Source organism: Lygodium microphyllum, chromosome 14, assembly GCF_053477565.2.
Source record: "Lygodium microphyllum isolate KBCC chromosome 14, Lygodium_microphyllum_v1.1.10, whole genome shotgun sequence".
NCBI classification, from domain to species: Eukaryota; Viridiplantae; Streptophyta; class Polypodiopsida; order Schizaeales; family Lygodiaceae; genus Lygodium; species Lygodium microphyllum.
Genome location: NC_141148.1, coordinates 123959700 through 124103878, shown reverse-complemented (window position 1 = coordinate 124103878; position 144179 = coordinate 123959700). Strand labels below are relative to the sequence as shown.

Below are 144179 nucleotides of genomic sequence, written 5' to 3'. Positions count from 1 at the left end.
GCGGCGAGCCGGGGTTCTCGATGGCATTAAGCGCCTTCTCTACAGCACCTTCGCTCAAACGCGCTCCCCGGTGTCCCCCTGGTTCCACGTCGTGTTCTTCACGAGCATTTTTATGTGCAAACTGGTCATGAGATCATCCATTCGAATCCAATATTATTTGACTTGGCGTTGTCAATAGCGCGCCGGCCGCGAAATATTCCAAAACCAGGAAAGCCCTCCACATGTCGCTTTTTCGGGGTTTGTCTGACCTTTACGTTGGCCTCCACGGAACATTCACCATAACGACAAGAATTAGCACTTATCAGTCTGGCGGCTTCCATGATTCCATCCGTTCGTCCCATGTAGGGTTCACTTCTATGCAATGAATGTATTCTAGAGGAGTTGTTGAATAGTTTATTCATGTTGCCCACATAATATACACATACGAGAGATTCTGCTACTCTTTAGCTAGCCTCTCTCTAGTAGAGAACTACTTTCCATATCACCATATCGATTCTTTTAGAGGGTGTGCTAGACCAAATGCCTCTCGCCCTTCTTTTCCAAGTTCTTAATAGTATTCTAGGGTATATATTTATAAATACCCCTTCCATTGGTTACCCCACTATGATCAAGATCCTTAATTATCTCCTTTTACGGGTATCTATAGATAATCCTTGAATTACGTGATATAGAGGGTATATAGTTAATGAACCCCTTGAGGATTGATTGAAGTAGGTTGGGGTCACCTTCCATCAGTTACCCACTACAATCAAGGTCTCTAATTATCTTCTTTCCATCATGTCACCAATTTTTGGATGACCTCAGAGTCTCCCACTCTCATTTTGAGACCCTTAGCAAAAAGCATGTCATCCTAGGTAATATGCATCCAACTCGCTCTAGACAACTTACTATCTTCAATTAAGTGTCTTGTTAAGCACCCATGGCTATTTATTTTCTAGCCTTTTGGGCATCTACAACACCCTTTGGGAAGCCTTGTCCTTCAAAGAGTCCATCCCAAGTACTTCCTTCTATCCCGTAGTAACTATCTCCCAATAGACTCATGAATGCCATTGTTGGCTACCTCCCATAGACCATAAAAAGGATTTAAATTTTCTTTCAATAACATTTCAATAGGCACTAAAAGAGGCTAAAATTACTGTCACAAACACAGTACTCATTAGCAAAATAGAAGTTAGAATCATGAACCTCCCTCCAAATGAGTAAATGTCCTACAACCACTTTAGAACTTTAGCTTTGATTTTGAGAGAAAAACCAGTGAAACCTTTGTGGTTGATTCAATCCCAAGTCTAATGGTCATTTGAGGTATCTAAAAACCTTCCCTTTTATAATATTGTGAAGCCATAATTTGCAATCTAGTTAGAGGAATCATTGAGGTCTATACACATCTATGTTTTGCTATTATTGATTAGAGAACTAGAAATAGCAAAAAGATCTTGAAATACTCCCATTACAATATAAAATTGGGTTTATTATGCTAGGATGATATTTGAAATATTGTTTGCAAAAAGTTGAGCCTCAAGGGTTTACGAAAGCTCTTTTACACTAGTCAATCTAGCTTGCATATGAGTGGTTAATCCACTATTGTAAACAATAATGATACTAGTGGGAAGACTTGCCATATTGATCTTAGAACATGAAATGGCTTGGAAAACACACCGTTGTTAGTAACTTGAGTTGTAGCATTAGAGGAGAAATAACATATCATATTGATGAAATCATGCCAAAGACCGTCACCTCTAAAGTGCATTAAATGATAAAATCCCTATAGACAAGGTAATAAGCCTAATCAAAATCCATAATGATAAGGATTGCTTGTTGACCGCTAGCAATATCCCAAATCATAGTAGTGATCAAATGTACAATTGCATCATGAATAGGCCTTTGAAATATAAGCCCATACTAGCTTGGATCAATAACTTTTGTAAGCATGCATTGATTCTCACATCTAATGCTTTGGTTGCAATCTTCTAAGTCGAATTAATTGTCATGATAGGTCTTTATTGTCTCATGATCTTCAACCTTTCAAACCCTTCATGGATTAAGTTGATCATCTCAAGACTCACTTTAGGATGAAGTGACCCTGATTTATACCATTCATTCACTACATCCATGTATTCTTTTCCACATTGATCCCACATGCATTTGTAGATTTTAGTTGGCATATCATCTATCCTAGGAGACTTTCCATTTTTCATGTTCTTGAAAGAAAATTTTAATTTGTCCTCTCGAAAGGATGCATGAGACCAATCTTCTTGAAACTTAGAAAGCCTACATTCACAAGCACAAAAGAGGCTTCATTATTCCACAGTTTAGTGTAGTGTTAGACAACAATGTTTGCTAGATGGCCTCTAAAGGCCCCTAAATTATCATCTTTATCCAAGAGTTTATAGCCATTCTAGTCTTCAATGTGTAGATGATCCATTCTAGTTTACCCTTGTTCTTTAAGGCTTCAAAATAAAAGGTTAATATATCATTACCTTAAACCTCATTTAGCCCTCAATTGTACTTTTGCAATGTGAATTTTTGGAAGGATTCTTGAGCTTTAATGAATATCTCAACCTCCTATAGCAAATTGCTCAACAAGAGGTCATTAGAAGAAACATAAATAGTAGATAAAAGAGCATGCTTAACTAAGGAAGTGCAATCTAGAGAAGCTCTTCTATGTGCGCACGCGCACACACACACACACACACACACACACACACACACACACACACACACACACACACACACACACACACACACACACACACACACACACACACACACACACACACACACACACACACACACACACACACACACACACACACACACACACACACACACACACACACACACACACACACACACACACACACACACACACACACACACACACACACACACACACACACACACACACACACACACACACACACACATGTTGTTTCAATAACTACTTTCTTACTCCCAAAAAGATGTTAAGTTGGAATATTAATGGTCCTCTACTCATGACACTCGCGACCATTAGTGGTCAAAATGTCATTTGGATTGGATAATGATTTGATGTAGTGATGTCACAGAGGGAGGATAATAAATTTGCAATCTAGGGTGATCCATTAAGCACCATCATTAGTGTAGGCATGGTCTAAGAATGTAGCCCTCTAATTCTCACCCTATTGATGCTTATGCTAGCACATCATCCCCTTATATAATGTGGATGTGATGTCAACTAAGCTATGAATGGCTCATAGCCTTTCTTAGCTATGCCATTCTTCCCTTAGGGTCATGCCTTGATCATAAGAGTGATCACAAACACTTATTTTCATGTTCTAGTCACCTATCAATAAGGTTGGTGTACTTTGTAACATTCCAACAAGTTTAGACCATTGACCATTGCGTGCTTCTCCTCATAGAGTATTTTCAACATAAACAAAAACCAGAAGGAGTTTTTCAAAACCAACAATGATTTGAATTATCAATAGAGACATTTCGCCTTCATCCCATATTAGCCTAGAAGTATGCAGTCTTTGACCATCACCACCAAGCCTCCTCTACCTCTAGCACAACCTTTAGCTAATTGAGAGGTAACATGAGGTGCTTAAATTTAGCGCTTCCTCTTCACCAACTTTGATCTCATTCAGCATAAGAACATCTAGTTTGCATTTGCATAGGATACCAAATAACATGATTTCCCTTTTATTTGAGTATATGGCTCTCACATTCCAAGCCACTACATAAAGTTTCCTTCACCACCACTTCCTCACCCAACACATCAACATAGTTGAGATTGTCAATCAATAATGGATGAGTGGGCTTTTTGATTGACACATCAGTCTTTTCTGGATTCTTAGTATTATTAATATGTTATTTAGGATCAATATTCTCATTTTTGACCTTTAGCCTACTTCAATGTTGCGTTAACTTGTTTGTTTGTCTTGGACATAGTTTTAGGCTAAGGCTCCACATCCTTTCTCTTTGACTTCTCCTTTTCCCCTCTAGCTTTTTCCTTATCCTTCAAGTGGCTCTAATTAGACTATTGTTGTCATCAGCTCCCAGGGGGACCTAGGTCACCTCCTTATTTTGCATTCTACTATCAATATCTTTTTTGGGGATAATCCCTAGTGAAATGATCACATTTCTTATTATAGATGTCACAAAAATCAAGGAAATTGTGGAACTATACATGCATAATAACATCAAATCCCTGCCAGTCAAAAAACCTCAAGATACTCAAAAGGATTTCACCTTCAATTCCAAAAAATGCAAACCTTTATCTTAGGTTTAATTGTTTCAAAGGAGAAGGCATTACAAGGAACATAAAGAAATCTACCAAGGGTGCCTATGATAGAGGAAATTTCATCATCAAGCCATATTGGGGGAATTAGTAAGTGTGATCCAAACTAGATATCCATACCACAAAACTATGTCCTCTCGAGAAGGATGGTGACTAAGGCATTATAAGCACCTGAAAGGTGAGAAGGATCGAAGCTTGGTTGGAAGAGCTATGGCGGGAGAGCAAGAGCAAGAAAGAGAGAGAGACCAAATGGGAACTCCAACAGTCACATTAATGTGTGACCAAGCCTTCCTTTATTCAAACTTTCACTAAAAGAATAAAGAATAAAGTGATGGTGACGGGTGCCCGTCACCTGCAGTGTGCAGTGGCGGATACTGTCAGTGTCGTAATGCACGAGAAGCTAGATGGAGGCACCTTTACCCCCAGCAACCTCCCACTTAAAGGAGAATCTACCCTAGTGAGGAGTGAAAAGAAAAAGAAAAGATAGTACAATGTACACATATACAATAAGATGAGGAAAGGTGTCATCTCATCCAACGCCCATCAGTAGTGAGGCTTTTCTGAGCAGATCTGCAAGATTTTTGTTAGTGGAGATCTTGACAAGATCAACAGACTTATCCTCCATGACCCCATGTATGAAGTGATATCTCACCTCAATGTGTTTTGTCTTCGCATGAAGGAAGACCGGATTCTTAGCTATCTGAATAGCACTCATAGAATCTGAATGCAATGTAGGTAGAGTATCAATCCCAAGGTCATGAACCAAACAGCCCAACCATATGGCCTCCTTGCAAGCCTCAATGGTTGCAACATACTCACCCTTAGTGGTAGAGAGAGCCGTACACTTTTGAACCTAGACATCCAAGAGACAGCACCTCTAACATAGGTGAATATATCGCCAGAAGTGGACTTCCTACTATCTGCATGTCCTATATAATTGGAGTCTGTGTATCCCAGAACTCTTGTATCCTGACTACCATAGCAAATACAAATATCTATTGTGCTTTTTAGGTATCTCATGATACCCTTCATGACATCCCAATGTTTCTTGCCAAGTGTAGCCATATAGCGTGCCACAACACCAACTGCAAGGGCAATATCTAGACGAGTGGCTATCATGGCATACATCAAACTGCCCACGACTGATGCATAAGGGATCTTAGCCATCTTGGCCTTCTGCTCATTTGTCTGCGGACAATGGGCTTGTGAAACCTTCACATAAACAGGTAATGGACAGCCACTAGGCTTCACATCCTGCATGCAGAAATGCTCAAGGACTTTATGAATGTACTCCCTTTGTGAGAGATAGAGAGTCCCTGATGCCTATCACGCTTAATGCGCATAGCAAGAATGTTAGAGGCTTGTCCCAAATCCTTCATCTCAAAGCTCTTCTTCAGCTGAGATTTAAGTGCATTCAACTCATCATGAGCTTTCCCTTCTATCAGCATATCATCCACATAAAGTACCAAAATAAGCAATGAGCCATCAGAGGTTGTCTTCATGTAAAGACACGGATCCATAGCACTCTTGTTTTAGCCCTGTGATTGCATAAAGGTATCAAACTTATGATACCACTCCCTAGGTGTCTGCTTCATGCCATAAAGACTTTTCTTCAACTTGCACACTAGGTGCTCCCTGTCAGGTTATACAAAGCCCTTGGGCTACTCCATGTAAATCTCATCATGCGAATCCCCATGCAAGAATGCAGTCTTGATATCCATATGATACATGTCTAAGTCAAGCTGTGCGATGACTAAGGCCAAAACCAAGCGTAGGGTGGTCATCTTGACCATAGGGAAAAAGACTTCCTCAAAGTCAACTCCATGCTCTTGTTTAAAACCCTTAGCAACAAGTCTTGCCTTATAAGCTGGCTTGGGGTGCCCATGGGTACTTTTCAGCTTCTACACCCATTTGCATAACAAAGCAACCGAATCCCAAGTCATATTCTTATGTAGGAAGTCCATCTCAGACTGCATAGTCCTCTCTCAGTAGTGACTGTCACCCCTACGCATAGCCTCATCATAGGTGAGAGACTCTCTTGCATCTATAACCAAGACATAATGCATCGAGGGCTCAAATCAATTAGGTGGACGTCTAGCTCTAGTAGACCATCTCACTACAGGCTCTGTTGTGCACGTCTAGCATATTGTCCAACACCCTAGCCATGTGTACCAACTACTACTGCATGTTGTCCAACTGGCTGTGCAGGAGCACGTGGCTCCTCTTGGAATATAACCATGTGTATCTCTACCACCTTCTTAGGATGTCTATGCATCTTGTCTTCATGGAAGACTACATCATGGCTACGGATGACTTTTTGCGCTTGGGGATCCTAGAGGCGATAACCCATCTCACTTGCATCTCCATAGCCAAGGAAAATGCATTTGATACTCTTAGGATCTAGCTTACTGCGCTTGTCCTTGGGCACATGGCAGTATGCCTCACATCCAAAGATACGTAAATGCGCATAAGATGGAGGTTTCCCAGTCCATAACTCCTCTGCAACCTAGAAATTCAAACCACTAGAAGGTGATCTATTTATGATATGCACAACTCTAATGAGTGCCTTAGCCCAAAAGCTTTGTGAGTTCTATTCATCCGCTCAGCCAAACCATTCTGGGGTGGGGTATAGGGGGTGGTCAACTGACACTTAATACCCCTTTCATCACATACTTGCTCAAAGGAACATGACACATTTTCTCCCCCATTGTTAGTCCTAAAGGCATTTTAGCCTATGCTTAGTTTGGTTTTCAACCAATGCAAGCCATCTCTAAAACATAACCAAGACATCCGAATTAAGCTTAATGGGGTAAGCCCAGACTTTACACAAAAAATCATCAATGAATGCCACAAAATACTTTGCACCACCCATAGACTGATAGGGCATGGGCCCACAAACATCCAAATGTACCAATGCTAGGGACTCACTCATGCGTGTCCTCCCAAACTTCTTATGCGTATTCCTAGTTTGTCTACCATAAAGACAATACTCACATGAATCAAAACATGCATAGTCAAGGGCAGTAAGTACTGCAAATCAGAAAGCATTTTCATTTCCTTCAAAGACATATGGCCCAAATGGGCATGCCAAAGAGATACATGTGGGATGGAACCCACTGACAAAACGTCAACAAAGGACCCATCAACTACAAGAGGATAGAGGCTACCAACCTTGGCACCTCTAGCAAGCACAAGTCTGCCACATGTGATCTTCCAAGCAGAATCCCCAAAAGAGACATGAAACCCAACATCATCAAGCTACCCTACAGACATAAGACTGCATGTAAGTGCAGGTACATGGCGTACATCCTATAACAAAAAAGTATTGCCAGTAGAGAAATATAGCCGTACATCCCCAATGCCAATAATAGCAAGTGACCTGTCATCACCCAAGCAAACTGTGAACTAGAGATAGTGCGGTAAGAGTGGAACCACTCACGGCATGGTGTAATATGAAATGAAGCACCAGAATCCAAAAGCCAGCACTGCGCATACATAGAGTGAACCTGGGTTAATGGCCTAACATCACAAGAACTAGCTACAAGTATATACTTCCCATCGGAGTCCTCAACCTACATGCCATTTATTCCCTCGATTTTCACACTAGATTTTGTAGGTACTATGCTGAGATCAGAGGACTTTTCCTGTAATTTGTCTTTCCCATTCTCTTTGCATTTCTCTTTGCACAACTCATGATATTGTGGGCATATATGACCTTCTTGCCGTAATGATGACATGTCACATTAGCATTTCTCCCACAAGACTTGCTATGCAACTAACCACATGACTTAGACCTAGACTTCTACGAGTCTCTGCCACGGCCATTTCCATAGTCATTCTTTCCATTACCATCTCTGCCTCTAACAATCAAATCATGAGACACACAAGAGACATCCAAGTTCCTATGGTTGATCTCTTCCTATCGAAGATCACTCTCTATATCAGGCAAGTTCAAAATAGTAGTAGGAGAACATAAGGCAGTGCAGAATACATCCCATGACTCACTTATAGTCCCAAGCAAAAATAATGGAGTAACCTCATCATTGAAAGTAATGTCCTGCAAAGTCAAGTTCTTGAGAATAGCATGGAACTAGGTTAAATGAGCAGATATCGTCATATTCTCCTTTATGCATAGGTCCATAAGTTGTTTCAGTCAATACATCTAACTTGCTGGACTTTTCTTATCATAGAGGTTCTTAATTTTATCCCAAATCTTCCAAGCACTTTGTGCTTTCTCAACCACATTATAATGAACCTTTTTAGTGAGAGACAAGATGATGATGGACTTGCATAACTCATCAAGCTCATCCTATTCGTCATCAGTCATAGTTTTAGGCTGCTCGCCATGCATCCTTAGTGGCTTGATCTGAGATTTTTGCACCAATACCTGCCAAACTTGGCTCTTCGAATAGGCATAATTTGTACCATCAAACTTATGTTAGAGTATCAAGCTTTGTTACTCTTCAGTTAGTCTATCTTTATGTATGTAACCGACATTAGCTGGATATAGTTGTACACATGTGTGACATTCAATAAGTCGGTTTAGTTAGTGACTTAACCACAATTAGTCTTGGTCAGTCATAAATATGTGTGTAAGTGTCTTTTAGTTAGTATGATGGAAGAATAATGAAAGAAGAACAACAATGAGCTGAGGATCATCTTTCGCTCTACTTTGTCTCTCCCCCTCTCTTCCAACAGCTTAGTTATGTTGAAGATAGCACTATCAGTGGAAGAAGATGCCATATGGCAGTCCAAAATGGTGCAGACAGTTCAAAACTGCTTGTTGTTTTCTACTGTAAATAGCCAAAATACCACCAAAACCAAGGCAAAATGATCACGAATTGATAGCTAATGATGCCGCCCACTAAGTACCATCAAAAGTACATAAAATTAGAATGATTTAGCATGAAAATTTCACATCAATCCATGCATAATTGCTTACTCTAATAAATTACAATCAGGTACAATGAGAGCAAATTGTAGGCAAAATGAATGCACCAAGTCAACCACTGACTATCAAAGCATAACCGGCATCAAGCAGGCATAATTCAGGAAGTGACGGTCATATGGACATCAAGTAAATACCCAAGCATGTCAAATGAATTCGTCAGTAAGCTGGTGTACCCCCTGTGTGTAATAGGGCAAAGTGTTCACAACACTAGCAAGACCTGACACAAATAGGTGTATGCTTAGGAAGTGCAAAGCCCAAATCATCCCAAATACATCTGTGAGAACCATGGTATATCAACTATGCAACATCCAGGTGAAGATACCGGTCGTAAGTATCCGAATGCTCAAGTAGCACAAACTACCTGATCAATGTTTGTCAAGCGTATCAAGATGCTCCCACTAGCACAAAGATCGTAAATATCAAGCAAAGAATCTCAACAAGGGCATATGAAAGCACCAGTGCCAGAAGGTCCAAGATCAAGCATCAATAAGACCTCATGAGCATATAGGCCGTGAAGCATTCGTAAATAGCATCCATAGACATCAAGTACAACCAAAATATAACTCTGGAAAGTTGATAAATATCCAAAGTAAGCTTTGGGCAATCAAATGTCAAGCCAAAGCAAGGCTCAATAGCATCCAACTCCAAACAATGTAACAAGCATACAGTAGTGGCATATGCCAAGTATGTCAAGACTGGTCAGACATAAGCAAAGTATATGCCATAATTACAGCAAAGATGAAGATCCAAATGATATGTGAAGTGAGCTCAAGCTCAGCCAATGATTTGAGAACAAATTCAAGCTCTATGTCAATCCCTGAGAGTCACTACATCAATGTATATATCCAAGACATAGCCTGAATGCAATAGGCATATCCAAACATAAGAAAAAGAGATTTAGCCCTTAATATTCCAATAGAAAATAAATGTCCAAAACTAAGAAAATAGTGGCTCAATCCAAGCTCAAAACCACAGTCAAATCATAGGCATACTTTCCCATATGTATAGGCACCAACCGAGCATAATTGGGCATCAAATGACCATCACATGTACTTGTAAAGATCAATGACAAGGCAAATGAGCTTTAGCCCTGAATATTCTGGTAGCAAATAACCTCTGTAAATTGTGAACATCAGTGCTCAAACAAAGCTCAAATTGATAGGCAAACCATAGGCATACATTCCTTGACATATAGGCATCATCCAGGGATAATCGAGCATCAAATGGCCATCACATGTACTTGTAAATATCAATGACAAGGTGCTACCCGATTTATGATAGTCCTAGGACTACTCAAATAGTCCATGGTTGAGCTATATCAGCTCCATGATCAATGCCAACCATAAATATCAGTGCCCAAACCCAAAGCCAAGTGTCGAGAGGCTTCAACAACCCATAACCAAGTGCCAGATAAAGTAAATGAGCTAGGAGTTGCTGTAAATGTCTGGGATTGGTTGAAATCATGCTTGATGCTATTTAAATAGCCAAGAGGAGCTCAAGATCAAAGCCCCAAGTCATGTGGAAGTGCCCAAGCTCAATACCAATTGTGGGGGGATCTCAATAAACCATAAACAAGTGCCAAGTGAGTGAGGAGCTACTATAGATCTCTGTCATGCTGGAAAAAACGTTTGTCAACATGGCGTGATTGCGCCAGCTATAGATATGGGGGTGGGGGGCTGCTACAAAGGTTGCAAGTGGTGGGGGGTCCCCAAGGGGCCAAGGAAGGCCACAAATCAAGCTAAGTAAGCAACCAAGCTCTCCAATGGCTGCCACAAGCTCAAACCTTGATGTGAACCTGTGAGCTAAAAATTGAGTGAGAGAAGAACTCACATACCTCGTGTCGATGCCGAGAAGAACTTGCAAAGGACAAGCTCTCATACTAGTTGAAAGGTGAGAAGGATCAAAGCTTTCATGGAAGAGCTATGGCGGGAGAGCGAGAGCAAGAAAGAGAGAGAGACCAAATGGGAACTCCAACAATCACAATGTGTGACCAGGCATTCCTTTATTCAAAATTTCACTAAAAAAATAAAGAATAAAATGATGGTGTAACCGAGCACTCGCCACCTACAGTGTGCAGTGGCGGGCATTGTCAGTGTAGCAATACACGGGCGGCTAGACGGAGGCGCCTTTACCCCCCAACAAGCACCAAGTTGCCTTTGTAGCCCACAATGCAACCCAAAGCTAGCTCAAGTCCCACTCCTTCTTGATGAGTCAATTGAAAAACTAAGTAGAGCCATGAAGAACTTGTGACCCACAAACCTAGGCAACAACATGAAGGCCTTTTCTTAAACCGATTGTTGAGGTCCTCCTCAAAAGGGGCCAACCCATGAAATATAAAAGACATCAGGAGGATGCATAATTGGCATACCATTCTTTGATGCACTACAGTAAAAGCACCACATGATTTTTGAAGAAAACCTTGGCTATCATTATTGTTCCGTATCCAATCATTGATGATCACTTGCTCCTTCCTAATAACTACTCCATTTTCACCATATAGGGCCATTAGAGTGAGCAATAACATCATATTTCATCTCATCCTAGCTCCATTTAGATAAGTGAACTTCTTACTAGCTTGGCTCTCATCTCAATTAGCTTCACAAGGGAACTTGCCTACCCCTAGTGTTGAGAATCAAGCTCATGATCAGTATCACCGACATGATCAATCTTATCTAGACAATTGTAGACTTAGTTGTCACTCTCCATGTGTGTTGTAATTACTGAGCCAATCAGACTCAACCACCATTAGTGTATCATCTGTCAATTAGTGACCTAGTGTGTTTTCAATTATGTGTGACTAGACTTTAGTAAGCATCATGGAATAATGAGAAGTAGAGAGCATGAGAGTATACTCTCTCTGTTACAACTCCATCTGTGTGTGTGTGTGTGTGTGTGTGTGTGTGTGTGTGTGTGTGTGTGTGTGTGAGTGACATTTTGACATGGTATCATGGCCATGTAGCAAGAGTGTGAAACTTTGCAGGAAGACATTGGCAACCATAACAAATCCTTGAAGGGTGTGTATCAGTTTTTTGTAAATTCCATATTTCCTTGAGCCTATTGAGGCTTGATAGAAAGGACTAGTGACATATGCTGGAGCTTGGGACCATGCCTTAGTGGCCAGCATAATGAGAATGCATTTAGCATGACTAGTCTAGAGTTGCACAGGGTATTTTCCCCTTCTCCACCCTGTTCTTCACCCCTCATTAATGTACCCTCCACATTTCCTATTTATCAGTTAACACCTTTCCTTAGTGATTCCTTACAAATTTCTGCCACTCCTTCTTTAACCTTTTCTTCCTTTTATGATTTTTCCTATCCTTCCCTTCATCCACTTTCCCTTATTCCACTACCCTCTCCTAACACTTCCATATCTCGACCACCTCAGTTGGTTAGTGACTGTGACAGTTTTGATAATCAGATTTCCAGAAGAAGGGGATCGAGTTCGGATGATTGCCTTACAGGACCGCAGATTAATTGGCCAGTAATTCCAGGAGAATGGACCAGGAAATCAGTGCAAATAAAGGCATCATGGACAGTATAGGTGTTCATATTGATGAAGCTTAAAGTGTGGCTAGTGTACTTGGAATGATGCTTGGCATCATGGAGCATCATGTGAAGCCTATTTTCAGCATGTATGTCATTAACAAATGCTTAGTAATGAGCTCGTGAAGAGTAGCAGATTACTCTAGTCCAAATCACCATGACCTACCCACAAATTGCACATGTTTTTTTCAACTAAAAGATGAACATGTTTCAACTATAAAATGCTTGGATTTGGAATACTCAACCTCATGGGATGCTTGCCATTGAGCATGGCTTCAGTTATATTTTGGCCTGATTAGGAGGAGTTAAAACTTAGATCTAAAGATGAATTTTTAGGCAGGGTGTTGTTTTGAAATAAGGGCATCTCATACTTGACTTCTTGAAGCTCAGTGAAGCTTTAGTTGGTACCCATAAATGCTCCGTTATTGCTCCATGAATGTAAGATAGTTTGTGGAGTGCAATGAACCTTGGATGCTCAAATTTGGGCTAGTTTTGCTAGTTGTGACAAAGTGGTGGTTGTTTACAGCTCATGAGAAGTGTATCTACCACTATTACTAGAATTCGAGACAAGCTGATGGGACCTAAAATGGGTCGGCACTGACTATGGCACTAGTCGGACCTCATGCATACGACACACAACCCCACCACACGGCCTCGCAGACCAGGAGCATCTAAGACTCACTTTGTACTAAATGCTTATGACGATTTTGCATTTGTATCCAATATATAGTCCAACATTCATCTTCCCTTCTCCTCAGAGGGAGATCCCATAACATATAGGCATAATGCCTCGCAATACACACATAGGGAAGCACCTCTCGGCTGATTGCCACGGCTCCACTGCGACTCCCCTACACCTCGGGGATTAGCCCCAAGATGCGTCACTCCAACATATAAAATGTAACGCACAAACTCCACTCTTTCATAATTCAACATTCCAAGAGATATTGATTTTCCTCACAAAACTTTCCCCAATGGAAGGACCCGTCTAGACCTACAGCTTGGGTTTCTTGTCTTCTTTACCAATCAATTGCAATGCATTCCAGGAGATACCACGTGGCATGCTTGATGGAAGGTGTATGATGATTGTGCATAACCATTTCATGATTAAAAAACCAACCATGTGAGGTGCAGAAAATCGCCCTTTCATGAATTTTAACTAAGCGTTATGTGCTCTGCGTTGCTTTAGGGACTAGCACTGGAACTTCCGTGCTACTTGTCACCTATATTTAATTATGGAACGATCCCTAAATGCTATGCAGAAAGAGGAAAATTAGAATTTGTATCTTTCCAGCAATCAGATCGTCGCACAAACTTCATCCCTCCCTCACCGTTTAGGTGTTGCTGCGGTGCATAGGTATAAATGGTTGTTTTGTATCATTTTTGTATGTAAAAACCAATAAACGCGTACTATAACACAAAGAACAAGGCCAAACTGAGGCTTAACCTCATGTTTTAACCTCGCCAAACATTCACGCACATAAATCTTATTTTTCTATATTTTTAAGCGTGAAAACCCCAAATTTCTCTATTTTTCACTATTTTTTCCTATTTATTATTCATGAAAAATAGGTATTTTTTGATTTATTTGTGTTGGCTTATTATTTTGACTGAAACTTAACATTTTCTCTGAGTTTATCCCATTTCCACCCCTTTCTCCCAACTCAAAATCGAAAAAAACCACTCATTTCCATTAAAAATAACATTTTGCGGGTTTTAAAGAATTAGTAACAGCTCTAAATCATTACAATTTCTGCATTTTGTAGTTACAGCCCTCAAACATGATGCAAACAAGGTTCAAACAAAAATTTATCGCATATGAACAACATTTGGACCATGAAACAACAAAAACAATCAAATTTCTTTGTAAAATTGAAGCATACCGCGTGTCTTGCATGTTGCGGGTTTTTTAATAATTATTCTGGGCAGTCCACAAACCGACCAACAACCATTCTTCAGTGCTGAACCTCTTTCCTCAGCCTCCTCTTCATCTTGAAGCAATCAGATCACAGCCAGACAAGCATTCTTCAGCCCCTCTTCTTCTTGATTTCTTGCACATGAATTGCCTCTATGCAGGAGAAAGAGGGAGGAGAGAGAAAGACTGGTTTTTTATCTCTTTGCTCAGTGCATCATTCCTTGATCTATTTATGGCGATGGAGGGCAAAGGATGGAAGCATATCAGGGCCAAGAGGATTCCTCCTGCCTCTAGCAATCAGAAAATGATAAAAATTGGGGGAAAAAATGGGGTGCAAAAAACTGAAACCCCCCCCCCCCCCCCCCAAACATTTCAAATTGTGAGCTTTTAAGCTCTTAATTAGAGCTTTTAATCCCTTAATCAAATTATCTAGTTCACGCCCTTTGCTTTCACACTTCCGGCAAGTGGCTTTTTCACTTTTGGAGGGGCAAACGACATCGGATTCGAGATCCGTCCGGATGGGTGGTTCCGTGGCATCAAAATCTACAAAACTAGGCCCCGTCACACTCTTCTTGGCTTCCAGATCCGATAGCTACTTCGCAACCCCGAACCTTGCAGGGATTAAATGGGAAATCAAATGACCTTGGAATTGAGATCTGAGACTTGCGTTGGATTCCTGACGTCGTTTTACATCTAGGAAAACTCCAACTCGGCAATCCACCACCGTGTGATTTCCATGAAAATTAGCATTAGCGGCTTAGGGACTTGCCGCTTAAAATCGTACTGATTGCCACCGCCGCCTTCGATGAAGTCTATTTTTCCCCTGATGTTCATAATTCTTGGCTATTTTTAAGCACTTCTCGGCATCAAAAATCCTCTATCACAAGCATTGATGCTTCTATGACCATGTATTGACCCTTGGATGTTGAGGAATATGCATACTATGGTTGGAGACTATTTTTAGCTGAGAATACCTTTGTTTTAGAAGAAGAATTCATTGTTGGTTGTTCATACTATTATCTGTCACTGAAGGTTGAGACATAACTACATAAACTGTATGCAATCAATGAGATCTACATGCAAACCTACTCTCTTAAATGTTAGGACAAATGGCTAGAGATGTTTGACATGCTTCTACGCTGAGAAATCATCAGTTATTGCAGATTTTTTAATGTCATAAACTCTTGTACTGAAACTTTCCTGATTGAGCAGTGACCTATCTATGCAACTTGAATAAAGTTTTTGGGATTCTCATTTGAGAATTCATGTCTACTACATGTTAGTTGAGATAGACTAAACTAAATGCAGGGTACCTATATATGCACGTGAGTTGCTTGAATGTTATGAAAGCATTTTAAGCAGTGAAAAGACACACTAGACTACAAGGAGCCAGGCATTGACAGGTTGCATAAAGCATTGAATACTTTCAGCCACTACAAATATGGCAAATGCTATAGGTACCGATAATATCACTCCAATTGTGGGAGAAAAGATAGACAATAACAACTTTGCTTTGTGGAAGTTCAGGATGCAAAACTTCTTGATTGATAGAGGCTATTGAGATTTATGTATGAGAGTTGAAGCATAACCCAAACTACCTAAATGATATTCAACTCATGATCAGTGGAGAGCACACTGAGAGTGATTGGAAAGAGCAAGCAAAGTTCTACATTGGTTCTCCTTATGCATTTCTGATGCAAAATTACAAGCTGTCAGTCCCCAAAGGATATTTGGAATATTCTCATGAAGAATTATGGTAATGTTACTTATGCTAGAAAGATACAGCTGAAGCAGTAGTTTAATAACATGTCTAGAAATGGCAAGAGCATTCAAGTTTATACAATAGAGATAAAGACCATAGCAGATTAGCTTGCTACTATTGGTTCTAAAGTCTCAGAGGGATGATATGATTGTAGTTACATTGAATGGACTAGGCAAGAAGTATAAATATTTTGATACTTCGATTTTTGTGAGAGCAGATCCCCATGACTAGGATTAATTACTTGAATTATTGTTGCTACATGAGGAAGTCAAACTTGGTCTCAATATAGGTTCAAGTACCTCTCAAAGTAGAGATACTATTTTTTGCTCTAATTAGTAAGCTAGAGGTGGTAGAGCTCATGGAGCTTTCCAAGGTCGTGGAGACACTTGAAATAGATATGGATAGTAAGCAACAGAATGCATGGCAAAGCTTGAATGCGCAAGGACAACGAGGATCTTGGAGCCTTTAGAGGCAGGGGGAGATTACTCTAGAGGCAGAGGTGGCTCTTGGCAATCGCATGAGCACTCTAAGGATAAAGTCTATCATTATTGTAGAAGATATGGACACATAGCAAAGGACTATCATAAAGAGCAAGATAATATAAAGGCAAAAGGTAGAAAACATGGAAATTATGCATCTTCCTGTGGTACACAAGATGATCAAGGAGATAGGTTACTTGCTATGCAACATGTTTCTAAGAATGCATCTAAGCAAGACAAGGATGAAAAATTCTATATAGACTCAAGAGCATCCAATCATATGACTTTGCATGGTGAGTGGTTTGATGAGATGATAGTAGGTTCCCATGGACATGTATGCACTAGTGATGACACAAAACATTATATTAAACATTTAGGTGTGGTTCTATTAATCATGCCTAATGGCAGGAAGAAGAGTATATGATGTACTACATGTGCCTTCTATTACTAAGAATTTATTGTCGGTTGACAAATGGCATAATAGAATCTGCAAGTTACATTCAACAGAGATGGTTGCTTTATTGAGGAGTATGGAAATGGCTACAAGTTGATTGCTAAAGGCAAGAGAGATGGCAGAATATTCACTTTGGATGCATCTATCCCTGAATTGAAAGCAGTCATGTTTGCCCATGATAATGGAGTAGTTAGAGATGTAGAAATCTAGCACAAAGGCAATGATCATGTAAACATTCATAGACTAAAAAATATGCAGCAAAAGAGGTTATAATTGGCTTGTCAAAGTTCAAGTATACAAATCTTGGACATGCTTGATTGCTTGTCAGTTTGGGAAACAAGCAAGGTTTCCATTCATGAGACATGTTAGAAAACTATTTGAGACATTTGCAATTCATACATTAAGATGTATGGCATTAGGAAAAAAATGAACTCACAAATGGGCCCTTAAAAATAATATAGTTTAAGATGTGAGCCTTTTGGATTGTCTAATAAGAAGGCTAGATGTTTGACATCCATGGAGGCTTTTCTCTCCAAATCTTGGGGGTTTTTTAATTTAAAAAAGGAGTACTGGGGATTTAAAAAAAGAAAGAATGAGTAGTACACAAAATTTGAGTTTCTCTCACCTCATATTTTCTCACTTTTTTTGGAGAATTTTCAATTTCAGTTCTTTTTCCTCTTACGAAATCAGTTTGACCCAAAAGTTGAGCAACAGACTACTTTCCCTCTCTTCTCTATACTCGTGAATTTTCGTCTCCATTGAAGCTCCCTGCTGAGAGTAATTAGGGTTTTGAACATTCTACTTACCTCTGCACTTTCTTCTCCATGCAGCTCCATATTTTGGGTAAAACACAGGTGCCCATCTCTCTTTGCATTTTCTCTTGTTTGCTATTTTTTCAATAATCTTTAATGTCGTTTCTTACAGTTGTTGTTTTATCACAGAGGTTGTTTTGGGCAGCAGGCAGAGGTGCTCATCTATCTTTCTCTCTCTCTCTCTCTCTCTCTCTCTCTCCCCTTTCTTTCCCCCCTCTCTCTATGTGTTGTTTCTCTCTTATGTTGTGTTCCCAATAGAATTTGATGTTGGTTCTAATTGTTGTTTTCTTGCAGATTTTATTTGAAGCAAGAGACAAACGTGTTAATCTCTCTCTGTTTGGTTTTTGTTTTTTGTTGATATCTTTTCAATACAACATGATGTTAGTTCTAACCCTTATTGTTGTTTTATTGTAGAGATCATTTTGGGTGACATTGCATAAGTTCTCGTCTCTCTCTCCCTCTCTCTTTGTTTCCTCTTTTCTTTTATTTTTTTAGTATATCTTCATGTAAATACTAACTCTTGATAATGTCTTTTGCAGAGATCAATTTGGGAAAGATTGGATAGGTGCTCATTTCTTTCTCTCTCCCGTGTACTCACATACACTCTCTTTCTTTCTCTATGCATTATCCATTTTCTACTATCTTTACAATAGGGTTTGATGCTAGTTCTAACTTAAGGATCAATTGTTGTTGTAGCACTTAACACAAGGTAGAGCAGAGATTCTTTAGCTAAATTTACAGGTAAATCTACCACATTTTGTGATGCCAAAATTTATTCATTTAATTAGTGACTTTTATGTTTGATGGGATTGATGCTTTCTTATGTCCATAATTTGCAATGGGTTTTGATCAGCAAGGATTCAATCTTATCTTCAACAGATCAGCTTATAGGTAAATTGGCCCTATTTTGTATTGCTTCTATTCATGCAGTTATCTACATATTTTTTGTTAAAAGGGATTCAAGTAAGTATTTTTTTAAAAAGGGATTCATGTAGGTATTTTTTTGTACATGCAAGTATTGTACAAGATTTAGGTGAAGCACATATTTCTCAATCAACTATTTTGATGTGGTGAGTGATTCCTTTATGTTGGATGATATGGATCTACTAGAAGTCAATGGTTCAAAAATCCTCTACTTTATTGGTCCTATGTGTCCATTCAGATCTCCATGTCACTTGGAAATGATCCATGAAACTCTTGTATCATATCATCCATATAACACACAATGTGTTGAGTCTTAGAATATCTCAGGTATCAATCCAGTGTGCCTATTAATATTTGCATGCCATGTGGATGCTATCCTTGTAACAACTACTCTATAATTCCCACGTTTCATATGATGTATTGAGTCAAATCAGACTCCTATTCATTATAATAAAATGTATTTTGTCAAAATTCTTTGAATATTCTTATGCTATTCTTTTCATTATATTTCATGTAAATGTATGATTAATGTGATGCCTTGAAATTAAATCTATACTTTGTGTCGATGAACATATCCATGTGCGTTTTGATATCGATGTTTATGTCTGTTTACAAAAGTGTAAACATCTCTTAATGCCATGTTGATTTGTATGGCATATTGGTGATTACTAGACAGACTTAAAATGCTTATTATTTAGGGATTAATACATACTTCTTTACATCTAATGCATAGGTTATAATGCCCGAGAGAAGAACAAGCATTCTTTCGATAGAAGTACGTAACAAAAAAGATGAAGAAGGGAAGTGGATCACTAATACGTATCATTGCTCATCTTGGGTACATATGCATCCAAGTATGAAGGGAGATTTCAGGGTGAAAGCATCTATAATTGCAGATGTATCAAAGCACTGGAAGGGTAAAATTTTAGCTCTCAGACAAAGGAATGTTGATTCTCACCTTGTAATAGAGGCATTTGTACAACATGTATTCATGCAAAAACAAATACATATTGCGCCCACTGTGCCCTTTCAATGAAACATTGAAAACAGTAAGTATTTGCAACTCATTGAGAATGAGAAATCTCATGATATCTATGTAATTACTTGTCTCGTATTAATAGAAGTATACCCTTTAGATTGCTGTGAGTGAAAAAATGTTGAGAGTTTCATAGGTTATTTTAAGTGTTACCACCTCAAAATTGGTAGATTGCTCTTGGAGGGGCGTACAGCTAAGAAGCTCGCAGAGGACCTTGAAATTACAATGCTAATGTAGAATCCACCTATTAGTTTCTATTTTAAACTAGATGGTAGGAAAGTTCGAAGCCGAGCTAAGGATACTGTTACTAGTGGAAAGTGTGTGGCTTCACATATTTTAGAAATTGTAGAGTCTACCTAAAAATCCTAACACCATAAGTTGTAATATCCAACACCTATAAATTTTCAGATTTTTTTGGCCAATAGAATATTGTCACTTACAAACTTGGAATATTTAAAAATGATGGTATTTATACAAAATCATACACTTATTATACACTTTTCACATCAACACATTTACATATGCATGTAAAATTTATAACGATGTAAGTAAAGCCATAACTAAATATCACATGTGAACATCCCTTGATGGTTTAAAACTTAAGGTTCTTAAGGTAGAACTAGTTTAGTTCTTGTTTCATTCTTTCATTTCACACTTTCATTTCACATACACTTTGATGAATGGATCTACGAGACTATCTTTGCCAGCCAAGGTGATGAGATATTTCACATTTTCTCTAAGAACTTCAACCTTGAAAGCATGCTCTCATTGGTGGATCCCCCCCTTCAGGTTTTGGAAGACTTTGTGAGCACCATTGCTACCTGCACATACTCTATTGAGGGATCCGACACGACTTGGATGCCTTTGGAATAGCTCATGGTATTTCAGGCAGGGAAGAATCACCAAAAAGTGGTAAATAGGTGTCTAGCCCATGTGGATCCTTCGCACAGAGCATGCATTGTTCCCATGGGACATTGCACCAAGTACAGCACCTTTGGATCGCGTGGAGTGTGATTGCACATTGGCAATTTACCTCCTTGCATTGGATACACCCCTAAAGGAGAAGAGCAATGAAGATACAACTCCACAAGTTGTTGCTATCACATACACACCTATTGAAGAGCTCATAAATGTTGAAGAGGAACATTGGGTGGTGGCAGAGCAAGGGTTGGCTCTCATGGTGCCATCTTCTTCAGAACAACCACAAGTCGACAAACCCAACCTTACCTTCTTGATGCCCATTGAAGTAGATGGTGTACAATACTTGCTTCTATCAGATGTGCTGCAATACTTGAAAATCAAGGAAGAAGAGTTGTTTTCCATCCTAGTCAGGGATTTGATGGAAGAATTGATTGATTATGATTACATGGATATGCATCCAACGATGGCAAAGATTGGAAGATATGATGGCACAAGATTAGATACAGTGAGTGCCATCATAACAACACATAAGCATTTTACCTCAGTTGAAAAATATTACCTTGTGCCGAATGCTAAATTTGAAGCAGTATAGCCTGATCTGTTCAGACTAAGGCCCCAGCTTCCTACCAAGGAGTTTATAGATTCCTTTGCCCAAAGAGGTGCCTCGCTAACACACGAGGAAATAAAGATACAAGATGATCTAGAGAATGTGAGATTTCTAACTACCATACATTTTTATGTTACGAAACTTGATGGTAGGATGCGTTGGGTCCCGCAAAGTCCACCGATGAAATCTTGGCAAAAAATGATGCCTACAGCTGTCCTGCGTTTGGGGCTGCCTGTAGCTGCCCTGTCTGAAGTTTGGTGTCTAGGGCCAACCCCAAACACCAGACTTTGGATAGGGTAGTTGCATGCATCATTTTTTGCCAAGATTTCACCACTGGACTTTGAGGGACCCAACGCACCCTACCGTCAAGTTTCATCACTTTCCGATAACTCTAGGTTAGTCACTAAATATATTGTTTGATTTGAGTTTGTCATTCAAGACATATTGTATATAGATGAGTTTGCATCACAAGGAAGAGTTTGGCATGCAGATCAATGGAAGGATTTAGCTCTAAAGGAGTACATTGGCAACCTTGTTGCAGACTTGGTGGTCTTCCATAAGAAGTGCTCACCATGAGGGCAAGAAATAATCATGAAAATTTGAGCTTTGACCAAGTTTGGACCTTTTCGAGTGATACCTGTAACATCTAGCTTGGAGAAGGTGGTGCCAATCAAGCGGTTAAAGCTTCTTTACTTGTTTGACCAAACGTGTGATGGAGCAATTGTGTGCTTGCTACATTAGGTGACCTTGCTAAAGTATCAGATTCGCTTCTCTTAGAGAAACAGCTAAAGGGGGAGCGCATCCTTTTTTAAGCAAAGAAGAAACTTATATTTTCATCGCAAGCTGGCCCCTCCTCTCCACCAATGAAAAAGCCAAGGAACAATTGAGAGTTCTTGTTGGCTATCAGATTTTTGTATCTACCATCACTATCTGCCATCGTATGTATTTTTCTTGATGAATATAATATATTTTACTTTGTCCCTATAAATAAATATTTATTGAATAAATGTGTGGTTTGTGTAAGTGTGACGATAATGTGTGATACGCGAATGACGCATTTGCATACGTTAACATAATTCAACGTGTAGTACTGCACTTGCGATTGTGCATAAGCAATAACGTAACTCGTATTTGTACATAATACTACTTTCTATGCGTTCGTATGCTATAAAAAAATTAAGAGACGCGTGTTTCAAGAAACAAAACAAAACAACTTTACTCAATTATTTGAATTCAGTACACATCGCATGAGATATTATGTATATATAAATACATATTCCAATGTGACAGAGTATACAAAAATTTTTGGCCTTCCAAGATGCTATGGTGCTATAACACACATTACAAAACGTTGCATCATTAATCTCATAACCATGTCGAAATTGAATGATAAAGTTCATGTCTTTATCTGTGATTGTGGAATGCTTTGTATGGATGGCCGCAAGCTATGTATCATCAAACAAGCCGATGAGAAACCCCTCTAGAGCTTTGTAGGGCCTCCATGGCTACAACATGCCACCTTCCTATTCTGGTGGGCCATCCCACACTCATGTCCAAAATCTTACCATCCCTTTCAGCTCTAAGTCTTGCATGACTTCCCGAACAACCTTATGAAAAGAAATTTTTGGGATGAGAAGCTCGTATCCACGTTGGATTATTTTTATCTCCCAAAGGGCGACAGTGCCCGGTTTTCATCTTCTCTTCTTCTGTGGTGGTCCTTGTGCTCTATGGGGAGCACCTACTACTGCACTAGAGGAGGCTCTACCTTGTGCTCCAGGTGGTGGGCCTTAGTGTGAGATCTTCCTAGGGATGAAATTGCAACATGCTTGCTTGGTGCGTGCCATGCAAGCTCGAGGAGGGCAAGATGGAGAAGAGACAGAGGTTGGACGTGTGAGAAAGAAGGAAGCAAAGAAAGCAAGATGTGAAAATGAGAAGAAGAATGAACTCTTAACCCATTTAAATCCCAAAACCGGGTTAATGCATCTTCATATGCATTGTCCATCGTGTGATCGTAAATCCATAACCTTTTGTCAGAATGCGATTTTATAGGAAAGTGGCTCCAGATGCTAGACTTTGGACCAGGGGTTTGCATGCATTTTGTTTTTCAAAAAAAAAATATTTGGGCTCTTGGCCACCTAACGTGCGTGCATGTGAAGTTTCGTCGCATTCTGATATAGTTTAGTATTTTAAAAATTATCCCACACCAAAATTATGGATGGATTGATAATCGAGAAATCAAAATCGTGACTATTGGCCCTTAGAAACTTTGCACCACATAGATTATACAAAGGCATCAAGAGTAATGTATGCAACAAGAAATGGTAAAATTTTGCATGTTTTTCCTATTGAAATTGATAGTGCTAACAAAAACTGTAAGTAAGAATTGAAAATATAGTGAAGATGCACAATCAAAGTTGAGAGTGAAGGACAAGAGTAAAAATTGAATTCATATTTTAAGGGCACATACAATAGTTTTGCACCGGGACATAGTCATATGTCCAATGCATGAGGATAACACTATGCCGAAAAAGATAACATTACAAACTATGTTCATTCCATTGGAACGAATACATCCTTTATTGCTTGAAGAGTTCTTCCAAGTTGGAAGTCCTTGGGAGTTACAATGATGCACTTTGCATGTATTACACAATGTTGAGCATCAGTCCATCAAGTTAACTAAAAAGGCCTATGCAACATACTGTAGAGCATGAAGACATTCTTTTGTGAAGCTATTAGGTCTATCCTGACCTTGTGCCAAAAAACACCTCTTGCTTTCTATGTGGTAGAGGTCTTGCACAATCTTGTGAGCAAGTATCGAGAAGCTCGCCTTCGAAGGAATGATGAGATCAAAAGAGCATTGATACCTTCTAATTTCTTTCAAGGCCAGTGTAGCTGGCTTCCACTTGCATTTCTTGTGGGGATGCTGAGGAGGACCCTTGTGAGGGCAAGTTGAGGAAGCTGGGGGTGCATCTCAACTAGTAGATGCTCCAAGGGGCTGAACATGATATGGGGCTTTGAGCAGAAGTTTATTTGCAACTACCTTAGACCTAGCCATCTTTCCTACACAAGAGATGTGAGAACTCAATCAATAAGATAGAAAGTGAAACCCTTTTTTATATAATCCTAAACTGCAAGACCCATTCACATAGATGCACACTCTCTCTTTGATGCCAGGAGGCATATTCCATGGTGGATTCCATGAGGTTTTGCAGTGGATTCTGTAAAATTATATTTATTTTCCGGGGCTCGTACACAAGGTGGATTCCTTGTGCGAAAAGTTGATGCTAGGAGGCATATTACACGGTGGATTCTGTGCCACGGTGGATTCCGTGAGGTTTTACGGTGGATTTCGTAAGATTTTATTGCCGGGGTTCATATACAAAGTGGATTCTTTGTGCGAGAAGTTGATGGGGACGCCTATCCTTTTCGGGCGTTTTGTTAATTTAGTGTGTACATGGGTGATTCCATAGCGGGTGATTCCACAAAATACATATTTAAATTAATAAACGTTTATGAGTTTAGAGTGTGCACTCGTGATAAATTAAGGTTAGGATTGATTTCTAACCAATTAATTTATTTATGTAGCTAAAGACTGCTAGGTATCCACTTTTGTCGATTTAATTGTATTAGTTTACTAACGATTGTGAATGCTTCAGTTGATGTGTAGAGATAGCAGCGGTGGCAGTGGAAAGCATTGGAGGATAGCGTGTATTCAAATTATCCTCAATATTTTGATGGGCACATACCTTAAGCATGGCGCCTATATTTTGGCGTGCCTATTTATCAAGGCGTTTGATATTTATTTATTATTTCTGTATGCGCATGGACGCACAATTTAGATATTTGTATTTGGACATTATATTGGGTATGCCTGACTTCTTGGGTGTCCGCCCATTAGCTTTATTTCTATTTGCCACAAAAGCAAACTCAAAAGCCAAAAGCATGCTATTTTGTAATTTGGGCTATTATTTGAGCTTGAAGATGATTAATACATAAAATGCATGCTTTGTGGAGCGCTCACACAAGGCATGGGGGGAAGATTGCACCCAATTCGTCTCTTGTCCATGTCGTGCAAGCTTTCTACATTGATTTGTGTGCAAAAAGTAGAGTTCTTTTGTTCTTGGGGACCTTCTGATGCTCACTACGCATGCTTATAGCATCCGATCTGTGCACCAAAAGTCGATGGGAACGCATGTCCTTTTCGGGCATCACATTAATTTAATGTGCAAGTGGGTGATTCCATAGCGGGTGATTCCACAAAATATATATTTAAATTAATGGACATTTATGATTTTAGAGTGCGCACTCGTATTAAATTAAGGTTAGGACAGAGTTCCAACCTATTTATTTATTTTGTAGCTAAAGATTGCTAGGTATTCACTTTTGTCAGTTTAATTTTATTATTTTCTAACAATTGTGAATGTTTCAGTTGAAGAAATTATTCTTGCTTAAATAATTTGAATATAACTTGAATATAACTTGAATATGACATGAAGCAAGAAGACTTGTATGACAATTATATGACAAGAAGCACTAGGCGATCGCATATATTCAAGTTATTTAGAAGAAATTATCATTTTTTATGGGCGCGTGTCTTAGGCCTAGCGCCAATATTTATTTTGACGTGCTTATTTATTAAAGTGCTTGATATATATTTATTATTTTGTATGCGCATGGGCGCACGATTTAAATATTCATTATTGGTCATTGTATTTGGACACATCTCGACTCTTGGGACACCCAACCACTTTATTCTTTATTTGGACAAAAGTAAACACAAAAGCTAAAGCATACTAATTGTAAATTTGGGCTATTTTTGAGCTTGGAGATGAATAATATATTAAATACATACTTTGTGGAGCGCTCACACAAGGCATGGGGGGAGTTTGTACCCGATTGGTCTTCTTGCTTCATGTCATACAAGTCTATTCTCCCAGATTTTGAGCAAAAACTAGAGTTCTTTGTTCTTGGGGTCCTTCCGGCACTCACTACGTACGCATACGGTATCTGATTTATGCACCAGTGGTATGAGAGCGAAGCTGAGATGATTGAGGGCTTCTAATTGCTTACCATCTCGTGCGAAGGCAAAGCTCCTGGAATGAACGGGCTGTACAATCAGTCTCGTGACAATCCGTCAATACCAGTGTGTTCCTAGTGGTGAAGAACCCCCTACTACGCAGTTGAATCACGAGGGACCACTCTTAGGAAGCGAAGGACAACCGGGGAAGTCTCTTTGAAAGTCATTTTTTATCTCAAAGATCAGAAAGTAAAAATCTTATTAAGAATAACCTTAAGAGCTTATAAAAGCTTAAGCTTTACTAAAGCTTTGGAATTTTGACGACGGCGTGGTAGAAGGACGTACTGCAATCCGACGGCCATATCAAATAGCTCCCGACGTCTTGGATTTTTTAAAAAAACTATTAAGATTTTATTAAGCTTAAGTTTTTTAAAAAAGCTTAGTAATGTTTAAAATTACAAAGTTCCAATCTCTCTCATAGCGGGCATTCACACTCATCTTATCCCGAACTAGTTTTTGACCTCCTTGCAAGCCCCTGTTCACACTCATCTTATCCCGAACTAGTTTTTGACCTCCTTGCAAGCCCCTGTTCACACCTACACTATGACAGAGACGAATTCCAGCAAGCAAAGAATCACACGTAGATTATACGAAAGACATATTCACTTGGAAGAAGGTCGATATCAATTTCTGTAACCATGAAGAAGAAAGATTGCTAAAAAGCCACTAAATTAGAAAAAAAACAAGCCTTGTAAACCCGACCTTGAGCTATGCTCATCCCACTAATAGGATTTCGAGTGTGTGAGGTTGTTTGAAATTTTGCAGGATGACCGATCAAAAAATGGAAGATTTTATGGCCGAAGGTGATCTACCGAAACCAATGATGGAACAGAAACTAGACCTAATTATGATGCAGCTTCAAGAGGAATGAAGAGCATGTCAAACTTTGCAAGCTCAATTGGCTAGTCTTCAACGATCTACTGCCGATCAAGATGGACCACAATCTGAAGATATTGTATGATGTACGATCAATGCGACACAGTAAAAGAAATTTCAAATTTTGTACTTTAAATGGGTCTCGTGAGGAAAGACTGTACTTGCTTTTATCTGCCAGTTTGATGATTATTTCTAAATTAAAAAAAGTATGCCGAAAAAGACAAAATTAAGTGTGTCACTAATCATTTAGTGGACAGAGCATCCCTATGGTGAACTCTTGCCCGCAAAAGCATTGATTGTCCTACTACTTGGGAGACTTTCCAAAAGAAATTTTTGCAGAATTTTCTTTCACTCCAATTCCACGAAAAAGCAATCAAATAGTTGAATTTTCTGCAACAAAGAGATCGCAAGCCTATTTCACAATATATCGATCACTTTTGGAATGCTTTATTGCATTTTTGAATGCTCGAAGATATACCTGAGGTGACCCATAAGCGCAAGTTTATGTCTGGTTTCTTGGTCACTTCTATGCGAAAATGAACATGTTCAAGCCAACGACTCTCGAGGATGCAATTTCCTTGGCCCATGATGCTGAAGACAAAATTCGAGGACGAGAGAAGTGACCATAACAATTCTCAAACAATGGTAACTTTGATACAAAGCAATTCAATTCTAATTTTCGAAGATTCAATCAAAATCTCTTTCTTCCATCTTCATGTTGTAAATCTTGGACACAACCCCCTGCTTTACTATCAAACACAAATCCAAATCCTAAGCCATCTCTTTAGCCAAATCCCAACATTCTTAAACTTCCTGCTATTATCAATAATGTTTCTAAAGCCAAATCCATAATCTATTATAAATGCCATTAACGTGGACATCTAGCGGCGAATTGTCAATCCAAAAAGCCAACTGTTCACATCAACTATTTGGGAGCGATTGAAGATGAAGACCATGAAAAAATGCCAGATTTCACGGAAGACGATGACGATAATGGCACTACTTCAGATACTTTACCAGGTTTACCAAATCCCCATTCTTAATTAACGATGAAATGTCTTGTGCATAGTAAAGAAAAGACTATTTTACATGATGATGGGAGTACACACGATTTTATTTCTACACAATTGGTCAAAGAATTGAATTTACATACTGTTTCCACTCATTATCACATCAAGGCTACATTTTTAGGCACTAGATACAATGGAACACAAGAAGTGCATGACTAAGAAATTAAAATTGGTGATTATATTGAATGTAGAAATTTTTTAGTTATGCCTCTGCAATCTAGTAACATTATTTTAGGAATTCCTTAGCATCATCAGTATAATCCCGATATAGATTATTCCACACATTCAATGAAGATTCATTCTCATGGGAAACAAATCACATTGCATGGTATGCACACTTTTGATAATTTTCCATTGCTTAGTCATACACAGGCTAAACGTGCATTAAGAAAAGGTAGCAAATCCTATTTAATCTGGGTGAATGAAATTGTACAATTTCTTTCACAATATAAAGACTGTTTTGCTGCTGACTTACCACCTGATTTACCACCCACACGTCCTGAAGATCATAAAATAGACTTAATTCTAGGTTCTCAACCACCATGTAAAGCACCTTATCGACATAATAAAATTAAACAGAAAGAAATTCAAACTCAAGTTGAAGAATTTTTATTCCGTGGACTCATTAGGCCTAGTAGTTCTCCATTTGGTGCACCTATCCTATTAGTTAAAAAGAAAAACAACACCTATAGGATGTGCATTGATTATCGTGCCCTAAATAAGATCACTGTAAAAAATAGATATCTGATCCCTAGGGTAGACAATCTTATGGATAAACTACAAGGGGATGCAATATTTAGCAAAATAGATCTTAAATCTAGAAACCATCAAGTACGACTAGACACACCTGATATTTTCAAAATTGCATTTAGAGCTCAATTTGGACATTATGAATTCCTTGTTATGCCTTTTGGTTTAACTAATGCACCAGCCACATTCAGTCGTATGATGAATCACATATTTTTGAAGCATCAACATTGTGTCATTGCTTTCTTTGATGACATATTGGTTTTTAGTAAGAATGAGAACGAGCATTATGAACATTTATCTTTGGTTGTCAAATTACTAAAAGAGAATCAATTATATGCTTATCTTGAAAAGAGAGAAATTTTCCAAACACAAATTGAATACTTAGGACATATTGTTTCATTTAAAGGTATTAAAGTTGATCCTAAAAAGATAGAAGCAATTTTGAATTGGCAGATACCTAAAAATGTGTATGAATTATGTTCTTTCTTAGGTCTTGCTAGCTTTTACAAAATTTTTGTGAGAATTTTTTCATTGCTTGCATTACCTTTGACAAAATTATTAAAGAAAGGTATTGTGTATCATTGGTCTGAAAATCAGCAAAAGTCTTTTGAATTACTAAAACATGCTATAACCCATGCTCTTGTATTGGAACTCCCTGACTTTAATAGACCATTTTTCCTAGTAGTCACTGACGCTAGTGGACCTGGAATAGGAGCTGTCCTTATGTAAGATTCATATCCCATAGCCTACTCAAGCTGCAAGCTTAAACCTTCTAAACTCAAGTATTCTACCTATGATAAAGAGTTGCTAACTGTAGTACAAGCTTTACGTCAATGGAAACACTATTTAATGGGATCTGAATTCATGATTAAAACTGACCACCAACAAAGTATCAAACATCTCCTTAGTCAGCCACAAATATCTGACCAACACATTAAATGGGTTGCCTTTATTCAAAGTTTTCATCCACTTATCCAATATCAACCCGAAAAAGAAAATGTTGTTGCCGATGCCTTGAGTAGAAGACCAACTATTCATAATATTTATGTGATATCTTTTGATTCTCTTATCCCTATGAAAGATACCTATGATCAAGACCCCAGTTTTCAAACTGATTGGAATAAATTAATTGACAATAATTGGATTCCAATTGATTCATTGTCTTATGCTGATGGATTTATGTTCTATGAGAAAAGGCTATGTGTAATTGTTCCATTTAGATCATTTGTGTTTCATGAAATTCATTGTCCCTCATATCAAGGTCATGGAGGCATTATTTTCATTTTACGTACTTTGATTGAAGATTTTTATTGTCCACAGATGGAATCTGATGTTTCTAACTTTGTATCTGAGTGTTTAATTTGTCAAAGAGTTAAGTGACACCGTGGTAAGCAGTATGGTTTGTTAATGCCTTTACCAATCCTTGAAAGACCATGGGAATATATTTCAATGGATTTTATTACTGATTTGCCTAACACTCACGCTAATCACGATATGATTTGGACTATTGTAGATCGGTTTAGCAAATAGGCATATTTCATTCCATGCAAGAAAACATTAATTGCATCTCAAGCTGATCAATTATTTCTGAAAACTGTTTTCACTAAGCATGGTTTACCAAAAGTTATTATTTCTGATCGTGATTCTAGATTCTGCAATAATTTTTGGACTACTTTGTTTGCTAATTTAGGCACAAAGATTGATTTTTCATTTGCATTTCATCCTGAAACAAATGGGCAAATAGAAGCTACAAACAGTACAATCTTGGATCTTTTACGTGCATACACAATTTCAAAACCACAAACATGGGATACACACTTGCAGTTACTTTAGTTTGCATACATTAACACTCCACATACAACTACATGAAAAGTACCTTTTGAAATCATATATGGATATAGATTGCCTACACCTCTTACTTCCTTGTCAAACAAAGTTAAAGCTGTTGATGCCAACATGCATGCTACTATTTTTGATGAAGTTAAAGATATGATTGTGAAAGCCTAGCAATCATATACTAAACAAGCAAACAAGAAAAGAAAAGCTATGAAGTTCACAATTGATGATTATTTTTTGTTACGAATTGAAAAGCGAAGACTACAAAGTGTTGAGAAATACCCTATTGTAAAGTTAGCTCCTAGATTTTATGGACCTTTCAAAATCATTCACAAAATCAATGGCAATGCCTTTAAATTAGAACTACCCCAACACTGGAAAATCCACAACACTCTTCATATGTTACGACCTTTCAAAGGCCAATTACATGTCCACCCTGTTTATGAAAATCCTCCTTTGTTAGAAGAAGAAACTGAAATCCTTGAACTTGAGACTATTCTAGATACCGACTTTACGACCACTAGAATTGGCCGTAGATATTCTAGATATTTGGTGAAATTTAAAAATCATCTTGTTGAAGAGGCCCGATGGATGCATGCTCGTGACCTAAGTGCTTACCCTTCACTCCTCGCTCCACATTGAGCTAATAGCAATTGAGGAAAATTTCTATCCCACCCCGTGGGTATGATGCCAGGAGGCATATTCCACGGTGGATTCCATGAGGTTTTACAGTGGATTTCGTAAAATTATATTTATTTTCTGGGGCTTGTACACAAGGTGGATTCCTTGTGCAAAAAGTCGATGGGGACGCTTGTCCTTTTCGGGCATCACGTTAATTTAGTGTGCAAGTAGGTGATTCCATAGCGGGTGATTCTGCAAAATACATATTTAAATTAATGGACGTTTATGATTTTAGAGTGCGCACTTGTATTAAATTAAGGTTAGGACAAAGTTCCAACCTATTTATTTATTTTATAGCTGAAGACTGCTAAGTATTCACTTTTGTCAATTTAATTTTATTATTTTCTAACAATTGTGAATGCTTCAGTTGATGTGTAGAGCAGGCGGCGTGGCGCTGGGAAGCATTGGGCAATAGCATGTATTCAAGTTATTTAGAAGAAATTATCATTTTTGATAGGTGTGCGTCTTATGCATGGCGCCAATATTTATTTTGATGCGCTTATTTATTAAAGATCTTGACATATATTTATTATTTTGTATGCGCATGGACACATGATTTAAATATTCATTATTGGTCATTGTATTTGGACACAACTCGACTCTTGGGATGCCCAACCACTTTAGTTTTTATTTGAACAAAAGCAGACACAAAAGCTAAAGCATGCTAATTATAAATTTGGGCTATTTTTGAGCTTGGAGATGAATACTATATTAAATACATGCTTTGTGGAGCGCTCACACAAGGCATGGGGGGAGATTGTACCCAATTGGTCTTCTTGCTTCATGTCGTGCAAGTCTATTCTCTTGGATTTTGAGCAAAAAGTAGAGTTCTTTGTTATTGGGGACCTTCCGGCGCTCACTACATATGCATATGGCATCCGATTTGTGCACCACTCTTTCTCTCTTAAACTATGAATTGCATTCACACTAAACACATTGTTTATCTTATTATCTTAGCTCTCTTTGAACCCATTTTTTGCCTTGTTGAAGCCTTGTTTCTAGCCACTTGGCATGATTTTCTTTGGCACTTGAGGCTTCATAATGCACTCTTTTAGTGACACGACATGATTCCATCAACTGATTCATCAATAGTTTCATTTGCTGTCTTTTGCGAGAGTTTAGCTTCATCCGCTATTATAATCCTATACCACCAAGATAGCAATTGGATCATTGGATTGCTACCATTCACCACTCCACAATGATCGGTTTTTCTTTGGTATGTACCATGCGCTATCCAATGTGAATTTTCCATCCCTTGTGTGGACCAAATATCGATGCTTCCCTTTTCTGTAAAGTATAGCCCATATGCCTCAAGGATATGCTACAAAGACATATATCACACATGAGTAAAACTATGCTCAATAGTTTATACAATTCATACAATTTTAAAATATTAACTTAGTACGCACCATGTAATGTGTGATAGAGCTTTTGCCCCATGCTTCCACCATGTTTTCGTAGAAGCTATGCATAGCATTTATAAATTCCTACTTATCTTCATTGTTAAACACAATCTTTCAAAGTAAGGGAGTCAATTTGCTAAGACTTATTCAAACCTTAGCTTTGGACAACCTTGTTTTTCCTCCATTACTTCGATCAAGAACTGCAAAATGTAACTTTTTCCACCCATCATAGTCGTGCAGCCTATGAACCATGGCATTCCTTTTCTCATTGATGGGTGTTGAGAGAAGCTTTCTAGCCTTTGCTCCTCCAAAGTAAGGTTTTTTTGGCAAGTTACCAGATTTTCCTGATCTCTTCTCATCTTTTTCAATCGTCACTTGATGCTTGTGTAGCCCAATTTCTGAAAGCACTCGCTCCACATTCCTACACATTGCAATGGCTTCTTTTTCTGGTTGTATCCTATAAGCAAAGAAAATGTATTCATATACAAGTTTCTCCATGATTCTGAAAAAAGCATGCAATGAAAAAATGTGAATACGATCCAATGGAATGTTGAAGATGGGCTTCCAAGTGGGATCTTCTCTATTATGTGTCACTGCAGCATTTGTCACCCTTTGCCAATTCTTCTTTTCGTCCTTTCCTTCCAGCCTCTCTGTCAAGAAATATAGACATGGATTCTTTGTATATGCACATTGGAGATTCCACACATGCATTTTAAAGTTTTCAAGTCTCTTACAAGATGCCATTCAACCAAGTATTGACCATACCCTTCAATCAAGAGCATCTCACCATGTTCTTGAACGATCGATGATACTTGGAATGCTTATGTGCATTAAGAACAATTGTAGCATCTTAAATGTTTCCTTAGGAACTTCAAATGTAGCAAGCCACCACACATGGCGCTTAGATTGAACACTAAAGTTCCATGGGTTATTCTTGTCAAATTGTAAGTCTCTATTTACACTAACTCTTTCAAGCTTTACTCCTTTGACGACGTCACTTTCATCTAATTTTATAACAAACTGCAATTTACCATTACATTCCTCAACAGACATATTGTGATACATTACCATTGCCGACTGCACCTTGTACAAATCTAAACAGTAATTGTTGAGTTCGATGAACTTCACCTCATATGAATTTTTGGTCCCAACCTTTAGTGTTTCCATGGATTGAACATGCATGGAATCTCCTATCAACTCCCAAACCTTTGTGTTAAGTTGCCATCAGGCCTCTATTAACTTTGAAGGTTGAGGAAGAGGCATTATTCTATTTCTATTCAGCACACGACCAAACCCAGCCTTCACACCTTTGAATATCTTTGAGTAAGTCATCATGCTAATACCATCCCTATCACAAATAGACTGTGCATCCACAGGTGAGAACTCATTTGACATATCTTTTAATGTGCACTCAATCACCTTTTCCTTCACAACCTTAAACTTAGGATTGCTCAAAGGGTTTTCCAATGTACTTGCCTTCAGCAATCTACTAATACATGATCCAACCTCACCCTCATCTAGGTTCTCTTTTTGAGCTACCTTATATGCCTTGATACGTCGATTCCACTGGCTACTATTCATAATTAACTTATTGATTGGCTTCTTCTTTCATTTGTACTCGTGTGTTAGCTTGCTGTTGATCTTTCTCAAGTCATCCAATTGTACCTTTGCCTCCTCATATGAGATACCAATGTCATGGATAGTGTCTTGCATTGAAATAATTTGATTTTTTTGTTGAATTATAGTGTCATTTAGCTGTACCACCTATCCTATGAGCTATTGTATATGAAGTTGATGTGCAATGATCACATCATGACAATTTTTTATGGTTGCTTGGCAAGTTGTAAATACTTTGAACGCCTAATCATTAAGCTGCCTAGTGTAACCAAGCAACCCATTTTCACCCTCACACACATACTTCAACAAATTTGTGATTCTTGAGAAAGTTGGAGGTCTATTGTTTAAGGGGTCAATTGGGTAGATTTCCCCATCAACCCACAAATCCACATGTTTCAATCCCATTTTCTTGTGACTTTGCAAAACCTGAGGGTTGACACTAGTACGCTACGTTCTTTTGAATAATGGGGCGTATTCAATCTCTACCTCAATATGCAGCTCCTTCTTTCCTATATTCATTTTACTATTAATAGAAACGGGGAGCCTACTTGGTTGTGACAGGAGGTATAGTGGAGATGCATAGAGAGGCACACAAAGGTGCCAAGGGAAAGAAGGGTGTAAGTAATTCACTCTGTTAATGAAGGTTGCATAAACACAGAGAAAAGGTCACAATAGAGCCATGAGAGAGTATAGATATGGGGAAAAACAGCTCAAAGGGTAGGGATGTCTAAGACTTTTCGTATTTTAGACATTTCTATTTTACCTCCGAAAACATTTCCAAAAAACATTAAATTTGACCAGTTGGTTTGTTTTTTGACCGAAAGATAGAATATAAAAAATCCCCAAAATATCTTAAAAGGAACTTCCAAAATTTCATTTTCCTTTTTCTCGATTAAAAAATTAATTACCTCGTATCTACTAATAACTTTGTGTTGAAAACAAAACACCACACTCCTGTAACTAACTCATTTTTTAATATAAAATTTGATTGAAAAAAACTTCTTGAATGAGGAGAGAGAAGGAATCTGAGTATATCTTTGTAGATAATATAAAAAAGGTAAAACAAGATTGCAAAAGTGGAGAGAGAAGAGGATTATTTTACTATTCTTCTCTCCTCTTTTTCTTGTTTTAAGGAGGAGAGGGGGGGCTAAAATGCCCATTTGTGAGTTCATTTTTTCCCTAATGGGGTCCTATCCATAATTCATCTTTTGGTGGTACCAGGTATTATGTGTCATTTATCAATGATTTCATCAGGTATACATGGTTGTATATTATGAAGCACAAGGATGAGATGCTTGAGTATTCAAGGATTTTAAGACACATAATGCTGAAAATGAGTTTGTATGTTATATCTCATGTCTGAGATTTGATGGAGGTGGAGAATATGTCTCTAGAGAGTTTGATAGATACTTGGAAAAATATGGCATAGGAAGGCAACTCACATACAGTTGCACACCACAACAAAGTGGTGTGGTCTAGCAAAACAATCGTGTACTTATGGAAGCTACGATGGCAATGATTAATGAAAAGAACTTGTCAAATGCTTATTGGGCTGAAGCAGTTGTCAATGTTGTTTATGTATTGAATAGAACACCTACACCTGGAATTCATGATTTGATACCGTATGAGAAGTTATATGATCGCAAGTCTGATATTAATCACTTCAAAGTGTTTGGTTGCATTGCTTGTGTAGATGTATATGATGAAAAGAGGAGGAAATTAGATCCGAAAGCTATAAAAAGTGTTTTTATTGGCTATGCATAGGATAGAAAGGCCTACAAAGTGTTATAATCCGTCTACTCTCGGGAGACCTTGATTAGTAGGGATGTAGTGTTTGATGAGTTGGCACCATGGTATGGTGGTCCAAATATAGTGGTTTTAAATGTACCAGGAACCCTTATTCATGCTGAAATTTATTCTTTAGCTAGTACTACCTGCAATGAAAGAAGCTGAGGGGAGAGAGAAAGAGAGCTGAGGAGAGAGAAAGAGAAAAAAAGAAGGATGAGGACTAGAAGAGGAGAGAGAAAGAGAGAAAAGAGGAGAGAAAGGAGAAGGAAGCCATGGAAGCTGGAGATGAAGGTGAAGAGTGTGATCTTGATAATAGCTGGTTGCCCTAATCTGGGGCTCTTACACCTTAAATACCCCGGTCAGTGTGACGGGGTGTCTAAACCCTAGTCGGTGTGTATCCCGCTTGTTACAATCCATCCCCACTCGAAAGGTTTTTGCCCTCAAAAACAAGGAGAAACAGAGGGAAGTGATGGGTGGGCTGAGGGAGGGTTGCGGAGTACTACTCAGAGCCCTTGACAATGAAGAATAGGCATGGAGAGACTAGGGACAGCATGCAGTACTGGACCGGTCGGCTGAAGTAAACTGGTCATAACTTTTGATAGGTAGCTCCAAATGGGGCACACTATATGTCGAAACGGAGCTTATGACGAGTATTTTCAGGCTATGTAGAATGCACATGCATTGGATTTGAGTAAGTACAAAACTGTTCTAAAACAGTGTGCAGTCTGAGGGCGGGAAGTGGGCAATTTGGGTTATGACCGCGGCTAGTCTTCCAGTCCTTGGGATTCACGGAGGTAGGGAAATTCATCGAGGATGGTTGCTGGGCACCAAGAGGCTTCTTCCAAAGGTAGGCCTTGCCATTTGATGAGGTATTCTTTGATGGATTGGGATCGTAAGTGCTTATCTTGCTGCCTAATGATTGCTTCAGGAACATATTGAGTGATGCCCTCTTCATCGATATGGGGGGACGTTCTCCACTGAGGAGCCTACAAAGGGTTTCAGCTGACTAACATGAAACACATTGTGGATTTTGGTGGTAGGGGGAAGTTCCAAGCGGTAGGCCAAGTCGCCGACTCTCTTTAGGACGCGGTATGGGCCATAAAAGCGGTGGGCTAGCTTGTTACTACTGCCCTCTTTGAGAGTGGAGTAGAGGGACTTAGGCACTTTCAAAAGGACCGATTCCCCTTCTTGGAATTCCAAATGCATGCGTCTTTCATCAGCATAGAGTTTCATGTGTGTTTGGGCCTTCTGAAGATTCATTTTGCATTGCTGAAGTAAAGCTTGCATGCGATCCAATTCAGCTTGACTCTGAGGATTGATCTTATCAGTAAACAAGACTGTAGGAAGGGGAACCTTATACCCATATAAGGCCTCAAAAGGGGAAACTCCAATGCTAGAGTGTGTGGAGTTATTATATGCAAACTCAGCCAAGTGAAGCCACGTATCCCAACTGTGCTGTACATCATGGCAAAAGTGCCTCAAGTATGTCTCAAGCCATTTGTTCACTCTCTCAGTTTGGCCATCAGTCTGAGGGTGGTATGCAGTGGATGGGGCAAGCTTGGTCCCCATGGAGGTGAAAATTGTCTGCCAAAAGTTGCTCATAAACTTTGCATCCCAATCATGGACTATGACTTGTGATAGGCCATGCAACTTGAAGACATTTTCCATGAACTGAGTGGCCACCTGAGAGGCAATATATTGGACCTTAGTGGGGATAAAGTGGGCAGCTTTGCTGAGGCGATCAACTACCACATAGATATTGTTCCACCCTTCTTAGTCATGGGAAGGCCCGTGATAAAGTCCATTGTGATGTGAGTCCATTTCCCATCAGGGATGGGGAGAGGCTACAAGAGGCCAGCGGGCCTGAGCGTACTATCCTTGTTTTGTTGGCATGAAACACATTTGGTCACAAAGTCCTTGACATCCCTCCATAAGCCTTTCCAATGAAAGCTCTTGGCAATCCTGTCATATGTTTTGAAAACACCCAAGTGACTGGCAGTGGCAAGAATGCATTTCTTCCATGATCTTCTGTGTGAAGGGGGAAGTGTGTGGGATGAAAATCTTGCCATGGGACTAAATAAGGCCATGCTTGAGCTGATACTGGGAGTTTTTAGCCATAACCCCATGCTGTAATTTCTGAAATATGTGGTTGAAATGGTCATCTAACAAGTAAGCCTCCTGGAGCTCTTCAACCCAATCACCGTGCAATTCTGAGATAGATGACACTCTGCATGCCCACATTTGAGAGAGAGAATCGGCCACAATAGTATCCTTGTCTCGCGTGTATGAAATGTCAAAGTCATAGTTCTGTAAGGTTGCCACCCATCGCCTTTGCTTAGGAGTCAAAGTAGACTGAGTCAAGAAATATTGGAGGACTCGGTGATCACTTTTCACTTGGAAGCGGCTGCCATACAAATAGTGGTGCCATTTCTTGATGGCATGGAGGATGGCCAACATCTCTTGGTCGTATACATTCATTTGCATCTCCTTCTCATCAAGCTTGCGGCTTTCAAATGCAATCACACCATGCTCTTGCAACAATATTGCACCAATACCTTGGCCACTGGCATCACAATGAATGGTAAAGAGCTTAGAGAAGTCAAGGCAAACAAGGATGGGGGCTGAAGTAAGCGCGTCCTTTGACTGTTTGAAGCTATGATCTGCTGTGGCATCCCAAAAGAATGACTCTTTTTTCAAGTGATCAGTCAAAGGTGCTGCAATGGTGGCATAGTGCTTAATGAAGCGTCTGTAGAATGAGGAGAGACCAAGGAAGCCATGCAAGGAGGTGGTCGTGGAAGGAGTGGGCCAATCCTTAACAGATTGCATCTTTTTGGGGTTAGCCTGTATACCATTTTTGCTTACAATGTGTCCAAAGTACTCCACAGATGTCTTCATGAATATACATTTGCTCTCCTTAGCAAAGAATCGATGCTCTCTCAATATGTCAAACACCCTCTAAAAACGTGTGTCAAGTGCTCCATAGATGACTTGCTATAAATGAGGATATCATCAAAGAAAACAAGCACGAACTTGAACAAAAAGGGATGTAGGATTTTGTTCATGAGGCTTTGAAAGGTGGCAGGGGCATTAGTCAACCCAAAAGGCATCACAAGAAAATGGTAAAGTCCACGATCACTCTGGAAGGCCCATTAGGGCCAAAAATGCTTCAAAAAATGCACTTTTATTAATCACAGGATTAAGGAAAGGGCCAAAGAGAGTTCGCCACGTGTGCAAGAATATGGTATTCTTGTCTCCTCTTTTTTAGAGATAGTGGAGTCCATTTCGTGATTCTCTCTTCTTTTTTAGCCAAAACCCCTAAAGTCTGACATGTTTTGGAGTCCCAAAGACGTTATTTACTTACAAATCTGACAAAATACATGACAGAGATGTGATGAAATTAATAATGAGTTTTTTGAAAGTCGGGAGATCTTTCAATATTGTTTTTGGCGCCCAATACATACTCATTTGTGTTCTTGGCGCTACTTTTTAGTTCATTCACCCCTCTTTGAGCTTCTTTCTCTGCGCTTTCATTCTTTTCATGGCTTTCTCCAGGTGCCCTTCTCGTTTAATACACTCTTGCAAAGTCTATAGCCAGGGAGCAGATGGAAATTTTGAGCCCAAAACCTTTGCTGTAAACGATTGGGTTACCATGCTGCCATCTTGCAAGGGCTCTCATAAGGTGAAAAGAAGAAAACGAGATGATATAAAACATCACTGGAAGGGGCGTATCATTGCCTTCAAAATTATGCCTGAAGGCTGGTTTGTCAAGGTGCAACATGTTTACATGGCCAAGGATATACACTTGCCTCCAAACGAATGTGTTCCCCAACAAACACATTGTAAGTTATTAGTTGAATAACGTATATAATTATTTTCCATTTATGCAAGTTCTAACAAACGGTTCGTCATTGTAGATATCTTTCCATCAACAAGTATTGAATGGCAACCTATGGAAAGCCTAAGTGGGACTTTCCATTCCATTCATAAGGTATTGGCAGACATTATTTATGCCGATCAAACTGTGTCTTTTTTTAGTGAATGCAAGGTTTTTATATATTATGCTCCTGGCTAAGTAGAAACTTTTCGGAAGAGGATTTGGACAACACTATAGGGACGCTTTGGAAATCTAGAGAGTGGTGCAGTGCATGCCCTCAATCCTTGGCTTTGGCTTACAGTATCCCTCGCCAAACTCTTGCTTTGGGCTTTGATTACAGGAGATACAAACTAAGATTGGGTATTTGGGTTCCCTTGGATTCCGATACATATTGCACACCATATAAACTTGCGGTGCACGTTTTGCCGCATGAAGAAGTAAAGAAGGTGAATGTTACTTCCAATTGGAGTCTGAAAGATGTGAGGGATACCTTGGAATTGCTAGACAATACATCCCCTAGATATAAGTTCAAAGTGAATGGCGTAACAATTGGTAAAAGAGCCAAGCGCTCTTTCTCTTGTACGAGTTGTTTGTCTCCCACAATTGTGATTTTTGAACCTTGAGAATGAAAACTTTGCAGGAATTTATCTTAATAGACTGTCCTTAAGATATTTTTTAGTGGGAACTCATAAGCTATCATGAAGAAGTTGCCTTTTGAATGTATATAAATAAAATATACATTACATTCGATTTATAAGTGAAAATTTTCATTACACCATAAGGTACAAAAATTTCATATAAATGTACAAAGCCAAAATAATAAGGCTCGTGTATGCTTATGTTTGCTATTTTGATTCTTTATCGATTTCTTCAAAGATATTTTTTCTCACAGGGCCTTTCTTTGATTGTTGAAAGAATTTCACCTTTACAGGTAGTCTCTTTTCTTGGGGCTTAAGAAGGGATGGATCAAATTTCAGAGGAGAAAGCATTGGCATTCCTTTTTTTTTAGACTATGCAGCAGTGGTCCCATTGCCTTTGCCCTTGCCCTTGCCCTTACCATTGCCATTGTCCTTACCCTTTCCCTTGCCCTTTCCCTTGCTTGTGCCCTTGGCCATTGAAGTTTTGGGAGGAAGAGGGGAGTTAGGATCATATGGTGTGATTGCCTTGTCCAGAATCAGCTCAATGCATCTCTCCCTTATCCACCAAACATATGAATCAGGATAGTCTCTACACTGTAAGAATAAATGTTATAAGTTAGTGAAAAGAAATCATGATAAGGGTTACACAAACATCAAATGAAATTAACTTACATTCACTCCTTCTATTTGTAACAACTTTGAATCCACTGTTCGGCAAATATTTGAGATAACTCTCCATCCACAAGAATGCGCATCGCTTTGCAATGGAACTTCTTGTAGAAGAAACGTATAAGGCCTTTGAGGATCAGCAAGATCCTCATATGTAGTATCCAAAAATGTAGAAACAAGTCTACCAGCACTGCAAAAGGAAGCTTTGTAAGTTCAAAATATTTTTTGTAAATAAAATCAAAGTAAGTAATTTTCTTTCAACATACATTCTGCTTGACCATGAACACCACTGAGAGAGTTCATAAAGATAATTTCTCTTGTAAGACAATTAATATAGATGAGACTCCAATGCCCTCTGCAAATTCATAATAGAGGTGAGTAGAAGGGTGAAAGCAAATGAATATAAATTTTCCTCTACAGAAAAAGAAAAATACCTTTCTACATAAGGGAAAAAGATGTGGTAATTTGTCACACTATCGAAGCTACGAAAAAATGGTGAAATATTAGAACCAGATTTTGCAAATAGTTCCACAGAGAGAAGTGGATCAACAATATATATGGTTCTACGGATATCGAGAGTGAGAGAGGAGACCAATGCCCTGCAGTCAATAGCAAAAGCTATTCAATACAAATTACATCCAAAATATACTTGAACCTATAAAACTTTACTTACGCAAAAATAAATAAATAAATAAATAAATAAAAATATATATATATAAGCCTTACCTTATGCAACAAAAAACAACGGAGTCAGATAGTTGGACATCCCTTTTTTCCAACATGGGCTTGTCCTTGGGAGATATACTAAGATATTCCTCCTCAGGTTCCGCAGAAACATTCACAAGTATCTGCCCATACACGTTGCCCATCCTCTCGCTGTTGATGGGAGCAAGTGATGAGGCTTTCCTCTTGTAAACTTCGTCTTCAGTTTCCAACACCTCCTGATTTTTTTCACTCAAGAAAGACTCATGCTGGGTGGCACCCCTTGTAGAGTAAAGGTGAGTTACATCCTCAACCTTAAGCTTTTTCCCTTTCCTGGACAATTTCGGGGAATGCTAAGGATTTCAAGGGCTTTTTGATCGTTGGAAGGCAAGGGCCTCAGCACTTTATCGAACCTATACCTGATTCTGCTGATGATGATGAAATCCTTATTCATAAGGGTGATTCTATGAGCATGGGCGGCAGCAATGTAAGCATCGTTCATGAATTCAATAACAAAATCCTCTGCGGCCTGTTGCAGGGCAAGAATAGCTGAGAGTTGCCACTTCTTATTTAGACCAGAGACAGTTGCCACTTGAGACAATCTATCAGAGATCTCTTTAACGACTCTTATAAAAGCAACCTTTGGAATGACATGCTGTGTAGCTCTCTGGGCTTTCCTGATCTCACTGAAACATCTCTACATATAGAAGAACCGGGACTTCCTCTTTCTCTTTTGTGGCTTGGGAGGTTCAGTGGCTTCAGCAGATGTAGGCTCAGGTGCAATTGTAGGGGATAAATCTTTCACAGGGCAAGTCTCATCCTTTGCTTCCTCAACTTCAGGAGAAGAAACATTCACTGCACTGAAATTCTTTAACTCCATGGAAGATGTTAGGCCAACCCCTAGTGTAGGGGGGATTTCTGTGGTAAAATGCTATGGGGCCTGTGATGGCCCAGCTTCAGCAAAATTTAAAGAGGGCTCCTCCTCAGATTCATCAAATTGTAACTTTCTTCTACCCCCACTGTCCTTCCTATCCAGATACACTCTTCTTGCAGTTTGGTTTGTCCTTGCCATCCAGAGAAGCAAATACAAGAACCAGAAGGACAACAACTGAAATAGCAAAAATCTGTAAACGCAACAGGCCTTATACGACGCGAGAAGGGACGAAAAGAGAAATGCCGATATGGCACGATATGAACAATACAAACAGTATGGAAGCGCGCCCTCGCTCCGTATTGGAGATTACAAGAGGAGAAATGCTGAAATGGCACGATAGGAGGAATGCGAAGACAATGGAACCACGCCCTCGCTCCGTATTGGAGACGACAATGCCGATATGGCGCGATATGGAGAAAACGAAGACTATGTAAAGAAGCCCTCACTCCGTATTGGAAATGACACAAGGCCGATATGACGCGAGGGGGAGGTTACGAAAGCCTCGGACGAACGTCCTCGCTCCGTATTGGCACACCTTGTTTTGACCAGCGAAGCAAAGGACTCAGCAAAAAGACCACCCATACAACGCGAGAGATTAGAAACACAGAAGACGCAAGACTTGGATCGCACCGTATCGGCAAGCAAGGCGGAAGAGCTCGAGAAATGTAAAGTGTACACGTAGGAAAAATAACCCCTTATATACCCACGTCAATCATGACACGTGTCTGACGATGATTGTGCCATGTGTCTATGCATATCGTGCATATGCTACATGTGGACTAACGACCGGTCCACGTGTTTGCCACGTGTTGGCCAACGGCTACTGCCACGTGTCGAAGCCCAACGGATAGTGCCAGGTGGCATTATTCCGCGCCTACATAAGGGTGTGTCCCTAATCCGTACGGCTTTTTTCAGTTTTTCGTGGACCTCTATCTCTTCTCCTAATACAGCATGAGAGCGAGTGTTTGTCTTCTGCGCTTTTGTCTGTTCGCGTCGTTTTGGGTGTTTTGCAGAGTCTTCGTTCAGCTTGCCTCCTAAGCTCATAGTGCCCAAGCTCGGGTGATCACTGATTCTAGCTCTCTCTTCTCCCGTCCTTACAGTTGCAGCTCTTTCGTTAAGGTTCTTGCTGGAATCACCGATACGGCGTGAGGAGGCACATCCGTCTGAAGCGTTTCGCTCTTATCGCGCCATATTGGCACAAGTTGGAAACATGTCTGAACCCACAGAATTTCTAGGCTCCAAGGTTTTTCCAGGAACTGGTAAAAGAAGAAGGCTTTCAAAAGGCTCAAGGGCATCAACATGTGATGAGCCTATGCATTCTGTTTCTTCTCCATGCTCTGCCACCAGTGTGAGAATGCCAAGTACATCTCCAGGGAAGCGAATGTCGGTAATGAGAGGTCAAGAAGTATCAGAGCTTACTGATATCACTCCATCAGAGAGGCTTCTTGATTTTATCCTTCAGAATGGAATGGATCTCTCATTCTATGGAGTTGTGAAGAATGTCTTTAATCCTGATTGGGACCTTGACAGTGTTTTGAAATCTTGTAAAAAATATATTTTGGAGGACTTTTTGGAGTTTGAAAATCTTGCAGGTCCTTCTATTGAAGTTGGCACAATTGAATATGTCCATGTTCCCATTGGGTCAATAGGAAATGAAAAGTCAGTGTTTACTAAGAAGTGTGGTGCCCATTCTCTAGAGAGGTTTTATTCAAGAGACATATTGTGCTCCACTCATTCCAAAAACTGCACGATGATGAGAAAATTTGCTGCTTTTATTGTTTTCACCCTTGTCAAATATCCTGTGAAAGCTGAGGAGCAACAGTTGGAAGGAGCAAAGTCTGCCAGCTTTTGCATGTTAGATGATCTGGCATATGAAAAGGAAACAGAGGAGGTTGTAGATGCAGATTTTGAGGCTTCTATTGCTGAGAATTTGGATGTTGCTCACTTCAAAGCTGAGACTATCATTGAGGAGAGCCAAGGAGATACAAACCCTCCAACTGATGAGAGTTCTCACCATACTGTTCCTTCTCTACCATCTATACCTTTCAAGGACAAGGAGTACATTTTACTGTCAGATATTCAAAAACTTTTTAATCTCAGGGAAGATTATTGTCTAGCAATTATTGCAGAGGCTTCTGATGCTGCAAATGGGATAATTGACACAGAGAATGAATCAAAGGAAGAGATACTCAAACTTGATAAAGAGACTCTAGACGATAAGCTTATTGATGCTGGTGAGGCCCTCTCTCTTTGTTTTGAAAAGACCAAAGAAGCTGAGAAAGAGTTGAGTATTACTGATGAGGACTTCGATCACATTCAAAGCGAACTTGGGATTTCCAATTTTGGAAGAGAGGAGTCTGAATATGTTAAAGAATTGATTAACACCAATGAGACATCATCATCAATAAATTTATGAAATCCAGTTAAATTGGAGTACGATGAAAATCAAGTGGTAAGATAATTTTGAATTTGCTTTTACACATTGGTAGGTTTACATTTCATGCTCATTCAGTATGGGTTTTATTTGCAGTTGGAGATTGCTGATACAAATAACTTCTTGGGATGTGGCAAAGGATCGAGAGCTGCTGGTAGCATTCAAAGACATTGCACTCGGCCACTACTTGGCTAGGATTGACCTTGATTCCTTTTTAGTACTTCATAGTAGTTTCTCAAAGGATGCAGCATGGCCCATACTTTGTATTAAAGCTCTTACAAGGCTTCTAGGTTTCTCAGGATTACAATATAATGCCCACAAAGTAATGTTTTTGGAAAAGACTGGAGCAATTAGGATTTTTGGGTACGGTCCACGTTACTCTGCTTCTAGAGCAGGATACTTTTTGGCATTCACATCCTACGCCTTGGCTGCAAACCGAATTGATGTAAAATCTATAGCTGGCTACAAGATAAAAAAATTTCTACGTTATAGAGGAAAGATTCATGAGGAGGAAGAGAATGTGAGAGTTTTGGAAAACTAGCTTTGTATATATTCTTTCTTATATATAAAAGTGCGATTGCTCATGTGTCATTGCCGTCTTTTATCTGCATTCTTTGAAGTTGTCATCGAAAAAACCAATTGAATAGCTCCTCCAAAGCATTGCTTTTTGTAACTCCTCCCCCATGCCTTGTGCTTCGAAAATAACTTATGCGTGCTTGATAGTGGAATTTTTTCCATGCCTTGGTTACTATAAGTTGCTAAGGGGCCATGCTCCTCCACAAAGTAAGATCCATGAATATGAAGAATATGCTGCAATACAAAGTAACACTAATTTTATACCAATTGAAAAACCTGTCAAAATAAGCCCATATTAAATAATTGTTACTTTACCAGATAAAAAGTGATATCTTTTTCTCCCCATGCCTCTTTTATCGCCTGAACAAGCTTTGTGATTGATCTTTTGAACTCTTCCGCATATGTATATGTTGTCTTATGTTGCCTGAGGAGTTTCAGAAAAACATCAAGGTGTATCCAGACCTCCATTCTAAGAAACGCAAGCCTCGGTGTGCTTGCAACATTTGTTGTGATCTCACATAGCTCTCTCCAACACTCCCAAGCCGCATTCACCTGCTTTCCTGAATGGTTTCCTAAGAATCATCTAGCTTTTGAGCCTCCCATAGAGACATCGGCCAAGATATCTCTTGTTTTTCTTGAAAGTATTGGATCCTTTCTCAAGTGAACTTGGCCCCCATGAAATCCCATTTTCAATAGTAATGCCTCGCATTTATCAATACACTCATCTGATAAAGATAATGGCTTAATGGAATATGCGTAGTCAAGATGCAACCTGAGAAGCTTATCGATTATTCTAATCTCTGCATGCAAAGTACAAATATGAACATTCTTAAGAGAGATGGAAAGAATGGGATCCCAGATGTCTTCTATGTTTTTAAATTTACTCAAATCTATAGAGTCTCTATTTGGGGCTCTTCTTACTGGTCGCAAACTACTCCAATCTTTGGATCCAATACTTTCCATGCAATAAATGCAAGGATATTTTGCATTTGCACCATTACATATTCCAAGCATACATTTGATAGTTTTCAAATCAGCACTCATACGCCATTCCACATTAAATTTACCAACCCCATCAACTACCAACATTTCGCCTTCACTTTGAGACTTAATGATATTTGGAATACTTGTATGGTTGAACAACCATTTCAACGTTTGATGATTTTCAATTGGTACCTGGGCTGCACCAATCCATCAAATCTCCATCTCGGATTGGATCTTATGCAATGGAGCTTGGCCCTCACCATTGCTATGGTCCAATGCCATGTTCATGAGTCAAATGCTAATTCTTTCCATCTTCTGTCCCTTTTGAATCTGTGCTTCATCCAACTTCAAGGCAAACTTTAGAACACCATAACTTTCTTCTACTGTGATTTTATACATGTGAACCATTGCAATTTGCACCTTTTTTAGATCAACCCATATATTGTTAAACTCATTGTAATAAAAAATTGCCTATTTTTTTTGTTTTTCATAGGACATAGACCTTTCGATGTGAATGTAATCTCCAAAAACATGTGGAATCTTGCGATTCATGGCAATTCTTGCAGTCGAAACTGCAAGGGCTTAGGGCAATCCAAATATAGTTACCCTATTGCGTTTAAGATTTTTAAACCATAATCCAGAGATAGCACGATAACCTTTTCGACTTATACCCACAGTATCACATGTCTCTACGATTTCATTTGCTTTCACCGTGCCTTTTAAATCCTTCACTAACTCTTTGAGAGTTGGACCTCTCAAATCCGCATTTTCGGGTGACTTAAGAATCCTCAAAATATCTTTCTTATTCATGGTTTCCTTCAAAAGTTTGATTCTTTCCTCATTCTCTCGGATATTTATGCCTAATATGTTAGAGACATATTTCTTTGTAAGATTTAGTCTCCTTTCCTTTGCTCTCTCACACAAGCTGGTTATATTTTTTAATGGTCTCTTCCTCTCTCTAAATCCTACTGGAGTTTCTCTCAAGCGTGTTAGCTTATCCTGCAATGGCTTGTTAACATTTTTCAAGATATCAATCTGACTTGTCAACTCTAAAATATTTGTTTGTGTAGTTTCTAGTGCTTTTTTCATTTCGTGCATTTGAGCTATATATGTGTAAGACGCAGAGTATAACCTCATACAGTAGCCAAGCATTCCATTGTAACCTTCTCCAGCATATCTTATATAGTCATGGGCATTGAAAAAAGGAGGTGATTTACCTGTAGAAGGATCCCTCGGATAAATATTTCCATCCACCCACAAATCTATATGCTTCATTCCTTGTGTTCGCAACCTATTGGCTTCAATCTCATCTATCAATACTCGATGATGTATACTTCTCCAAGATGTGTAAATCGGATCTAGTTGAATAGATAGCTTGTATTTACGTGTGCTTGCGCCTGTGTTATTTGAAGTAGTATTGCTAGACATTCTAGTAAATGAACCGAGCAAGAATCTCACAGTGATAGGAAGCAAGTGCAACAAAAGGAATGGTAAAAGAGAATAGTGTGTAGAAAGAAAACGCAGGAGCAAACAAATGCGAAGTTTGTACGAAAATCTCAAAAATACAAAATCTCTCGAGTTCCAAGACAAAAATGGCCAAAAGGTGACCCTTGACCTGGATTAAAAGATGAGGGCAATTAATGGCCGACCTCTTCAATGAACCAAATATTCTCTCATTAATCACATCTGGACAACCAAATTTAGAGGTTTTATTCTTCCTAAACCTCAACTAATTAGCAATTTAATCACTTTCTTACAAGTGCCATTTTTGAAGCGTTTTTGGCCCTAATGGTTTTGACCTCATCTCCTGTCCGCATACGAATCTGATGGTAGCCAGAGCGCAAGTCAACCTTAGTGAAAAAGCATGCCCCTTTTAACTCGTCCAGCAAATCATCAATCCGTGGGATGGGGTAGCAGTTCTTCACTGTAATCTTGTTCAAATCTCTGTAGTCAATACACATGCGGAAGGAGCCATCTTTCTTTTTGACTAAGAGAACAGGGGATGCATAGGGGAAAGAACTCGGTTCAATGAAATCCATCTCTAGCAACTCCTTGATTTGCTTTGCAACCTCTTCACGCTCACACTTGGAGAGTCTATAAGGGGGTTTGTTCACTGGCTTGGAATGGGGCTCTAGGTCAAGTGGGTGGTCCACTTGTCTCTTGGGAGGGAGGGATGTAGGCATCTGAAATAACTCATTGTATTCCTCAAGTAAGGCCTGCAAGGCAGAGTCATATGATACTGTGGAGGGCTGATCAGAATTGTCCTTATTTAAATGCAAAACAAAGATCTATGAGCATTTCTTAAACTCTCGTTTCAGTTGCTTTGCTGTAATGAGTTGAAAATCAGCATGGTCTTGAACCCCCTCTAGGTGGATAGGCTGCCTATGCATCATAAACTCCATGTAAAGCTTAGAGAAGTCCATAGCAAATTTCCCCAATTGTTTCAGCCAATCACAGTCCAAGACAACATCAATGGGGCCCATATCTAGGGCAATCAGATCAACCAGTGCCACATAATTTTCAGCCAAGCATAAGGGAATTGCGGGACATACATGTGTGCTGATTTCTTCTTCTTCGTTTGCTACTTGGACCTTCAAGGGGTGGTGTAATGCCATATGAATACATTTCAACCGATCAATGGCTGATTTATTGATAAGGAGATCGAGCAAAGGGAAGTGGGAGGTGGGTGGGATGTTAAATCAAGTATCTGTGAGGGCGCACCACTCGGGTCAAAGGGAAACCCATCCTCCAGGTCATAGAACTGCTCATGATCAACATCCTCAGTGGGCTCAATTTGGTCAATGGCTAGGTCATCCTCCTCATTGTGCCAATCTTCTATGACATACATGCTATGAACTTTGACCTTAGCTAACTTGTAGGGGCATTTGGATGCATGATCAGCAGTGTACTTATCTCCACATTTAAAGCATAGGCCCTTTTCTTTCCGTTCAAAACACCAGCACACCCAATCCACTAGCTAATGTTGAAACCTTGTATTATCACAAACACATTGAGAACACATAAAATGTAGAGGATCTACCACCTCAAAAGAAATAAGCAAAGGCCTTTGTATGAAACGTCAAAAAAAATATTCATAACTCATATTTTGGTTGTGGTGATACATCGAGATGATTGCACCAAGCTTGTAGAAGTTCAACGAATATAAACTCGGTTCCAAAAACCTTGGGTGTGACCCTCCTCTCCTCTCCATAGAAAAGAAAAACATTTGCAAGATAAGGGTTTTTTAAAAAAACATTAAAAGAAAAAGCTAATCCTCTTTTAAAACACATATGCCAAATAAGAGAGAAAGAAAAACTATATAAGGGGGGGAGAATTTATGAATGGATATAGCTAAAGCTCTTTTAAAACACATATGTCGAATAAGAGAGAAATAAAAAGTATATAAGGGGGGGGGAGAATCAATGAATGGGGATCCTTCTCTTGTGACTGTTTTTCTTTTCTATGGAGAGAAGAGGAGGGTCACACCCAAGGTTTTTGGAACCAAGTTTGTATTCGTCGAAACTTCTACAAGCTTGATAGAATCAGCTCAATGTATTACCACAACCAAAATATGAGGTATGAAGATTTTATGTGAGGTTTTCTATAAATGTCTTTGCTTATTTCTTTTGAGGTGATAGATCCTCTACATTTTATGTGCTCTCAATGTGTTTGTGATAATACAAGATTTCAACATTGGCTAATGGATTGGGTGTGGTGGTGTTTTGGCCCTAAATAGTCAAAGTTTCTTGTTAAGTTAGTATATAGATAAAACAACACTCCTTTAATCCCCTTTTTAGGTTGTGTGAGAGGATTGTCTCCAAACACTACTCATGAAACATCTTTTTTTGGTGCCCCCCATTGCGAAGTGCCAAAAAATTGACTTTGTTTGTGATTTCTAAATTGTTGTGCTTGATACCAATGGGGGAGTTTTGAGGTCTCAAAAATGCCCTGTAAACGATCCTAGAGAAAGAAAATATTTTATAAAATAAATTTATTTTTTATTTTTAAAAACTTTTATATTTTGGTAAGTAAATATATAAAAAGTTATTAATAAGTCATTGTCGTGATATTCTCATGGTCACATCAAACCTAGAAATCTAGGCCGCCATAAAGGTGAAAAAGATTATCATAATGAAGATCTTACTCATCCTCATTAAAGTGAAAACTAATATTCAATTTGAATTTTTTTCGACGTTTGATTACTTCCCTCCATTCTCACTCTCTTCTTTCTTTCCCATCCTTACTAGTTTCTTCTTCGTTTTCCTTCTTGTTTCTAATTCGCGTATTTTTTCAACCCAATCTTCTAATCACATCCTTAGCTACGGATCAATCATCCAATGATCTCTATAGATCTAGTAAAAGACGTCTCTATCATCTTCAGATTGAGTTGGATAGTGAGTATGAACCAATAAGGAAGAGAACGAAACCCATTACTATTATAGAGTCTGCGAAACATATACTTTGGTTTGAAGGAAAGAAGAATCTTGATATTTGGTTTGATGTTTGGTTAGATGACAGGCTATATCCCAAAGATCCTAGCAAAAATAGCACACCACCTTTCTATAATAGCTCTTCATTGTTGAGGTTCATTGGTAATCATTATAATCAGTTTTTAGGCTATACATTTAACTTGGTTGCAGAAAAGGATGTTCTTGAATTGGAGAACCATCTTTTATCAAAACATAACAACGAGTTACCATAGAAGCTAGAAGGCTATCAATAGAGGATTCATTTGTTGGAGAAATGCATCAAATCTTATCAACGAAAGCAAACTATTTTAGGACTTTGAAATTGACAAAAGGCTCTTAGAAATATTGAGAGTCTCAGACGAGGAGGAGGTGGTTGTAGTAAAAGAATATAAGCAGCAAGGTACATTTTTTTCCACTTTAAAAATATGAAATATGACTTTGTTTATAATTAATTGTATTGATTTGTAATGTTGATTTTTTTTAGGTTTCTTCTTCAATCGAATGCAAGTGAAAGAGATTTTTTGAAAGCATATTAGTTTTATTATCATCTTCTTCCTTTAGTAGTTTCAAAAGATATTTTGGAGAAGAAAAAATTTAAAAAGGCAAAGAAACAATGCTTTGAGTCATTTATAAAGGATCTCTCTTTGGATACTGAGTTTGTGTAGAAGACACTAGATAATATTGGTATTAGTCAAGATGCTTATATACAACTTTTCTAGCTTTTACAGTAAAATATGAAGTAAGGACAAGTACATAATTGCATACTTCCAAGGCCATCTGTGATGATTAGAACGATTAGACAGAGAGTGAATAACAATTAAACAGAGAGTGAATAACAAGGTAACAGAGATTCTGGGTGAGCCTTTCCATATCAAGGCTAGCTTTAAGGGCAAGAAAAAAGAAGTTGTATTCAATGAATTCAACAATATTTTCCTTGACTTTCCCACCCTACAATGCTTAATGATTAGATTCTATGACTGTTGAGATATCGAGCTCCACTCGTGATATGCCAGGGTGACCGTTGTGCATTTATGTCACCGACTTTTTAGTTGCAAATGCGGTTGGTACACCGCCCATGAATAATAGCTAGATGACAGCTATCCTTATCTACTCTAGTTCGTGGCTCAGTTAGTATGCCACCTTAGTTAGTTGAGTTTGGTTTGAGACCCATATATAGGGTTCTTCTATTTCTTTGTATGAGAGTTCTTTTGGCTTACACAACTAAGAAGAGGAAAATTATTTTCAACCTCCACCTGTGTGTGTATTCCCCCATTGTGCAAGCAAGAAGGCTACAAGTGAGACTCCTTCCTTCTCTCCCACAATCTTGACATGGTATCAGAGCCTTGTTCGTGGTAAGGAGCTCAAGAAAGCAAGCTAAGTTCGCGGTGTTCTGGTAAGAAGACTAGTGTTGCTTTCATTTTTCTGGTATGGGAGCAAGTCTCTGCAGGTAGCACAGCCGGAAAGTGCAGGAGTGCATTGTCTCAGGTTGAGACGCCCTTCGCGGTGAAGCAAGAGGGTAGTATATGCTGCAATTTTTTTGATTTGAGGCCATTTCGGGGCCTGTTTTGGAGGCGGAAGTTTTCTGCACGCACTCAGGAAAATGCCCTGTTTTATGCTGTGCGACCACTGTTCTACAAGTCGTTGAAAAGTTACCACAGAAATTGCATCGTATGCTTGTGTGTAGAGACATTGGGAGTTACAAAATCATCCTTGGTTCCTGTTTATGCAAAATCGTCACTAGGAAGTGACTGTGTGGTCAAATACCACTTTCGCCAGTTTTGCAGATTTGCCTTTGTGAGGGTGAAGCTGTGTTTTTTGCAGTGACATAATTTTTTGCAGTGTTCTATAGTGGCATCTGATTCTCTTTCACAGATTGTCACTGAAAAGCTTGACAAGAATAACTTCCAAGCATGGAAGTTTAGAATGACGAATTTCCTTATGGGAAAAGGATATTGGGAATTTGTTGCAGGAAATGAAGAAGAACCAGTTCTTCCTGATGTTTCCAATCAACAGCAAATGTAGGCATTTAAAGCATGGCATGAGAGAGCCAGGAAAGTTATGTATTGGCTGTCTATCAGCATTTCAGACTCTATGATTGTGCATATTCAGGATGCAAGTACGCCAAAGGAGGCATGGGATACTTTGTCAAAAATGTATAGTACGAATACGCAAGCCAGGAAAATGCAGCTCAAGCAAGAGTTGCATAATGTGCAAAGAGAAAATATGAGCATCAATGACTACCACATGAAGGTGAAGAAGATTGCAGATGCACTTGCTTCCATTGGGTCGCCAGTGGAAGATGATGATTTAGTCTCAGTGACCTTGAATGGTCTAGGAATGGATTATGCACAGTTCCGAACATCCATTTCCGTCCGTGAAAGATTTCCTGATTTTGAGGAGTTGATTGCTCTTCTAATTTCTGAGGAGCAGAGAAATGGTGGTGCATCTTCTTCAGGAGAAACTTCAAAAGAAGCTGTCTTCTACTCAAATGCTGGAAGAGGTAGAGGCAGAGGTAGAGGAGGCCGATCTGGAGGCCGTGGTAGAAATCAGAATATGCAGCAAACTCAAGAAAACCAGTCCTATGGAGGAGGACGTGGTAACTCTAGAGGCAGGGGGAGCCAAAGAGGTCGTGGTGGATGGCAAAGAGGCCAAAATGCAAACAGTAATGTTGAATGCTACTACTGTGGTAAAATGGGTCATATGGCTAAAGACTGCTATAAAAAGCAGAATGACATCATGAATGGAAAACTGCAACAAGGAAATTATGCATCTTCTAGTAGACAGGGTGATGACAGAAATGAGCATTTGTTTATGGTGCAACACATGAACAATTCTGTGACAAGTGCAGAAGAAAGCAAAGAAGTGTGGTATGTTGACTCAGGTGCATCAAACCATATGACAGGTCATGCAGAATGGATGGAGGATGCAAGGAAAATGGAAAAACCAAGATTTGTGGAGACTGGTGATGATACTGCACATCCTATTGTGCAGATTGGAAAATTTCCTTTGTCTATGCAGGATGGGAAAAAGAAATACATGTCCGATGTATTTCATGTCCCGAATATCACCAAGAATCTGGTTTCTGTTGGTCAAATGGTTGAGCAGGGATTGCAGGTCAGATTTAATCCTCATGGATGCTTTGTTGAGGATATGAAAAATAAAGGTCGCTTGATAGGAAAAGGAAAGAAGAAGGGCAGAATGTTTACGTTGGATGCAGACATGCCTGAATTGAGTGCAGCAATGTTTGCACATGGGACCGGTGTTGTTGTAGATATCGATATCTGGCATAAACGCATTGGTCATGTTAATGTACAGCGACTTAAATCAATGCAAGCCCAAAATATTGTTGCAGGATTGCCTAAATTCAAGGTTGTAGAAATGCATAAGGTATGTGAAGCCTGCCAATTTGGAAAATAGGCACGGAAACCATTTCCTAGACATGTTCAAGAGAGTAAGAAGCCATTGGAATTAATCCACTCTGATGTGTGGACTACTAAAGCTGCATCTCTTGGAGGCTGTTATTATTTTGTCACTTTTATTGATGACTATGCAGAAAAGTTTGGGCGTATTTTATAAAAAAGAAAAGTGAAGTTTTTGGGCATTTCAAAACTCTTAAAGCTATGGTTGAAAAAGAAACAGATCTGCAAATAAAATGCCTAAGGTCAGATGGAGAGGGAGAGTACCTCTCAAATGAGTTTGCAAGGTTCCTGCAGGAGCATGGCATAAAGCAGCAATATTCATGCAGTCATACCCCACAACAAAATGGAATTGTAGAAAGGAAAAATAGGCATATTGGAGAGGTATCTCGTGCCATGCTCAATGAAAAAGACCTACCAGATTTTTATTGGGCTGAGGCAGTTGCTACAACAGTCTACATAATGAGCAGGACTCCCACTGCAGCAATACATGGGATGACTCCAGAGGAGAGGTATACTGGTAGGAAACCAGATATTTCTCATTTGAAAATTTTTGGTTGCATTGCCTATGTTCATGTGCCAGATGAGTTGAGATCCAAGTTGGATCCAAAAGCTGAGAAGTGCATCTTTATTGGTTACTCTCTGCAGACAGCAGAAAGTGTATAGATGCTATAATCCTCCTAGTCGTAAGTTTACAGTGAGCAGAGATGTTGTTTTTGATGAGATGAGCAGCTGGTATAAACCAGTAAATGTGATTGATGATGTAGATGCACAAAATGGTAATGCTGCACAGAATTCACAGCAGTAGTCACAAAATATTTGTAACATGTCCACTAGAATCATCTAGGACACGTCTTAGCAGTCCATCGGGAAGAATGTCTAGAAAACTCCGCCCGGCACTCCCACGGAATGTTACGGGTTTTGCAATCTAGGTCTTCCCGTGTCTGCCACGTAGCGGAAGTATCCTGGCCGTTCCCACTTAGGATCGACCTGAGTTTGGGTTTTCCTGTTTGGTCAGCAACTAGCGTCAGACCCGAGCAAACTACTTTACGCAGAAACGCCAGGTCCGAAGCGAATTCACGCTGCACTTGGTTCAAAGAGAATGGGAAACGAGAGGGATGAAAGGCTCAACCTCTCTGCCGTAAGGCATAGTCCCATTCCTCCTAAAACAACGTAAATTTGGGCAAGATGTAACTCTAAGTCATCGTTCTCGTTATTCGTTTTGATGATGATGATCATCCTGATGTTCCTCGAGATTTTTGAGAAAAGTTCCCGGCCAACCGGGACCACCCAACCGTAGGACGGACCCATGGTCCATCCTCCGCACTTTCCTCAGTTTGTTTTAGTTATGTAATTATCTAACACATTAATTTGACATATAACAAACAGCTTCTTTAATTAACCCTGTTAAGCACTGGTTCCTTCACGTAATCTTATCACGTGACATAGAAAAACAATATCAAGCAACTTCTTTATTATCATTTCATCATTTTTTTTCTTTGAAATACAAGGAGTTCCGCCCGTAGGCTTGTCCATAATCCGCCCGAAGGCTTATCCAGTAATCTGCTAGGGATCACTATTCCAAGCTTCTGCCCGTTGACTAGTATGCGGGCCTCGAGATCCAATCCCGAGTCACGTTAGCCTCTTGTGCAGGACCCGGAAGGCAAGGGATTTATGGCCAGAGCCCCCCCTGGCACCCAAGCGTCCTCCTGCTCCAAGTAGAGCTCAACAGAAAGACCTCTCGCGGCGGGTTCGGTCCACGTTACCGGCGCGGTCAACAACCCCCTTGGTTAGGGTCAGGCAGGCAGTCGAGGGTAACTGAAGCTGCCTCTCCCTTCAGGCCTTCAACCTGAAGCATTTATATATCTTTTCATCCTTTAGTTCCTTGAGCAAACAATGCAAACAGTGCTTTCTAAACTGTTACAAGCACAATCAATTCCAGTGGTCGTTTATTTGGCAAACTGTTAAGGAGTGAATCCTTCTCTCCGAATGCATCTAGCATTCGATCCGGAATCAATTGCAACTTGGCAAGATTCCTATTGTCCTTGGGTTAGGGTCATACCCTGTTAACCCAACTTAACCAATACCTTAGGTTTTATTAATAGTAAATCCCGGCGGCCATGTCGCTTTAATTTATTGATTAATCATTTGCGTCCAAGCAAATACCTAACTTCCCTTAACTTGGCAAATTTCCCCTAATGAGGGCGATGTAACAGGATGACTACCCATCCCCTTACAAGTTAAACTTGCGCAAGAACCTGCCAACCTCATTCCAAGGAATGGCAAAACTTCCTTGTGATCAAACCACAAGGCTATGCGACGTTGCAACTTGTTGCACAAGTGTCGCTTCCATTCCAAGAGATCATTTCACCCATTGAATGGTGTTTTCTGGTCAAAGAATTATGATTAGACTCGAAGTAGGGTTTAGGGTGTCTTCTTACTCACCCCAATCCTAATTGCACTAGACCGACAATGTTCGGTCCTAGGGATTCCAACTCAATCCAAGTTCTAGCACTAGGTCGAATGATCCTTAGGGTAGAAACCCTAGATCATTAATTTGCGTGCGTGTCCCATTGGCTCAACTTTCCGGGAAGGTGGGTAGGACCTTTGGGTTTGAGGACTTCGACTTGGTGTCCAAGTACGATACTTGGCTACATCTCTAACGTGCCAAGCCCTAGCTAGTACTTGAGGTTTTTATTGAATCGGCTAGCTATGCCTATACGAAACCCTAGCAGTCATGATACCACAAATGACTTGGGTAAATTGACCTACTTGTCTTTGACAAGGACAATTCTTTCCTAGAGATGATATACTTGATCTAAAATAGTTGCAAAATGTTACAATACATGTAAACATGTAATTCATTACTTCCACGCACCATAAGATCCGCAATAACCCTATCCCTTTTTTGTTAAAGTCAAAAGGCAAGATAATTTGAAGAATAACCTACATAGGGCTTACTAGGATTTAAATCAAGGAATAACACCTACAACCTTGTGTCTAAGTATTTGCATTTCATGCTTTTATAAGCCATGCAATCATTCCTAAATACTACATGATGAAATGAGATTTGCGAAAGTATAAGTGCGATCCTTAGATACAACAACATCGTGAATGAAGTTCATGCAATACTAAGGCAAGTGTCGATTTAATCTAATTGCAAGCATCTTTTCCCTGGCAACTTATATAAGATCCGGGTTCTTTTTCATGCCGTGCAAAAGATTTTAACAATTTCCTCATTAAACCTAGGCAATATGTGGCTTTCCTTTGAAAATGCATGACAAGGCAATTTACTGTTAAGGTTGTAAGATGGATGGACGATTAGCGTTTATATTGAAAATACCAATTTTTCCCATTTGCATTTAACTTGGGTTAGGTGAATTTGAACATGCACGGTTGCTTCTTAATCCATGGAGTTGTCATGCTTAATGCATTACTTTAGTATGAAATCACAATAGTAAAAACCTGGGTTTGTGGGCTCGGGGAGATGTCCACGTGAATGCTAGGAGAAGAACCTCCCGCAGGTGCGCCTTGCGTCTTCTTGGGAGCCATCGTTGATGACTTGAACTCCGCGGATTCCTCCTATCTTTGGCAAAACAACCTCCAAGTCTATCCGCTCCTCCCTTACGCCGGAATAACCGTCACAAGGTGTGGGATTTTAAGCCCCACTGGGTAAAGACCATGTGCACAGGGCTTAAGGGCCTTTCCTTTAGAAGCTTCTAAGAAGCTTCTATCCTTTTCAGAAAACGTGGGAGGGAAAAGTAATGATTGGGGGGGAAAATTGACAACGACAGGGGGAAAAAAAATTATGATGAAGACCCCTATGATCGTGGCGGCAGCTTGGCGGAATCTGGTGCAGCACGGCAGCGTTTGTCAACACGACAGCCTATCCCTCCTCGGATGCAGCACGGTGACTGCCGGCTTGAGCAGACGGTGACCTCAGGCCCCTCTTCACAATCCTTCTCCTCCTCCTCAGCACGACGACGAGTATCAGAGCCTCCTCCCCCTTCAACACCTTAGCGGGTGTTTATATAGGCATGGGGGGGAGAGAATGGCTCCACCACGTGGCCCCTTACATGGGTTCCCCCCCTCCCATGCAGCCCACGACTCCTCCATGTCCCATCCCCCCACACTCCCTCTCCTCCAGCCGTGCATCGGCTGGGGAAAAGGGATAAAAATAAAAAAATTTGCCTTGATAATATTCAATTTGCCCCTCCCAAGAGGGTGTTTACGTGTGATTTGCGGGTTTGAACTCTCGGGTTTGCCTTGACAATGCGGAGGTCCTGATTTCTCGCGTGCAGGTCACAGATCACACTGCCGGCAATTCCAACAAGGATAACCTTTGCACGAGGTTTACGCGGTGTGTGGGAAGTCAATATTCACGGGTGGGAATATTACATTCTCTCCCCCTTAGAAGAATCGAGATGTCCTCATCTCGAGATAAACTGGGGATATTGAAGATTGAGAGAGCTTTCATCCATCCAGGTAGCATCCTCTTCGGGATAATCTTTCCACTGGACGAGGCATTCTTTCAAGGTTCTAGATCTTAACTGTCTCTCCCTGACATCTAAAATCTTTTCCGGTCTTAGTTCAAGGACTCCTTGACTAGGCATTACAATTTGTTGGTCATCAAGTACATGATTAGGGTTGGGTACATATTTTTTTAAGAGACTAATATGGAATACATTGTGAACTTTTAGGTTATCCGGAAGTTGCAATTTATAAGCATTGGGTCCCAGGCATTTGAGGATTTTATACGGCCCACAATACCTTGGACTTAGCTTCTTGCATTCTCCTAGAGATAGAGAACTCTTTTTAGGGCGTACACGAATGAAGACCATGTCTCCTTCTCCGAAGACCCTCTCTTGGCGTTTCAAATCCGGATATGCCTTTTGTCTATCTTTGGCTGCTTGTATATCTTGTTTTATTGACCTTATTTGGTCATCCATGTCTTCCAACATTTGTCTTGAAGCTTCAACTCTTAGGGTTGGATCAGAAAAGTTTAGGGGACTTCGACAATCATGACCATACAATGCCTGGAAAGGGGTCATTTGAATGCTCTGCTGGTAAGAAGCATTGTAGGCAAATTCCACTAATGGCAAGTATTGAATCCACCTCTTTGGCTCTCGACAGCAGTATGCCCTAAGAATATCCTCAATGATTTGATTCACTCGCTCTGTTTGTCCATCCGTTTGGGGATGGTAGGCAGTGCTAAAACAGAGTTGAGTTCCAATAGCTTCAAAGATAGCTCTCCAGAAGTGTGAAGTGAAGAGAGAATCTCGATCGCTAATGATCCTTCTAGGTAACCCATGTAGCTTGAATATCTCCTTGATAAACACTCTTGCAATGTCGGAGGCTTTATAGTTTGTCTTTACTGGAATCAGGTGTGCAACCTTAGTAAGCATGTCAACTACAACCATAATGGAGTTGTATCCTCCTTGGACTTGGGGTAAGCCCACCAAAAAATCCATACTGATGAATTCCCATTTCATTTGGGGAATGTCAAGTGGTTGCAATTTCCCTGGCATCATGACATGTTCAGCCTTGATACGTTGGCAAGACAAACATTCAGTGACATATTTGAGAACGTCACCTTTGAGCCTCTCCCAATGGTAGCTCTTCCTAACTGCATTAAGAGTTTTTGCATAGCCAGGATGTCCTGCGAAAGGGGAATCATGAGCTTCCCATAATATCTTCTGCTTAAGTGACTGGCTTGTTGGTATACACAGCCTTGTTCTATAGTAGATAAGTCCATTATCAATGGAAAATTCCTGATACTTAGCTTGTGACTTCAGACTCTGCTCCTTGGTAGATATTTCTTTTATCATGGTTTGGTAGGCCAAATCATGGCATGCTTCCTCTCTAGCTAGTTCGAGTATAGGGTTGCTTGGCATAGATACCTTTGTAGCCAGAGATCTGGCCGTTGATGGATTCTGCAAGATTAGGGAATTTAGGAATGCCTTGCGACTGAGTGCATCGGCAACTACATTCTCTTTCCCTGGTCGATACTTGATTTCAAAATCATACTCCTCCAATGCTTCAATCCATCGACGTTGCCTCATGTTGAGCTCGTTCTGGGTAAAAATCCATTTGAGACTCTTATGATCGGTTACTAGAGTAAACTTGTTACCCAACAGGTAGTGTCTCCAAAGCTTAAGAGCATGGATGACAGCTAATAAGTCCAGATCATGCGTGGCATAATTCTTTTCATGACTCTTCAATTTCCTTGAAGAATATGCTACTGGATGACCTTCCTGCATAAGTACACACCCCAGGGCAAGAATGCTGGCATCAGTTACTACCTCGAACTCCTTATTGAGGTCAGGAAGTTTTAGAATAGGTGCTGATACCAAACATTGCTTCAATTGGTCGAAGCTATTTTGTTCGGGAGTTGACCATGTAATAGAAGTCTGCTTCTTTAGTAAATCGGTAAGGGGTGCTGCAATCAAAGCATAGTTTTTTATAAAGACCCTATACCATCCTGTCAAAGCCAAGGAAACTACGTATTTCTTTGACGGATACTGGTATTGGCCATTCAAGCACATCTCTGACTTTGGCTGGATCTACTGATATTCCTTCTGATGATACTATGAATCCTAGATATTCAATCTGACGTTTGAAGAATGCACACTTCTTCATTTTTGCATACAGCTTATGAGACCTCATTGTCTCAAGGACAATCCGAAGTTGAGGTTCATGATCTTCTTCCTATTTAGAATAAACTAAAGTGTCATCGAATAAGACAAGCACGAAATCATCAAGATATGGTCTAAAAATATCCTGCATTAATCTATTGAAGGTGGCAAGTGCATTTGTAAGCCCGAATGACATAACCAAGAACTCAAAGTGCCCATATCTTGTATTGAAGGCCGTTTTTGGAATATCTTCATCCTTGATCCTTATTTGATAGTAACCTGATCTGAGATCAATTTTGGAGAAGATCTTTGCACCTTGAAGGCGATCAAGAAGCTCATCTATTCTAGGAATAGGATACTTGTTCTTGACTGTTGATTGATTCAACCCACGGTAATCAATACATAGTCGAAGTGTCCCATCTTTCTTTTTCTGGAATAGTACTGGAGCTCCCCATGGTGAGTTGCTAGGCCGGATGTAACCCTGATCTAACAGTTGCTTGAGTTGTTCCTTCAACTCAATAGCTTCCGGTATGGACATTCTATAAGGTCTCTTTGCAATTGGCGCAGCTCCAGGCATTAGCCTTATTTCATGATCAACTTCTCTTGGAGGTGGAAGTTCAGTTAATTCCTCAGGGAATACGTCAGCGTATTCCTTTAGCCAAGAGGGTCCCTCATGAGACTCTTGCCTTTGATCTAATTTGTTGAGTTTGATCAGGTAAACAGGTAATCCTTTTCTAACCCCTTTTATGATCCGCGATACTTTGGCTAATTGGATTCTTGGCACTCCCGCCTCACCTTGAGTTGTAACAAACTCTCTTTCAGAGTTTCGAAAGGAAACTTGACCCTTTCCACAGTGGATGTGAGCGTCATTAGGCTTAAGCCAATCCATCCCGAGTAGACACTCATGGATACCTAAATTCATGACTCTGAATTTGACTGAGGTTTTCTTTCCTCCCAGAAGGAACTCTTCCATAGCAGTTTGCTTGGTACAAGTTACCTCACGACCGTTTGCCAATTCCACTAGTAGGGTAGGTGCTTTTACTATGGCTATTCCTAATCTTTTAGCACACGCTGGTGAGATAAAGGAATGTGTACTGCCACAATCAATCAAGGTTTTGAAGCCTTTACCTTGATAGTCCGACGGTGTTTGAATCACCGAGAACTGGCGATTCGGCCCCTTCTTGTGTAAAGCGGCATGGACTGTCGCTCTTTCGAATTCTGCTTCCATAGTCGGATCTTCCTCTTCTTCTGCTTCACATCTTTGCCTATTGGTAATGCAGGCGGTTCTTCCTCTTCCATGGGTGGCGGCTCCTTGACCGCGGCCTGCACCTTGACAATGTCCCTCGCTGAGCTTGGGACATTGCCTTTTGAAGTGACCGAGTTCGTTGCAGTGGAAACATCGGAGGTTTCGGCCATTACTGTGAGTAGGAACAAAGTTGTTGACATTATTTGTCCTTGCTTTCTTCCTTTGTCCCTGATTGAGACCTTGAACTCTCTTCACTTGGGGTCTGAATGCTCCTCTGTTCGGGTCGCTATAAGACCAATTCTTAATACCCCTTGGTCTAGCTTGCACTTCCTGAATTATAGGTGCCGCTCGAATGAGTGCATCCTAAAGATCTGATGGTCGCATAGATTCGAGACGAGTATTTACTGGTGGATTTAAGCCCGCGCAAAATTTGGACACCTGCTGCGTCGTGTCCATTTGTGGCGCACACTTTAAGAGTGAGACAAATTTAGAGTAGTATGCATCAAGGGTGAGTCCTAACTGTTTTAGCTCATAGAACTCATTCATTTTCTGTGTACGATATGCAGGTGGCAAATATCTCCCCTGCACGGCTTGCTTTAACTTCTCCCAGGTAACGGACCCCTCTGAAGTCCCTTGATCCCTGCACCATTGTTTCCACCATAGTCTAGCTTCACCGGTGAGTTTTAATTTGGCGAGCATGGCCTGATTGGTAGGTGCAATACCAGCTGCTTCAAAGTAATCCTCCATAGATTCAATCCAAATTTCAGCATCAGACTGGACGAATCTGCCTCTCCCGTCAAACTCGGGTGGCTTTATCTGTTTGAGGAGGAACTTCTTCTCCTGGATCACAGCGGTACTTGATGTAGGGGGCGAATTTGGAACCTGTACCTGGGGTTGTGCCTGGGTAAAAGTTTTCTTTATGTTATTGTATGATAATTGACATTAGCTTATCTTTAGTTCAGCTATCTCGTAAATCATGAAGCTACTTAACTTTTTGTAACAACCCTGATGCACAATCGGATATTGATAAAAGAAGTCCTTATTTATATTTACATGGGCGTAGCCTTATACAACATCTCGTGATGATAATCCAATCATTACATTTAGTTTGGGGAGAACAACGTTGTATTGCATTTGTCTACAGGAACTGTGTAATAGTAGGGTTTTGGGTCATGGATCTTTAGGAATCGATACTTCATTGGAAGTTCAGGATATCCTTTCCGTTGGAATCCATACTTCCCATGGCGGCCCAACACCTTAATCCTGTCGGCTGGGATTACATGGGTTACTTCCTCATATACATATGAGTTCAATTCAACCCTCCGACCTTGAATATGCAAAGTCGAATTTACGTGAGCTTCCACAAAAATGAACAGCTTCACGACTTTCAAGTCTTCCAACCACTTGATCCTCTTTAGGTTGGTTTGTAGATAAGCGAACCGGTGGGCAGCTATGTAGTAGATTCCTGAAGACCCAGTCCATCTTCGTTCTATATATAAAGGTGATGGATTATAAATCAGCTCCAGGATGTTCATCATTTCAACTCTCTGCCTATAATGCGGAGAATGCATTGCAGTCATAAACATGATCCAGAACACCAAAAACTTGTTCCACGCTTCATAGTTCTGCAAGACAGTATTGAAGATGAGGAAATGTTTGGACAGCAACAATTTCTTTACTTCATTTTATTGAGATCTCACAAAAACAATTCTGTTGTTGGTCGACTCTGATACCAACTGTAACATGTCCACTAGAATCATCTAGGACACGTCTTAGTAGTCCATCGGGAAGAATGTCTAGAAAACTCCGCCCGGCACTCCCACGGAATGTTACGGGTTTTGCAATCTAGGTCTTCCCGTGTCTGCCACGAAGCGGAAGTATCCTGGCCGTTCCCACTTAGGATCGACCTGAGTTTGGGTTTTCCTGTTTGGTCAGCAACTAGCGTCAGACCCGAGCGAACTACTTTACGCAGAAACGCCAGGTCCGAAGCGGATTCACGCTGCACTTGGTTCAAAGAGAATGGGAAACGAAAGGGATGCAAGGCTCAACCTCTCTGCCGTAAGGCATAGTCCCATTCCTCCTAAAACAACGTAAATTTGGGCAAGATGTAACTCTAAGTCATCGTTCTCGTTATTCGTTTTGATGATGATGATCATCCTGCTGTTCCTCGAGATTTTTGAGAAAAGTTCCCGGCCAACCGGGACCACCCAACCGTAGGACGGACCCATGGTCCATCCTCCGCACTTTCCTCAGTTTGTTTTAGTTATGTAATTATCTAACACATTAATTTGACATATAACAAACAGCTTCTTTAATTAACCCTGTTAAGCACTGGTTCCTTCACGTAATCTTATCATGTGACATAGAAAAACAATATCAAGCAACTTCTTTATTATCATTTCATCATTTTTTTTCTTTGAAATACAAGGAGTTCCGCCCGTAGGCTTGTCCATAATCCGCCCGAAGGCTTATCCAGTAATCTGCTAGGGATCACTATTCCAAGCTTCTGCCCGTTGACTAGTATGCGGGCCTCGAGATCCAATCCCGAGTCACGTTAGCCTCTTGTGCAGGACCCGGAAGGCAAGGGATTTACGGCCAGAGCCCCCCTGGCACCCAAGCGTCCTCCTGCTCCAAGTAGAGCTCAATGGAAAGACCTCTCGCGGCGGGTTCGGTCCACGTTCCCGGCGCGGTCAACAACCCCCTTGGTTAGGGTCAGGCAGGCAGTCGGGGGTAACTGAAGCTGCCTCTCCCTTCAGGCCTTCAACCTGAAGCATTTATATATCTTTTCATCCTTTAGTTCCTTGAGCAAACAATGCAAACAGTGCTTTCTAAACTGTTACAAGCACAATCAATTCCAGTGGTCATTTATTTGGCAAACTGTTAAGGAGTGAATCCTTCTCTCCGAATGCATCCAGCATTCGATCCGGAATCAATTGCAACTTGGCAAGATTCCTATTGTCCTTGGGTTAGGGTCATACCCTGTTAACCCAACTTAACCAATACCTTAGGTTTTATTAATAGTAAATCCCGGCGGCCATATCGCTTTAATTTATTGATTAATCATTTGCGTCCAAGCAAATACCTAACTTCCCTTAACTTGGCAAATTTCCCCTAATGAGGGCGATGTAACAGGATGACTACCCATCCCCTTACAAGCTAAACTTGCGCAAGAACCTGCCAACCTCATTCCAAGGAATGGCAAAACTTCCTTGGGATCAAACCACAAGGCTATGCGACGTTGCAACTTGTTGCACAAGTGTCGCTTCCATTCCAAGAGATCATTTCACCCATTGAATGGTGTTTTCTGGTCAAAGAATTATGATTAGACTCGAAGTAGGGTTTAGGGTGTCTTCTTACTCACCCCAATCCTAATTGCACTAGACCGACAATGTTCGGTCCTAGGGATTCCAACTCAATCCAAGTTCTAGCACTAGGTCGAATGATCCTTAGGGTAGAAACCCTAGATCATTAATTTGCGTGCGTGTCCCATTGGCTCAACTTTCCGGGAAGGTGGGTAGGACCTTTGGGTTTGAGGACTTCGACTTGGTGTCCAAGTACGATACTTGGCTACATCTCTAACGTGCCAAGCCCTAGCTAGTACTTGAGGTTTTTATTGAATCGGCTAGCTATGCCTATACGAAACCCTAGCAGTCATGATACCACAAATGACTTGGGTAAATTGACCTACTTGTCTTTGACAAGGACAATTCTTTCCTAGAGATGATATACTTGATCTAAAATAGTTGCAAAATGTTACAATACATGTAAACATGTAATTCATTACTTCCACGCACCATAAGATCCGCAATAACCCTATCCCTTTTTTGTTAAAGTCAAAAGGCAAGATAATTTGAAGAATAACCTACATAGGGCTTACTAGGATTTAAATCAAGGAATAACACCTACAACCTTGTGTCTAAGTATTTGCATTTCATGCTTTTATAAGACATGCAATCATTCCTAAATACTACATGATGAAATGAGATTTGCGAAAGTATAAGTGCGACCCTTAGATACAACAACATCGTGAATGAAGTTCATGCAATACTAAGGCAAGTGTCGATTTAATCTAATTGCAAGCATCTTTTCCCTGGCAACTTATATAAGATCCGGGTTCTTTTTCATGCCGTGCAAAAGAATTTAACAATTTCCTCATTAAACCTAGGCAATATGTGGCTTTCCTTTGAAAATGCACGACAAGGCAATTTACTGTTAAGGTCGTAAGATGGATGGACGATTAGCGTTTATATTGAAAATACCAATTTTTCCCATTTGCATTTAACTTGGGTTAGGTGAATTTGAACATGCACGGTTGCTTCTTAATCCATGGAGTTGTCATGCTTAATGCATTACTTTAGTATGAAATCACAATAGTAAAAACCTGGGTTTGTGGGCTCGGGGAGATGTCCACGTGAATGCTAGGAGAAGAACCTCCCGCAGGTGCGCCTTGCGTCTTCTTGGGAGCCATCGTTGATGACTTGAACTCCGCGGATTCCTCCTATCTTTGGCAAAACAACCTCCAAGTCTATCCGCTCCTCCCTTACGCCGGAATAACCGTCACAAGGTGTGGGATTTTAAGCCCCACTGGGTAAAGACCGTGTGCACAGGGCTTAAGGGCCTTTCCTTTAGAAGCTTCTAAGAAGCTTCTATCATTTTCAGAAAACATGGGAGGGAAAAGTAATGATTGGGGGGGAAAATTGACGACGAGAGGGGGAAAAAAAACTATGATGAAGACCCCTATGATCGTGGCGGCAGCCTGGCAAAATCTGGTGCAAGACGGCAGCGTTCGTCAACACGACAGCCTATCCCTCCTCGGATGCAGCACGGTGACTGCCAGCTTGAGCAGACGGCGACCTCAGGCCCCTCTTCGCAATCCTTCTCCTCCTCCTCAGCACGACGACGAGTATCAGAGCCTCCTCCCCCTTCAACACCTTAGCGGGTGTTTATATAGGCATGGGGGGGGGGGAGAGAAGGGCTCCACCACGTGGCCCCTTGCATGGGTTCCCCCCCTCCCATGCAGCCCACGACTCCTCCATGTCCCATCCCCCCACACTCCCTCTCCTCCAGCCGTGCATCGGCTGGGGAAAAGGGATAAAAATAAAAAAAATTGCCTTGATAATATTCAATTTGCCCCTCCCAAGAGGGTGTTTACGTGTGATTTGCGGGTTTGAACTCTCGGGTTTGCCTTGACAATGCGGAGGTCCTGATTTCTCGCATGCAGGTCACAGATCACACTGCTGGCAATTCCAACAAGAAGGATAACCTTTGCACGAGGTTTACGCGGTGTGTGGGAAGTCAATATTCACGGGTGGGAATATTACAATATTAGTGGACCTGGAGCGTCCTCTAGCAGTGGTTCATATTCTTCACCATGGACAGTCAGATTGAGATAAGGAGAATCTTCTCAAAGCAATGCAGATAGTAGTATGCAGGTATCATGAAAAGGAAAAGAGAAGGTTGATCAGCCCATGTTTGATGTGAATGCAGGTCACTCTTATGTGGATGGTGAATCCAGTGGCTCAAAACAGAGCATTGATGATGAGTTGGGTATTCCTTCTATTGTTACACCTGGAGTAAGGAAGACCAATGATGTTTTGAGAGCATCTGGGAATGAACCTACTTTGCGCAGGTCTACGAGAGCTAGGTATCCTGTGGATAGGCTGAAATATGATGGATTTACAGCCATTCACTATGCATATATGGTCAAAGTGATACAAGAACCAGAACCCACTTCTTTTGAGCAAGCCATGGGAAAAGAAAAATGGGAGAAAGCCATGGATGAAGAAATAGATGCCTTGGAAGAAAATGCTACATGGGAATTGATACCTTTGCCTAAAGGTAAGAATGCAATTGGCTGTAAGTGGGTTTATAAGGTGAAGCACAATGCAGATGGTTCTGTGAACAGATACAAGGCAAGATTAGTAGTCAAAGGGTATGCACAAAAATATGGCATTGACTATGAAGAAACATTCAGTCCAGTTGCAAGGATGGCAACCGTAAGAGCAGTCATTGCTATGGCTGCATCAAAGGGATGGTCTTTACATCACATGGATGTAAAAAATGCCTTCTTGCATGGTGATTTGCAAGAAGAGGTCTATATGGAGTAGCCACCAGGTTATGTGCATGCTGTTCATCCTGAGTTTGTTTGCAGGTGGAAGAAAGCCTTGTATGACTTGAATCAAGCACCTAGAGCATGGTCTGACAAGATAGGATAGTATCTTATCACTATTGGCTTTCAGATTTCCAAGGCAGATTTCTCACTTTATGTGAGAAAAACAGAGAAATGTATTATGCTACTTGTCATTTATGTTGATGATTTGATTATGACAGGTGACAGTGATGAAGATATCCTTCATGTGAAAATGCTATTGAAGTAGAAGTTTGAGATGAAGGATTTGGGAGAGCTGTGTTATTTCTTGGGCATTGAGGTGATTAGATCACCAAGTGGAATACAGCTCTTGCAGAGGCAGTATGGATTGGACATGCTGTCCAAATATGGGATGACAGGCTGTAAGCCTATTTCAGTTCCTTTGGAGCAGAATGTGAAGCTGAGCGCAGATGCAGGTGAGCTTCTGGAAGACCCTACTATGTACAGATGCATAGTAGGAAGCTTGATTTATATGACTATTACCAGGCTAGATTTGAGCTATGCTGTTGGATTGGTAAGTCAGTTTATGTAGGCTCCAAGGAAACCACATTTGGATGCGGCTAGACGCATACTCAGATATGTGAAGTGCACATTGCAGTATGTACTATTTTATGAGACTGGGGTTCAGATACAGTTGCATGGATACACTGATGCTGATTGGGCTGGTAGTATTTCTGATAGACGATCTACCAGTGGATATGTGTTCTCTTTTGGGAGTGTTGCAGTCACTTAGAGCAACAAGAAACAACCTACAATTGCCTTGTCGAGCACAGAGGCTGAGTACAGGGGTGCAGCAATGGCTGCATGTGAGGTAGCTTGGTTGCATAAGCTACTTTATGATATGCATCAGCCTATAGATGGGCCAGTTGTCATTTATTGTGACAACATGAGTAGTATAAACTTGGCAAATAACCCAGTCTATCATGCTATAACAAAGCACATTGAGGTGCATTATCACTATGTGCGGGAGAGGGTTTTACTAGGTCTTATTGATCTAGTTTATGTCAGCACAGAGGATCAGGTAGCTGACATATTTACGAAGTCATTGGGCGCAGAGAAGTTGCGCAAGTTTAGAGACCTGCTTGGTGTGCAGGAATTGGGATTGAGCTCGAGGGGGAGTGTTGAGATATTGAGCTCCACTCGTGATATGCCAGGGTGACCGTTGTGCATTTATGTCACTGACTTGTTAGTTGCAGATGCGGTTGGTACACCACCCATGAATAATAGCTAGATGAGAGCTATCCTTATCTACTCTAGTTCATGGCTCAGTTAGTATGCCACCTTAGTTAGTTGAGTTTGGTTTGAGACCCATATATAGCGTTCTTCTATTTCTTTGTATGAGAGTTCTTTTGGCTTACACAACTAAGAAGAGGAAAACTGTTTTTAGCCTCCACCTGTGTGTGTATTCCCCCATTGTGCAAGCAAGAAAGCTACAAGTGAGACTCCTTCCTTCTCTCCCACAATCTTGACAATGACTTGTTACTAGAAGAGGCAAAAGGAGTGGCTAGATTTGTGGTTAAACTTGATGAAAGTGAGATTCTAAAATGTATAAAACTAGAGAGGGTCTCTATTACTTGATGAATAGAGAACTTTCATGAGATCATTACAATCACTCAATGTCATTTAGTGTTCAACCGAAACACAACATCTGGTGACTAGGAGCATTCGAAGTAGATACAAAGGATTTTGATATATTGTATTGGGTTTTTTATCAAACACCAATACCTGATGTTATTAAGAGACAACAAGCAAGAGAAGAGCTATTTGTTGAAGGATTTGGGAACTATAAGATTGAGTGGCACATAGTTGGTGACTTAAAGACACTTAAGTGTATGTACAATGCATCAAAGGGAGCCAACTCTAGATCTCTTTGCCTATATTGCATGTCCCTAGCCATAGAGTTGAACTCAAGAAATTGGAATAGAGCTCCCCCTATGCACAAAAGGATCCATAGTTTAAGCTAGTCCTAGATATTCCTTTAGTGAATGCCCATATCTGTACACTTCATGCACTTTGTAGGATAATTAGAAAGCTTGTTCATCTTTATATAGGATTTGCATGGAAGCTGAAGCCATTATCAACTAGAACAGATGCTATAACAAAGATTGAAAAAGTCTTATATGCAATTGGTTTGCATGGTGGTAATGTTGTTATTGAACCAGATCTTCAAAAGTCTAAGGATGGAAATTGTGTCCCCAAAAAGCCATCTATTGGTGAGTGAAGGCTAGAAGGTTCCTAGACTTTCATGGCAAATTTGGTAATATAAATTCTAGGAATGGTGGCTCTACTATTAGATACAATCAATGGAAGTGCCTACATAATGCAGTTAAGGATCATGCTTACTGATAAATGGACAAGCTCGGAATAGAAAAGCCAATGTTTGAAAAACACTAGACAAAGTAAAACATAGTGGAATGATGATGATCTCAAAGTCTTCAAAAACCAATTGAATATTTTTAAAAAGGCAATGACAAAATCTTGGGATAATCAACATTTCACTCACTATATGGTAAGAAGTTTGCATATGTATGTCTCTTTATTGTCTGACTCATATAGGGTTTTCTTATTGAATTTCTTTACTTGTTAACTATGCAGTATATTTTATACAACCATGATCCATATTTTATCAAGAAATATGGATCTCTATCTATTTGGTCAATCCAAGGTATGGAAAAGTCACATTATCAAGCAAGAACAGAATACTTTAGACACACAAGACATGGAGGTGGAATATACAAAGCAAACAATTTATTAGAGGTCTTTCAATGGTTCTACAAACAAATTGGCACAAATTCAAGCTCAAAGACACAATCGCATCATGTAATACATCATTTTTGGCAAGGACTATATCTACTATTACCTAAAGAAGAAAAGAGGGATATTTAAACTCTTTTGCAAAGCAAAGATATTCTGAATGGTTACAAACTAGACAAAGAGATGGAAAAAGATGGGTTTCAAAAAACCCTTAACATCTTTCAGTCTGACTCTGTGAGTCTTTAGTTTCAGGGAATTCATTAGGTCCTCTAAGGGAATCTTTTGTTTCATCCCACTTGATGAGACCTCCACATTTCAGGAACTCTTGTTTCCTATAGCCTAGAAGGAGCTTCAAATTCTTGGCATCTCCTACATGGGAGAGCAAATAAGAGGCAAGAACTCCAAAGTATCTTGCCCTAGATCCACTATATCCAATCATGAAGCCGAAAATTCTTACAGCTTCTTCCTTCTCCACCAAAATTATCTTGTCCAAACCTCTATTGAAATCTTGGGATCCAATCATCTTGGAGATAACTTTCAAAGCCATTATTGGTAAGCTTGGAGAGCTTGACAACCTGCTATGATAAATTGCAACTATTCAATTATATAAGCTTCCAATATAATGACCAAGGCCTTGACTTTTGCCAAAGCTTCAATGGCCTTGAGCCCTTGGCTCTTCCAAGAAAGTTATCTGCATCTTCAATTTATATTTGCACAATAAACCACAATAGTATAAGATGTCAGTAGATAAATATCCAAAAATATTTGTCTATAATGCATAACATACTCTAATATAAATCACAATGGATATCTTAGAATTATCTTTCATACCTTAGGGTTTTTAGCTTCTTCAAGAAGACTATCATCATATATATTTATTGAGCTTTTTGATTTCTCCTCTAATGGAGACTTCAGTTTCTCTTCATACCCCATGTTATTAATACCAAGTCTCTATTGAATTTGTAAGTACTATTACTCTGTACGTATCCCCTCCATTTCATATTCCATGATTTGATTAATACAATAATGCAAGGTTACAAAACTATCTTGAAAGTTATCTCCCTCAACATCAAAAGTTGCTAGTAATTCCTCTTCATAACCTATAAAATTCTTATCATTTTGACCCCATTTAGCAAGGATTGCCAAGCAGTAATCTTCTCTAAGATAAAAAAGGTGTTGAATATCATTTAGCAATACCTCTTTTTGTTGATGAGATAACTGGGAAATGTTGGTACACATTCAAGAGGACCTGTTTCAATCTCTGCACTCAGCTCTATCTCCTTCTCTTCCAGTTTTGTAATGTTCTCACTTTTAAACAAAGTGACATCAAATCCATGCACTAACTGGTTCTCAATATCCTCCTGAAACATTTCACCCTTCTCTTCAACTTCTTTGTCTTTGCATGCAATATCCTCCATCTTCTTCTCTTGTATTGTATCGAAAGAACAACTTTATGCAGTAGAGAAAGCATGAAATTCCAAGTCTCATCGATCAAACTTTGTTTAACATTTACAACTCATGAAACGCGAAAACAATGATTCAGGTCACCTCACAGTTTACAAAATCGCATTTCACATGTCACTTATTAAAAAACTTGATGAATTCACATTTAATACATTCGAAAAATTTGAACAAAACAATGCATCAAGAACATCAAAACCCCATTGTTTAACATGTGCACCACACCAATATTGATAGAAAAATAAAGTAAAACCATTATATAATTTCTAAGTCCCTGATGTATCTTTCTCCTCTTCAACCAACTAACAAGATGGATCTTTCTCCTCTTAAACCAACTAACATCTTCAATGCCTAAAAATTTAGGATTGTAGAGAAAAATATTAAGAAAAGTGTGATACCTAATATTTGTAGGACTTGCTCTTGAGAATAAATGGTTTCTTGTAAGAATATGCTTGGTTTGGCTTGTGATGCTTATAAGATAAATAGTTAGTTGAAGACAAGACAAGATACGTGAAAGAAATAGTAACCAAAACCCAAACCTGAGTGTTTATATATATATGTCGACGGTCACCGTATGTTTCATAAAAAAATATGCTGCACTAATTCAGAGGAGGTGCGCTTAAAATGAAAAAGAAAACGCAAAAAACTTAAAAATCGGAGCCATAAAAGTGATATCATGCCAAAAAAGTAAGTGACATGTGGCATAACTTCCCAGGCAAAAGGGGTTTGCAGTTGCACATATGAAATTAACTATGCATTACAGTAGCCACACATGTAAATCAACATCCTTATAAACCTGATTTCTAAACCGCAAAAGAGTTTTTTCGACGACAAAGCTCTCTCAATGCTCAACCAGACCAACACAACACTAATTTGATCATAGTGCAAAATTATTCTTTAGCACAAGGCTACTAAAGAAGGCTTCATTGCCCAACATATGCACCGAACCCTTGAGAATGTAAGTTTTTTGCTAAAATATGAGTAAGCTTTGAATTGCTTGACAATTCCTACCAAATCATCCCCAAAAATGCCGAACGTATAAAACACGATGGGTGCTAGGTTTCTCTTGTCCATGTAAGGCCTCCTCACATTTCATACAATTAAGGCCTGCGTTGTTTCTATTGTGACGTGGGTGTAAGCTTTCTCTTGTCCATTTAAGCCATACTCACGTTTCATACATCATGCACATGTGCAGGTTATAGAAATTTGAATATCTTCTATGACCTTTAACTTCAAGCTTCAAGTAAATAAATAAGTTGAAGTGAAAGAATCTCTTTGAATCTTCCAAATACATGTGTGTCTATTGGAACAACATATATTATAAAGTCAAAATGTTTAGGGTAAGTAATGTTGCTCAAAAAGTAGTCTAAAAGCTGAGTCGAACAATAAAACTTCAAATATAAACTCTTTGAAATATAAATTTTACTACCTGATAGTGAGATGGAAAATGTTGCTTGAAGGTACTAGGTGAAGGTAGTAGGTGAAGGTACTAAGTAATTGGATACCATATATTGTTCTTTGAATGTTATAGCAAGAATATGCATGTATGAAATGCGATGGGTGTTAGGTTTCTCTTTTCCATGTGAGACCTCTTCGTGTTGTCGTGCCACTATGCAGATACAGTGTGAAAAACTCTGGAGTGTATCATCATCCGACTTTCTTATTGATCAAGAGAGTCAATGATATCTAAGTAATTAGTGCTAGTGTGAGTGGTATGGATGGTCCAAAAATACTAGATATTTGGACAATTTTAGCCTATTTTAGATATGTTAGTTATTATTTATTGTAAATATCCGAAAAAGCTAGGAAAACTTTTAGATTAGGGTGGCATGCAAAAATCAAGTTGCTTTTTCAGCCACTTATGGGATTTTTCATAAAAAAGAAATATGGGCGAAATCGCACGCGTTGCAATCGCAGTTGACAGCTAGCAAACAACACTTTGAACTGGAAGAAGAATAAGAAGTGATTTGGGAGATCCCATACCAGTTGTCCTAGTCCTAAAGTTTTACCCCCCCTTTCGAAGCCAATGGAGCCATCAGATTTGGGTTATGAGTAGCAGAGAGGAAGCTATTGGTTGATACATGTTTTTGATCTACGAAGAAGTCCCAGGAAATCTAATATTTGGAGATTGCTTCTAAGTAGTGCCAGACAAGGGATTTTAGGTTTTGTCAATACATATTGATTCAATTCATTGTGCTTTGTCTTTATCGTGTTTACCCCTTGTCTATTATTTTTCTTCTCTTCCATCTCCTATCTCTACTTCCTTCTACCTCTGATCCTCGGTGGATACGACCTGTCAACAAAAACCCCTCCGACAATGTTTCATTTATCAAGAAATATGGATCTCTATCTATCTAGTCAACCCAAGGTATGGAAAAATCACATTATCAAAGCAAGAACAAAATACTTTAGACACACAAGACATGGAGGTGGAAGATACAAAGAAAATGCTTTATTAGAGGTCTTTTAATGGTTCTACAAATAAATTTGGCACAAATTCAAGCTCAAATACACAACCTTTGGCAATGACTATACAAACTATCACCCAAATAAGAAAAGAGGGATATTTAAACTCTTATGCAAAGCAAATATTTTTAGAATGGTTACAAACTAGACAAAGAGATGGAAAAAGATGGGTTTCAGAAAACTCTTGATATATTTTAGTCTAACTCTATTGTAGAAGAGCTTTTACTTTCAAGTAATTCACTAGGTCCTACAACTGAGGCCTACCATTATTCTGTTGTGATATATGAAACACGATTGTTGCTATGTTTACTTTTTCGAGTGAGGCCTCCTCGCGTTTCATACAACTTGATCTTGCATTGTTTCCCTTAAGTTGTATGCAACACGATATGGTGTTAAGTTTCCTAGTTTAAAAGGCCTCTTTGCGTTTCATACGTCTTGTGCATTGTTTTATTGAAATTGGATTTAGACTATGTGATTAGTTTTTTCTTGCTACTTAGTGATTGTAGATAAATTGATATGAGAGATTAGGAGATTTTTCCTAATTTATTTGTATTATTTATTTTTTTGGATATTTCAAATGGCTAGAACTAAGGCCACTACAAGGAAGCAAAAAGTTGATCCTAGAGGTCTTGCTTCAAGGATCTATCAGTCCTCCAAGCCTTCCAAACTTACAAGGAAATCAAAGCCAAGAAGAAGTTTCTCAAGGTTCTCACAACATGTGAGGTGCCTTAAGGAGATGAGAAGTGCAATGAAGACTTTGAATAATGCAATTCCAAAGCTGTATTTTCAGAGGCTCGTCGGAGAAATATGTGACAAGCATAGTCTACATAGTTTTAGATGGACTAGGTCAAGTCTCAACTATATTCAAGAGGTTATAGAGGATTTTTTGATTGAGTTTTTCCAAGATTCTTATATCTGTGCTGCTTATGCATATAGGCTTACGTTTATGGATAAAGACATGATAATTTTCAAGAGATTGAGATATAGGTTTTCAAAGGTCCTTGAGCCAGTACCTTTTTCTAATGTGAAGGTTTTCAATATTTTAAATGTGCCTCCATATAGAAAGAAGAAAAATGATCCTGGTCTGAAGGTTGAAGATGTTACGCATGCAAAGGACACAAGACAACATGAGAAAGAGAAAAATGCCATAGTAGACTAGAGAGATAAACGGAGGGAGTATAAAAGAAATAAGGAAGAAGAACAACTCCCATATTTTGAAGAGGAGTTATCTACCCTTCTTGAAAGGGCTGATCCTAAGGGCTTCAATGTTTGTTGCTTTTTACCCGGTGATATTAACAAAATATTTGATATGGTATTTTTGGACTCTGATTGTGTTTGAATTCTCAAGAATAAAGTGAGAGAAGTAAATGACTCGATTCTTCTTGTTGGGATCAGATATAGTTTACCAAATTTTGTTTTTACTCACCATATTTTTCTAGCAATAGACTTTCATGTTGATGCTTATTATCTCCATTTCTTTGCTAGGTGTGTAATGCATGAGCTCCCCTTTGATATACAACAAAAGATTGAGGTTCTTGATCCATCTATCTCATACTATATGAGGAATGAGCTTGATGCAAGTGCTTTTGACCATTGGTTCAATTCAATTGACTTTGAATCTTTGGAGCTTCTTCTAATTCCATACAATAAAAAGTAAGTAATTTGATATTTTGTTAGATTTTATGAGATCTTGTTTTGCTAGATTATTCAAATATTTTTATATTCAATTCTCACTGGAGCAATGCCTGAAGGCCAAACGCCGAACCCTAGGTTTGGGGCAGCCAACTGCCTGATTCTAGGGTTCAGACTTCCGAACGTGTCGGGGTCATCGCACTTTCGACAATGAAAATGGTGACAAATCTAGTGTTATGTTGATGATTAGCTATTCTAGGATGTTAAATACATACAAGGGCATGCCGGGGAAGAGATTTATATACCTGTAATACGCCGAAAGTGTGATCGAAGGGCGTTCGCTCCTCTCCTGTGCCTGTAGCTCTCTCACTCTCTCTTGCTCTCTCTCAACTAAGTCAGAATGCAAATGAGCTATTCTCCCCTTACCCCAGCCTTACATAGCATTGCCCAACCACTCTCTAACCTTAGAGTCTTTCGCCGTTGCGATTTCCCCCGTAAAAAACACGATTTTTGCCTTCTTTTTCTTATTGCAACCAGATTTACAGCAGCAAAGACCCTACCATTTCAGTTTCGAATCTTAATCCTATCCTATCTAATGCTAACAAAAACTCACAAAACCAAGCATGGGTTGTGTTTACTACTCAAGCACTCATCAAAAAACTCAAAATACTTACTTGTTCCAATGATTAAACCTCCTAAATCTCCTATCTATCTCAATCACCGTTTTGGGCAAAGGCCCTACTCCTATGCTCGATTTGATGCGCGTGGCGCTCAAGGCTCGATTCCGTCGGTCCCGGCAATGGAACGAAAATGAAGGGGAGCTATAAGATCTACCCCAAGACCTACGGACCGCTTATTGATCAAGCATTTCAAGCCAGCGGCCATGGCTACCTCTCACATAGTCGACGCGCCATGCCTACCTTACGAGTGTAGTGAGCTTACCTTGATGCTCGATGGAGTACCCTCCTCTCTCTTGCACACCGGTAGCTCCACGATCCTTGTGGCAATCTCAAGCAACCTCAATCCCTCTCCCATGAGCTCCATCCTCCATAGCCACGCGCGTGACAAGGGAAGAGAAGAGAAGAGAAGAAGATGGAGAGAGGAGATGGAGAGCTTCTTCTCCACGATCCCTCACTCTCACACACTCACTCCCTCACCCTCTCACACTCCCTCACTCCCTTTCTCAAGCACAAGCAAGAAGGCAAAAAACAAGAGAAGAAGAAGAAGAAGCTTTAGCCACACACAAGAATGAGCTTCTCATTCACTTTTGAACTTTATATACATGCCCTCCCTTCTTTAGATGGTCATACCCTTTTTTACATGGCCGGCCACCATTGGCCTGAGCCCATTTCATTTTCTACCATTCTAATTTATCATATTCCCAACTAATGCAAATTGCAACGTGCCATTCGGGCTTTGGGCTTTGGACGCTCAAACGAAGGCCTTCGGGCTTCAGAGTTTGGCCTTCGGGCCATCTAGCCATTCAGACCTTATCATTTGGGCTTCGGGCTTCGGCCATCCAAACGAAGGCCTTCGGGCCATCTAGCCATTCCGACTTTATCATTCGGGCTTCGGCGGTTCAGCCCCTCCGAATTTGGGATTCGGCCATTCGGTGTTCAAACAGCCGAATCGGCCCGCCCAAACCCGGCCATTCGGCCCCGGCCCTCGGACTTGGCCATTTGGGCTTCGGCCCTTGGACTCGGCTATTCGAGTTCGGCACTCGAACTCGGCCGTTCAGCGGCCCTCGGACTCGGCCATTCGAGTTTGGCCCTCGGACTTGGCCATTCGGGCTTCGGCCCTCGGACTCTGCCATTCGGCCTTTGGCGGTTCGGACGCCGATTCTGGGATTCGGACCCTGCCATTCGGGCCAATTTTGGTTGAATGCATTTTTGACATTATTTTAATAATTTAAGCCCAGACCCGCGTTGTCAAAACTAGTGCGACCCTGTAGGTGCGAGAAAATCATAGAAAACTTGGCCGTGTGGCTAGGAAACCTAGCAGAGTATGTTATCGCAGCCTAGTCACAACAGCAGACCAGACATCAGACCCCCACATACCTGAGAGACGCAACAGAGACCCAGATTTTAAACAGGCAACCGTGTGCTGACCTCATACCTAGTGGCCAAGAGCTGAAGGTAGCATTGACATCACACTTGAGTGCCGTAATCCCGCACACACAGTAGGCCACATTGGTTGTTCACTGAAAGAGCAGAAAGCCTGATTTCACACCGAACGCACAGACACCACACTGAGTGTACATAATTTGAGGATTGGTTGTAATAACAAGAAATACACTCGAACATAATCATTCAAGGAACCCACCAATAGGAGTGAACCCCAAGACTTAGTAGACAAATAGGGTTAGGACCCAAGAGGACGTTAACTGGACGCGAGCAGAAGACGACAACATAGAGGATCAGGTGCTGCCAGAACTACTCGAAGTGATCGACGGCCTTGTGGAATTGGAGGCAGAAACAATGTCAGGATCAAGAGGCGACCGAGGAGAGGATCGGCTAGACCTAGGAGAATTCCCAGTCTCAGTACAAGAACTAGTCCATGACTACAATTTACTTACTAGGACCGTGATCTAGGGCAGACATGTAGAAGAAGTGGTAGCAAGCCTCGAAGAAGAGAGAAGAGCAATCAAGAGAGCACTAGAAGGCATAATTGCCTACAACCACGAGCAAAGGGCTAGAAAGCTACAGCAAGACGTAGATATGTATGAGGCTAGAAGGGTGCTAGACCTAGCTGAGGCGGCCAAATCTGGACCGAATGAAGAGAGGGAATGAGCAACAGAGACTGACATGACATTGAGCGAACTTGTAGCCAAGCGACTCATGGACAATACGTCCGTTGAGCAGAGTGATACAGCCCTAGCCACCGCACTACTCTCGGGATTGAGAGTCACGCAAGGGGCTAAAGGGCAGGCTAGAATCCCTATCGTAGCAAAACAACTAGCGAAGTATGATCCTAGCAGTGACCCATACAGCTTCATGGAGCAGTTCGAGCAAGTATGCGAAGCAAACGGTCTTACTGACCTTGCACAACGCTCTCAAGCTTTTGACGTGCGCTTAGGCGATAAGGGGAGAATTTGGTATTCTAGCCTTGATGATGCAAAACGTACAAACTTTGCTCGCCTTAAGGGCCTCTTCATTAAGAGATTCTCAGAGGTAGGGTATTTTGACAACCTCATCATCCGGTTGATGAATATCAGCCAAAGGGAGAAGGAAGACGTCAGGGACTATGTCACTCATGTGCGTAGCCTCTTCAAAAGGATCCCTGCCAATGAACGACCTATTGAGAGGGCAATGTCTACAGTATTCATGAACGAAATTCGGAGTGAGGAGCTCTACAAGGCTTTGTCCAATAACTCTACCTTGCAACGAGACGTGCTAGCTAGAGTTTTCGAAGAGGCAATACGTGTAGATGATCAGTTTAGGGAACGAAGCATGAGGACTACCAGCCGAGAAAGTGCAAATCAGAGGGATCCAGAGAGATCAACTATTTCGGGAGAAAAAGCAACCGCTAGTGTGCAGGAAAAGGGAAAGAGTATGGACCAAGGCCAGGAGATGGCGGAGATGAGAATGGAGATTGCATGACTGCAGGAATTGATAAGGAAGCCTACGTGATCGCATGTACAATGTATATACTGTGGCAGCAATCACCTCCCAGTTGAATGCCAAGATTCGGGCATGATGCATTGCATTGCAGGATGCCGAGGAGATTCCCATGCACATAGCAGTACAATCCTCCATACTTAGGTAATAGACCACCCAATTTCTTTGGGAGGGGAGCCCAATTGGCACTCCCTATACCAAATGACTCAAGACTTGTCGTACCTAGGCTGGAGATGAACCCAACAGGCATACCAAGACCACCAGGGCCTTTTGTAACCTACCCACCGAGCGATGCTCCAATTCACTATGTGGAAGAGCCTAGTGAAGAGGAGACATATGTCAACCCGTATATATCCTATGACAAGGAGGGCAACCCAGTCCTGATGGACTATCGACTGGTGCCGGTGATGGCATTAGGTAGAGGAAGAGACAGAGGCTTTGGAGGGCCAAGCCAAGACCTGCGGCCATCCAGGCCACATTTCATCATGTTGCCCAAAGAAGGAATAGGATAACAAGGACAAAGCGGATCTCAGATGCGTAGAATGTGGGATCACCCCCTATTTCCTGATTGTCCTAGGCAGAAACCATTAGCTAGCTCTACATACCGTCAGTACCTCTGAGGCTGTTTGGAGTGGAAACCTTTGATAGTGAGGACACACCTATCCCACTACAGGTTATGATGCGAGCTCAAACAGGCAGGCATGTATCTCCTTGCCTGGACCAAGTAACCTTGACGCAACCTCAATAGGAAAGAAAAGCCAAAGGAGAAGGAAAAAGAGAACAGACGCGAAGATAACCCTTAAAACTGAGGAAGCCACGACATTAGTGACAGGAAAGAAAGTCACGGATGCAGAGGCAGAGACCTCAGCCCCAAAGACAACTGAGCTAGGGAGTGCCAAGGTAGGGTAATATCCCCATCCCAAATGGCAACTTGAAGCTATAGCCAAAGTCAAGGAGTGGGTCAAGGATGCCAAGAGTACCTCAAGGATGCTGAACCCATACTAGAAGATCCAACGGACGATTTTTCCAACGTGAGCACACCAGTCTCACCCACAAAATCACAAACTAAAAGTGTATCCTTGCCATAGGGGGCAACTCAGCAGAGCAAGGCCAAAGGGGGACTTACTAGGGCAGACATAATGCATGGCCTAGGAGTGCTAGCCTTAGGGGAAGACAAGAGCCCATCAGTCTCCTTGCAACCTTGCTGTCCACCCCAGTAACTCTAAGCGTAGAAGACTTGCTTAGGCAGAATCCTTCTTTATGGTAAGAGTTAAAAGGTTTGGTGGAGGGACAACAGGACTTACAGGTGCTGATCAGCAAGATCATGATGCAGTTACACAAATCCCAAGTCTAACTCTACACTCAACTCCTAAGTCATTGCACATCAATGCTTTCTCGGAAGGCACTGAAATGCATGCAGTCCTACCTGTTCTAGCCTTAGGAGATATGACGCGGAAATGAATTGTAGACACGGCGCCGGTGTTAGCGTACTCAGCCATTCAGTTTTAGAGGCATGGGGAGACCCTCCTATAGAGATTGCCAGGTTCAATGTCACGTTAGCAAATGGAATGAAGGTAAGGACATTCGGAGTCTTAAAGAACTGGCCAGTAAAGATTGCAGGTGTGCAGTTTTCCGTGAACTTCATTGTCATGAAGGGAGTGGACTACGACATACTGCTAGGCCGACCTTGGATGAGAAACGCTCGAGTCATTGAAGATTGGGGGAATGGTTTGATCTTCCTAGGGAGCAGAACTGAAACAGTAAGGGTAGAGATTGACACTTGGAAAATGACCCCCGTTGACCTAAATGCCATCTCAGCCATGCTAAAAGGCGATATTCAAACGACCAAACCCTATGGATCACTCACTAAATATATTCATTGCCCTGAGGATGAGCGGGATTGGATGCACGTCTTGGCAACCATTGACCTACCATTCTCAGATGAGGAAGAACTATATCGGCAGGTTGCTAAAGCCGCAACCATGCCAATAGAGAAGCCAACTATGCCACTCTACATGATGGCATGAAGCTCACTCAACCCAAGGAAACATATCTCGTTCCATATCCCCAGCAATAAGCTAGAGCTTCAGGAAATCATAGAGTATCTAATAGACACACTGAAGGGCAACTTGGCTGCCAACCTAAAGCCTCTACATGATCTGTTGACTAAGCCAGAATGGAAATGGACCAAAGTCCACGATCTGAATTTGTTATACAATTGGGCTTTAGTTACTGATGACAAGGAGACTGAAGAGGAAAGCTTAGGCGATGATGAACGGTCTGAAGAGCAAGACTCTGATGACGAGGAATATGACGACTGCCGCTCTACAGGAGATGAAAGTGAGGAAGAGATAAATACAGTAGAGTATGACACAGAAGGGAGAACGATAGAACAAATCAAGGAAAACTCGAGACCCAGGAAGGAAAAGACGAATTGGAGTGAAAAAGGAGTCATACGGATGGAGTGCGATAGATCCTGGCTAGAACACATAGGAGCCGCGGATTATGAGCAAGCCCAAGTAGCACGAACATGGGTAATCCCAGTGCTCAAGACGGATGCACCTACTGAACTACGACCCCCTGGGGAAACTCCTTCCTCGAGCGAGGGATGCGAGTTTAGCTCGGATTCGGAAGTCAACACTGAGAGTATCCCGAGATACCCCAACCCTCTAAGGTAAAACGTACAAAAGGGGACTTGCCAGTCCACCTAAGGCGCAGGAGATTAAAGGAGGAGGCTAGGACATGAGTGAAGGACTCAGAAGCAGAGAGGCAAAAGAAACCGCAGGATCTATCCAAACGGTTTACAAAATTTAAAAAGGGTGACAAAGTAGCGATTCTGCTAGGGTGCAAAGAGGCAGGGCCAAACTAGTGAGCCGATCGAAGGACCCGCCAAAGTCAAGGAAGCCAACCTGGCTGGGGAGGGCAAAAAGCCAAGACTTGTATTCATTGCAGATGATTTGACCGAGGATAAGGAGGCCAAACTTGTTGCAGTCTTGCAAGAGTATATTGATGTATTTGCCTGGACATTGGAAGAACTTAAAGGGGTCGACCCTAGGGTTGTGACTCATAATATCCCAATGGTCCCTGATGCAGTGCCAACAAAGCAACGACCTTACCCCATGAATCCCAAACACGCCCATGCAGTAAAAGAGGAGATTGATAAGCTCATGAAGGCAGGATTCATATATGAGATTGAGCACACGGACTGCGTGTCACCGATTGTGATCGTGATGAAGAACGGAAAAATCCGAGTGTGCGTTAATTACAAGAAAGTTAATGCCGCTACGAAGAGGGATAACTACCCTTTACCATACACCGTTGAGAGGGTAGCAGGTAAAGAGGCCTACAGTTTCTCGGGCTACAATCAAGTGCAAGTGCACCCCGATGACAGGCACAAGACTGCCTTCGTCACAGAATGGGGTGTATTCGCCTACATTGTCATGCCCTTTGGGCTAATGAATGCGCCTGCAACTTTCCAACGCTTAATGTGCACTATCTTCAAAGATATGCTTAGGCGCAAACTAGAGGTGTTTGTAGACGACTTATGTGTACACTCTAGTTGGGCCGAACACTTAGAGAAATTGAGAGCTGTCTTTGAATGGTGTCGGTTATACAACCTCTCGTTGAACCCCTTGAAGTGCCAGTTCTGGGTGAAACACGGATGTATCCTAGGGCACGTGGTGTCAAAGAACGGCATCGCCACGGACTTTTCAAAAGTCAGAGTCATTGTCGACCTTCCACCACCCAATAACTACAAGGGAGTTCAATGTTTCTTAGGACATACTGGATACTATCGTCGCTTTGTACTTATGCACTGATTTCTAGACCATTGTACAAGCTGTTGATTGTGTTCGAGTGGACTGAGGAATGCCAGTGCACATATGAAGAGTTGAAGAAGGCTCTTACCACTGCACCAATCTTACGAGCCCCAGACTGGAACATAACGTTTCATGTGCACATAGATGCCTCTAAGTTTGCTATTGGGGCCGTGCTATGCCAGTCTGGTGAACATAACTTAGACTATCTAGTGAGTTTTGCCAGCAGGCAGCTCACAGAGACCGAGATGAATTATTCCACCATAGAAAGGGAGGGGTTGGCCATGTATTTGTTGTAAAGAGATTTAGACATTATCTGTTGGCCACTCCCTTTGTCTTCTTTGTTAACCATCAAGCCTTGCTCTATCTTGTGAACAAGCCTTGTGCTACAGGATGCATAGCTAGATGGTTACTTCTCCTATTGGAATTTGACTTCTCTGTGGTTGTATGCAAAGGAAAGCAACATTACATGGCTGACCATATGTCCCGCATACCCACAGGAGAAGCCGCTCGACAAGGCATACCTAACGATTTATCGGATGCTCATCTCTTTAACCTATCTAGTGAGAGAGAATTGTTTAAAGCTGATCTGACACCATATTGGGCTGATGATGTAGTTCAAGTGTGCTGGAGAACAGATTACCTGAGAGACCAATTGAGAAGGCCAGGCTGAGGAGACTTATTTTGAAAATCCAACCATACCAATTGATAGCCGGCCAACTCTATAGGTTAGGACAAGACTGTTTGTTGCGTACATGCGTGTGTGAGCATGAGATGCACGATGCATTGAAAGAAGCACATGGCAGAATCGCTGGAGGACACTTTAGCAGGGATACAACAGCCAGAAAGGTGCTGCAATCCCAACTATGGTGGCCCACCCTATTCCGTGATGCTGCTAAATTTGTGAAGCACTGCGATGAATGCCAAAGAACCAAGGTGCTCGTGCGTAAAGATAAAATGGAGTTGACCCCTGTCATAGCCCGACAACCCTTTGAAAAATGGGGCATCGACTTCATTGGACCTATCAGTCTCGTGGCATAGTACTCTCAGGCTCGCTACATCATAGTGGCAATTGATTACCTAACGAAGTGGGTAGAGGCAAGAGCTACAAGGAAGAATGATGCTAGAACCACTGCAAAGTTCTTGTGGGAGCAGGTCATTTCACGGTTTGGGTGTCCAATAGAATTAGTCAGTGATCAGGGTACACACTTCATTAATGAGGTGATATCGCACCTGATCTCTACTTTTCTAATCATTCACAGAAAATCCTCGCCCTATTACCCTCAGGCTAACGGACAAGAAGAATCCACCAATAAAATCCTAGTCAATGTACTCACAAAAGTTGTATCTACATCTCGGAGTGACTAGAACAACAAGTTAATAGTGGCCTTGTGGGCCTATTGTACGGCTTATAAAATGGCTATAGGCCAGACGCCCTTTAGGCTGACTTATGGAATGCTTGCCATTCTTCCCTTAGAGTTTTTTGTCCCTAGCTTAAGGATAGCAATGCAGGAGCGCTGGGAGGGAAGAGACGCTTAGACAAATCACTTGGTAGAGCTAGAACATCTCACGGAAACCCGGCTCTTGGCCACCCATGCGCTGATTTGTGAGAAAGCACGGAGGAAAATGTGGTTTGACAAGCATGTCAAACAATGTGACTTTGATCAGGGGGATCTTGTTCTGCTATACTCTGTGAAGGGTCACAAACATAAAATGAAATTCCATGGATTGGGACCTTTTCGAGTACGTGCAATTAGTCAAACGGGCAACGTTGAATTAGAGACACTCGAAGGCGAAGGAATCGGCTTTTTCAATGGCAGTCGCATAAAAAAATACTATCCTCCTTCCCACCCGTTGCATGAGCCACCTATGTTGGAAGCCCCTGTCAATGTCTACGTGGCTACTATTACGGAAATAACATATCAAGATGAAGAAGAAGTGGCACCCACCTACTTATGAATCACCATCACTGCGGAAAAGACCTATTCTTTTGATGCTTTGATTGACGAAGGTGCCGATTACAATATCTTGATGCATGACCATTGGACATGCATTGGTCAACCTAAATTGCAGCCCTCCAATGCCAAACTCACCCCATTTAGGGGCAATGCTTACACGCTCTTAGGGAAGTGCAAAGTGGTCATTTCTATGGAGTCTGACCATATACCAGCTTTCTTTCACATGTTGCCTAACACAAAAGGGGCTGGTAATATGTCACTATTAGGTCGTACTTTTAAGAAGTAGACGAATTGTAATGTGGATTATAATCTAGAGCGCATCCATCTTGCTATAGGCAATGTGCGCATAGTGACGACTTTCAGCAAGGGCTGTTCTGACCCTTTCAACATTGTGAAGCCACCGGTAGAAATCACTACGACCGCACTTACGCTCAAGTCTACACAGAAGGACACTAAGGTCTCACACCAAGCTCTAGACCCTAGATCCAAACCCACCAAGTGTGCTCACAAGGCCAAGGAGTCTAAGCTTATATGGGTGCCAAAGCAGCAAAGACCACCTCCGGGTAAACCACCCAAACGTGCTTCTAAATGCCAAAACAATCAGTCATCACGGCCTAAGAGGCAATTTGGACGCTATCAACTTAGGCACACAACCACGCTGCGATTGATCCCCAAAGATCTCTTGTGAGCGCAAGGCTACTATGAAGGCAACCCCTGGATTTGGGTGCCTAAGAATGGCAAGTCTAAAGGCTCATCTCCAAGCAACCTCACTCCAGTGAGAGAGGCTTGCAAACATAGCGCCCGGGCCGTAGTTAGCAAACCACTACTGGCTGTGACTAATAAGTCCCAGCTAATTTATCGACCAAAGAAATCACTAAAAGCCTCAAGCTTACCTCACTCAAAAGAGTTGAATACTTCCGTGACTGTGCACTCAGAACCTAGCATAACTTCCATGCCACCAGAGCTTCCTACAACACTTCAAAGTGCTTTGGAGTGCAAAGCCACACTCGTGACACCAGCAATGGAGTCACTGTTGTCCAGCTCAATTGCACCATCACCACCAGCAGGTCTTAGGCCTTCCTATGCGGTACGATCTTTCCTTTCCTTGGCTAAAGACCTTGCTGAAACTTCGGGAGATGACCTTGTGACTTGCATTAAGGTGTTAGACCATACTTTCACCACATTTGCTAGGAGTTATGAGCGGTTGGACCTAGGTCTTCTTGATGAACCACTTTCTTCCGATGTTCGTGCATTACCATGCACTTGGGAGGAATACGAGCATCAAATTACCCAAGATTGCTGCTGAACTAATAGCAAATGAAGAAATCTCGAAGGAGCAAGCTATTCTCAAGCGACTAATCACCTCATACCGTAAGCCTCCTCGTTCTGCTCCCAAACAAGAATTACATGAGCTCACGCAACTTGCAACCTCAACTTGCTCGTTCTTACAGCAATGGCTCACTTTGGGGACCCAATGGGAAAAGAAAGGATGTCGTATCATGACAAATGCTGAACAAAGGAGGGCAATCAAGACCATTGAGTACAATCCTACTTATGTGGCACCTCTTTCATTTAGAGTTTTCGCCATTACCCGGAACCAACACTTAGATGACCAGGTCCTAGCCCACCCTTACATTGATCAATTCCTTACGGAAGAAGAACTGCACGTTGCAAGCCGCCTTAATACTGTAGATATTTTTCACGATTTCTTGACCTATATCTCCCAAGTTTCTGTACAATCCTATGAACTCAATCGTCACGCTCAACTTGAGTACAACCCTGCATTTTATGAGTGGCTATTGGCCGCCGGAACACCCCATCACAATCACCTTTGATATCCTCACCACTTCGTTCAAACCTAGAAAGGATTTTCATCTTTCCAAGGGGGAGGAATAAGGCTAAGAAGGCATAAATAATTGTTGAAAGGTTGAACTCAGTGATCCCAAAAAAAAAAGTTAGCAAAATTTTTCAAGTTCTTTGCATTCTTGTTTTGCGTATTTTTCATGCTTAGCTTCATTTAGCCATGTTTTCCTTTTCCACTTGTGATTAATGACAAGTATTTTTGCTGGGCAGGAACCCAAGATGGCTCATCAAGATCGCGCTCATAAGCTTCCCTTCACGGAAGAAGAAAAGCAAAAATATATGCTGAGTCTGCAAATTCAAGCTTACGGACGGCTGAATTTCAGAACTGTCCACAACCTATCCAGGGTCGTGGAAACGCAGGAAGCAGCTAAGGAGGTCATAGAAAAGTGCAATATGACCAAGTATGTGGAGAAGGTGGAGCAAAATGTGGATCTTGCAAGGTGGTTCTTACGAACTTTCGACTCTACCTCCAAGAGTGCCACGGTGACTGTGGGAAGGGGGGATGCTGCCAAGCAAGTCAGGGTACCCTTAAGCAAGGAACTAGTAGAAAAGGCACTAGGCTTGGAATCAAGGGCCGTAAAGAGACCAAAAAGGGATGTCTTTGCCATGCTAAAAATGGACACAGGCCAGGTGCGGTCCAATGACGGAGTCAATATCTAGGACATTCCTGATGACGAAATCCGCATGTGTGCTAAAGTCATGCACACCCTCTTCTCCAGCCATCGATACACTGTCTATATGGGTAGAATAAATGTGCCTGTGCTCGAAAGACTCGCGGCCAATGCACCAAAAGAGATCGACTAGAATGATTATGTAAGACACACAATCGAGAAGGCTGCTGTAGCGCTTGATCTGGGAAGCCAACCTGCTGGAGGTGAATCCCCAACAGCAAAAGACAGGAAGAAGGCTGCCTCCAAAGCATCATTCATTGGATATGGAGGTGTACTAACCGCCCTAATTGAAGAAGTAGTAAAGGAGGCAGGAGCAGCAGAGGAGGAGCAGGAGAGACCGCCACCCTCACCACACAATGAAGAATCCTCTGGCTCTGACGAGGAAATAGAAATTGACGAGAGTAGTGATGAAGAAGAAAAGCAAGAAGAATAGCGCCAGCAGCAGCAAAGAGAGCAGCGCATTAAGCGCTTCCAATAGCAAAGGGAAGAAGAAAGGAGGAAGAAAGAGAAAGAAGAACTGCAAAAAGCGCAAAAAGTGTCAAGAGCCTAGGAAACAGAGAGGAAAAGGAAAGAAAAAGAGGATGCACAGAGAGTGGAAGAGGAGTCTAGAAAGGCAAAAGAGGAGAGGAAAAGAAGGGCTGAGGAGGAGGAAGAAGCCTTGAGGAAGAAGGAACAAGAAGATATAGAACTTGCAACTCGCCTATCTATGGAACAACATCAACGACAAAGAAAGCAAAACCCGCCCCAGGAGGATGAGAACCCGGACACGAGCTTGAATGTGCCAGATCCCATCCCGCTGCCGATCTCGCAGAGGGCAAGGGCAAGGAGGCCATCATGCCTGTCCCTACTAGTTTTATGCCAACTAGCCCTGCTGCTTCCGTAATAACCATCCCCGCCCCAGGAACTTCGCCAAAGGTTGATGAAAGCAATATGGTCACATGGCTGCAGTTCCTGGTGGAAAGGGAGTTAGCAAGAGAAGCTGGCGTAGCCACCCTGGTGTCAGGAGTGAAGAGGGCATCCATGGTTGATGTGGAGCCAAGCCCAGAGCTTAAAACACAGAAAACAGAAGCTACTACCACCGCCACCACCATGTCCCATCCACCACCTCCAGCAGGCCAGTACGATGAGTACGTTAAAGAGTTGCTCTCGCAGCTAGAAAAGGCCAAGGAAGGAAAGAGAACTGCCATGGAAGAGTTGGCAATAGAGCGAGAATCAAGAGCCACTCTCCAGCTGGAGAAAGCTAAACAGATAGCAGAGTACCAAAAGGAGATTGCTGTGCTAAAGGAGGAAGCCAGCAATAGAGATGCAGAAGAAGCAAAAAACCTAAAGGAACATGATGCTGCTTGGGAGGGAAGAAGAAAAATCCTAATGGATTGCCTCAATGGAGAGAGGGAGACCACTGCTCACTTGCGGCACCAGAACGACCAGCTCATTGCAGTCAACCAGGAGGCACAAAACCAGCTTGAGAAGATCAAATAGGAGACTGCAGAGCTAGAAAAGCTAAGAGAAGAGAAGATGCAAAGAATGCAGGTGCAGCTGGATCAACTCAGTGCGCAGATTGCCAATGAAGAACAGGAGCAGTCCCGCCTACACTACGAGCTCGAAGACCAAGAGCAACGACTCATGGCTATGACCCTCCATCAGGGGGAGAGCCTGGAAGATATGGATAAGAGAGCAAAGGAATGGGATTACCACAACGAAAGGAGGGTGCGAGACTTGGCACGCCGATTGGCCATAGAAGAAGGAGATAGAGTGTTGGCTGAAAATCAGGCAGAGGCTGCCCAGCTCTCTATGATGGCCCAGTAGCACACTTTCCTCAACACGCTGCTTCACTCCACCAAAATAGAAGAAAACGAGGCCAATGATCAGCTGCTGCAGAAGAAGCTAGCCATTGCATGGAGAGCCCTAACAACAGGCGTGCACGTACCACTACAACTAGGAGGCCCGTCGTAGAGCCTGGAGGAGCAAAGAAAATACCTTACACAGGTAGACCTGACGGTGTAAGAAATTGACGAACTTGGTTTCACAAAAGAGAAGGTGCAAGAAGAAGTGCAAGCAGAAGGGGGTGGACCAGAGTTTGATCTGGGACCTCAGGAGGAGGACTACGTCCCACCACCCTCTCCTCCATGACAAGATGAAGTGCAATCCACTGGCACATCCGCTGAGAGGAAAGCAGTCCCGACTAAGCACAGAAGAGAAATGGTGGAGAAGGCAAGGAAGAAGCTGAACATTAGACTTGTCCCAAGGCAACCTGCTCCTCTCCCACCACAGCTTGAGGATCTCCCCGCTGGATTCCATGCAGAGCTAATCATCTGGGAACAGCAAGAATGTGCCCGCAACCCCTTCGACTTGAGCTTTGAGCTTCCCACTAAATTAAATAGAGTAATGCCTATTGAAGTTGTAAACGATGTAATCGCTATGGGTGCAAGGCTCAAGGACAAGTGACTAGCAGAGCAAGAGGCCAACCCAATTGCTTAGGGAACCGAGGACCAAAAATTTTGGCATGATAAAGTCTTCCAAGTGCCTAGATTGGTGGAGGGCTACAATTGCCAACCCACCTGGAGAAGGCGCATTTTTGATGTCAACCTTGACGCTTAGATGGCGTTTTGTAATACCCTTCCTTCTGAGAGAAACGACCCCACATTCATGCCACATCCTCGAAGGGTAGGCGTGGATTTTAATCCATCCATCCACAGTAGGTTTGACTTCCCTATCATCTATAACGCCAATAGCACCTCCTATAAAGATGCCCTTGTATTTACCCTCCCTAATTTATACAGTTCCATAGATAGATTCCTTAGTGAGTTCACATCCTGTCCTGACCCCGCCTTCATAACAACCTATAATTATCTTAGGGGAAATTCACACAGTGCAACCACCCTTTCCTTTTCACCACCATTCTCAAGACCCGCCTCAATCTCAAGGGCTACATGCTGAGCCGCAGATTCCTTAACAAAGCCCCTCGCCCTCCACCATCCCCTACCCGCCATTCAGATGACGAGGATTAAACTCCCATCATGCCCTTGTATCACATGCATCTATGTATAACCTCTTCCAAAAAAAAAAAAAGCCACAAGGCAACAAAAGAAAAGGTGAACTGGAAAGAAGAGACAACCGCAAAGAATAGCAAAGCCAAGGGATGAATCTACTACTAAGCAGAGATAAGAGAGAGAAGACTTCACATGATGAGCTTGCAACTTCCCTTCGCCTCGTTGTGCACCACAGTCACTGTATCTAGGTTTCTCCCTAGCCCCTTCCCCACTTTACACTTAGGGCACATCAAGAATGGACTTTCAGACCTGTCACCCTAAGATTTGCACCGCACCTCCAACAACACACGAACTGGGTCCTCAAGTGTGGGACATTACCAAGGGCTTAGACCCATCTCCCAGTTCCACTGCCACGGGCACATGCACGACACGGTGAGGCCGACACACCCCTTAGGGAGAGCACAACTTTTCTTACAGGTTATGTTCGTGTTTCAAGAACTGGCTACTGAGCTAAAGAAGATCATCCACGGCATCCTTTAATGACCAAAACTTTTTCCATGTGTCGGACATGACACCATTGCTGCTGTTTCAGGAGCTTTTCTACATTGGATTGGACGGACCAACATGCTTCATGTTGCCAACCATCTACCTGATGGTGGCTACCATGACTGAACCAAATCAAGCAAAAGGAGTACTCAGTAATGAATCTGCCATTGGCATAGATTTTGGAACCTCATCTTCCAAAGATGCATGCCTAACGCCTCAAGATCTACGGATCGCTTATTGATTCCACAAGAATGCAAGGTTGAAGATCTTCAACGCAGCACTGAAGATCTTGAAATCACAGATAAATATCTTCAAATAAAAGACAAAGATCTTCAAATCAAAGACACAGACCTTCAAATTGAAGACAAAGCATATCTTTGTCAAGGCAGATAAATCCCTCCAACACCATCCTCCTAAGGGATTGCTTATTGATCAAGCATTTCTGATGCTCAAGGGATGACCGGCTACATATTTTTCACCAGCCAACTGGAACCCCCTATCAGCCGTTGCAGAATGGAAGCCACAACTGTGTGAGAAATGCCGAGCATCTTCATGAAGCCTAAAGCATGCCAAAATCTCTCTTGGACATCGTCATTAAACTCCATCACCTCTCATTCACACCCTCACCTTTGAATCAGTGTCATCTACCCACCATTTCCGCTTAGCAACAGACCCAACTATCCCACTACTTCCCACCGCAGTGCCATGGGACCGGCACTTGGCTAGGAGGGGGTAATGTTTACCGTGTTTACCGCAGCACAGAGGAGTGGGAAAATGGAAAAAAGGAAATAGCAAAAAAGGCGCAGGATAAAAGAAGGAAAAGGCGCCTTGACCGGTAACCAGACCCTAAAAAATTTAAATGTTCGGGCACGACCCCCAGAAAGTTTCAGTGTCGCCCCGAGAAAGAAAAAGAGTAAAAAGCGCACCATTAAATGTGGAAGCGCTCCTGAATCCTTGTAAAAGAGTGCCAGGCTCGCTCCTGGGCAAATTGTATGTATTAGTTAGGAATAGGATAAATTAGAATGGTGGGAAATGAGAAATGGGCTTAGGCCAATGTCCGGCCATGTAAAAAAGGGGATGACCACCCAAAGAAGGGAGGGCATGTATATAAAGTTCAAAAGTGAATGAGAAGCTCATTCTTGTGTGTGGCTAAAGCTTCTTCTTCTTCTTCTCTTGTTTCTTGCCTTCTTGCTTATGCTTGAGAAAGGGAGTGAGGGAGTGCAAGAGGGTGAGGGAGTGAGTGTGTGAGAGTGAGGGATCGTGGAGAAGATGCTCTCCATCTCCTCTCTCCATCTTCTTCTCTTCTCTTCTCTTCCCTTGTCTCGCGCATGGCTATGGAGGATGGAGCTCATGGGAGAGGGATTGAGGTTGCTTGAGCTTGCCACAAGGATCGTGGAGCTACCGATGTGCAAGAGAGAGGAGGGTACTTGATCGAGCATCAAGGTAAGCTCACTAAACTTGTAAGGTAGGCATGGCACGTTGGCTATGTGAGAGGTAGCCATGGCCGCTCGGCTTGAAACGCTTGATCAATAAGTGGTCCGTAGGTCTCGGGGTAGAGCTTGTAGCTCCCCTTCAGATCCATAGCACTACAACTGTAGCCCTATGCCTGCATAAAAGCATCCAACTTATAATACCATTCCCTAGGTTCCTACTTCAAGCCATAAAGGCTTTTCTTCAACTTATACACTAGGTGCTCCCCGCCAAACTCTGCAAAGTCCTTAGGCTACTCCATGTAAATCTCATCATGCAAGTCTCCATGTAATAAAGCCATCTTGACATCCATCTAGTACAAGTCCAAGTCAAGCTGTGTAACCAAAGCTAAGCCTAATCTTAATCATAGGAGAGAAGACCTCATCAAATTCAACACCATGCTTGTGCTTAAAAGCCTTTGCTACCAATCTAGCATTGTATGCTAGCTTGGGGTGTCCAGGGGTACTTTTCAGCTTGTACACCCACTTGCATGGCAGAGCCTTCTTGCTAACATGCAAAGAAACCAAATCTGAAGTCATGTTCTTATACAATGAGTCTATCTCAGATTGCATAGCGACTGTCACCCCTGCGCATAGCCTCATCATAGGTGAGAGGCTCTCTTGCATCTGTAACCAAGACATAATGCATGGAGGGCTCAAATCTGTCAGGTGGGTGTCTATCTCTAGAAGAATGCCGCATTGTAGGCTTTGCTGCCTGCCCAACATTTTGTCTAATACCCTAGCCATGAGTATCTACTACTGCTATAGGCTATCTAGTTGGTTGTATGGGAGCACATGGCTCCTCTTGAAATATAACCCTGCGTATCTCCATGACTCTCTCACGCTTCTGCCTATGCATCTTGTCATCATGGAAGACTACATCATGGATGTTGATGACTTTCCACACCGCCTATAATCCCATAGATAATAACCCATCTCTCATGCATCTCCATAATCAAGGAATATGCATTTAACAGTCTTAGGGTCTAGCTTGTTATGCTTGTCCTTGGGCACATGGGAGAATGCCTCACATCCAAAGAAATGTAAATGCACATAAGAGGGAGACTTTCTTGTCCATACCTCCTCTGCAACCTAAAAATCAATGCCACTATAGGGCGATCTAATGATATGCACGGTAGTCGTAACTGCCTCAATCCAAAAGAGTTGGGGTAGGCCTGCATGGCTAAGCATACTACAAACCCTTTCCTGGATAGTCCTATTCATCCGCTCAATAATACCATTTAGGGGAGGGGTGTAAGGGGCAGTCAATTGACGCTTACTATCCCTCTCATCACATAGTTTCTCAAAAGCATGTGATACATATTCACCCCTCTTATATGTCCTAAGGCATTTCATCATATGCCCAAACTGGTTTTCTACCAAAGCAAGCCATCTCTGAAAAACTGCCAAGACATCGGACTTCTGCTTTATGGGATAAGCCCATACCTTACGTGAAAAATCATCTATGAAGATAACAAAATACTTCGCACAACCCAAAGACTGACATGGAATGGGCCCACAGACATCAGAATGTACCAAAGCCAAGGGCTCACTCATACGTGGCATACCCGACTTCTTATGTGTAGACCTAGTTTGCCTGTCATAAAGACAATGATAACAAGAATCAAAATGAGAATAGTCAAGAGGTGGTAAGTAGTGCAAACCAAAAAGCATTTTCATTCATTTAACAAACATATGCCCCAAACGAGCATGCCAAAGAGATACATGAGGTAAAGACCCCACAGACAAAACATGATCAACTGTAGATCCAGAAACAACTAAGGGGTAGAGGGTGCCAACCTTGGCACCTCTCACAAGCACAAGCTTGCCACGAGTAATTTTCCATGCAGAGTCTCCAAACACCATATTGGGGAATATGGAAATTTTCCATAAGTTTGGGACACATGGTCAAATCTTTGGATTTGTCATAACTTGAACACTATAACTCCAAATCGAGCGGTCTATAGCTCAATAGATTCAATTTTTCAAGCACTTTTTTAATAATAGGTACATCATATGATTTTGAGAAACTTACAGGCATGTAATCTGGATGCCACCTTTTTAGTATTCAAAAATGAGAATTGGGATTCCCAAACTCCCTACTATTGTGTTTCTAAAAGATACATGATATCCTGCATCATCAAGCTGTCCAACGTACATGATACTGTGTCTCAATGCAGGTACATGACGTACATCATGCATAACAAAATCGCTGCCACCAGAAGGAAACTACAGCCTAACATCACCAATACCGACAATCTCAAGAGACGTGTTATCACCCAAGCGCACAAAACCCGAAACATAATGATATGAATGGAAGCACTCTCGACAAGGTGTTATACGAAAGGATGCACCTGAGTCTCTAAGAGCCAACACTATGCATATATAGAGTATATCTTTATGTAACAAACCACCTTGACAACACAAAATATACACACAAAAAATTTAAGAAATCTCCCATGGCAATTTTCTTCACTGTATACACAAGCAAAATTGTTGATCCTTGCATGAACTCCCCCTCCCACGAGCCAAAGGACATAAGCCTTAAAAGTACCGAATCGATGGGGATAAGTTATCCCTGTGAACTCCTTCTTAGGCATATGTGCACACATATACACGTGAACTCGTACATGCACATTTCATAAATAAAGATATAATTTATGCTTGTGAACTCACTCTTGATGTACGGTTGTGCATCTACCTAAAAGCACGCGAACACGTGCAAAAAGAATAGTTTTTACAAACACGTGCTAATTATTTTCGATAGAGTATGTGTGTTATTACTTATCATGAAAACTCCACCTTAGTTGTTGACAAAATATGTACAAAATTATGCATGCATCTCTACTAGCGTGCTGAGCTCCTCCTCCATCACCGTGCCATAAAGTTTGGACAAAACTGGCCCAATCATGATGGTCCTATAGAGAGAGAGAGAGAGAGAGAGAGCTTGGGTGACCCGTTCGATCGATCAAGGCAAGGAGTGACGTTGCTATTGGCAATCCCCAAGTATATAGATCTCTTTCCCATCACTTCAGCGTCATTCCTATTGAATCTTGTAGCCTATAATAATCAATATCTTAAGATTTTGGACGAATTTATGCTCAAAAGTGCATTCGGGTCGGTGGAGTCGGACACCCGATTCAGTGTCTGATTCTCAGAATCGAACGTCCAATTTTGAGAATCGGACGTTCGGACAACCGTCCGATCGGACCAACCCATCCAATTTTGGGACTTGGACCACTCGGACACTCGAACCAACCCCGTCCGATCAGGCCACTTGTCTAATTGTCCGATCGAGGAAATCGGGCTCACGAACTAGGATACGTCGCAATCGGACCACACGCCTGGTCCGATCGGACCGCTTGTCCGATTTTCAAAAAAAATCGGACACTTAATCCCCGTCTAACTCTGAGACTCGGACGGCTCAAACTCGGGCCCACTTGGTCCGATTCCTAAAAATGGACCACTGGTAAATCGAACCACTGGTGAATCGGACGTCCGATTCTTAGAATCGGACACATCCTTAGGCAGAAAAGAAAAAAAAGAGAACATCAAAAAATTTACCCCCCACGACCGACTGGAAGCGCAACCCGCTCCAGGACATCATGGCGAATGCCTTGTAGGCAGTTCCTGATGTAGGAGTCACGATCAAGGGACAGGGGGACAGTGCTGGAGCACTCCCCAGCGACCTGACGCGTTGAGAACGGAAATCCAATCGGAGGACCTGTGATCGACCCCCTAGTGAACAGCAAGAAGCAGCACAGACCCTAGAACCCGCTAGAACGGCCAAGACTTGAGCAACGAAGCTTATCAGGCCCAAGAGGGCATAAGCATATAGAGATCGATTGCTGCACTCACATTGAATTCTGCACTTGAAGTACACATAAGAAAGTTGAAAGCCTGATTGGGCACAAGTGCACGAGAAACGACACATGCACCGAGTGACCATAAATTGAGGTTTGTATTTAATAACCAAAGGAACTCACTTAGATCAACCACTCAAGGAACCCACCAATAGGAAAGGACCCAAGACGTAGACAAACCATCAAGGCGCAGAGTAGGACCAAGCAAGGAGCGCCAATGACGAGGACCTGTCAAGTCTATTTAGCCTGACCGAGAGCATAGTGGAGCGCGAGAACTTGACCATGACGGAAGAAAGCTCAGACCATCGGTCTAATGAGGAGCTCGATTTGAACATATTCCCAGATGCTATTCAGCACAGCTAGTGAGCAGTTACGACGCGCACGCCCGGTATGAGCACCGAGGCAGGACAACAGACGCAATCATTGTAGATCTAGAAGAGGAGAGAAGGCTAGCCCGCAAGGCATTGCAGGGCATAGCCGAGTACAATAGGGATCAGTAGGCTAGGAGCCAAAGGCAAAGCATGGAGCTGCATGAGGTGCAGTGAGTGCTGAACTTGGCTGGCCGAAACCGAACGGACCATGAGAGAGCACTAGAGGGAGACTTGACGTTGAGCGAGCTTCTCATGAAATGGCTGCTCAATAATTTAGTAGTAGAGCAGAGTGCCACCGCACTAGCGACATCGCTGCTCGCAGGATTAGGGGCAAATCAAGGCTCGAAAGGCCAGGCCAAATTACCGATTGTTGCCAAGCAACTCGATAAGTACCAACCTCATGATGACCCATACAGCTTTCTTGAGCAGTTTGAGCAAGTCTGCGAAGCCAATGGCCTCAACGACCAAACTCAATGCTCGCAAGCATTTGGGCTTTGCCTAGGCAACAAGGGTAGGATGTGGTATACGAGCCTAGATGATGCAGAGCGAGCCAACTTCAATAACCTCAAGGATCTCTTTGTCAAGAGATTCGCCGAGCCCGAATACTCCGATAACCTACTAGTACGCTTGATGAACATCAAGCAGAAAGAGAAGGAGGACATCCGCTACGTGACCCATGTGAGGAGTCTCTTTAAGAGAATCCCTCTAGGCAAGCGACCGACTGACAGGGCAGTTTCGACTGTATTCATCAGTGGAATTCGAGACGAGGAGTTGTATAGGGCTTTGGCAGGCAATTCAAGCTTGCATCGGGACATGGTAGCTAGAGTGTTTGAGGAAGCCATCAGAGTCGATGACCAGTTGAAGGAGCGAAGCTCCAGGAGCTCAAATTTAGAAGAGACCAACTCAGAAGCTCAGAGAGAACTCAGCCTCTAGCGAGCGGTCAATCCCATCATCCCAAGATAAAGGGAAGGCCACCGAGACAGACCATGGCTGAGGTCAAGATGGAATTAGCCAAGTTGCAAGACATGTTGAGACGGCCATCTCGCCCGCACGTTCAATGCGTGTACTGTGGCGGAAACCACTTGTCGGCCGAGTGTCAAGACCCTAGGTCAAAACCTTGTGCTAACTGCGGTAGGTTTGGCCATGATGTCGCACATTGTAGATTACCAAGAAGACTTCCATACTCGCAACCCTACGGCCAGCCTTACCTAGTAAACAGGCCGCAGCCATTCTTCGGAAGGGAAGCCCCATTGGCTCTTCCCGCGCCCAACGATATGAAACCAGCCACCCCTAGAATGGACATAAATCCTACATGCATTCCTAGACCGCCTGGTCCTTGCATGACCCATCCACCAAGCGACGCTCCAGTACACTACGTAGAGGAGCCGAATGATAAAGAGGTCTACATATACCCTTACATCTCACACGACGATGAGGGCAACGCGGTCCTCATGGATTATTGACCTGTGCCGGTGATGGCATTAGGATGAGAACGAGGTAGAGGCCTAGGAGGGCAGCCGTAGGATCCAGTCACTTGTTGGACTTGTGGTCACCCCGGTCATGTCTCATCACGCTGCCCTGAAAGAGAGCAGCAAAACAGAGACAAGGTTGACCAAAGGTGCGCAGAGTGTGGAATCACCCATCTTTTCATAGATTGTCCAAAGCGAAAGCCATCCTCTAGCTTAGCCAACTTGCCATTTGTCCCATTGGGGCTGTGTGGTGTCGAAAACCCCGATGGGGAGGCCATAGCTATTCCATTGCGGGTCATGAACCGAGCCCAAATGAAGCAGGCCGGCATCTCTCTGCCAGGACCTAGCAATCTTGACGCAACCTCTATAGGGAAGAAAAGCTGTAGGTGGAAAAAGAAGAGATCAGAAACTAAAGTCGCACTAAAAACCAAGAGTGCTACGACTCTGCCTACTGGAAAGAAGGTTTCAGATGCAGAGGTAGAGACTTCAGCCCCTAAGACGGCCGAAAAGGGAAGCCTAAGGTAGGGGAATACCTGCATGCAAAGTGACAATTAGAGGCCATAGAAAAGGTGAAGGACTGGGTGAAGGAGGCTCAAGAGCATCTCAAAGATGCTGAGCCCATCATAGAGGACGAGATTGATGATCTCTCCAGCATAAGCACGCCAATATCACTTCCTCAACCTAAGTCGGCAGAAGCAACTATGCCACAAGCAGTGCCGCTAAGACCAAGCCTTGACGCGACAGAGCCTCAGGTCAGCCATACCCATTGGCCCAGAAAATCTAGGTTAAGGGAGGGACGAGTATCCAATGATCTCCTGACCACATTGGTAACCACCCCTGTAACACTTAGCCTTGGAGATCTGCTTAAGCAGCATCCTACCCTATGGCAAGATCTTAAACAGTGGGTCAAAGGATCACAAGAGCATGTCACGGCAGACCCTCAAGATCATGATGTAGAAACATAATTGCCAAGTTTGACGCTGCACTCCGTGCCTAAATCCTTGCACGTCAACGCCTTTTGGAGGGCTCTGAGATGCATGCGGTCTTACCGGTCCTAGCCTTAGGCGACACAACAAGAAAGGGAATCATAGACATGGGAGCTGGGGTTAGTATGCTTAGCCACACAATGCTCCAGACTTGGGGAAACCCGCCTATCAAAACTGCTCAGTTTAATGTCACGTTAGCAAACGGTATAAGAGTGAAGCCATTCGGGGTACTGAAGAATTAGCTAGTGAAGATCGCAGGTGTCCAGTTCTCTGTTGACTTTATAGTCATGAAGGGAGTGGACTACGATGTCCTATTAGGCCGACCCTGGATGCGCAACTCTAGAGTCATCGAAGATTGGGGTAACGGCTTGATCTTCCTTGGCAATAGAACGGATGCCGTAAGGATAGAGATGGACACTTGGAAGACCTCACCAGTCGACCTAGACGCCATCTCTGCTATGCTCAAGGGGAACACTCACGTCAAGAAGCCCTATGGACCTTGACCAAGTATATCCCATGCCCAGAGGATGAGCGGGATTGGATGCTCGTTCTTGCTACAATCGACCTGCCATTCTCAGATCATGAGGCGTATGAGCAAGCCATCAAAACGATCGGCAAGTCTAACGAAGCACTCTCTGTACCTCTCTGCATGATGGCAGGAAGCCTCCGTGGAAAGCCTAAGCCTGTCACCTTCCACGTACCATCCAACAAAAGGGAACTCCAGGGGATACTGGAATACCTAACGAACTAGCTAGCTGGCAACCCAGCTGCAAATTTCAAACCACTCTAGGATCTCTTAGAGGAATCCAAGTGGCAATGGACCAGGGTCCACGAGTTAAACCTCATGTATAACTGGGCCCTAGTTCCTGACCAATGACACGAGGCATACCAAACCCTAGGAGACGATGAGTAGTCGGATGACAAAGATTCTAGTGACGAATATGAAGACTGCCAATCCTTTAGTGATGAGAGTGAGGGTGAAGTAGATACAATAGAATACGACACTGAAGGATGAGAAATTGAGTAGATACGAGTAGATGCCAAGCCGTAGAAAAGGCAGACCCTTAGAGTAGAGCGAGGAGTCATGCGCATGGAATGTGATCGCACTTGGTTGGAATGCATAGGAGCCATAGACCTTGAGCAAGCAGGCCTAGCCTAGCCAAGAACGACATCAATACTTAGGACCGAATCGCCATCTGAACTGTGGCCACCAGGGGAGACCGCCTCTTCTAGCGAAGATGGAGGATTTGACTCTGAGTCGGAAGTTAGTTCGGATAGTGATTCAGAGATCCCTAGGCCACCCACGACCAGATGTACCAAGGGGGACCTACCCGTCCACCTGAGGCATAGACAATTAAAGCAGGAAAGGGCAAAGCAACCCAAGGATACACGATCAAAAGAACAGCGAAAGCCGCAGGACCTCCCTAAACGCTTCACGAAATTCAAAAAAGGGGATAGGGTAGTAGTTCTGTTAGGTGCCAAACGTCAAGGGCAGACGAGAGAACCAATCGAGGGACCAGCCAAAGTCAAGGAAGTAGACTTAGCCCAAGAAGGGGAAACACCCCGACCAGTGTTCATTGCCGACAACTTGACAGGTGAAGAATAAATGAGTCTTGTCGCTCTCTTGCGAGAGTATATAGATGTGTTTGCCTGGTCCTTAGAGGAGCTACAGGGGGTAGATCCAAGTGTTGTGACTCACAACATACCCATGACATCGGACGCAACGCCATGTGAGCGTCATAATGACCACTGATGTGCTAAGTGTATACGTGTGGACCTATCTAACCAGGTGGTCCATCATCAATGTCCGCATGTGTTGAGCTTGTCATCTCAACACTCCCCCTCAAGCTCAACTGCATCTCTGCAACTCCAAGTAAGCTTCGAAACTTTTGAAGCTTCTCTGTACCCAATGCCTTCATGAAGATGTCAGCTATCTGATCCTGTGTGCTGACATACACCAAGTCAATCTCACGTGCTAGTACCTTCTCTCTTACAAAGTGGTAGTGTACCTCAATATGTTTTGTCCTGGCATGGAACACAGGGTTCCTAGCCAACTGTATATTGCTCATGTTGTCACAATAAACGACAACTGGACCTTCCATCTATACATCCAAATCAGCCATTAACTTTTGTAGCCATACTACCTCACATGCTGCAACAGCAGCACCTCTATACTCAGCCTCTGTACTCGACAAAGCAACTGTAGATTGCTTTTTGCTGCTCCAAGCAACTGCTGCACTACCAAGAGAGAACATGTATCCGCTGGTAGATCTTCTATCAGACATACTACCAGCCCAATCTGCATCTGTGTATCCAAACACCTGTACATCTGTACCTACCTCATAGAAAAGTCCATAATATAATGTGGACTTCACATATCTCAATATGCGTCTGACTGCATCCAAATGTGGCTTTCTAGGTAAACTGACTCACAAGACCAAAAGCGTAGCTCAAGTCTGGCCTTGTAATGGTCATGTAGATCAAACTCCCCACTATCCTCCTGAACATAGTAGGGTCTTCTATCTCATCCCCAACATGAGCACTCAACTTTACATTCTGCTTCAACGGGACTGAAAGTGGTTTGCATACTGTCATACCATACTTGGACAACATATCCATGCCATACTGTCTTTGGGACAGCCATATACCATCATCACATCTGATCACCTCAATGCCACGGAAGTACCTTAGCTCACCTAAATCCTTCATCTCAAACTTCTTCTTCAAAAAATCCTTGACTTCAGTAATCCCACTATCACTATCACCTGTAATAATCAAGTCATCCACATAGATGACTATGATGACCAAACCTGCATCTCCCTTTCTCGCATAAAGTGAGTGATCAGCATTAGAAACATAAAAGCCAATATTGACAAGATACTCTCTAATCTTGTCAGACCATGCTCTAGGTGCTTGCTTGAGCCCATAGAGCGCCTTCTTCAACTTGCACACATACATGGGATGCTCTAAATCTACATAACCTACTGGTTGATCCATATACACCTCTTCCGGCAAATCACCATGCAAGAAGGCATTCTTCACATCCATTTGCTACAACCTCCAACCTTTGGCTGTTGCCAAAGAAATCACACATCTAACAGTTGCCATCTTGGCAACTGGACTGAAGGTTTCATCATAATCTATGCCATATGTCTAGGCATAGCCTTTTGCAACCAGCCTAGCTTTGTACCTACTAATAGAACCATCTACATTGTGCTTAATCTTATAAACCCACTTACATTCAATAGCTTTCTTGCCCTTCGGCAATGATACTAGATCCCAAGTCTTATTGGCCTCTAATGCAGCCATCTCCTCATCCATTGGTGCATCCCAATGAGTATGACCAACAGCATCCTCAAAACAAGTGGGCTCAACATCCTCAACTAGTTTCACCATATAAGCATAATGATGAGTTGCATAACCTTCAAAACCAAATCTTTTAACAGGGTATCTGACCCTGCTAGATCTGTGTACCACCGGATCACTCAATGGAGCCTTTACATTACTATGAGCTCTCTGTATACCTGGTGTCCTGATAGAAGGAATACCAAGCTCATCATCCAAGCTCTCTGAGCCACTGGAGTCTCCATCAAGAACTGCATCAATGCCATCTGACACTTTATTCTTTCCTTTGTCTTTACCTGTAGTGCTACTAGATGCACCTGAAGATGTAGAGGTACTCCTTAGTCTCCCAGACCAAGGACTATCAAATAATGTATCTAGTCCACTAAGAGTCCGTGATTCTTGCTTTTCATCCTGCACATGAGTGTCATGATCATCATCATCATCCAATGTATCACCACTAGATGCATACCAACTGCTCATTTCATCAAAGATGACATCCCTGCTCACTCTGAACTTACATGTGACAGGGTTATAACAGCGATACCCTTTCTGCTCTAAAGAGTATCCAATAAAAACACATTTTTCTGCCTTTGGATCAAGCTTCTTCCGTAGCTCATCTGGCACATGAACGTATGCAACACAGCCAAATACCTTCAAGTGCGATACATGAGGCTACTTCCCAATAAAGCATTCTTTAGGAGTCATCCCATGAATTGTAGTTGTGGGAGTTCTGTTCATAATATAAATAGCAGTATGAACAGCCTCAGACAAAAAATGCTTAGGCATATTCTTTTCAACCATCAAGGCGCGTGCAACTTCTGCAATATGCCTGTTTTTCCTTTCTGCAACCCCATTTTGCTGTGGGGTATACCTGCATGTGAACTGTCTCTTTATCCCATGAGACCTGAGAAAATCACTGAACTCATTCGAGAGGTACTCTCCCCCTCCATCTGACCTCAAGCACTTTACTTTCAAGCATGTTTCTCTTTCAACTGTAGCCTTGAAAGTTCTAAAGTGCTCAAACGCTTCACTCTTTTCCTTCATAAAATATACCCACAGCTTTCTAGAACAATCATCAATGAATGTGACAAAGTATGAACTGCCTCCAAGAGATACATTTTGTGTAGGCCCCCAAATGTCTATATGCACAACATCAAGGATATTTCTACTTACATCTCTGTCATGTGAAAAGGGTTGTCTTGCCTGCTTACCAAACTGACATGCTTCGCCTACCTTATGAAATTCTGCAACTCTAAATGTAGGCAAACGTGTAACCAACCCTTTGGACTGCATTAATTTCAGCCTTTGTACATTTGCATGTCCAATGCATTTGTGCCAAATTTCAATATCTGCAACAACACCTTTTCCTTTAGCATACATAGCAGCATTCATAGTAGGAATTCCAGTATGTAGAGTAAACATACGTCCAACTCTACTTCCCTTTGCTACCAACCTGCACTTATCATTGAAGTCTTCTACAAAGCAGCCCTTTGCATTAAATCTGACTTGCAGCCCTTGCTCTACCATTTGACCGACTGACACCAAGTTCTTTGTAATAGATGGCACATGTAATACATCTGAAAGACTCTTTGTCTTACCATCATTCAAGGACAAGGGAACTTTTCCAATGTGTGAAATTGGGTGGCATGAATCATCACACATCTGCACATAACCTGCATTTTGCAAATCTTGCATCTCTCCAAACCATTCTGCATGGCTGGTCATATGATTAGATGCACCTGAATCAACATACCAAACATCATCATGTGTTCCCTTTCCTGTAATAGCATTCAACATATGCTGCATAATAGACAGACGTTCATTTTTGTCTTCATTCTGTCGTGAAGACGATGCATAGTTTCCTTGCTGCAACTTACCACTGTGAATATCATCTTTCTTAGCATAACATTGGGCTGCAATATGACCTGTTTTGCCACAATAGTGACACACCATACCAGAGTTGTTAGAGCCTTTGTTCTGCCATCCACCTCTTCCTCTAAAGCTCCCCCTGCCTCTAAAGTTACCATGACCTCCTGAAACTTGCATATCGCCAAATTGCTGATTCAATCTATTTTGCTGGTTGTCACTACCACGTCTTATACCACCGCCTCTTGAAGAGAACCTACCATGTCCCCTTCCTGAACTGGAGTAGAAAGCTTGGACTTGTTCACCACTTCTTTCAGATGTCTCACTCTATATGTTTATCTCTTCAGTGATCATAAGAGAGACCAACTCATCGAAATCTGGAAATGATTTTCTGACATATACGGAAGTTACAAAAGGCTTCCAAGCCTTTTCATTGTTAAGTCCCAAGGTAGACGACACTAAATCATCATCATCGGGCATTGCATCAATCGCTGCCAAGACATCTGCAATGCTCCTTACCTTCAATGCATACTCATTGATAGACATCTTCCCTTTCTTCAATGTATTCAACTCTTGGAGCCCCAAGAGGAACACCAAGGAAAAGGGAATTCTCTTGTAAGAAAATCTATCTTGTAACATCAACAAGCTTTTATTTCATTCTTTTGATCATCAAAACAAAGAAAACAACACCAAAGGCAAGAAATCTTCACGCAGCATCATAGTAACAATCTCCCACGGATTTATCTTTAACAAACTTGATCATGTTCTTCATATTCTTCATATTCTTCATTAATAGACAAAGAAAACAAAAATTTTGATGGAAAGAAATCACATAGTATTCATCTTCATTGTCTTCATAGTCTTCTCCCTCATAGAAAGATACAATGTTTCACATAGAATCAACTATCTCTTGCATATGATCTCTCTCACAATAGTATGCTCTCAATACTACATCATATCCTCACTACAATCACTCAATAATCACTCACAATAATCCTCATTAGGTCGTGGATACACCTCCCAAAAGGTATGTCAGATGTGAAAGGTCACTAGAGACATCATAGTGTCCTATGAGATCTGTCTTCTGTCGCTATCCTTCTGTAACCTTCTGTAAATCTTCAACAAATCTTCTGTAAATCTTCAGCAGCTACTTCTTCACTTCTTTTAGCTTGGATAGAGCTTCCATTCATCCTTTTCCTAAGACAAAAACACTTTCCAAAACATCCATATATCCATCATAACACTCAACAGAAACAAACAGAACAGACCACAGAACAACAGAACTACAGGACTACAGAACTACAGAAGCACAGAAGCTACAGAACTTTACAGAAGATCAACAAAACCCATAAAAATCAAAACAAAACCAATTCAATCTCTCATAAACCTTTTCACACATCCTCAATCATCTTTCAAAACATCCATTCAACCATCTTTACTACCAAAACAGAACCAGATCAGAACAAAACAAAACAAAATCAGGCCTTACAGAATCATATAGAGAGAATTACAGAACTCTTCAGAACAACATATTTCATCAAAAACCAACATAAACCCTTTCAAACATACTCAAACCACTCCAAACACTTCAAAACATCTTCAAACTCAAACAATCAACCACCAAAAACAACCATTCAGCAACAAAAACAACAAAAAATCAGCCCAAAAACCAATCATTTCCACACTCAACATATCCCCATACTTAATAAGGAAGCGTCCTCGCGACTTAAGAAAATGGAAGAATAAAAGCTCTATGATCTACTAAAAAAAATCTTCAATTCAGCATAAATAACCCACTTTGATCACGACCCCAACATATCAGCTTCATAACCTGGATCTGAAACACATATGAAAGGAAAGCCAATAACACAAAAAAAAACCATTCCAATATTATAAACTCAAACTATTAAAGGATATAAGAGTTCTGCATCCAAATCTACAATTGCAACCATGTGATAACCAACTGCATCAATCTTCACAGCTTCATCTTCATCAGCTCCACACAATTGAAAAAAAACATCACCCAATACCAAAAAAAAAAAAAACCCATATACAAATATAGTCTGAATGGCATGGATCCCCAAAAATTGGAGAGCAAAAAGAAAATTTCCATTAATAAAGGAGGAATGATACAATGATGAAAAAGCTCCATTGCTAAGTAGGATGAAGGTATTTCTTCTTAAATTGCATAATCTTTAAACGCTCCAAAGCTTTACTCTCATCATCAACAAAATGCTGAGGCACATTCTGGAGGAACTGTAAGCAACATATCCTTTCCAGTAAGATGAGGAACCTGGTAGGGAAGGCCTGTGCATAGTACATAACATCCATCTGAGCAACAGTCACATCTACGTTTGGATTGATGAGCAACTGCGGGATACTCTTTCGAGTATTCAGCTTTGACTGCTGATGCATGAAAGCAAGATACCAACAAAAATGAGCTGCAAGGCGAACAGTGGTATCCTCAAAAGTAGCATGCACTTTGGCAAAATGAAGGTAAGAGTTCGAACATGCTATAGATGTATCCCAAGACCCTGGAATGAAAGGCCAGTTAAATACCGGTCCTGTCACACAATCATGTAGCATCCATTGTCTTCGATGGAGTATGTCACTGTCATATCCTGGAGTATCCAGCACTGACTGGGGAGGAAGATTGATATAATCAGATGAAGGGGGCAATGGCATAAGAGGAGAAATTGTAAAGGAGGATAAGATAAATCATAAAAGGAAGGCAAATGAAGGAATAAGGAAGACGGCAAAGATGGAGAATTCATCAAAAAGATATGAAGGGAATCCACTGAGAAAACAGAAGGAATAGGAGGAACAGAAGGTGGAGGGTCAGAAGGGATAGGTGATGATGTAGGATCAGGAATAAAAGGACATGTAGTAAAAACTGGGATATGAGGAAATCCAGAAGGAGTAAAAGATAAAAGCGGAATGTTATCAGGACTTGAGGAAAGAAGGGAAATATAAAAAGGGAAATGATACGCCATAAGAGAATAAGAAAGGAGATCACCAGGATCCAAAGGATAGAGAGAACAACGAAAATTAAGGTCCTGGAAAAAGGAATCAGTAAATAACGGATGATTAGCAATAAAGCTCAACAACTGAGATTGTAATGGCTGGATATCAGATTTATGGAAAACACTCCGAAGACGACGAGGTTCCAAAGCGTCAGCCTCCAAAGGTGGATGCCAAGCATGTCCCTTACACCAAGATGTCTGCTCTCATGATAATACTTCAAACTATTTGCTGAGGAGCTCAACTGAGTGCACATACATGACTGCCTGTAAGATGACATCCCCCACATAAACATTCAAGTCCTCTTCATCGGGAATTCACAGATGTCCGACAAGATACATGAAAGATAATAACTGAACCTCATGGGAAACCAACTCATCCACAAATCTATCAAAAACTGCTCTCAAGAGACCCACAGACCAAAGATTTGACCACCCATCCTCTGGAGGTTCCAAATCCACATTGCTTAAGGAGATGTACAAGGCAAACCTCTGCTGATTATATTTGATCCAAAAGGATGGAGGAGGTGACACCAATTCAGTATAGCGGGTAAAATCTTCCTGCACACAGTTCATCCTCTGCTGAAGGCATTCCACTTTAGCGAAGAACCCATCACATAATTTAGCTTTATGGTGCAATTGATCAAGCTCTCCTTTAGAAGATATGACTGAAGAGACAATAGGAGTTGGAGGAGGAATAGAAAGAACATCCACTTTTTGGTTAAGTTCTTCAATAACTTTCCGTTGGGACTCTACAATTGCCTGAAAGTGCTGCAACTGACCTTCACTCGTACCAAGTTTACTAGCCAAAATGACCATTTCCTCAAGGGCAGAATTTTTCTCAAGCTACAAGGATGTATTCTCCTCTTCCAACTTAGCAACCTTAGATTCTAACTCTTGGATAGTTGCCTTCTGGGAATCCATTAAGGATGTAGCAGCAGCCATTTGAGTATTAATATCACCGAGTGTAGCCCTTTCTGCAGACAAATCCTCCAGTGCCTTAGTCAACTGACTAGTCAAGGAATCCACCTTGTCTTGCAAGGAAGTATAAATACTGGTATACATTGTCTGAAGACAAGAGGTAAGGGAGGTTTCCAGAGTGGACTGGACATTTGAAACTAGCTGTGAAAGCATAGGTCCAGATAATATAGTATGTAAGGATGAAGGCATCTGCTAATCAATTTGTCCTTCCTTTTGGGCTGAAAATAAATTAGGACATGAGAGGAAAGAAGGAAGGGCACTACCAGACACAGTAGGAACAGGTGCGGGTACAAGGGAAACAAGTACAAGAGGGCTGGAAGGACCCTTTGTACGAAGGCGTTTCTTGCGAGAAAATATAATAGGGGACTCCTGATCTTCTGAATTTGGTTGCATAGGTAGAGGGGAAGGGACTGATAGTGGAGGCTGCGGCGGTAAAGGAATAGAACCAGGCATTGGCACACCACCAGGAGGAGGTGCAAAAGTGATAATGCGCTGTAAGAAAGCACCATAGGAAACATTAATGATCTGACCCTTCCATACACGCTGGAAATGTTGATCCATCTTGGAGAGTAAGAAGCTTGCCCAGTTGAACCTAGCACCCTCTAGGATCTTCACAGAAGTTGTGAACAGTTCCTTGGAGAGATACTTAGAAGCTGACTTACTCGCCATAAATCGGTCTTGGAGGAACTGACATAACTGCTTCCATACTGGAGAAGAGATAGGAGCAATAGAGACCCTTGAACTGTTAATGAGTTGATTGAGAAGCAAGGGGGTAGAAGTTTCCTTCTTCAAGAGAGTAACTATCTCTTCAGCAGAGTAAGTAACTGGTTACCGTTGGGCACAAAGGAAGCAGAAAGGGGAAAGCATAGCGCTTCATGGATATTAGCTGTAGATAAGCAGAAGGTACGGTTATAAACCAGGTCGGACTGGTTTTTATAAGAAGCCAAGAAGGAGTAACAAAGCTTCTCATCTACCCACGGCAATGTAAGGGCAACAAATGGTTTGAGGCCTGCACGCCGGATGCAATCTGCCTCTAGAAGGAGAGAATAATCATGGACTACGAGGGGAACATGCTGTACCACAATCGGAGGGGAAGAAGAAGATTATGATGCCATTCAGACTATAGCAAAAACCACACTCACAAACCAGGAATCAAAGAGAAAACCTGCAAAACCCACAAACAAAACCACCACTCAGACCATCGACAGGAGAAAGATTTAGGACAAGATTGACTGGACTAAACCACCCCAAGCAAACCACATCCTACCAAAAATTCGACATGACCTACGCACATATGCGACCGAAAGCTTAGTGAATATGTAGTACAAACAGGCATCCAAAACCCCGTAATCAAGCACACAAAATAAAACAAAAGTGTCACACATACTATAACCCAGACACTGACCAGAATCCAAACAGAATCACATGCTCGGACTAGTAAAATAGACATGAACAGATATGACCGACATCTTTGACCAAGAAAACCCAATCCCCGTAAACGTTCACGGTCCTACAGTGCGGTAAAGTGGATGGGTGAAACTAACGACTCATTTTGTTTAAATAATCAATTAAGCATAGTTCATTATTAATGTTTAATCCATTAATGCATGGTGAGTCGGAAACGTAGCCCATCCCCTCTCAGACTTGACACGACTTTACTTGACTGGGTCTCTACTAATGCAGTTGATTGTTATAATTACATGATCTGTGGCCCTTGATGCATGCATGTGTGACTTCGAGAGGTTCATTTTATTACAAGTTAAAGGTGTCTGTAACGCGTGTGCGTGTGCATTAGTGAATGGGTTTTAATTTACAAAAATTAAGTGGGTTATGGTGCAAAGGTGCTCGTGCAACAGCGGGGTTCCTTTTACAATTAACGTTCGGGTTCGTTTTATTACAATTTTATGAAGTGCAGTATGTTAATTTGGTATATGTGCAACGGTCAATTGATTTTAATTACAATTTAAATGTGTGTTATGGTGCAACGTGAGAGAGGGAAAAAGGGAAAAAAACCTTGCAATGTGTGGGTCTGTCTGCAAAGTCTGAAACGACGACCTCGAAAAGGGAGAGACAAAATCCACTGATAATCCACAAAACTGACAAAAGGCCGACTAAGACTAGTCGTCCTGTCGCATAGGAAAACGGAAAAACAACTAACACATTGACCAAAAAGAAATAATAAAACAAAGGCGACGTGTGACCAAAGAAGAAAATGGAAATGTTGGGGGTTTGGATTGATTGGGATTTAAGATTATGATTGTTTGGTTTTGTGGGTTGTTTTTGTTTTTTTTAATTTAGTTTTGTTTGGTTGTATTGTTTGTTGGTTTTTTAAAAAAATGATGTGGACATGAAATTTCAGCAACCAATCATGAGCATCAAGTGTAAAGAAGGTGATCGGATTTAATTCAGTTTTTTCAGCTCATTTGGGGGATGAAAAATGATTTTTTTCATTGAATTTTGTTTTTTTTAAATTAGAGTTTTGGCTCCAATTAATACTTTTGCCAATTAAGAAAAGCATTTTCAATGAGAAAATATTAGAAAAATATACAAAAGAATTTGTAGAATTTTCAAAAAAAAAAAACTGACATTATTTTGGCATTTTTATGAATTTTTAAGGAATTTTTTTCATTTTTCTCATGGTTTTGAAAAAGAATTTCAATTTTCGAATTTTTTTGTAAATTTTCCTTAATATTTTAGTTTGGAAAAATATGTCAATGGTTTGCATAAATATTGGGAATTTTCTTGTAATTTTTAAAATTTTAATTGATTTTTAAGGAATATTTGAATTTTTAAATGTGTTTTTAGGGTTTTGCGGGATTTTAAATTAAAAGGGCAGTACCCGGCTGTGTGTGAATAGCTGATAAGGACTGCGTGTGAATAGCTAGCTGCAGCACCACTGCACGGACAAGGTGGAACACGCGTCCTTGCGCGTGAACGACCACTAAGCGCGCACGAACTCGCAATCACGAACACGCACATGCACAGCCGCGTGCACGCACACCCTACGTGTGACAGGGGGCCTAGAAGGGGGTGCAGTTGTTCGTGTTGTGGAGTAAATGAATGTTTTGTGGCGGCGCTTGGGGGGGGGGGGGAGGTGGGTGGGTGGGTGGGAAAAGGGGCTTAGGAGGGGAGTTTGAGTGTATGTGTGGGAAGGGGTATGTGAATGGGGGCTGGAGTGAGAGGTGTGTGGGTGTGGGAATGGGGTTTGGAGGGGTGTGTGTGTATATGTGCCTGGGGGGTTGGGGGTGATGTGTGAATGGGGTTAACGAGGGTTGGAATGTGTGTAAAGGGAAGGCAAAGGGAGAGTTGGTGGGAATGGGTGGTAGGGGGGTGGGAATATGTGAATGAGGGGCACAGGGGGAGTTGGTGGGAATGGGGTTTAGTGGGGTGTGTGTATATGGGGGTGGAGGGTGTGAATGGCGGCCTAGGGAAGGAGGAGGCGGCGGACAGCCCAGGGAGAGGCACAAGCGGAGGCGTCGTCAGCAGGAGACGGCGAGTGACGACTGCCAGGGAGCGGCGGCAATGGCTAGGCGAGGGGCGCTCCAAGTGGCGGACGTGGCGGGACCAGCACAGGCGTCGAGGGGGAGGCGCAACTCCAGACAAGCGGCGCAACGAACAGCAGGGCGGAAGGGGGAGAGGAGGGAGGGAGGAGAAGAGGAGGAGGAAGAGGGGGAGGAGGAAGGAGGGACAAGGAGGAGGGGAGGAGGGAGGAGAAGCAAAAGGAGGCGAGAGAAAGTGGAGGTTACAGGGAGAGAGAGGGAGGGAGGAGAGAGAAGAGGGAAGGGGAGAAGAAAGGTAACGGCCGCGGGAGGAGGAAGGGAGATAATTAATTAGTTGTTTTGTAAAAAAAAAATTGGTGGGAAAAGAATAAATAAATTAAGTAAAGAAAGGCGTGCCCCCCGTCCCGCGCGCGTGTGCGGGGCGGGGTAAAAAAAATTTACCGTGGCGGGATTGGAATGGCGCCGGGACATCAGCACGAGGTACGTGTACGCGACAAGGGCGTGTGGAGACGAGTAAAATCGAAAACGGGCGCGTTCACACGCCGAACGAGTCACACGAGACACGTCAAAACAAGGAAAAATTAATATCTCACAATCCGATTGTCAAAACAAAAGGACATAAAAACAAAAATTGTGTAGGACGGCAGGGGGAAGACATGGAAAAAGTGCAATGAGGGTTTCGATGGGAAAACAGGGTGTTCACATGCAAAAAACACGAAAAACGGGTCCAAAAACGCAAACGAAAATTAATATCGAAAGATCCGTGCATCGGAACGAAGTACGTGAAAAAGAAAAAATGTGCATAAGAACGTGCCCGACAACCCTATCATGACAAAACACCATTCCGACCAAAATAGGACGTGTTCACATGCAAAAAACACCAAAAAGATACTTAAAAACACATTTAAAAATTAATAATAATAAATCCGAAAGTCGAAATGGGGGAGAAGAAAGAAAAAATGTAGGGAAAGGCGCAGTGGACACGATTGTCAAGTCAAACTAGAATTCCGATGCAAACAAGGCAGGTTCACATGGAAAAATATAAAAAAGATGCATGAAAAGGTCTCGAAAAACCGCAAAATTAATATTGGACAAACCGTGCATCGGAAGGACACGGAGTAAAAAGGAAAAATGGCAAGGAGAAAGTGGTTGTCAGGGCTATGACGTTATATCACGGTTCCGAAGAGTGCGTTCACATGGAAAACTGGCCAATTTACGCAAAATCCATAAAAAATGAATAACTCAAAAACCGTGCATCAGAACAGGGGTAGGTAAAAAGGAAAATTGGACAGTTCAAAGGGAAAAACAGGGCTATAAGTTTAGATTGGAATTTGGGGGAACGTAGGGTGCATTCACATGGAAACATAGCAAAATAAGGGAAAAAGAGAAATGGAGGAGAAACAGCCCCAAGGGAGGGGTGACAGGGGACGGGTGGGCGGGGAAGGGACCCAGGAGGATAAAAGAAAGTCATGGCGTACATGAATGAGCAAAGTGAGGCATATGCAGGGCGGTATGCAAGGTAGACGCGCAGGGATGCGTCCCCACACTTAAAACGTTAACAGGTAGGGTTGACCGAACAACAGGGACCTAGTACCACACGACAAACCATCCGCTAACGTCCCCACACTTAAAACATGAACATCACTGACAACAAAAAGTGTAGGGTTAGAAAAACTTGGCCCATGTTGTTGAGAATCAAGGTTGACTGTCGATGGCATGTCCTGGGTCATTGTCGGCTGCAGGAGGTACCAAGGTATTTCTTCGTGGCAGGGACCACGCAGCAGCACCCAGGGAGGTAGCTGGTGGATGAATTGCGTCGAGTCGGTGTCGCTGATGAAGGAGAGTCACTCAGCTTACAGCACTTAGATGGGATGAGCGAACAGTCACTCGCCCCATTACTAATATCACTCAATAAATAATGATTGAAACCCATATCTCACACAAGGTTTAGGAATTGACAAGGGGATGGTACAAAGGAGTATGCCAGGGTGCACAGTTGATGGTGCATTAGTGCATCCAACCCGTCTGGCATAGGTGCAAGGAGGAAGGCAAGGGAGCCTTACAGTACAGTGTACAAAATAGGGTGACATGTCCTGTGATGATGGCAAAAACCCACCTCGTGGGTGCATAGGGAAAAGAGAACATACCTTGCGCCAAAGGTCGTAACGTCCCTCAATCCTCACCTCTCGGTAATTGATTGAAGAAACTCCAGTCACACTCAGCCCACCCTCTGTCTCACGCTCTACTGAAAGATACAGAGGGCATCCCTTTCCTGAAACCCGTTAATGTAATCCTCACGGTCACTTGTGCAAAGGTTGTATGCCTTGTTCGCATTTGATGGTGCAACTGTGCATCCTGCCCTATGCTGGCATAAAGTGCGAGAAGGAAGGCCAGGGAGCCTTAAGGTGCAGTGCACAGAAACAGATCGTGCTTTGTGCATTGAGAGGCCCATCCTGTGCATACAACACTTCATTCTCACTTCTCACCTCTCATTTGATTTGAAGGGAAAAGACTGGTCACTCGCTCCACCCTCTGTCTCACTCTCTGTTGATAGTTACAGAGGGCAACCATACTCACTTCCCCATCCGGTTAGGATGAAAGCTCGCGTCACTCGATTGTTTGTCGATGAAGATCGCGTTATCAATTTGTTGAAAAGGCGTACCTAGGGAGGTAGCCATCAGATCGAACGTTGTGTTACATAGGACATGGCGTCTGCTAGAGGACTGTCAAATGCTCTGTAGAAAGGCACAGGACACAGCGTACCAAGGGAGGCAGCTTCAGAACTGGATCCTGGGAATGTCGATTGATGAATCCACTTTCTGGACTGCTGGGTGTTGCCACCTTTTCCACAGCCAGCTTCCCACCCAAGGGTGTTAACCACCTTTTCTTGGAACGAGGCCTGCTATGACAGGGAATTTCTTCCTTTTCTCCCATAACTTTTTTTTTTCTTTTCTTGTTTTCTTTGTTTTTTTTTCTTTTTTCTTGTTTTGTTGTTGTTTTTTTTTCTCTCCTATTCCCAAGGGTGTCTCCACCTTTTCTCGAAGAATAGGTCGGCATGACAGGGATCGAAGTCCTTTTCTCCCATGACCGATATATCTTTTTTTTTTTTCAAGTAACAAGGAGAATGGTAGAAATACCATGTGTCAGAACCATCCTCGCCACTATCGCTGGTGGAAAATAGAGGATAAGAGATCAGGGCTGGAAGGTGGGGCTGAGGGGACAAAGGGTTACGTCCACCTCATCAGGAGTGGCTGAAGAACGGCTATCAGAAGTAGCATCATAAGAATTACAATGCCACGCCAACGGGGGAAAGGATCAGGTGACCGTGATTGTTAAGATCCCCAAGGAGGGAAGTACTTCTTCAGGTGATATCCATTGATCAGGAAGGGATCATCAGAGGCATCAACGGTCTGCACTTGGACAGAGCCATTAGGATTGATAGTAAGTACCTTATATGGGCCCATCCACCACTATTGAAGCTTGCCAGGAAACTTGCCAAATCGTGAATCATAGGCTAGGACCAAATCACCTTCTTTGAACTCTTTGTGCTTGATGAAGCTGTCATGGTAAGCCTTACATCGAGCTTGTGTGGCTTCCATGCACTGTAGAGCCATCCTACGAGTTTCTTCCAAACATTCCAAGTGCAGGAGACGGCGTTGCAGTGAATCATCGTCCCCCAAACGCTCTTTGATAGCCACTCACAAAGAGGGCAATTCCAGTTCAATAGGGAAAATAGCTTCTGCACCATACACCAGCTGGAAGGGTGTCTGTCCTATTGTTGCTTTATGGGAGGTTCTGTATGCCCAGACGGCCTCTGTAAGTCGATTATCCCAATCACGATGATGTGCAGCAATCGTCCTTGTCAGGCAAACGATGCGATTGGTGACTTCAACTTGGCCATTGGCTCTGGGGTAGTAAGGAGTAGACTTGCGATGGCGAATTTTATACAGCTCTATTAACTCTTCCATGACTTTATTAATGAAATGAGTGCCTCTGTCACTTACCAGCTCTAGGGGACTGCCAAAACGGGTGATGACATTCTCGTACATGAACATGGCCATGCTGTTACCATCATCCGGCTTTAGGGCTTTAGCTTCACACCACTTTGTGACATAATCCGTACATACCAGGATGTATCTGTTTTGCTTTCGTCTGGTGGGTGGGTCGATTGGGCCGACGAAGTCGATGCCCCACTTCTCGAACGGCTCCAAGGGAAGAATAGGTTGCAGTGGCATGGCACTGGTCTTGGTGGGTTTTCCCATCCTTTGATAGGCATCACATCTTTTACAGTAGTCATATGCATCCTTGTGGAGGGTCGGCCACCAGTATCCTGCTAGAAGAGCCTTCCTGGCTGTAGCTTCTCCTGCAAAGTGGCCTCCACATGGCTCGTCATGGCAAGCCTTCAGGACAATCCCAATCTCATCTCCTGCAATACATCTTCTGAGCACTTTATCTTTGCCTTGTAAAATATTACACGGCGCAGCGAACAGAATTTGAGAAAGAGATAGAGAGTACACAACAGATAAGAGGAGAATCAGTAAATTCTTTAACTCCAAACAACTGATACAAAGATGGCTCTGTCCACCCGTGCGCTTCCACTGTGTGAAGCTTAGATGGCGATCTAGACAGAAGATAGGTGAAGAGTTTAAGGCTAGCTGGAACAACAACTCTGACTGGGTGAAAGATGAGTGAGTGATGGCTGCGAAGGGGTTTAGCTTTTATAGCCTGCGAAGGTCGTTAGGTCGGCCTGCTGACCGACCTACCATATGAGCCTCCACTAGTCGGCCAGGGAATATTCCCTTTACCATCGGGCTGGGGGCGCTGCCCGCGGACCCCCGCCAGGGGGGCCGCTGGCCCCCCTGGGACCCCCCAGCCAGGGGCTGCTTCCGCGGCCCCCGGACCCCACAATAGGGGCCCCTTTTAACTCCCTTACCACGCAACTCAATGCAATGTGCCTCGAGTTGCTACCGGCTTAGCCACTCCCTCTAACCCAAAGATTAGACCCACAACAGTCACCTTTTTGCCATCCGGTCACATAGACCTCATCTGATATACAAGTCAGGACTCCACCAATGTCCGGGCTCACACTTGGCTTCTCCTCATAATGGGGGCCTTACAACTTTGAGCACCATGGATCATTGGTAGCACCTAATGAGGGTGGGGCATTGATCATATCTAACACCCCCCCTCAATGTCCACCCATAGAGGTGAACTATCTCCTCGGCCCAATGCCGAGTCTCTGAAGATGAACTTGAAGCAGATCCTTCGTAAGTGCTTTGGTGAAGATATCTGCTCCATTCTCCTCTGTTGGACAGTAGACCAATTCCACTATCCCATCCTCCATCAAATCACGCATATAGTGATACTGGATCTCTATATGTTTGGTGCGTGCATGAAACACTGGATTTTTGGCAATGGCGATGCAACTCTGATTGTCACATCTCAGCACAGTTGGTTCTTCATCCTGCACTCCCATATGCCATAGAATCCTTCTCAACCATACGGCCTCACATGCAGCAAAACAAGCTGCCTTGTACTCTGCTTCGGTAGAAGACAATGCCACTGTTGGTTGCTTCTTACTAATCCAAGAGAAAATTCCTGAACCCAAAGAGAAACAATAACCAGAAACTGACTTCCTGGAATCAATGTCTCCTGCCCAATCTGAGTCATAGTTCCCCACAAGAGAAGTTCCGAAACTGTATGTGATACCATAGTCAAGAGTTTTCTTCAAGTATCTAAGCACCCGCATCCCAGCCTTCCAATGACTCTCATGAGGTTTGTTTGAGAACCTGCTCAAAACACCAACAGCAAAACTGATATCTGGTCTGGTGTTACACAAGTAGATCAGACTGCCGACCAACCTCCTATACCTCCCAATGTCTGCTAGTGCTGATGTATCCTCGACGGATAACTTTGCATTCACCTCCATAGGTGTAGTTATCTCCTTGCACTCGGTCATGCCAAATGCCTTCAAGATCTCCCATGCATACTTCTTCTGAGAGATGAAGATTTTTCCTGGCTCTTGCCAGACTTCAATCCCCAAACAATAGTGTAGCAAGCCCAAGTCTGTCATTTCAAACTCAGAACTCAAAGCCTTTCGAGTTTGGTTGATCATATCTTCATAGTCACCTGTAATAAGAAGGTCGTCCACATATAGGACAATCACTACAGACTTTTTACCATCCCTGTAAACATACAAGTTAGCATCTGAGGCACATCTTTTGAAGTTTAGGTTTAAAAAGAACCTATCTATCCGCTGGTACCATGCTCTGGGGGCTTGTTTCAGCCCATACAATGCCTTCTTCAGTTTACACACTTTGTTCTCATAATGGGGGGCCTCAAACCCTGGTGGCTGAGCCACGTATACCTCCTCCTTGAGGTCACCATTTAAGAACGCTGACTTAACATCCATTTGGTACACTGGCCACTTCTTGTGGGCAGCCACTGCAAGTACTGTGCGAATAGTGGTCATTCTGGCAGTTAGGGCAAATGACTCTTGAAAATCAAACCCTTCAACTTGTGAAAATCCTTGGGCAACCAGTCTAGCTTTGTACTTTTCTAAGGTACCATCAGCCTTGTACTTTACCTTCCAGATCCACTTGGTGCCAATAACCTTCCGCTTTGCTGGTCGATCCACTAGCTCCCAAGTGTCATTCTTCATTATGCTGTCATACTCCGCCTGCATAGCAGCCTTCCATGATGGATCTGCAAGTGCTTCTTCTAAGTCAGTTGGCTCCTTTACTTCTCTCATAATCTCAACCATCAAGGCCATATTGACTATGTGAGCAGAAGCCCTCCTTTGCTCCTCTATTCTCTGAGACCTCCTTGGTCCGTCTGCCTTCTCCTCAACAGATGCAGGCATAGGATTATTGTGGTCATAGAGCTACTTCACCCAGTGCGGCAATGGCTTTTCCGGTGGGGTGATGTCAGGTTGGTGAACTTTTTCCTCATCATCTGAAGATGATGCTTCCTCCTCCTTAAGGATAGGGATAGCTCTCGGGACAGGTTCATAGTGGACTACTTCTTCGCTTGATGATAAAGTGGAAGAACTTGCCTTCTCCTCCTCCACTGTATGCGGCTCCTCCTTGAACACCACATCACGGCTCGCGATGATCTTCTTTGCCTCTTGGTCATATAATTTGTAAGCCTTCTGCTCATCACTATAACCCAAGAAGATACATTTTCTGCTTTTTGGTTGTAACTTGTTTCTCTTCTCATCTGGAACATGTGCATAACATTCACATCCAAAAATTCTGAAATGTGAGACAGATGGTTTCTTACCAGTGTAAGCCTCATGAGGTGTTTTTCCCTTGAGAGCCTTTGTGTAGCTCCGATTTAGAATGTAGACTGCAGTATTAACAGCTTCAGCCCAAAAATGGTTAGGCAATCCCTTGCTCTTTAACATGCATCTTGCCATCTCCACAATGGTACGATTCCTACGTTCCACAACACCATTCTGCTGAGGTGTGTGAGGCGTCGTCAATTGACGCTTGATCCCTTTGCTCTTGCAAAAGCCTTCAAACTCCTTTGAGTTGAACTCACCACCACCATCTGTCCTAAATTTCTTCACACTTTTCCCTGTTTCATTCTCAACAAGTATTAGCCATTCTTTAAACTTACCAAAAGCTTGAGCCTTATCACGAAGGAAGTACACCCACATCTTCCTACTGTAGTCGTCGACAATCAACATAAAATAAGAAGATCCCCCCAAGGCCTGTGTAGGCATCTTACCACACAAGTCAGCATGCACCAACTCTAGAGGAGCATGTGCTCTATTCTTGCTTTCTTGTGGAAATGCCTTTCTATGTTGCTTGCCCATCATACAAGCTTCACATGGTTCCTTCAATTCAATTATTGTAGGTAGGTGAGCAACCATACCTTGCTTTTGCATCTCCTTCAATACTGCAAATCCGATGTGTCCAAACCTTTCATGCCAAAGCTTACTTGTGCCCACTCCAGCGGTGGCTGTAAGAGCACTTAGCTCATACAGGTTGTTCCTTCTTTCTCCTTTGCCAACAATTGTGCCAGCACTATCAATAATTTCTGCACCTGTCTTCTTGAATCTCACTTCATGACCAAGATCAGTTATGGCAGCAACTGATAAGAGATTTCTCCTGATTTCGGGAACATACAACACATTTGAAAGCTTTTTGACCACCATTTGCAGCAACAAAAGAAATAGTACCTGTGCCCGCAGCAGGGCATTTAGCATTATTTTCAACCGTCACAGTGATGGATTCTTGTAGAGGCTGCATAGAACTGTATAGACCTTTCTTGTTGGTCATGTGACGGGAGGCCCCACTATCCAACACCCAAGAGTCAGTGGTAGATTCTTCTTGCGCCGAAGAGCACACTTCCTCAATGGTCGCCATGAATAATTCCAGCTCTGCTTCAGCCGTATTGGCTGTCTCTTTCCCTTTACTTTTAAGGGTACCATTCTTTTCATCTGCCTTCTTGACACGACAATCTGCAATTGCATGTCCTTTCTTCTTACAGTAGAAGCACTCTCCTTGAAACTTCTTCTTGCCGCCCTTCTTCTTTTTGTCACCATCATTTTTGGTGGAGGAAACACCTTTGCCTTTTGCATTGGCAGAGAATGCAGCATCTCCATTGTTGCTTCCTTCTCGGGCTTTCAGCCTCAACTCCTCCTCCATTAATAATGCACAAAACTCCTCAAAAGTCAAAGCTTGAGGTCTCACCTGAGTATTAAGGGCAGTTACTAGTCCATCAAACTTTTGTGGACAAATCCGAAGACACCTCCGAGCTAGCTCTTCGCTAGTCTTTTGTATCCCAGCGCCAGCCATCTGGTCGCGCAGATTCTTAATCCGAGTGATGAATGCTTCAATCGTCTCTCCTTCAGCAAACTTCTCCGCTGCTAGTTGATTCTCCAAGTTTTGAATCCTTGTTTGGTTTCGTGTTTCATACTGCCTCCTTAGTACATTCCAAGCCTCTGACGCTTTGGTTGTATGCTGAATCAGAGTCAAAACACTGTCAGAACAGCTTGTAACTAAGGCACACAATGCATCTGCATTCCTTCGTTTCCAAGCTCGTAGAAGATCTGCATTTGGAGGAATCATCACACTAGGATTTGATGGGTCGGGGGTAGGCTGTGGTTCTGCGTCAGTCCCCAGCACAGTCTCCAGAAGCTCATAAGAATCAAGGATAGTTGTAATTTTGAACTTCCACAAGGTGTAGTTTGTACCATCTAACTTGCCTTCGCTGAAGGTTGGTGGACGAATCCTCAGTGTTTGAATAGCCGGTACAGCAGCACCACCTCCTGCACTGCTTCCTGATGCACCAGAACTGCTTCCCGGAGTCGACATCGTTTCTCTTTGCTGTTGAAGCCTTTGTCTCTTGCACGCTCTCCGATCTCTAGAGCCCCCTGGGCTCTGATACCATGTAAAATATTACACGGCGCAGCGAACAGAATCTGAGAAAGAGATAGAGAGTACACAACAGATAAGAGGAGAATCAGTAAATTCTTTAACTCCAAACAACTTATACAAAGATGGCTCTGTCCACCCGTGCGCTTCCACTGTGTGAAGCTTAGATGGCGATCTAGACAGAAGATAGGTGAAGAGTTTAAGGCTAGCTGGAACAACAACTCTGACTGGGTGAAAGATGAGTGAGTGATGGCTGCGAAGGGGTTTAGCTTTTATAGCCCGCGAAGGTCGTTAGGTCGGCCTGCTGACCGACCTACCATATGAGCCTCCACTAGTCGGCTAGGGAATATTCCCTTTACCATCGGGCCAGGGGCGCTGCCCCCGGACCCCCGCCAGGGGGGCCTTGCTTGCATGCTTGTTCGGGTGGGTAATCTTGGTGTGTATGAGTTTCTCAGCTACCTAGGGAGCCTTGATAAACACAAATTCTGATTCTTCCCATGAGCTAGATGCAGCGTGCGTATCTCCATTGCTAAAGGCTTGTTGAAGAGACCCAAGTCTAATTGGTCATAGCTTTTAGTAAGTGTGGTAAATGGAGCATCCAAGAGCTGAAGGCAACCAACTAAGTCATACTGCATTCAGATTCTATGAGTTCTATTCAATTGGCCAAGAATCTAGTCTTCCATACGAAGACAAATCACATTGACGTGCGTTACCACTTTATATGTAAGGTTGTTGAAGACTATTCCATTGAGCTTGTCATGATCTCAACTGACCAAAATCCTATAGATCTACTCACCTTTTTGCCATCCGGTCACATAGACCTCATCTGATATACAAGTCAGGACTCCACCAATGTCCGAGCTCACACTTGGCTTCTCCTCATAATGGGGGCCTTACAACTTTGAGCACCATGGATCATTGGTAGCACCTAATGAGGGTGGGGCATTGATCATATCTAACATGCCTTTCTTGTACAGTGCACCGCCTAACAGGGTGTAGGGGGCTGATTCTAACATAAGCTTCTTCCTTTCCTGACTAGAATGCCAGGAGGGTACTGTTGGGTTGCCAGCAGATTGGCAATGTCTGCATACCAAGGGGTTACAGTTTCTACCAGGAATAGGGAAGCATCAAGGAGGTCTGGATCATCCTGCTCCTCGTCTGCAGTCTGTGGGATATGCAACAGATGATCAGCCAGAACATGGAAACGATTAGGTTTGGTAATTAACTCAAAGTCGAACTCCTAGAATAGAAGGAGCCATCTCATCATTCGTCCTTTCACGTCTGATTTGTTCATCAGGAAGGATAGGGCCTCATGATCCACATAAAATTTAAAGTGGGTAGACAGTAGGTAGTGGCGAAACTTCTCTAGGGCAATCACCACTGCCAAGCACTCCAGCTCTGTCACTGTATAGTTCCGTTCCCTATCAGTGACTTTTTGGCTTGCGTAATAGATCGGTTGATCTAATTTGGAGGGGCCCTTTTGACATAGGACAACACCTAACCCTTCAACTGATGCATCAGTGTGTACATGAAACTCCTTCGTCCAATCAGGAGGTTGCAGAATGGGTGCCTCAATCAGACACTGCTTCAGAGTGTTGAAGGCCTTGTCACAATCTTCTGTCCAAATAAACTCTGCATCTTTCCTCAGAAGCTTGTGCAAGGAGGTTTCCTTTGTTGCAAAATGGGCTATGAACCTTCTATAGTAACCCACATGGCCTAGGAATCCCCTCAACTGTTTGAGGTTGGTGGTTGCTGTCAGAGCTGCGATTTTCTCGATCTTTGCAGGGTCTGTTGATTTCCCTTGTGTAGAGACAATGTGGCCCAACAGAACTCCATAAGAGACCCCAAAGATGCATTTGTAGGGGTTGAGGGAGATCCCATACTCTCGGCATCGGTCAAAGCATTGTTCCAAATGTCCCCAGTGTTCACGGATCAAACTATAGACACAGAAGTCATCCAAATATACCTCAATAAAGCCGTGCGGATGATTTTGGAATGTGGCCATCATGACTCGCTGGAAAGTAGCAGGGGCATTGCAGAGTCCAAACGGCATCACTCGGTAAGCGTAGGTCCCCCATTCTCTGGTGAAGGTTGTTTTGGACTGATCTTCTTCTGCTATCTGCACTTGGTTGTATCCACTGAATCCATCCAGAAGGGAACAAAGCTCATGTCCTGCCATTGTGTCCAACAGTTGGTCTATGAAAGGGATAGGAAATTGATCCTTCTTGGTCTTGGAATTCAACTTGCGGAAATCCACACATATACGAAGCTTGCCATTCTTCTTGGGTATAACCACGATGGGTGAGACCCATTCACTATTTGCCACTGGATAGATGAACTCGGCTTCCAGAAGCTTCAGCAGCTCTGCTTTCACCAATGTGGAATAATTCGGGTTCATTCACCTTTGTCGTTGTCGTACTGGCTTGGCATCAGGCTCCAAATCAATATGATGCTGACATATTGTGGGATCAATCCCCTTTAGGTCTTTGTAGGACCAAGCAAACACGTCCAAATTCTCTTTCAACAAGTTGTACAAAGTTGACAACTCCTCTTCTGGTAGGTTGCTACCCACCTTCAAATGGCATTCAGTGCCATCTGCATCCACAAAGGTTAACTGCCTTTCACCTTCTACTTCACGGATGAAGGTCCCACGGACTACTTCTGGATACAAATCCGACTCCCTCAAGGGGGTGGTGTCCTCATCTGATGTCCCACTAGACCCAACGTCTTCTTGCAGTAAGGACTTAGGTTGTCCCTTGAAATGCTGAAGTGGAATCAGCGCTGTCTCTGTTTTGGTTTGAATGCTAATTACCTTAGAGCTTGAGGACTCCTCTTCAGAGGATGCATCCAAGAATGTTACAAAACAGGGGCTCTCGGAATTCTGTTGTGGCCTTGGGATTGGTACTTGTTGACAAGGAGCATTGTCATCATCCTTTCTTGACAAGTGTGGATGGGTGCGACAAGAATCACTGATAAAAGACGGCTTATTTTGCTTGATCCACTTCTTATATAGGCTTTGCCTATGGAAAGATCCATTTACCAATTCAAAGGGTACCATTGCCATTCTGTCCCATAGCATGGAGTCTTCTGCTTCTGAAGCTTCTGGAACTCCCTCCTCATCTATGCCTTCTGTGGGTGGAGTGATTTCTTCTGTCTCGCTTTCAAAGTCTCCTTCGTCAGATTCATCATCATCCTCTTCAGACTCTGGCTCTGCCTTTTTAGGCACTCTTTAAGAGAAGAACATGTCCTCTGCTTCGCCTTCTGTCTCTGTCACTGGCTCTGCTATGGCCATGTAATAGAGAGAGCAGTACATCCATGCTTCTATCTCACTGTCAGAAGTGATTTCGGAAATCGTTCCTAGTTCAGGCAGGAAGTATTCACCCATTGATAATGGCTTTGCATCTTTTGGGAGTTGGCTTACAGTACCCACTGTCAAGGACTGTGCCACTGTTTTCTTGGGAAGGATCTGTTTGACAGCATCTTCGTCTGCTGATGTTCCATCTGTAGCCTCATTGGGGGAGTCAGAAGATAATTCCAAGGAGGTGGATCCATGTCCTTTTTGAGCACCATATAGCTTCAGCACCACTTTATTGGGTCCTCTACCCAAAGTCAAGGTTCCTTTGAACCAATCCGTCCTTGCTCTGGCTTCAAAAAGCCATGGTCTGCCCAGTAATAGGGGGTAGGATATACCATAAGAGTTTGTCTTCACCACCAGATAGGTTAGCCAATAATCTTTTCCAGCCACTGTAGTCTTCATATATGGGAGAATGCCCAAAGGCTTGATTCTGCTCTGATCCGCCAGTCTGATGAGCCATTGGGTTGGTTGCACACCTTGTACGCCTAGATCCTTCATTGTCACATTCTTCATGATGTTCACTGATGAGCCACCATCAATCAGTGCATTTGCAATAAAGCAGCCTTCTATCCACACACCAGTCTCTAGGGTACCAGGATCTAGGAAGGCGTAAGCCACATCCACTTCTTTTACAGGCTTTAGAGCTTTGTTGGACTTTGTTGCTATTGAGGGAGCAATCCTTAAGCCATGTCTTCTTGTCAGTATACTTTTGAACCTTTTTCGGCAACTAGGAGACAACATCAATAATTGTCGGAATGTGAGGTTTGGTTTAAAGGTATCTAGATCTCTGACTAGATCGTATTCCTTAATAGGATCCACTGGCTTCTCTAACCGGTTAGGGAATGGGGCAACACCCATTTTCATTTTCCCTTTTCCTTCCAACAGGGGCATCATGGGGCCTTCTTCTGCCACTTGTGGCACTTTTTCCTCTTCTATCTCCTAGACCTCTGGTCCTGTCTCTGGAACTGTCTCTATGACTCTCTGTGGCACTGTAGTGCTCTGTACGGCACTGTAAGACTCTATTATGTTCTGTTCTTCTGTTGGAAGATTGAACTTCACTGTTCTGGCAGGAGGATTATTTTCTTTCTGGATAGGTGGTTCCTTCTTCTTTGCACGCGTGATAGCAGCAACTTCCAATTCCACTAAATTGGAGGTAGGCTCTTGGGCCTTGGACGGATTATCAGTAGCACTGTTTTTCACTGGGGCTAGGCTTGGACAGTCTTTTGCAGTGTGGCCTTCTCCTTTGCATCAACTGCATAAGGGCTTATAATCCACTGACCTTCTGGGATTTGGACAATTTGGTGAAATGTGTCCCTTTTCTCTGTATCTATAACACTCCACTTCTGATCTCTAACCACCGCCAGACTGTCATCCTCTGTATCTTTGGGATGGAACCTCCTTGGACCAAAATTAGGACCAAACTCTCTAGGCTTGGGTTCAATATCCTATGTTGTCATTTTGGATTCTAGCAAGTTGAATCTTGCGTCTTCTTCCTTCCTTCTTCGTTCATGTATCTCCTTCAGAGAGCAAATATCCTCTTTATGGTTCTTCCACAAATAGTAGGAACAAAAAGCTCCAGGAACTGTTGGCTTTCGTGTACATTCAGTGGCTAAATGTCCTGCTTGATGACACTTACCACACCAAGTATTTGACCGCATCACATCTCTTCCTACCCCTGCAACGTTGGATATGCTAGCGGTATTCACTTTCAGCATATGTAGCTGCTCTGTAATCACATCCATCAACTCCTTTTTGATATTTGCAACTGAGTCGGATAAATAATCCTTCAAGCTTTCTCCTCCTGAGGCACTGGCAGGAGGGTTTTGAGGAGTCTCTGTAATCACTGCATAAACAAGTTGGGTTGGTGTAGAGGGGTCTCTATTCTGATTCTGATTCAGAGCTCCTGTTTGAACTGTTGGCTGTTGGCTCCGGTTGGTAGAGTTCCACTGTTGCTACTGATTTGGCATTGGGAAAATTGTTTGGGACCATTGTTGTTGTGGTTGAACCATCATTTGAGGCACTGCTTGTGGTCACTGTGGATTTGGTGCACTGTACTGTGATACTGGGGGCATCTGTTGGTAGGGGTAGGGGACAGTCCCTGGGATTGTATTTGGTGGGTACATCATTCCTGGCATTAGAGGAGGTAGGACTCCTCTTCCTGGATTCATCGCCAATCTAGCTTCCACTTCATCGTACAGTCTTGCACCTTCTGTTGCAGCTTGCAGTGTGGCTGGTCTTTGCAGCTCCACAAACTTACAAACTTCTGGTTGTAATCCTCTGAGAAACACTTCCTTCTGAATGCCATCATCTAGATTATGGTTGATCCATCTCTTCAGGATGGATTCCATTCGTGAGACATAAGCTTCTACTCTTTCTCCAAAGGAATGACTTAAATTCATAAATTCCTCTTGCATCCGCTCTTCAAAACCTTCACGCCTGAGTTTAGTGAGGAAGGACAACTTCAGGTCGTCCCATGTGCCAAAAGTTCTTGCTGCTTGTCTCTTATACCACTGAAATGCCACGCCCTTGAAAGTGGCGGGGAATATTGCTAACCAATGCTCAGGGGTTCTGGCATTGTTAGCCACACATGCTACCATAAACTCTGCTACATGAAGATCGGGGTCTTCATTGTACTCTCCCTTAAAAAATTGGCAGGAGGAGGAAGGGCTTGATGTGCCATTGGGACTTTTGTAAAGAGTGCTTTTAGGGCGTCAAAGGAAGCTTCTGCTGTGAGCTCGTTCTCAACTTTGATTTTTGCTTTCTCTCTTCTCACATACCTCTGGACTCGTTCTAACGCTTGCCTCTTTATTGCGTCATTCATCAGGGGGGTTGGCTCCACTATGTTGTTAGTGCTCCACAAAGAAATAACAGAAGGCTTCAGTCTCTAGAGGACTCTCTTGCCAACATTTCTTCTACTTCTTCCTTTTCAATGTCTCTGAATTCTGCTTTCATGCCACTGCATAGAGGAAGGTATTCGGTTCTATAAGTATCAAAACTCATTCTTCTTAGGATCGTTGTTGCGTTATTATAATAATGCCAGCTTCTGAGGGTTTGAACAGTGTATGTTGTGAAAAACACTCTATCTACCAACTTCCAGTAGGTTGCTAATTGAACAAACAAAAGATTATCAGTGCACCAAGCATCCCATGTATCTTGTTGTTGAGCGTCTACGAACAAATTCCAACTCTTTTCCTTCTTGTCTTCGTGAACCTCTACAGACCAAGACTCCTCAAGCTTCTTCACAATCTCCCACTTGATGATGTCTGGAAACTTCTCAATGAATGCCAAATCTTCCATGGATAGTCATTCTCTCTGTTTCTGCTCTTCAGTTTGTTCCCAAACAGTTTGCCACCAAGATGCAAGTTTCTGCTGCTTCAACAGGAAGAGGAAACAGTCCACCACATAGAGCATGCATCATGATGGTGATGTGTTTCTGCCATTGTGGGATGAACTTCTTGTGGAAAGTGGCTTTGATTATGAGAAATTTCAACTCTTCAGTGGAAGAAGGAACTCTACAAATATCCATTGAATTCTTCACTTCTTGGCAATGCCATTTCCTTCATTTTCAGCCTCTTCTGGTGCTTGTTGATGGCAGGTTTCCCTGGCTGCGCACCAAAAACATGGAGCCCCAAGAGGAACACCAAGGAAAAGGGAATTCTCTTGCAAGAAAATCTATCTTGTAACATCAACAAGCTTTTATTTCATTCTTTTGATCATCAAAACAAAGAAAATAACACCAAAGGCAAGAAATCTTCAGGCAGCATCATAGTAACAATCTCCCACGGATTTATCTTTAACAAACTTGATCATGTTCTTCATATTCTTCATTAATAGACAAAGAAAACACAACTTTTGATGGAAAGAAATCACATAGTATTCATCTTCATTGTCTTCATAGTCTTCTCCCTCATAGAAAGATACAATGTTTCACATAGAATCAACTATCTCTTGCATATGATCTCTCTCACAATAGTATGCTCTCAATACTACATCATATCCTCACTACAATCACTCAATAATCACTCACAATAATCCTCAGTAGGTCGTGGATACACCTCCCAAAAGGTATGTCAGATGTGAAAGGTCACTAGAGACATCATAGTGTCCTGTGAGATCTGTCTTCTGTCACTGTCCTTCTGTAACCTTCTGTAAATCTTCTATAAATCTTCAGCAAATCTTCTGTAAATGATGCTAGGAGGCATATTTCACGGTGGATTCCGTGCCACGGTGGATTCCGTGAGGTTTTATGGTGGATTCCGTAAACTTTGATGACCGGGGCTCATACACAAAGTGGATTCTTTGTGCGAGAAGTTGATGGGGACGCCTGTCCTTTTCGGACGTTTTATTAATTTAGTGTGTACATGGGTGATTCCATAGCGGGTGATTCCGCAAAATGCATATTAAATTAATAAACGTTTATGAGTTTTGAGTGCGCACTCGTAATAAATTAAGGTTAGGATTTATTTCTAACTAGTTGATTTATTTATGTAGCTGAAGACTGCTAGGTATTCACTTTTGTCGGTTTAATTGTATTATTTTACTAACGATTGTGAATGCTTCAGTTGATGTGTAGAGATAGCAGCAGTGGTGGTAGAGGAAAGCATTGGAGGATAGCGAGTATTCGATTTATAGATTATATTCTGACAGCAGGTGCCACGCCTATATTTTGTCATGCCTATTTATTGAGGCATCGATTATTTATTATTATTTTGTATGCGCATGGGCGCACGGTTATGTTATTTCTATTTGGACATTGTATTGGGCGTGCTAGACTCTTTGGGCACCGTCCATTAGCTTTATTCCTATTTTTGTAAAAGCAAACTCAAAAGCTAAAAGCTTGTTATATTTTTGTAAATTGGGCTATTATTGAGCATGAAGATGAAATATACATAAAATACATGCTTTGTGAAGCGCTCACACAAGGCATGGGGGGAGATTGCACCCAATTGGTCTCTTGCTCTTGTCATTCATGCTTTTTACCTTGTAACTTGTGCAAAAAGTAGAGTTCATTATTCTTGGGGACCTTCCGGCATTCACTACGTGAGCATATAGCATCCGATCTGCACACCAGTGGTATCAGAGTGGAGCTGAGATCAAGAGCTTCCAATCGCTACCCATCTCGTGCGAAGGCGGAGCTCCTGGAACGATCGGGCTCTACGGTCAATCTCGTCGCGAACCGTCGATACAGGCAAACTTCTGGCGATCAAGAACCCATGTTTCTGTTATTGGATCGCGAAGGACCGGGCTATAGCGACGGAGAACCACTTCCAAATCTCCTTCATTAAGTCGTGGATAACCAGAGATAAGCTCCATATTTTCCATAGCTAAAAAGCTTAAACCTCAAAGTTTAAAAGCTTTAGTTAATTGAACTTAAGCTTTATAATAAAAAAATCGAATCGTGAAGGACGGCGGGGTGTACTGAGGGCTGAAAAACGCGCCGTGAACATCCTCTTGTCCTCAAAAATCGTTGTCGACTCAGAAGCCTTAAGCTTCTTACTTCCCTAAGTCATCTAAGGCAAATCAATCCTGCAAGTCACAATTAATCCAGGTCACACCAAAACAATCAAGTTCAGCAAGTATTTTCAGGTCAAGTACTGCAAGTTCTATAAATCGACTAAGTTTTGCAAGTCTACAACTGTGCAAGTCACATAAGTCTGCAACTCTGCAAGTCAGACTAGTCAACTGGAGTCAGAACTGACTTGTGCTCAAAACTCCTAGAAGGACTGTTCCTGCGCAGAAACTCCGAACTGCAAAGTTGTTCGTTGGAAGGTATTCTACCCATACGCAGGTTTGCTGAAGCATTTTCAGCATAAATGCTTCAGCATACGAAGAAGGATAAATCGCAGATTTTTCGAAGATTGAGAAAGCTATACAAAAAAAAAACACATAAGCCTTGTATTCCCGAACTTGAGCTACGCTCATCCCGCTAACTTGATTTTGAGTGAGAAAGGTCTTTTGAGTTTTGCAGGATGACGGAACCACATATGGATGATCTTATGGTTGAAGGCGACCTACCTGAGCCTACGATGGAGCAAAAACTAGATTTAATCATGATGCAATTGGAAGAAGAATGAAGGGCTAGGCAATCATTGCAAGCTCAACTGGCAAATTTACAAAGAGCGTCTACCGACAAAGAAGAACCTCAAGCTAAAGATCTTATTCGACGTACCATCGACGCAACTCTTGAAGCTCAAACCATCCGCAAGGAATCAAAGATAAGTAAAAGAAGTTTCAAATTCCATACTTTCAATGGCATACGAGAAGGAAAAACTGTTTTAGCATTCATTAGTCAGTTTGACGACTATTTCCATGAAGAAACCTATGCAGAAAAAGATAAAATCAAGTGGGTCACTAATCATTTAGTAGACAGAGCATCTCTTTGGTGGACTGTAGTACACAAGAGCATAGAATGTCCTGATACTTGGGAGAATTTCAAGAAGAAGTTCATGCATAATTTCCTTCCACCACAATTTCATGAGAAAGCTATTAAGCAATGGGATCTTCTCCAACAACGGGATCGTGAGCCTATACCTCAGTATACAGAGCGTTTTTGGAATGCATTACTTCAGTTACGCATGCTTGAAGACATACCAGAAGTGACACACAAGCGTAAGTATATGTCTGGACTCCTTGGGCATTACTACGCTGAAGTTAACATGTTCAAGCCTGCTACTCTTGAAGACGCCATTTCACTAGCTCACGACACTGAAGATAATCTACGAGGTAGAGACAAACGACCACAGCAATTCCAAGCCAATGGTAACTATAGATCTAAACAATTCAATTCCAATTTTAGAAGATTTAATCCAGGTCGTTTCTCTTCATCATCTTTCTGTAAAAATTGGGCAAAACCACCTACATTACCATCCAATCTCAATCAAAATTCTAAGCCTATTCCACAGCCAAATCCTAATGTACCTAGACTTCCCGCCATTGCAAACAATGTAACCAAAGCCAAGCCAATAGTATGCTATAAATGCCACCAGCCTGGACATCTAGCAGCAAATTGTCATTCAAAGAAGCCACCTGCCCATATCAACTACCTTGGAGCAATGGACGAAGACGAACATGAAGATATGCCTGATTTCACTGAAGATGAGGATGACACTACTACTACTTCCGATACTTTACCAGGTATGCCTACTCCACATTCTTTATTGACAATGAAATGTTTGGTGCATGGAAAGGAAAAGACTATTTTGCATGATGACGATAGTACTCATGATTTTATTTTAGCAAAATTAGTAAAGAAATTGAAATTACAGACTGTACCTACGAATTACCGCATCAAAGCTGCATTTTTAGGCACTAGGTATAATGGTACACAGGAAGTGCAAGATTTAGAGATTCAAATTGGTCAATACACTGAAAGAAGAAATTTCTTAGTTGTTCCATTATAGTCGAGTGACATTATTTTAGGTATGCCTTGGCGTCACCAACATAATCCAGATATAGACTATTCCACACACTCAATGAATATTAATTTTCAAGGAAAATCTATTACATTATATGGTATGCATGCATCTAATGTTTTTCCACTGCTTTCGCATACTCAAGCTAAACGTGCATTACGCAAGAGTAGTAAATCTTATCTTATTTGGGTGAATGAATTGCAAGTAAAAGAAAGTCATATGTATCCTAGGCATAAAGAATTTCTTTCATATTTTAAGGACTGTTTTGCAGAAGACCTACCACTTGGTTTACCTCCTTCACGTCCAGAAGACCATAAGATAGATTTGATCCCTGGCACACAACCACCTTGCAAAGCACCATATAGGCATAACCAGATAGAGCAAAAAGAAATTCAGAGTCAAGTTGAGGAATTACTAAATAGACGATTGATTCGACCTAGCAGTTCTCCATTCGGTGCACCTGTTCTGTTAGTCAAGAAAAAGAATACTACCTATCGTATGTGCATTGACTATCGACCTTTAAATAAGATCACTATAAAGAATAGGTATCCTATTCCTAGAGTTGATGACCGTATGGACAATTTGCAAGGATCTGCTATATTTAGTAAAATAGACCTTAAGTCTGGTTATCATCAGGTGAGACTAGATACGTCAGACATATTCAAGACTGCATTTAGGACACAGTTTGGTCATTATGAATTTTTAGTGATGCCATTTGGATTGACTAATGCACTTGCTACGTTTAGTAGAATGATGAACCGTATATTTCTGAAATATCAGTATTGTGTAATTGTCTTCTTTGATGATATTTTGGTTTTTTTCAAAATGAGAAAGAACATTATGAGCATTTGTCATTGGTTTTTCAGTTATTGAAAGAAAATCAACTATATGCAAATCCTGAAAAGAGTGAATTCTTTAAAACAGAAATTGAGTATTTAGGTCATATTGTATCATCTAATGGAATTAAAGTTGATCCTAAGAAAATTGATGCAATATTGAATTGGCATGTACCTAAAAACATGCATGAGTTACGCTCATTCCTTGGTCTTGCTAGTTTCTATAGGAAGTTTGTATGTAATTTTTCATTACTTGCTTTACCATTAACCAAAATTCTGAAGAAAGGAATTGTTTATCATTGGTCCCAAAATCAACAGAAATCCTTTGACTTACTGAAACATGCATTAACCCATGCCCCTGTTCTACAGTTGCTTGACTTTAATAGACCATTCTTTCTAGTAGTGACCGATGCTAGTGGATTAGGAATAGGAGCTGTACTTATGCAAGACAATCATCCTATAGCCTATTCTAGTTGTAAGCTGAAACCTTCTGAATTGAAATATTCCACATATGATAAAGAACTATTAGCCGTTGTACAAGCATTAAGACAGTGGAAACACTACTTAATGGGTTCAGAATTTATGATTAAGACCGATCAGCAAAGTATTAGACATTTACTTAGCCAACCTCAAATCTCTGACCGACATATCAAATGGGCCTCCTTTATTCAAAGTTTTCATCCTATCATTCAATACCAACCTGGAAAAGAAAATGTAGTGGCTGATGCATTGAGTAGAAGACCTGCCATTCATAATATTTCTGCCATATCTTTTGATTCTTTGATTGCTATGAAAGATACATATCATCACGATATTACTTTTCATGCTGATTGGAATAAATTAGTTCAAAATAATTTCATTCCTATTGATTCATTGTCATATAATGATGGATTTATGTTTTATAAAAAGAGATTGTGTGTTACAATTCCATTCCGATCTTTTGTTTTGAATGAAATTCATTGTCCTCCATATCAAGGTCATAGAGGTATCATATCTACCTTACGTACATTAACTGAAGATTTTTATTGGCCGCATATGGATGCTGATGTATCTAACTTTATTTCTGAATGTTTGATTTGTCAAAGAGTTAAGAGACATCATGGTAAACAGTATGGATTACTTATGCCTTTGTCTATTCCATCTAAACCTTGGGAACAAATTTCTATGGATTTCATTACTGGTTTACCTAATACTAAATCTAACCATGATATGATTTGGACAGTTGTAGATAGATTTAGTAAACAAGCATATTTCATTCCATGTAAGAAAACTTTAACAGCATCACAAGCAGCACAATTGTTTTTGAAAACTGTTTTTACTAACCATGGATTGCCAAAAGTTATTATTTCAGATCGTGATTCTAGATTTTGTAACAACTTTTGGATTACTCTGTTTGCTAACCTAGGCACAAAGATTGATTTCTCATCTACATTTCATCCAGAAACTAATGGACAAACAGAAGCCACTAACAGCACAATTCTAGATCTTTTACGTGCATATACTATTTCTAAACCTCAGATATGGGACACACATTTGCATTTATTATAGTTTGCATATAACAATACACCACACACATCTACAAAGAAAGCACCGTTTGAAGTCATTTATGGATATAGATTATCTACACATGTTGCATCTTTGTCAAATAGAATTCAAAGTGCTGATGATATTGCTAGTATGCATAACACTATTTTTGATGAGGTTAAAGATATGATTGCTAAAGCCCAACAATCATATACCAAACAAGCCAACAAGAAAAGACAAGCAATGAATTTCAAAGTTGATGATTATGTTTGGCTGAGAATAGAAAAACGTAGATTACAAAGTGTAGATAGACATCTAGTTGTGAAATTAGCCCCTAGATTCTATGGACCATTTAGGATCATTCATAAAATTAATGACAATGCATTCAAGTTAGAATTACCACCTCATTAGAAAATTCACAACACATTTCACATTAGTTTATTGAGACCATTTAGAGGCCAAAGGTAAAAGCTTGTTATATTTTTGTAAATTGGGCTATTATTGAGAATGAAGATAAAATATACATAAAATACATGCTTTGTGAAGCGCTCACACAAGGCCTGGGGGGAGATTGCACCCAATTAGTCTCTTGCTCTTGTCGTTCATGCTTTTTACCTTGTAACTTGTGCAAAAAGTAGAGTTCATTGTTCTTGGGGACCTTCCCACATTCACTACGCGAGCATACAACGTCCAATCTGCGCACCAGTAAATCTTCAGTAGCTACTTCTTTACTTCTTTTAGCTTGGATAGATCTTCCATTCATCCTTTTTCTAAGACAAAAACACTTTCCAAAACATCCATCATAACACTCAACAGAAACAAACACAACAGACCACAGAACAATAGAACTACAGGACTACAGAACTACAGAAGCTACAGAACTTTACAGAAGATCAACAAAACCCATAAAAATCAAAACAAAACCAATTCAATCTCTCATAAACCTTTTCACACATCCTCAATTATCTTTCAAAACATCCATTCAACCATCTTTACTACCAAAACAGAACCAAATAAGAACAAAACAGAACAAAATCAGGCCTTACAGAACCATACAGAGAGAATTACAGAACTCTTCAGAACAACATATTTCATCAAAAACCAACATAAGCCCTTTCAAACATACTCAAACCACTCCAAACACTTCAAAACATCTTCAAACTCAAACAATCAACCACAAAAAATAACCATTCAGCAACAAAAACAACAAAAAATCAGCCCAAAAACCAATCATTTCCACACTCAACAACTCTTGCTTGAGTTGAATCTTTCGTGCCTTTGTATTTACAAAAAACATACTTTCAAGTATGGTCCAAGCTGCATATGAATTCTCTGCATTTCTGATATGTCCCAGCATATTATTGTCAATTACTGTAGACAACCAATACATGACCTTCTTGTCTTTTGCATTCCATTCCTTCCGTGCCTTTGTCTCTTCTGCAGTTGGAGGATCACTCACCTCCGGCTCCTTTTCTTCACCTGAAACAAACTTGTAGAGGCCTTTTCCAATAAGGAAGTTCGTGACACGGAACTTCCATGAAGGGTAGTTGTTCTTGTTGAGCTTCTCAATGATGGGGCTTCCACTATTCTCTGCCATTATCACAAAACTAATACCAAACAGCAAGCAGATCTTCTGCAAACCTCGACTTGTAGTGCACAGTAATACACCAGACAGCCTTTTTCACTGTCTGCTCAACAATACATGCAATCTGCAACATGTTTGCAGATAAACCTTATGTTTGCTTCCTGCAAACACCTCAAGAATTACAGATTCACAATCTGTAACCTGTGCACCCACTTTAGGTCAAAACATCTGAAATCACAGTGTACCTTGAAACTGTTGTCCGCAACCTTGCGGCTCCAAAATGGGGCCTGAAACGGCCTCAGATGCCCAAAATAACTACGGGCAAGCCCTAAAGGGCTGTTCTGCAGAATACACTGCACTCTTCACGCACACCAAATCTCACTACAATCTGAGATTTTTGCTCTGCCCTGCTTCTAATGCCTCCACAGGCATTATCCAAGAGAAAGACTGGAAGGATGGGAGAGCTTCTTACTCGTGGCTTGCTTGCTCGAACCTTGCTTCTTCTCCTTCACTTCAGCCTTCGAAATTAGCCTCTCTCAGTGGCACAGCTCTGATACCATGTCAAGAATCGCGTGGTGGGGGGACTTGCTCAAGATGCTGCGCCAAACACACACAGAATGCACAAGGAGAAGCTCACTCAAGAGACAAGAAGAGAGATGGAGGCCAAAACGTTTTCTTGCTGGTTTCTTCTTCTTCTTCCACACTCTTTACAATGTACACAAAGTATAGATAAGATACAATATAAAGGAAAGTGGCCTACTAAGTCAAACAATGCATAACCGACTACACTAGTCAACTGGCGCTATAAATATGCCAGCTGTAAATAGGTGTAACAACCTGAATATAATAATTAATGAGTCAGTGGCCATGTGAGAGTCATAATTACCACCGACGTGCTAAGTGTAGACGTGTGGACCCATCTAACCAGGCGGTCCATCATCAATGTCCGCATGTGTTGAGCTTGTCATCTCAACAGAGGGGAGGAGGATGATGTCTTGCATGAGAGAATTGTGCCAACAAGTATTTAGGCACAATATTCTAGACCATTGGAAGAATATATCTGAGGGAAGCAAGGACTATGTAGTGGCATCTCTGCATGAGGACTTTTCGGGTACCGGTGGTAGACAGGTTTTCCACTGGGTGGATGATGGAGCATATTTGTGCATACATGTCACATAGACGATCAGGCACATACAAGGAAATCAAGAGTGGCACCTCAAAGCCTGAGTGGATAAACACAAAGAACTAGTAGAGACTCAGGAAGGAGGCCACAGATTCTCCGGGATGATGGCAGCAGTAATGGAATGCAGTGAGGACACGATTCGAGGCAAGGGTCGTGCAACATCTGGGGAGTGACAGCCACATGAATTATTTGGAGGTCCTTGTTAGTTTTCTTTTGGTTCTTCTCATTTTCTTATTTGGAATGTCATTTGTGCTAACAATCATGTATCTAATAATTCTTTTCTATTCTCTTTGTAGCACTCTATCACAAATCACAATCCCATAGGTTTGGAGACTCTATATGTAGAGAGACATGGTCTCACTGTACTTATTGATAAATTGTACGTGTAGAAGCCCAATAAGTCAATCCTCTTTCTTGTTTATAGGAACTAGTTTTTTTTAAAATGTATTATGTATGGTGGACTAATGTCTATTTGTTCATTTTGCATAGTTCGTTCGACGCTCCTTTGCATTGAAACAAGCTTTCAGATGGCCACGATCTATAGCGTATGCTTGGATTCATGGAGCACACATCATCTTCTTTTTTGGTTTTGTGATCTCTGTAGGCCTCTCCCATGTAGCATTCCTTTGATATACTTATCATCCTTTGTATAAAATCACACTTTATAGTATTCACAGATAGATTTTCATGTTTGTTTTGGCTCTCCTCTCCATGGTTCTATGTAATTTCACAAGTTGTCATCACTAGTCTTGTACTTATTTTATGAGTTATGAGTCTTGTGGTTTTAAATAGTTTTTGCACCCATCTTGACAACGATTGTGGATCCAATATGTAATTTCTTTGCATAATATTATACAACACATGGTGCTATGGGTGGCTAGGTAGCTTCCTCTCTTGCCACAATTGTTTTTTTTCCTTTGTAACTGTCACCATTTGTGTCGCTAATTTACTACATGCATTGCTAGCTGCATCACTATTTGCGTTGTAGAGCATCGCTATTAGCATCATAAAAGCAATGCTAATAGTGCTGCTATCTGCGATGAATTTATGGAGACACTTATACCAATGCTTTTTTATTGATGAGATGGGGGAATTTTTTTGGATAAACATGGGCGTCACATTGAACATTGGTATGTGGCTTGTATCTTATAATGATGATGGTGTGAGTAGCAGTAGATATGCTTTTGTTTGTGAGGTTATTGATGTTGATCAGAGTAGATGTGACCTCATGCTTTGTGATGTTTGTGTGGATGACTGTATGGTAGATTTAGGCAACAATGAAGAAGAGAAAACTTCGTCAAAAAGTCTTGTAGTTACCTTGAATTCTCCTAGAGATTTAGATAATGATTGTGATGATTCTGATTGGGGTTTTGAGGATCTTGAGAGTGACATCGATGAGAATGTGAAATGAAATTTGAGTAAGGCTATGAAAAGAATTGAAACATTGAAGGAAGAGAGATCTAAAACTAGGGGAAAGGAGTTTGAACGACATTGTGAGGTAGAAGTAGAAGAGGACTAGACAATTTGATATTTGGATGAGGATTATGACCCTAATGTGTGGCCTAGTGTTTCTGTAGCTTCTTGTGACATTCCTTCTAAAACTATTTGTAGGGATGTTATGAAAAGGGTTCACCATTTTGTTTGTGAAGTACAAGAGTTGGAGTCTTGTTTTGTTGAAGGGATAAGTTGTTTGAATGGCTATCTTGGGCAAGTCCCATGTTTTGATGAGTTTGTTCTTCACGAAATGACTCAATTGATGTGGAAGATGGTATGTTTGAATGTTTTCTAGTGATGAAGATGTTTTTCTAGCATTTTCTAAAGATTTTTTGGATTGGTTGGATGTTGTTGTGGATGTAGCAGAGTTTGGCAACATAGAAATGGTTGAAATTGTGTTCAAAAATCTTAGAATTGTCATGTTTTTCCCCTAGGGAGGATGGGAGGCATGTGGATTGATGTAGATGATGAGTTTACATTGACAGTGTGGGTTGTTTTGAGGGTTTTGTATTTGGAAACATTGTTGATTTTGAGAATTTAATGGACGACTTTTGTGTGTTTATCAAGGAGTTGTTTGAGAGAGATGTGCCATTGATTTTCTCCAAGTTTGAGTTTGACGAGGAGTTCATGATAAATTGTTGGGCTTGATTTTTGATTGCCTTGTAAATGTTGCATAATTTTATGAAAGCAACTGCCGCACACAAATGCTTGCAGACTGGGGGAGGGCTAAATATGTCAAGAGTTTTTGCATAAATTGAAAAACCCTAGAAAACGTTAGTTTGGCATGAATTTTTATTAGCATAGTTGTTGTGTGGTTCTCTCAATTTGTGGTTTTGTACTTGATTTATTTGTGTTTGTGTAGTTTAGGAATTTTTTTTGTCATTTTGTTTTGGATTTTTGAGTGTGGAATCCTAATAGCCTTGGTTAAGATTGGAGTTTTCTAAATAGGTTGGAGCTAGAGATTGTTGGTAGCTATTGAACATCTTGAAACATGTATATTTTCTTGCGGATACTCTTGCACATCACAAGGACTTATGGATTCACACGCACTTCACATTGCACTTGTTGAATGCACTACACTCATGGCTCATCTCTTGATTTTTTTTCAATTACTTCCATACTAAGGGTTGGGTTGATGGACATTTTGTATCATTGTTGAGTACTAGCACATCATGATGCCCACTATAGCTATATGTAGTAAATTGCAGATGCACATGCACTTGAGAGAGCACTTTTCATTGTGCACACACAGTTTTTTGTACACATGAGAGCTTGGATTTTTATTATTAAATTAGAAACTGATGGTTGAGTGGGAAAGGAGGTTGGGTGAGTTTGAGGGTGGCAAAGAACTCCTTCAGTTGTAAGATTGGTTGTCATTCTTGGTCAACATCATGATGACCATTATTGTTTTGAGAGACTTTGAGAGAGGTTGGAGTGGAGTACTATAACATTTTTTCTTACTGAGTGATGAGAGGTGAGGTTAAGGATTTAAAATAATTATGGAACTGTGTTTGTAGCTTGCATGACACATGGGCACATGTAGATAGGCTAGGCACTAATTTTTTCAGTGCATCCATCTTCTTGTGTGGGCATTGTTTGTATGATTGCATAGCACGGATCCGACAGGTGTGGCTAAGCATTTAAATACATTCTTGAAGCATGTTTTTCGAATAGGACACAATGCACTAGATCAAAAGTAGGTAACTATGAAAAACAACATTCTTTGAATACTCAAGAAGGAAGAAGAGCCAATGATCTTGGAGGAGATTTTTCAAACTAAGTCTAGGGGTGCTGGACACATTGCTCACCATATTTGAAGCTGATTATAAAGGACTATGTGATTTATACAAAAGGAAACATGTTTTAAGGGAAACCTTAATCGATATGGACAAGGCTAAGATTGTGAGAACTTTCTTATGAGCATTCATTATGGTAAATTAGCATGTTCAGGGTGGTGGTTATAATTGAATATAATAGCTTTCTCCTTCTTCTATGGTCATCAACGTTGTCAACAATAATATTGACTTGTCAAGATACTTAACTAGCACAATTTGTGGAGTGGGGACCTATTTTCGGTAATTTGTGTAGGGGAGATTGATAAGATAAAGCCTACCTGGACAAAGGACAAGAGACCCGCCTTTTACATTGACCATGCATAGTGTTGTTATCATGTGGATCTAGCGAATAACTAAGAGACTCAATGTTTATGAACAAGATTACTAGAGTCAAATGTGATTTTATGGATCAAGAAATAGCATGGAGGCTTTTTGTCAACCTAATTGTAGGAAATGGACTGTTTAGGAGAGGGAACAAGTTGATGTACTAAAAGAGGTGCCCTAAATGGAGGTGGGAGGGTATTTAGATGTGATTAGTTTACTTATTGGGTGCCATTTTATTGTGACGAAGGGAGACTATGTATTATGGCACTCTAGGTTGCATTTTGTTTGCTTAGGTGGTACTTTTGCAAATGTTGAGGTTCATTTTTTTTTGGGAGATGCATATTCTTTTAGGAAGCTACCATTGCATTCTATGTAGGTTCCTAAGTCATGATTATTGCATGTATAAAGAAGGAGCCCAAGCATATTGGATGCTTTGATGTTTTTTGAGGATGACTCAGATCAAGACAATACAGATTCACTTCATGGGAGCAAAAGCTAGGTGCTTAGGGAACATGAGAAGAGAAAGAGATTGTTCCAAAACATGATGATGAGTGTATTATGAAAAATAGAATAGCATAGTGCAAGTTTCAGAAAGGGACGGTGTCGTATTGCTACGCATTCGAGGTGTGAAAACCACCCAAAAGTTGTGCGTGTGATTTGATATTTTGTACATACTTAGTTGTTGTGTTTACATTTATTTTCTCCATATGAGTATAGTGGGGAGGAGTTGGAGGCATAGTGGTGAACATGATGAGATGCTTTCAGCCTATGATGAGCAAGGTCGAGTGGAAAGCGCAACTGATGTTGGTGAACATGTTATACGTATTTGTTTAGGACTTTGTCTTCTCCAGCTACGTCAAAAATACCTAATGATATCAAACCTCCACATCCAGGAGTTGGAAAGAAGGACGCCAAGCATTGAAACGTGCTATGAGAAGCATGGAGTTGTCACTGCTATTGTGTGTGCTTGTTTTGGGTTACAATGTGTTGTTTACATGGGGCCAAGGATATGGAACGACAGGTTCTTAATGTATTCAGAATGAGACTCCTTGAAGTTGAGGTATCTGCTGTCCAGTCTGGTACAGGTACGTTGAAAGAT

At 41.6% G+C, this 144179-nt stretch overlaps 1 protein-coding gene across 1 annotated transcript in view; it reads right to left on the bottom strand.

The window, feature by feature from the left end:
• Window positions 1-109, bottom strand: part of LOC148026066 (ras-related protein RABA5c-like) — a 4149-nt gene extending 4040 nt beyond the window's left edge. Inside the window, exon 1 of the mRNA XM_087693294.1 lies at window positions 1-109. This exon is cut by the window's left edge and continues 711 nt beyond it. The gene's annotated coding sequence lies outside the window, so the exon portion shown is untranslated.
• Between the last annotated feature and the right edge of the window lie 144070 nt (window positions 110-144179).